The sequence below is a fragment of the Sturnira hondurensis genome, unplaced genomic scaffold, assembly GCF_014824575.4.
Source record: "Sturnira hondurensis isolate 20B ecotype Veracruz unplaced genomic scaffold, ASM1482457v3 Scaffold0004257, whole genome shotgun sequence".
Lineage (NCBI taxonomy): Eukaryota > Metazoa > Chordata > Mammalia > Chiroptera > Phyllostomidae > Sturnira > Sturnira hondurensis.
The window spans coordinates 1,648,037-1,751,218 of NW_028076888.1; the positions used below are offsets into that span (position 1 = coordinate 1,648,037).

The following is a 103,182-nucleotide window of genomic DNA, read 5'->3' on the forward strand; positions in this document are numbered from 1 at the left end:
GAACAGCATCTCAAAATCCTCGGCCACCTCACTAAGCGGTACACAGTCCTCAAAATTCAAACAAGAACTGAAAAAACCTCAGGCAGCCTCCCATGCTACGTGCATGGAGGACAGTGGGGCAGAAGCCACACCTCATTGATTTCCTCTTGATTTCAGTCAGCCTCAGGAAGGTCACATTCTTCGGATTCAGGAAAATGTGACTGCCCGTCTCATCTAGATCTGTAGGGAAAAACAGGTTTTTCTCACAAATAACTTCCTGGCTTGTAAAGGGTTCTGCAACCCGGCCACTGATCAGAGGCAGGGGTGGTGGGCAGCCGACACCTCAGAGCAGTTTCATCAGATGTCAGGTTTACGACTGTCGCTCACTCTCGCTCCATTTTAACCAGCTAAATTGGGATATGTTATCAACTCAGAATGTAATTTACTGCTCGTTTTAGCTTTGCTTGCATTGCAAGTGAATGTTCTGTTTCAACAGTCACGAGGACTCTCCTAGGAAAACCACAGACCGGGCCAGAGAAAGATGGTATTTTATCCTTTAAAAAAAAAAAGATTTTATTTATTTAGAGGGAGGAGAAGAGAAAGAGAAAGAGAGGGAGAGAAACATCAACCTGTGGTTGCCTCTCATGCCCCCCGCACTGGGGACCTGGCTCGCAACCCAGGCATGTGCCCCGACTGGGAATCGAACCAGTGACCTTTGGTTCCCAGGCCCAAGCCACTGAGCCACACCAACCAGGGCCACACATCTCTTCTTAACCAGCCTCTGGGCAATACTGAACCCCAATGCCCGTTTTCCCCTAAAATGGGAATTAACAGCATTCACCTCTCAGAACTGTGGCTGTAGTCTAAATAACGATAAATGTAAGTTCTCAAAGAACAGAATGAAAAGAAACTGAACGTGTGAGGCAATGGATGGATCGATGCAGGTTACAGTGTGCAGGTCTAGCAACTCTTCATCTCATACACTCGAAATAGCTCACACTTTTGTCAGTTATACCTCAATAAAGCTGAACATTTTCATGAATAAATACTTAATGTATATTAATTATCAAAAATAGGTGAAAAGCATCTAACCTGCGGTCAAGCAAATGCCCCAGAAACAATGTAACTGGTCGGTCTCTAACGCCTATTGTGTGAAAGGCCTTCTGCAGAAGGCTGCAGGGACTACGAAGGTGGGTCCTTCCCAGCCCTCGGGGCAAGCTGGGATACTTCTGGCATGACTGGCCGAAGGCAGAGACAGCCTGCTCAGAGGATGGATTTTCTGTGCAAGGCTAGTGATGCTCCAGTTTCACCTCCCATGACACCCTCACATGGGCTGCTCAGCGCAGGGAGGAAGTGCCGCCAACTGTCCCCCAAATTCTCTTCCAGCGCCTTCTCTTCTTCGCCCAGGAAACTCTGAGACGAACTGCTGAAACTCCACTTTGTGTGTCCAGACAGGCAAAGTCTTGTCACGGGGTTTGTCACTACGTAAGAAAACCCTTTTGTTGCAAAAATCTAGCGAAATGTCGAAAAATAGAGAAGTGAGGCAATGCTCTAGAGTCTAGAATAAACGAGTCCAAATGAGTGACTTCTTGTCAAGCCTTCGCCAAGCATTCCGTGTCCTTCCTGTGGACCCCCAAGAGAGCAGCAACCCTGGAAGGAAAGTTCCTCCTTCCATCCTGGCCCACAGGTGACAGGGGCCCAGCCCGCAGACGGCTCGGTGACCACACAGCGAGAGCCACTTCCCCTAAGGTAAAACTTGGGTGGCTAGCAGGGCCTCCCACATCCTCTGTGGTTTGGAGGGAAGCTTCCTCTGGCCTCTTGCCCCGTCGTCGTCGAGGTGATGGGCCAAGGGGGCAGGTCCTTCCCAGATGGCTCAGAGGAGGTGGTCTCTTCAATACCAGGTGGCGTTAACAATACAAAGGGTTAGGGGACCAGTCTTGTGTGCAGCCCCCAAGCCCCCTCTTTTATGAAGCTTCTAGCCAGCACCAGGGTCCAAACAAAGTAACTGGCTCTATCACACGCCTGCCACGTCCCTTTATCCTCGAATCAGCTTTCATTTTACCAGTGAGGAATGCGGCTCCCACGACTGGAAAGCAACAGCTGCACGTCCAGACCGAGGTCTCCCCGGGGCCAGGGCCCAGGCCCTTGCTGCTGCACCATCCTGCCTCTTGGCAAGGCCACCTGAGCGAGTCAGCTTTCTAAATCCAGCCATCCTGCCTGGCGTGGGGGATCCGGTTCCCCTGGTTACCTAAGCGGTCTGAGGGGGATTGGGCTAAGCCCTGCAGGAGAAAATCTGTCTGTCCCCACTGGAAATGTCGTCCACAGAGGAAACTCAGCCCGAACTGAGTGAGGCCAGTGCAGTCACCCACCACTGCTGGTCAACCGGCTCCTGCCAGCAGCCTGCCCCAGCTCAGCAAACGGCTCCACGGTCCCTATGCTGCTCAGAACAAAAACCCTGGGCGCCGTCTTTGATTCCACACATCCCTGTACCTCCCTACCCCAAGCATCAGCAAGTCCTGCCAACACTTCTCCGTCACCAAATGTGTTTACTGGGCCCTTGGTGTGGATCAGATAGGGCCACAGACGTCCCTTCTTCACTTCCTGTGATCTGTCTCTCACCCTTACTCTCCATCACCAGCTCCTTCCGCTGCTTGCCTTTGGCAGCCTCCAGGGGTTTCGTTCACCTTCCTGTTCTCGACACTGCTAGAGCAGTGCCCAGCCCTCTGGAAGTTCCTACTGGGTGCGTGATGATGGGTCGGGCCCAGCCCCGTCCTTGGCTCTAACCGGATCCTTCCCTGGTTTGCCCCAGAGCCCAGGGTCTCTGACCCACTCTCCACCTTTGGAGGTCCTTAGTCCAGAGGCCACTGAGCCCAGGGTCAGAACACCGTGTCTACGCCTGTCACTATGGGGCCACGTGATGACTGCTGCACATATGGATGAGGCCTCTGGTGCCTTTCGGTGGCCTCCATGCACCCCACCTGTGCACGTGCGCCTGTGGGTCATGCTGTGAGGTGAGGCTCCTGGGGTCTGGTTTATACCTTTGCTATTTCCTGGCATTTCGGAGGCCCGCTGCGCATCACCGCAGAGCCTCCCTGTGCTCACACATACACCCGTGATGCCTGTCTGACCACGCACGCCGCCCCGCGCGGGTGTGTCTCCCTCTCCAACAGGCACTGAACAGTGCCAGGAGCGGTCCCAAGTGCTTTGCATGCTTCTCATGTGACCCTCCCAACGACTCTGCAGAGTGGGTTTGCTCATGCCAACAACACCGTCCAGGTGAAGAAATTAGCCGTCCCCCCCCACACCCAACAAAAAGGAAAAAGAAATGAGGCCCAGAGAGGTTAACGATCTGCCCAAGGTCCCACAGCCTGGAAGAGACTGAAGCTACCCACACACATAGTCCACAACCACTGTGATGTGCAGCTGGGGCTGACTCTGAGTGGCAGGGTGTGGTGGATGGGGGCGGGTCGCTGCATCCGTGTTTCTGTCACACCACTGTGTATGTCAGCGTCACTGTGTGCACCTGTGTGTTGCGTCTGTGTCCTGGGAGTCTATCTGTGTGTGTAGATTGAGATTATAGCGCGTGTATCTCTTAAGTGTCACACCTCTTCTGTTTGTGAATTGGTAAGGAGTGAGAGAGTTGAGGTGTGCTTGTGTTTGTGTGTCTGAGGCTCTCTCTGCGCGCGCGCGTGTGCGTGTGTGTGTGAGAGAGAGAGAGAGAGTGTGTGTGTGTGTGTGTGTGTGTGCCTGTGTGTGTGTGTGTGAGAGAGAGAGAAGGCAGTCGCGTCTGTCTCTGCGCGTGCGTTGGAGGCAGCTTAGACTACAAGTCCCGGCAGACCCCGCGGCGCGGCGGTCGGGCGTGCGCCCGCAGTGGGCGGGGCGGGGCTTGGAGGCGCTCAGAACTCGGCTGCAGCACCTTCCCAGCCAACAGCTGCTGCAGGTTTCGAAGTCTCCCCGTTGCTCCTCCGCCTTCCACCTCGCGCCCTCGCCGCGGGACATCGGGACGCCCGGACCCAGGCCAAGGACCGCAGCGCCGGGGCCGGCGATGAGCGCGAGTGACCAGCATGAGCGCAGGTGAGTGTGCGGCACAGGCCCCCCAGAAACCGGGCGCGGTCCCGGGCCGCCAGTCCACACAGCAGTTATGAAGCGACACCCCACCAAAGGATCGGGAGCCAAGAGAACGGCCACGGTGTCGTCGCGCGCCTGGCCCCTCTTCCGTCACCGGGGAGTCATCCCTGGGGCCCTTCACAGAGACGCCAGGAGCCGGGGGATGGCGCCGCACAGAGCCGTTCCCTCTCCGCCTTCCTACTCTCCTGGGAGAGGAAGCTCCCGGTGCCTGTGCAAGGGGTCATTGGGGGCCCGCGGTGGCGGGGAGCAGGGAAATGCCCCCCGCTCCCACTGGACTGGCTTCCGCAAGTGTGATGGATGTCCAGGAGGGGTGGGGTGCCCGGGGCGGGGGTGGGGGGTAGGGGAGAGGCGTGGAGGCCTCAGCATCCGGGGCCTCCGGGCAATCTTTCCTCACTCTCCTGCATACCTGAAACTGTCCTGAGGCACAAACGCCTTTCCCATCCACTGCCTCAGGCCCCCAGAGGAAGCCTATCTACACCCCAGTCCAAGGACAGCCCACACCTGCATTACTCATTACAGGCTTCCCAGGCCCGTCCTGCCCAGAGTCTATTTTAAATCCCACCTTCTGACCTGGGGAGCCAGTAGACCTTTCTTATTCAGGAGGGTCTCATCCCCACGTGAGTCGCTCAGACCCCAGACCTCAGCAAAGGGCCCACCAGGGCTTGAGCCTCCTCTGTGCAGCTGCAGACCCCTGGGTTCAGATCTCTCCTTACCCATCTGCTCCTCAAGCCCCACCCCCAAAGTCTAGAGTGTACCCACGGTAAGGGAGGGGAAAGGCTGGGGAAAGATGGCCCCCTGGACTACAGGTAAAAGAATTAGGGTGCTGTTGGCAGACTCCCTCGCCCTTACAGCCTGGCAGAGGACAGGAGTCTCTGGCCACAGGGGAGCCACAGCGAGGCGGGAGGCAGCCCTGCCTCCCTGGGCAGCTGCCATGTCACCAGCAGGAAGCCGGGGGCTTCCGCAGGAAACCAGAGGTTCCTAGATGGCTTTGACTCCAACCCCCCTGTTTGCAGTGCCTGTAGTGTTGCCCCAGGGCCACAGAGTCAGGGCTGGGTGGCTTTGGCCAGTGGTCATCAACCTGACTCTGCCTCCTTCAAATCAAGATCTTAACCCATGATTTTCCTGTGGTGGCTGTGAGAGGTGTAACATGTTCATTCAGACCCACTTATTTCCAGCGTCTCCGCTTTCAAGTCGTATGACCCTGGACAAGGGACTTCAAAGCTCTGTTCCTCGGTTGTCCCCATTGGAGTTGTAAGATGGGGATAATAGTCCCTCCCTCAGAGGGTTATGCATGAAGATCGGCCACTTTTGCTCAGAAGAGCTATGTAATTATCATGAAAGTTACCCGTCCTCGTGCAGCCTGCCTGTGCCTGCTCTGGGCAGCCCGAGCTGGTGAGACCGGAGAGATCAGACACCTCCCTGCCCTTCCTGTGACATCCCTGGGGAGACCAAGATGTGACTAGAGATAAATAAGCACAACAGAGTGCTTGTATCCTATGGGAGAGAGTGCCCTGGGCTTGACCTTGACTGGAGACCAGAGTTTTCCACGGTTGGGACTTCCTCCTTCAAGCTCCTCTCCCTTCTTCCTGAGGTGGACTGGGAGAGCATCCATGTAGAGTGACAATGACCGGTGTGCCATAGATCCTGGGGGAAGTGAGGAAGTGAGGGTGGCACAAGATGGTCACTGGCAAGGCCCTTTGGAAGGGGATCCCACCTCTGCACCATGTGGCTGACTGCCCTGGGACAGCAGATAAGCACAGTGAGGCCGGGCACCTTTGCTTCCGTGTGAGGTGTGCAGGCATGTATCCATCCATCCACCCAGTGAGTGGTTCCCGAGCCCCAACCTTGTCCCAGGAACTGTGAGCGGGATGGCCAACGATCCACACACAAGCCCGATGTGGTGGGTGTTGGTGGGTGGGGGTGAAATGGGCAGAGAGGATTTGGAGTACGGCAGGCCCTTTCCAGCTGTGAGCCAAGTCTGTGCGCCTCTCCGAGGCTTGGTTCTCTCAGTTGTAAAAGGGGAGAAGGTACAGGATTGTTGCAGGAGCAGGTCAGGTCAGCATGCCGCAGGCTTCTTTCCCATCCCCTGTGAGCTGTCTGCCTGAGGGTTTTAGGGCCCCGGGAGAAGCTGCCTGGTGCGCATGTGGGAGAAGTGGCACAGCTGTGAGGTTTTAGGCTGGGTGCCAGGAAAGTGGGGCGGGGGGAGCCTGAGAAATGGGTCATGCACAGCCACACCTCCCCGGCAGGGAAGCCGGCAGCCACCTGCCTGTGCAAGCCTAGGCTTCTGGAACCTCAGACACCCCGGGTGGCTCACACCTCCTCTGCCAGCTGCTTCAGGGTTATGATTCCAGACTTTGGAAGTGGAAGCCCAGGGAAGCCCAAGGTGCTTGCCTTGAAAAATGCAAGTAAACAAGCAAACACGGCTTGCTCGTAAGAGAGTCACGACGCAGTTACTACAGAGGTGACGACGGTGGAGGAGGGGCCCTGGGGCAGAGCGTGGACCCCTAGAGTCACACTCCCTAGATCCACAACCCACCCCTCACTGGCTGCATGGTGTTTGGGACACTACCTGCCATGCTCTGGGCCTCTGTTTCCTAATTTGTAAAATAGGGATAAAGTTAGTAGCTGCTTCATGGGAATAAATGAATCCACAGAGGTAAGGCCCTTGGAGCAGGGTCTGGGCTGTGTCAGCCCCTTATAACCTTAGGTGCTCTTTCCCCTTACGCTCCAGAAACGCCCAGAGAACAGCTGTAAGTCAGGAAAAATGACCCACCTGCCCCTACCGGACACATGGTCCCCAGGGTGGGCGAGGGACTTGGGCACAAAAGGCAGAGAGGACTCCAGGAGCAACTGGGGCTGTGGCCTTTTGAAGTAGGGCAAGAAAAGGGCTGTGGCTTGTTAGTGGCCAAGGACCCAGCGTTGCCAGGCGGACTGTCAGTTGTCCTGAGTGTCTGCTCCTCTGGCCCCCAGGGCAGGAGCCAGCCTGAGTTTTCCCCGGGCCACACCAGAGAGCAGAGGGGTCCCAGGAAAGGAAGGAAGTGAAGCCTCTACAAGCTTCCCTCACATGCTGGGCTTGGCCAGGTCTAGAGCGTGAAAAGGGCGACCCCACCCCCCACCCCCGAAGGCACCCGGGCGGGGTCTCTGCCTCTCTGGCCTTGAGTAGACTCTTGGCCAGAGACCACGTGGTTGAGAGCTGCAGGCTGCATGTGCTTGTGTGTGGAAGCGTGTGTCTGACTTCTTGGAGCTGGTGGCTCCACTGTTTTCTGAGTCACCTGAGTGGACAGAGGCATGACCGACTGCGGGCGGGGCTTCTACTAATTTGGTTTTTGAGTCGCCAGGGTGGGAGAGGCTTCAGGAGGTGCAGGGCACACGCCCTCTTCTCTGAAGTGCCCACGCGGGCCCCAAAACCACAGGATCTGAGCTCTGAGTCCCTGGCTCCACCATTTATTTGGGGTTCTGTGCCTCTGAGCCTCAGCTTCCTCTTTTGTGTAACGGGGAAAGTGGGCCCCTCATTGCGTGGCTGGAGGGTTATATGAGCCCATTTGTCTGAAGGCTTAGAGCGTTCTTGTCACCTGGGAAGTAGTTACTGGATGTCGGCTGCTCTGATTATTGTCATTACCGTCGTAATTATTATCACCATCACGAGCAGAGAGATGTGGGGGACTGGGATGGAAGACAGACGGCCTGGTCTGATGGGGACTCCGACGGGGACCCGTGGCCCCAAGCTGCAGGGTGTTCCCGGAGGGAAGGCAGAGGGGTTAAGCCCCCCCGCAGTCTTCCGGCCCCCGGCATGCATCCCTCCACTGTTGTGAACTTGTTTTGTGTCATCTTGGGCAAGTGACCTAACCCCTCTTAGCTTTGTTTTCTTCTATAAAAGGGGATAGTGATTGTGCTTACGTGTCAGGGTTGTGTCAACCACGTAAAAAGAGCCAGGAGCGGCGTTTGCACAGGCAAGGTTGGCCCCTGCGGGTTGCCGTCGGGCCCAGCTGTAGAAGCCCAGTGTGTGGGGGCAGAGCCCCCGAGGGCCTGGGATGTCCAGACAGTGGTACTTGCCTGGGCTTGTTGGGTGGGAACTTTTAGGTCAGGCCTCTGCAGGCCTCTGGGGGAGGAGAAGGCGGGAACCCAGGAAATCAGCAGGCTGCCCAGCTTCCCCACCCCCCTCAGTGACATTTTCAGAGGCTCCCATGAAACATGCCTTCCCTCCGCCATTGCTCCAGCTGGTCTGGGGAGGGACCCAGGCACCTTTATGGCTGACAGCTGCTCACACGGTCCAGGGTCACAATCAGAGGAAGCCCATCAGAGGCTGCCCACACCCTTCAGGGCCCTAGGACACCGCTATCTGCCTGCCCTGCTAGGACAACAACTCCACAGAAGGGAAGCAGGAGAAAGAATTTCTGCAACAGCTTAGTGCTTTTCCCAGAACCTCAGTTTACCCATCTGTAAAGTGTGGGTAATAGCAGGACCTTCCTCACAGAAGGAACCCTGGGAGCTGTTCAGCAGGGCCTGGGCATGAGGTAGCTTCTCTCCACAGTCCTGGGGGCTGGCTTAGCTCACCCTGCTTCTCCAGCCACCCCCAGTGTCCGGGTTCCTCCTCCCACCACCCGTCTCACCTTTGGACTGGGGCTGCCCTCAAAGGCATGCCTGACATTTCACCTGTCCAGACAGGACTTCACAGCCTCTCCTTGCCACCAGGCCTGTGCTGGGAGTGAGCACAGGCAAGCAACCAATCCTGCCCTGCGGGTGGGGACCAGATAGAAAAGTGGGACACAGAGCCCCCAGGAGGCTAACAGCTGGGTGTGCACGCACTGCGGAAGCTCAGGGTGCTCTCCAGGCCTGTTCCCCCGATTCTGGGTCCACGCCCAGTCAGAATCACCAGACATGGAGGAACCAAGGCACTGTGAGTTCGAACTGACAGACCACAGATCACAGGCCCGGGAGGGCTGGCGCCGTGGGCTCTGTGGCACCAGCCTATAACGTGGCGATGCTTGTTGTGTTTAAAGAACCGGGGAGAGGAGTCTTCTGCCCCCAGGTGACCTTCGCTTTCTCTGTCCACAGACAGCAGCCCTCTCGTGGGCAGCATGGCTTCCAGTTATGGGACCCTAACAATCGGAATGCCTCTAGACCCCCTCAGCTCCTCAGTTTCATCCGTGGTACGTAGGCAAGAGAGGGGCAGGCGAGACCCACCCTGGGGCGCCCAGACCCCGGCTTCCTCCTCTAGTCATGCCCCGCCCTGACCCGGGCCTTCTCGCCCTGCATCCACAGAGGCTCAGCGGCTACTGTGGGAGTCCATGGAGAGTTATAGGCTATCACGCCGTGGTCTGGATGATGGCAGGGGTCCCCCTGCTATTCTTCCGGTGGAAGCCGGCATGGGGGGTGCGCCTGCGATTCCAGCCCTGCAGCCTGGCCCTCGCCGAAACACTCGTCATCGAAATAAGAGACAAAGAGGTGAGAGGCCAAGCGGTGGCAGCCTGGGGCTGGATAAAGGTGACACTGGGTTAGGGTTCGGGGTGGGGACACTCAGGTTCTCGGCCTCACCTGGCTGCTGAATATCTTGTGCAGTTTGCTCTCTCCGGACCTCAGCTTTCCCACCTGAGCAGTGGGCAGAAGGGGCAGGTTGGGTGGTTCCTGAGGAGGTCATCCGTATTCTCTTTCTTCTTTTTTTAAATTTTTATTTATTTATCTTTAGAGGGGAAGGGAAGGAGAAAGATAAAGAAACATCAATGTATGGTTGCCTCCCGTGCGTCCCCCACTGGGAACTGGCCTGCAACCCAGGCATGTGCCCTGACTGGAAATCGAACCGAGATCCTCTGGTTCACAGGCCCGTAGTCAATCCACTGAACTACACCAGTCAGGGCTCTTTCTTTTTTTTTTTTTTTTTTTTTAAGATTGTATTTATTTTTAAGCAGAGGGGAAGGGAGGGAGAAAGAGATGGAGAGAAACATCAGTGTGTGGTTGCCTCTGGGAACCTGTCCCGCAATCCAGGCATGTGCCCTGACTGGAAATAGAACCGGCAACCCTTTGGTTCACAGGCTGGCACTCAGTTCACTGAGCCACAACAGCCAGGGCATCATCTGTATTCTTGACCCCTCCTCCTCTTATGGGGGCCACCGAGCTGTGAGGAGGGGCTTGGGCAGGGAGGGGGTCTCTTCCGGGACTGAGTGTACACCTCCATGTTCCAGGATAGTTCCTGGCAGCTCTACACTGTCCAGGTGCAGACTGAGGCCGTCGGCGAGGGCCGGTAAGGCAGCCCCAATGCCCCTTTCCAGAAGGCCCCGTTCCCCAGTCCCCCCACCCACAAAGGCTGTGACCCCGGCGCTTCCCACCCCAGGGACGGAGGGTGGCTCCGAGGGCACGGAGAGGTGCTGGGGCAGCTCCCAGGGCTCTGTGATAGCCCCCGCACTCCTCCCCAGCTTGGAGCTGCCCCCGCAGACCCAGGCGGAGGACGGCCGGAGCCAGGTTGCTGTGGGCGCAGTGCCGGAGGGTTTGTGGAAGGACACCACCCCACTCCACAGCGGCGAAGAGGCGGTGAGTGGACAGGTGGGTTCTGGACAGGCCCTTGCCCCTCTCTGAGCTTTACTCACTCACCCACACTCTGTGCCATGGCGAGGGGTGGGAGGGTCTGTGATCTCCAGGCACCTTTGGTTCTGTCGTCCCATATGTCCAGATTGCTGACTCTTCTGCTGCTCTCCTGTGACACTGGTCACTGTCCCCACCCCACACGATCCCAGCCTCTTCTCTCTCCCTCCCAACAGCAGGTACTGCGGTACTACCTCTTCCGGGGCCAGCGTTACATCTGGATAGAGGCCCAGCAGGCCTTCTGCCAAGTCAGGTAGGGGCAGGGCCGAGGCTCACACCGCTTCCCACAGCGGTGCTGGGTGCTGCACGGAGCGGAGGAGGGGGCAGGAAGTGGCCTGGCCTGGGCTCCCTCCCAACCTGTGCCTTGGCCTCCGCAATCACGAGCATGTCACAGAGCCTCTCCAGGCCCCAGGGTGTCTACAAATAGGGCAGGGAGAGAATACCTGCCTCCTGGGCGTATTTCAAGGGTGAAGTACACCAGCGTCTGTACAGCTTGGCCCAGCCTCTGGCTGAGGTGGGAACACTGTACTCAGACCGTGTGTTTGGGGTCTGGTCCCAGCTCCGCCACCTACTATGTGCTTGACAAATGTGAGCTCCCAACACATCTGAGCTTGAGTCTCAGGAAGCAGACCCTGGGGCAGAGATTCAGTGCAGAGACTTGGCTCGGAAGGTGATCCTGGGAGCTGCTGGGGAAGTGGGGTGGGAGGGGCAGGCTGCCAGGGGACTGGTTGTCGTGGGCACCTGGAGCTCAGTCCCCTTGGGGACCTCTTTGATCCCGTGTAGAGTGAGGAGGTGCCCTCACCCGCAGAGTGAGGAGGCCAGGGTCCGTCCCTACCCGTCACCTGCCTTGTTGGTTGAGGGCTGCTCCTGACCGGGGGAACTCACTCTGCCTGCAGAGCGCAGTAAGCTTCTGCGTCGTGCAGAGAGGTGAGTGCCAAGCGGAAGTGGCGGTGGCCCCAGAGCCCTTGCTACCTAAGGACAGCAAAAATGGCCGACAGGTTTGTCACTTAGTATGAGCAGGCACTGCCCCGGCACTCTGCATGGCCCGCCTCCCTGAACCACCCTCCTCGAGGCCTTGTGAGGGGGGCACTGTCGCTGTCCCGGTGTTGCAGAGGAGGAGCCTGAGGCACAGAGCGGAGAAGGGACTTGCCAAGGCAGCATCACTGCTGTTGTCACTGTGACGAGTGATCGTGTCTCTGTGCTCCCTCTCCTTGCTGAGAGGGTTTGGGGAGTTGGGCCTGGTCAGAGGAACCAGAGGAGACCCGGAGTTAGTGACGGACCCGCTTCGGCCCGGGAGCACTGTGTGGCAGAAATGGGCCAAAGGGGTGGGGGGTGCAGAGCTCAGGCCCTGTCACCTGCACAAGTGCCCCCTCCTTCCCAGCCTGCTGGACCAGGGCCGCACGTGTGACGACATCCACCACTCCCGCTCCGGCCTCGGCCTCCACGACCACACTGTGAGGTGTGTGCTGCCCTGGACCAGAGGGGCCCCGACTCCAGCTGTTGCCTTCTCCAGTCACTGCCTTCCCTGGCCTCAGTTTCCCCAGCTGTAAAGTGGAGGGGCTTCAGGCACCCCCAGAGGGGCCAGCTGCCACAGCCCCCTTCATCTGGTACCTCGCCCTTCTCCTACAGGAAGACCGTCTACGGCCCCAATGCGATCAGTATACCGGTCAGGTCCTATCCCCGGCTGCTGGTGGATGAGGTAGGGCTGTTCGAAAGCCTTCTCTGGGCCACTTCCCAGTGGCAGGCCCGGCTAGCTGTCCCCTTCTCACAGTAGAGTCATCTCAGACCCAGCCCCCGTCAGCTCAGGGTGAGGAACTGGGGCTTCAGGTGCAGGCCAGAGACTAGAGGCCAAGAGGCGAACCCACAGCCTGGGCTCCTGCTCTCTACCAAGAACCGTTCTGTGCATTGTCCTCTTCATTCTCCATGGCCCCACGCGTGGAGACTCAGAGCGGGGGGCGCTGTTCACGTGTAGGGAGCCTGAGGTTCAGGGAGAGGACGTGGCATGACCAAGCTTACATAGGCACAAAAGGAACCAGCAACCCTGACACATGGAAAGAACACTCACCATCCCAGCCCTCTGAGCCTGGAGCAGACACCTGTGAAAGTCGGAGGGGTCTCGGAGGCCGGTCTGATGTGAACCTTAGTCAGCCAATTGGGAACTCTGTGGGTCTAGGCAAGTGACTTAACCCTCCTGTGCCTCAGTTTCCTCATCTGTGGAATGGAGCTGATGGTAGCATCCACCTGGTGGAATGCTCATCACCATTGTGTGGCACTTAGATGAAGTGCGTCTCTGGGGCCTGGCGTGTGAATGCCCATGTCCTCTTTAGAGTGCAGAAGCTGGGGGCTCGAGGGACCCCTGCATGGGACGGACTGGGAGGAGGGCTTGGCTATAGTCCTGCAGCCGCTGTGGGGTTCTCTGCTCCCTGTGGCTGGGATGCCCTGGGGATCAAGGGTCCTGACATGCCTCCCACCCCTCCCCAGGCACTGAACCCCTACTATGGGTTCCAGGCCTTCAGCATCGGGCTGTGGCTGGCTGACCACTACTACTGGTACGCTCTGTGTATCTTCCTCATCTCCTCCGTCTCCATCTGCCTGTCGCTGTACAAGACCAGAAAGGTGGGTGGGGTGAGGTGGGTGGGGTGGGGCAGGGCAGGTGGGTCCCCATGGGGCTGCTGCCCACCCACTCCCTGCTTGTGCCCCTGCTCACAGCAAAGCCAGACCCTGAGGGACATGGTCAAGCTCTCCATGCAAGTGTGTGTGTGCCGGCCTGGGGGAGGTGAGAGCCAGGGAAGAGGGGGCTGGGGGTGGGGCGGGGGCGGGTCCCCAGGCCATGCTGAGGCTTCTGCCCTCCTGCAGAGGAGGAGTGGGTGGACTCCAGCGAGCTGGTACCTGGAGACTGCCTGGTGCTGCCCAAAGAAGGTGGGCTAATGCCCTGCGATGCCGTCCTGGTGGCCGGCGAGTGCATGGTCAACGAGAGCGCTCTGACAGGTCAGCCCACGGGCCTGGCCTGGAGTCTTCTGCGTGTCCTGCCCTGCACCACGCCCCTCAGTTGCCTGAGAACTTGTAGCCTGAGTCCCCTCTTCCCCTTGCTTTCAGCTCACAACCCGGGCATCAGCAGTCACTAGTTCTGTGCCACTTGGGCCCTCAGTATACGATTGCCGCTCCAACGGGCAGCCGGCCCAGGGCTTTACAGCGCTTCAGCCCCCTCGTGTCAATATCTTTATTGGTTCAAATTATTAAAATAATGCAGCTTGTTACAAAACAATTCCAGCAGAAGGCGAGTCCCCTCACTCCACCCCCACCGTGTGCGTGTGCGCGTGCACACTCCACTCTCCCGAGAGACAGCTCCTGGTGGCTGGCTGGCTGGCACGCACGCTTCCGGGAACATGTTGCCATGTCTTAGGTCTTTGCCCTCCCTGAGCCTCAGTGTCCCTCACTGTAAGTTGGGGGCAGTGATTTTTTTCACATGTGATTATAAAAGTTAATGAGACCTGGGGCTGTCCTGGCTGGTGGTGGTCCAGTGGGTTGAATGCCGGCCTGTGAACCAAGAGGTTGTTGGTTCGACTCCCAGTCAGGGCATGTGCCTGGGTTGCAGGCCAGGTCCCTGGTTGGGGGCGTACCAAAAGGCAACCGATTGATGTAGCTCTCACACACTGATGTTTCTCTCCCTCTTTTTCTCTCTCCCTCCCCCTCTAAGAAATAAATAATATATATTTTTAAACATGAGACCTAGGGCTGGTGAAACAATTCTGTGCGTGACTGGTGGTCTTGTTGGTGGGATGGTGGCGGCGGGGGAAGCATGCAGGCCCTCGGGAGCCTCACACCACATCCCTGCCAGGGGAGAGCGTCCCGGTGCTGAAGACGGCCCTGCCGGAGGGGCCGGTGCCCTACTGCCCAGAGACCCACCGGCGGCACACGCTCTTCTGCGGGACCCTCGTCTTGCAGGCCCGGGCCTTCATAGGACCCCACACCCTGGCAGTGGTGACCCGAACAGGTAGGAGTCAGGGAAGCAGGGAGGGATGCGGGGCCCAGCACCTAGAAGAGAGGTGAATGGGACAGGTGGGACTCATCTTTGCCACTGCCCTGCTTGGGGTTGGCTGAAGTGGGCAGGGACGTGGCAGGCAGGAAAGAACCCACCCCTAGGAAGGGAGCCGTGCTGTGCAAGAGAACCCCTTACCCTGGTTTCAGTGACCTGCAGTGAGCCACGCCTGAAAATATCAAATGGAAAATCCCAGACATAAACAATTTGTTAGTTTTAAGGGGCACATTGTTCTGAATAGCATGGTAAAATCCCACGCCATCCCTCTCTGTCCCACTGGAGACGTGAATCCTCCAGTGTACTCATGCCCTGTATTCTGCCCACCCGTTATTCGCTTAGTAGCCGACTTGGTTGTCAGGTAGACTGTCGAGGTATCGCGATGTTTGTGTTTGAGTCACCCTTGTTTGACTTAGTAATGACCCCAAAGCACAAGAGCGGTGATGCAGGCAATTCGGGTATGCCAAAGAGGAGCCGGAAAGTGCTTCGTTAAGTGAAAAGGTCCATGCTTATGGGGAAAAGCGGCATATATAAGGTTTGGCACTACCCACAATTTCAGTCTTGCAGTGCGGGTCTTGGAACGTGTCCCCTCAGGTAAGGGGGGACTGCTGGACAACTTCACAGGTTCTTGCCACGTGGGAAGGGGACCCAGTGTCACCAGATATGACTCACTCATTGAGTTTATACTAAATTCTCTGGGCTGGACAAGTCCTGTGGGCTGTCACATGTGACCCCAACTGCGTAATGTTTAACCCTGGAGTCTTAGGTTTTACACCCCAGAGGTGCAAGTGTTTGGGGTAGGCATTGAAAGACCCTTTTCTTTAAGAGTCTATTTACTTATTTTTAGAGAGAAGGGAAGGGAGGGAGCGAGGGAGACATCGATGTGAGAAAGATCAACCAGTTGCCTCGATCAGGGACCGAACCCGCAACCCAGGCTGGTGCCCAGACCAGGAATCGAACTGGCGACCTTTCGCTTTTCCTGATGATGCCCAACCAACTGAGCCACACTGGTCAGCAGGGAAAGACCCATCTTGACCTTCAGCGTCCCCTGCCTCAGCTTCCTTGTGTCCTCACAGGGTTCTGCACAGCTAAAGGGGGGTTGGTGAGCTCCATCTTGCATCCCCGGCCAATCAACTTCAAGTTCTACAAACACAGCATGAAGTTCGTGGCTGCCCTTTCTGTCCTGGGTGAGTGTACTCTCTACCCGACCCTGCCATGGTCCCCAAGGCTCCAGCCCAAGCCCCACTGAGTGAGGCCCTTGCTGTCTCCCCAGCTCTCTTCGGCACCATCTATAGCATCTTCATCCTCCACCGAAACCGGGTATGTAAGCCAGGGGGCCAGGTGGGGGCTGCAGGTAGGAGCCCAGGGCCCATACAGCCTGTCCCCTGGCATTCACAGTGCCCCCTGCCCTGCCAGGCACCAGTGAATGAAATCGTGGTCCGGGCTCTGGATCTGGTGACGGTGGTGGTGCCACCCGCCCTGCCAGCTGCCATGACCGTGTGCACGCTCTACGCCCAGAGCCGGCTGCAGAGGCAGGGCATCTTCTGCATCCACCCGCTTCGCATCAACCTGGGAGGCAAGCTCCAGCTGGTGTGCTTCGACAAGGTAGGGGCCGTGGGCGGGGCTGGCATGGGGCAGGGGCATAGGCACTGTGGCCAGGCCTCCACACCTGCATTCTTCACTCAGCGACATTGACTAAGGGCCTGCTGGATGCCAGGCGCTGTCCTGGGGCAGAAACACTCAGAGGAACTGCTCCTCCCCAAGCTACCACCCATATCAGGCTCAGATAAAATGTCTGAAATCATTAACTCATTTGTTCGAGAATCACTGAGAGCCTACTGTGTGCCCAGTGCCACTGGGGATCCATCCATGACCCACACAACAGTCACCCCGGACATGGATGTGTGTGCCCGCCCTCACCAGAACAAGTGAACCTGGGAGCACAGAGAACCCCGCCCGGGCGGTGATGGGTTTTAGGAAGGAAGTAAATCGGATGGATACCTGGTGGGTGATACATGGGGGTCCCTCCCTTAGAGAGAGCAGTCAAGGAGGGCTCCCATGAGCAGGTCCCTGGTGACCTCAGTGAGGGGTCATGGACAGGTGGCAGCCCCCAGGCGGGGGAGATTAGGGAAGGAACCAGTGGGCTCCTTGGAGGAGTAGACCATGTGCTTGAGGCCCGAGGAGCATTGGGGAGGAGATTAGATGTTATTTCGAGGGCAGAGTGGACTGTGGATGGTTTTGAATAGAAAAGTTGAACAATCGGATTCCTGGATCTCCCAGGCTAGCAAAGGAACCGACATGTAACAGATGGTCGTGTGGGAAATGCAGGCATTCTTGCATTCATTCACTTACTCAACAATTAATTTAAGCGCAGTGCACAACCAGGCCTTCTCCCTAGTTCCGCAGTGAACAAATGATGGGGTAGTAAAGAGGCCATGGGTGGGAGCCCACAGCCAGGACCACCTGACCCAACCATAGGGTTACGGAAGACGTCCCGGAAGAAGTGATGCCAGACGAAGAAACAGCAGGGCTCGTGGGGGGCCAGTTGGCAGAGAAACCAAATGGGTAGAAGCCTAGAGATGAGAAGGCCTCTTCTGGTTCCAACTCTGGGTCCTGGGGCTCCCATGGGACCTGCCTGGCTTGGGGTGTGGGCGCCCAGCCCAGCAGGGCACAGCTCATCCTGGGCCTCATGCCTGGCCTGCCCGCTTGCCCCCTGCAGACAGGCACCCTCACTGAGGATGGCTTGGATGTGATGGGTGTGGTGCCCCTGCAAGGGCAGGCCTTCTTGCCACTGGTCCCAGAGCCCCGCCGCCTGCCCATGGGGCCCCTGCTCCGAGCACTGGCCACCTGCCACGCCCTCAGCTGGCTCCAGGACACCCCGGTGGGCGACCCTATGGACCTCAAGATGGTGGAATCCACTGGCTGGGTGAGGAGGCCAAGCAGGTCAGCCCCCTGCCTCTGGGCAGCTGGGCCCTAACTAAGCCCACCTGGTCTTCATTCTAGGACTTCCAGGGTGGTCTCTCTTATGCCCACTGTCAGTAGTAACAATGACCAAGGCCACATGTGCAGCACCTACTGTGTGCCAGCACTCTGTTGTACATCTGTTTTGTGTACTCCTCCCTGTAGCCCTAGGAAGGAAGCTTAAAGCCTCCTTCACAGGGAGGAAACTGAGGCTGAGGGGGATTTGTAACGACTTGTCCAAGGTCACCCACCCAGCGGCAAAGCCAGAGTTTGAACTTGGGTCCGCCTGACCCCAAAGCCCACATTCTCCTGTTCTATCCAGTCTCCCATTAAGGAAGTTTTTAATAAATTTCACTTGACTCTCCTGCTGCCTCTCTCCGTGGGCCAAGGATTGGCTGCCCCAGGCCAAGCCAGCACCCAGGCCCTGTGACACCAACCTTCTCTGCCTGCCTCCCAGGTCCTGGAAGAGGGACTGGCCGCCGATGCGGCACTTGGGACCCAGGTCTTGGCAGTGATGAGACCTCCAGTTCAGGAGCCCCGGCGCCAGGGCATGGTGAGCTGAGGGGAAGGAAGCCTGTGGGGTTGGAGGGGAGGGCTCCACAGGTCAGCCCCTCAGCTGCCCTCCCACCCTACAGGAGGAGCCCCTGGTGCCGGTCAGCATCCTCGGCCGCTTCCCCTTCTCATCAGCCCTGCAGCGCATGAACGTGGTGGTGGTGTGGCCAGGCGCCGCACAGCCAGAGGCCTATGTCAAGGGCTCCCCTGAGCTGGTGGCTGGCCTCTGCAGCCCTGAAACAGGTGAAGGGGGCGGGCCACACATCCACTGGTCAGCCTTGACACAGAATGGGATGGGCACCCAGAATCTGTCCCTGCACCAACCTTCCTGTCCTGGTGATATCCGTCTCTGCCTGGCAGTGCCCACCAATTTCGCCCAGGTACTACAGAGTTACACCACCGCCGGCTACCGCGTCGTGGCCCTTGCCGGCAAGCCGCTGCCCATCATACCCCGTCTGGAGGCAGCTCAGCAACTGACCAGGTGGGCCCTGGGAACCGAGGCTCAGGCCAGGGCAAAGGGAGTCCTTCTGAGTGGGCAGGGCACAGAGCTGGGGGTGGGGCCTGCTCACTCCGTGACCTCTGACCCCCCTGCAGGGACGAAGTGGAGCAGCAGCTGAGCCTCCTGGGGCTGTTGGTCATGAGGAACCTGCTGAAGCCACAGACGACACCAGTCATCCAGGCTCTGCGGGGGAACTGCATCCGCACTGTCATGGTGACAGGTACCCTAGGCCTGCTCAGGGCACAGTGCCCCTTCTGGGCAGGGAGAAGGGACCCAGCGGCACTGCCTGGTAACCTGCCTGAGCCGTTCAGCCGGTTACAGCAGATGGATTTTGTCCCGCCTCAATTTTCCCTTCAACACGTGTCAGGGTGAGCATGGCCCTCCCCTGGATGGCAGCTGGACCCTGACCTTGACCCATGCACTCCAGGGGACAACCTGCAGACAGCAGTCACTGTGGCCCAGAGCTGCGGCATGGTGGGCCCCCAGGAGCGGCTGGTCATCCTGAGCGCCACCCCCCCTGAGCGAGGCCAGCCTGCCTCCCTCGAGTTCCTGCCAGTGGAGTCCTCTGCGCCTGTGAACGGAACGAAGGTGAGGCTGACCTGGAGTTCCTGCCACACATCCCACCCATGCCCCCGCCCCCGTGTCACCTGACCCAGGCCCCAGCAACCCGGGGTGGCCAGGGGCACTGAGCTGAGCTTCCCGGGCCCGCCGGATCCTCATCAGGTCTCAAGCTACCGCGTGGAGCCAGAGCCCCGCTCCAGCCACCTGGCCCTCAGCGGGTCCACCTTTGGTGTCCTTATGAAGCACTTCCCCAAGCTCCTGCCCAAGGTAGGGCTGCCCAGCCTCCCTGGCCTCACCGGCCTCCCTGCACCTCCCCCTGCTCTGCTCCCTCCTCTTGGCTGCTGCACCCCTATCCTGCGGCTGCCTCAGCCCTTCGCCCCTCTCCCTGTGCCCCCAGGTCCTGGTCCAGGGCACCATTTTTGCCCGCATGGCTCCTGAGCAGAAGACGGAGCTGGTGTGTGAGCTGCAGAAGCTTCAGTGAGTGCACACCGGGGAGGAGGGGTCTCGGAGGGACAGGCTAGTCCATGAACCCCTTTCTCCGACCTCAGGCATTAGAGAACCACGGCCCTCAGAAGGAAGCCACTCAGGCTGTCCTGGGGTTCTCATGCCAAAGTAGTAACTGTACCCATTTACTGAGCAACCAACCTACTGTGCACTAGGCCTCCTGCCTTCCTTGTGTTCTGCCAGCAAGCCTGGGAGGTGGGCGGGGCTCCATCACAGGTAAGGAGGAACCTCCCAGGCTGAGCCTGCTATGAATCTGGGCCACACCTGCCCCCCTCTTCCAGGTACTGTGTGGGCATGTGTGGGGACGGCGCCAATGACTGTGGGGCCCTCAAGGCGGCCGACGTGGGCATCTCACTCTCCCAGGCCGAGGCCTCAGTGGTCTCACCCTTCACCTCAAGTGTGGCCAGCATCGAGTGTGTGCCCATGGTCATCAGGTGAGACAGCTGGGGCCCATAGGCAGGGGCTGGCCCATCAGCCAGCTTGGGCCCCTAATATTTACACCTGTCCCCCAGGGAAGGCCGCTGCTCCCTCGACACCTCCTTCAGTGTCTTCAAGTTCATGGCCCTGTACAGCCTGACCCAGTTCATCTCTGTCCTGATCCTGTACACGGTGGGTGCCCGAGTCAGGCCAGGGTGAGGACACCCTGTGGTAGGGTGAGGAGCCTGGCGGGTCCTGGCATAGCTGGTGTGGCCTCAAATCCCGCTCTGACACTTTCTAGCTGTGTGGCTCCGGTGACTCCTGAGCTACTGGGGCCAGGCTGGGATGAGAGGACCCTCAGAACCTGTGGGTCCTCAGAAACGGGGCAGGGGGGCGATTCTGTGCTAACATGTCATCCCTGCCCTCCAGAGCTCCTCGTCTGCAGGGGACACTGAGGCATGGCCCAGGAAGTGGCGGGGGGACGTGGAGGTGGGAGTAGGGCAGAACCAAGGCCCTTGCCCCTTTCTCATGGGTCCACCTGTTTCCCTGAGAGGAGCGGCATCTCACCCCTATGAACGCGTGTCCCTGGCCCCCATGGAAAGCAGGGGACACTCTGCTGCCATGCTGATCTTAGACTAGAACCTGTTCCTGTGCTCACCTGGAGCCTGGGGCTGCCTGTGGGCAGGAACTGTGCCCTCCATTAACCCAGCGGCTCCACAAGGCAGAACCTCAGTCTCGGCTGGGCCTTCCCCTCTGGTCCAGGGAGCCACCCCTTCAGAGTCAGGCCCCCCAAGGCCAGCAGGGCTGCCGCTCCCTCAGACTGGGAGAGGGGCCCCCAAAGGCCAGGGCTTTCAGACTAGGGGCTACCGTTCCTTCTGCCCTCCCTCCCCTGTCGGCAGATCAACACCAACCTGGGTGACGTGCAGTTCTTGGTCATCGATCTGGTCATCACCGCCACAGTGGCCGTGCTCATGAGCCGCACCGGGCCGGCGCCAGTGCTGGGGCGGGCGCGGCCACCAGGGGCCCTGCTTAGCGTACCTGTGCTGAGCAGCCTGCTGCTACAGGTGGCCCTAGTGGCCGGCGTGCAGCTGGGGGGCTACTTCCTGACGCTGGCCCAGCCCTGGTGAGTAGGGGCCCACCCCCAAGTCCCCTCCCACCCTGCCCTCCATGCGCACATTCCCTGACCCCGGCCCCTGTGCCCTCAGGTTCCAGCCTCTGAACAAGACAGTGCCCGCACCAGACAACCTGCCCAATTACGAGAACACAGTGGTCTTCTCTCTGTCCAGCTTCCAATACCTCATCCTGGCTGCAGCCATGTCTAAGGGGGCACCCTTCCGCCAGCCACTGTACACCAACGGTGCTGCTGCGTGGGGGGGTGGGCGCCGGGAGGGGCGGGCTGGGGGGTCCCAGTGGGCCAGTGTGTGCGTGTGCAGGGCTGCTCTGGCCTGACAGACTCTCCCCCGCAGTGCCCTTCCTGGTGGCCCTGGCACTCTTGGGCTCCGTCCTGGTGTGCCTCCTCCTGGTGCCCGGCATCCTGCGGGGGCCGCTGACACTGAGCAACATCAGTGACACCTTCTTCAAGCTGCTGCTGCTGGGCTTGATTGCCTTCAACTTCGTGGGGGCCTTCTTGCTGGAGGTGGGGCCTGCTGGGGCAAGGGGCTGGAGGGGCTGGGGCTGGGCCATAGCCGCCCCCTCCGGCTGCTCTGTTCCTCTCCGCAGAGTGTACTGGACCACTGCCTCCCAGACTGCCTGCGGTGGCTGCGGCCCAAGGGGGCCTCCAAGAAGCGTTTCAAGCAGCTGGAGCAGGAGCTGGCTGAGCAGCCCTGGCCGCCACCCACCGGGCCCGGGAGGTAGTGCGTGCGCCCTGTCCAGCGCGCTGGACCCTGGATCTCCCTTCCTCTGAGCCACAGACTGGGCCCCGTCTCCAGAGACACCAATGCCAGCCATGAGCTTGGCAGTTGTCACACTCTTGCCCCAAGTCTGCCCAGCACAGCCCCTCCTGCCCCCTTGGGGAAATGCTAACTCTTGTCCCCTTTTCGGACACCCCACGTAGAGACAGCAGCCACCAACCCCACTCAGAGCTGCTGTCAGCGTAGCAAATAAAATCACTATTTTACTGGCTTGGGTGTGCCTGTTTCCTGCCTCGTACTACTGAGCCAGCTGGCAGATCCTGTTGTGGGTCTGGTCCTGGCACCTCCCCCCCACCATCCAGTAGTAATATTTCTGGGCTGCGTTTGTGCCTGGTGCTCTGCTAAGTATTTTATAGCATTGTCATTTAGTCCTCACAGCGACTGGACTATTGTCCCCATTTGACAAATACAGAAACTGAGGCTTAGAGGTCACACAAGTGGTCACAGTTGGGGCCAGATTGCTTTGACTCTGGTATCTGCTCTCTTAACCTTCCTACCCTCCTGCGGTGGGGGCGGGTGGGGCAGGGGCAGAATGGCAAAGGACTTGCCTCACACCCAGACAGGTGCTGGTGCTCAAGAGGTGTGTGACTGGGGCCATTCCCTTTCCCCCGGCCCACCCCTCACATCCAGGGATGAGTTTGTGGTCCACTCAGTTCCTCCCTCAGATGAAAATCCAGGCTCCCTATACACTCTGCCCATCGAAACCATGTGCACTGCCTCTGTCTGGGCACAGTGGCAAAGCCCTACATGGTCATCTGGCCCATCTGTGCTGGGCAGGGGAGATCAGGAAACGAGGCCGATTCCTGCCCTCCAAGGTCCCCACCAAGCTCCCTCTCAGAAGCCCCAGTGTCACCCCCAGCCCTGCCCGAGGAAGAGCTTGGGGAATGTAGAATCACACTGAGGACAAGGGACGTGGGTGTGAGAAGGTAACTCGTTATATCAGGTGCATCCACAGACCTGCGCTGGATTCTCAGCCATAAGCCGGCAACAGTTTGGGGTGACAGTAGCTGTTCAAGCAGAGTCAGAAGACACCAGGAGAGGCCTGGGTTCAAATCCCTCCTCCATCCTTAGCCGATGATTCATGCGTTTATTGGGCAGTCGTGTCAGGCAGAGGGACTGCAGCGGTGAACAAAAGATGGCCTTTGCCTGCATGCAGCTTGTAGCCTGGGGTGACAGACAGGACAGTCAGGGAAGGGGCAGATCTCTAAAGAGCACCCATACCCATTACCCCTCCCTGAGTAGTCACCACCTCTGCTTGGGTCCTTAGGGCCAGGGTCGTGTGTAGGAGCAGCAAAGAGGATCTGGAAGCCAGGATACTAGAGTATGCAGCTTTGGGCCCTCAATTTCCCCCTTTTGTCAAGAGTAGGGGGTAGGATTCCTGCCAGGCTGTTTCCTCTCTTACCCTAGTGGGGTTGTGCCTGGTAGCAGTGAAGGGTGGGTACAGGGGGCTGGGCTGGCCCTTGGAGCCTGTAGCACTGTAGGTGACAAAAGCCCCTGCTCATCTGTGATAGACACTGGGGAGGGTAGTGGCAGGTACACGTTCATTTCACAAACAGCACTGGGGAACAGATGATGCAGGGACATACAGCAGTGCCCCCCTGATGCACGGGGACACACTCCAATACTGCCAGCGGGTCCTGGAACCTCAGAGAGCTCCAGGCCCCGTGCACACTTTTTTCCTAGACATGCCTGTGACAAAGTTTAATTATAAATCAGGCACAGTCAGAAACTAACAATAACTAATAAACTAGAACAATGAATATACCATAATAAGAGTTATGCGAATGTGGCATTAGGAAGTAACATAAGGGTTACTTGAACACAAGTACCGAGGTACTGTGACAGATAACTCACAGATGACAGAGGTGGCCACCAAGTGGCCAACAGGCTGAGCACACATGTAGTGTGGATACTCTGGACAAAGGGGTGACTCACATCCAGACGGAGGTGATCTGAGATTTCATCACGCCACTCAGAACGGTGTGCAACTGAAAACGTATAAACTGTTTACTTCTGGAAGTTGCTATTAAATATTTTCAGACTGCAGAGTTCCATGGGTAACTGAAACTACAGAAAGCAAAACCACAGATAAGGGTGACTGCTGCATTCACTTCCTGTCTAATAGGATTCAGAGTCTAAGAGATAGGCAGTCGTGGGGAGCAGGACCTGGCGAGGAGACCCGATGGCGAGGGCCTGAATCCAGGGGGCATGCCAGTCGCCCCCTCCCAGCTGGAGCCCCCTGCCTCAGGCCCAGGCTCCCATGACTAGGCAGGGCTGAGGACTGCCCCAGAGGCAGGGCTCCTGCATCCCCCCAACCCAGCCAGTCTCTCCGAGAAGAATCCAGTGTGCATTCACTCATTCAGTCCACAAATGTTCACAGAAGAGCTGCTGAGCAAGGCATTGCGCCTAATGAGCCAAAACAGACCCCGTCCCTGTCTTCACGTGGTCGACAGGCTAATCACAAGGTCCCACAGACACAGGACAGCACGGCAGCTGCGAGCAGCAAAGCAGAAGATGCTTTGGAGCATGGCAGGGAGAAAGGGAAGGCTCCTCTGAGGAAGGGAGGGTCCGATCTGTAACCAGAGGGAGGTGGACATGACCAGCGTTCCAGGAGGAAGAAAAGCTTGAGCAAAGGCCCCGTGGCCGCAGAGAAAGGATTTTAGTGAGAGAATACCAAAAGATCACGTGGCTGGATGGCGTGAAGAAGCAAAGCCAGACTGGGATGAAAGGGTGGGCTCTTGGGGCCACTGGGAAGCTGAACTTTGAGCCTCGGTATGTGGAAAAGGAGTGGAGGCTTTAAGTAGAAAGGGGGCCAGTGCCTGAAGTGGGCGGGAAGGGCAGGACCCCCTTGGGAAGGCCCAGATTGGAGGTTGTCACAGAATCCAAGCAACAGATAGTAATGGCAGCCCTGGCTGGGCATATCAGTGGTTAGAGCGTTGTACTGCTACACTAAGGTTGTGGGTTTGATACCTGGTCAGAACACCTACGAGAATCAACCAATGAATGCATCAATAAGTGAAATAACAAACTGATCTCTCTCTCTAAGTCAATAAATTTAAAAAAAAAATTTAAAGAGATGGTGGTGGCTTAACCACCATGGGGGCAATGAGCAGACTCAAAAGATACTTTGGAGGCAGAATGAGGGACTGGGTGCTGGATCGGATGTAGGGGCTGATGGCAGGAGAAGCCTGAGGCCGGAAAGGACTGTGAGGCCCGTGAATGGGAACACCTTCTGAGGCTGGGCCTGGGAGAGGGTCACGGGGTCCTGAATTTGGACTTGGATCCCTGATAAGTATGTAGGCCTTGGGGACATTGGTGGGGCCAGGCCTGGTAGGCTGGAGCCGGAGGCCTGAAAGAAATGCTGGTGATAGAAGCCAGTCGCAAGCGAGAGATGACTAAGAAGACCCAGAAGGTGCAGCCAGAGAGGCAGGAGGAAAATCAGGCCAGAGAGGGTGTCCTCGAAGCTGGGAGAAGCCAGAGGGGAGCACAAGGCTCAACTTCCAGCTGAGCGGCCCTGGGCGAACTCCTTTAGGAGCCTTGGTTTCCTCCAATGTAAAATGGGGTAACTAATCCGTCTCACCCACCTCGCCACTGACTGCGGGCCAGAAGCGATGCGGAGAGGAGGAGGAGACGTTCTGCACAGTAGGAGTGTAGGGCAGACTTGACGATGGCTCGGCGGGCGCCCCCAGGAGCCGGTGGGGACCGGAGGGCGCGGCGGCCCTAGCGGAGGCTCTCGCGTTAGGACCCAGCGGATGCAGGGCTGGAGGGCGGGCGCCGGCCCGTCGGGGGCCCCGAGCAGGGCTCGCAGCGGGCAAAGGGGCGGCTCCGGCGGGCGGACTTGCAGCGGAGTGACCCGGCCAGGTAGGCGAGGGCCTGGCTGCGGGACTCCGTGGGCAGCCCTCGCGGGACCCGGGCCGCAGGCAGGGGGGCGGTGCGGGGCTCCGCGTGTCCCCGCTACTGGGGGCCGCTGCCAGTGTCCCTGAACCCCGGCCGTCTGAGCAGATGCTAAGAGGCCACTTAGAAAGTTTTGAGATCGCTTTGAGGGGAGGACGCGGACTGGGAAGGGAGAGGAGTCCGAGTTTGGGGGAGCCAGAAATGGGGGCGTCGGGGCTGGGAACGGCTTTTGTTCTCCCTGGGAGGTTGGAATGTGGTGGGTGGGGTGGGGGTGTGTGGCGGGAGCCCCGAGACGCGGAGAGACAAAGGGAGATCAGAGACCGGGAGAGCGCGCCGGCCGCGGCTGATTGTTCCCAGCTGTGCGGACCGCAACATCTGGTTTCCTCCCGTCCGACCCCAGCCCGGCCTCCGCAGCGCCTCCCTCCGAAGGAGCGTGAGCAGGAGGCTCTGGGAAGGCCCTGCTGGTCCCCCTCCCACGAGGAAGGCAAAGGGGAGCGGAGCTGCGGCTGCAGCAGGTCCTAAGTCTCCCCCACGCCCGCGAAATCCATAGTCTAGAAGTACTTGGAGCTGTTCCCTCGGTCAATTAATTCCTCCCACGGGACTCCCCTCTTTACAAGCACTCCCCTTGCCCTAGAGGCCCCTTTGCCCAAGAAGCCTGGGCCTGGGTGCCAGACCTTCTGGAGGGGAAATGACTAGACTCCATGCAGGGGACTGAGAGGCCAAGGAGGAGCTTTGGGGACAGAGGTCACCCCACTTATAAAACCCTAAGGCCTCGACTCAGGGCCGCCTCCTGGTGCCCACAGCCCCACTGAGCCTGGTGCTATCAGCCCCCAGGGATGAGGACCGGGGAGTGTGGCCCTGTAGGGAGCTGCAAGGAAGGAGGTCCAGGTCTTTCAGCCCCTCTTACAGAAGGAGGCCAAGGGGACTCAGAATGGGGCTGTGGGGAGCCAGATGTCCCTCGCCTGAGGGGCAGCTTGAATCCTGAGTCTCATCTCCTGCACCCACCCTGTCCCACCTCGGTGTCCTCACCCGCCTCACGCAGCTGCACGGAGGGTTCAGGGAGGGAGAGAGACATTGAATGCAGGAGATGGGCAGGGGTCACAGAAGACTCGGGACTGGGGAACAAGGGGTCAAGATACCTGCTTCTGCCTCTTTTCTTCCCTTCTCGCTAGACACCCCCAGAGGGAAGTGTGTCAAAGTTAGGTTTCCAGTTAGCTGTGGGGAAGAGCTCCCTGTGTTGTGGCAGGGAGGGGGCGCTGCTGGGTAAGTGAGCCCGTGGGCCCCTTCCCAGGCCTCCCAGCAGAAGGCTGACTGTTTGCGGCTGCCCTCTGCTGAGCTGGGCCCGGACCTGGGGACCCGGAGACTCTGCCAAGTCCACTGTGGGGCCAGAAGCCAGACGCTGGACTCAGCCAGGAGTTCTTAAACTTCCAGAGCCTGGTGAGAGCTGTGGATCACTGCTCTGTCCCCCCCAAACTACATATACAATACTTTTCCTCCGATGTCGGGGGGTTCAGCACCCCTAGGCTGGGTGACATCATGGTTCCCTCCAGCACTGCCTTTCTAGGAGCCGGAGGAGCCCTCCTCAGACTCCACCCTAAGTGTTTCCTGCTGCTGCAGACAAATAGACCACAGTCTCGTGAGCCTGATGCACAGCCAGGTCTTGGGAGGCCTGGCAGGAGAGGAATCTTCTGGGGGTGGGAGCCCTGCCCAGGCCTGGCCGCCTTCAGGGGCCCTGGGGCCTATGCACGCATGTGCTTTCCTGCTGAGCAAGATGCTCAAGGCCTAGGGGCTAATTGGGAGCAGGTGGTGGGTTTGGCAGATGCCACTGTGTGGGCTGTGATGTTGACTGGACAGGGCTGGGGTCCCAAACATGGGCCCCAGGGTCAGGGATTTACATGCTCAATGTACTGGGCACTTGGGGAGGTGCTGAACCAGAGCTGGGCATGGTGGTGGACAAGGAGAGCAAGGTCAGGGCTGGGAGGGGGTTAGAAATGTCCCCTGACTGAGCAGGGCAGGTAGGGTCTGCTCTACATCAGCCCTGGAGCCACGTTGGAGGCCTTGTCCCTCAGGGCTTGAGCCCTGGGTGAACCATCAGGGATAGCAGATGTCCCTTCAAAGCAGTTTCCTCTCCAGACTCTGGGCCCTCCCTGTGTGTGGCTTCTATTCCGGGTGACTCTTCCTCCAGACTGATTTGGGGAGTGGAGGTGGGCTTGGCCATCCTGGCTCAGTGGGCCTGGCATGCGGTCTGACCCCCTCCCTTCTCCCAGCTGTCTGACATCAGCCCAGCCCGCTTCACCCAGTAGCCATGAGAGCTGCCTACCTCTTCCTGCTTTTCCTGCCTGGTAAGTGGCTCATGGAGGTGGTGCAGGGGTCCCCTTATGTGGGTGAGAGTGAGGGTGTGGGGTCTTTGTTGTGCCTGATGGCCAGAACTCAGGTCCCCGTGTCCCAGGGCCTCCTGCCTCCTGCCTCCTGGACCACAGACTGGACTAGCCAGCCCATCCCAGGGTCTGAGGCATTTCCTGGGCTCTCACCCCACCATCCACGGCAGCAGACAGGCAGTGTTCTGGAGAGTGGGCACATACCCAAGAGCAGAAGGCCACACTTTTCCATTCACTCGGTCACCCTCCCAGGAGCTGATGTGTAGAGAGTTGAGGGTACTGAAGGCAAGGAGTCTAGGCCCATTTGGGGTCCCACCACCCTATACAGTCTGGACCTTAGAGGGGTCCCTGGTGGTCAAGTGAGAAGTTATCAACGGGGATCAAAAGGCCCCGACAGGTCCAACCTGCATCTTTGAACAGCTATCTGTTGAGCTCCTACTCTGCCAGGCACCAGTGCGACCTGATGCAGGGCCGGCTGCTGCGAAAGCCGGTACTCGAGAGGCCGGTGCTGATGTCAAGGAAAGTGGTTTATTTGCAGATGGCGGGCATCTGGAAGATGGGGGACTCGTGTCTCCAAGCGCAGCTCCACATCTCAGTGGAGGCAGAGGTTTTTACAAGCAGGGTGAGGGGAACAGACAGGGGTCAAGGGAGGGGGTTGAAGCTCTCTGCGTGCAGACGACGAGCACGGTCCGTTTCGATACGGCAAGCGGCGGTCCGATGGGCAGCATCCTGGTTTAGTCAGCCTGGATTCATGTCATCCCGGCTTCAGGTCACCCTGGCTCCATGGCTGAAAGTCAGCACATCTCCCGGAGCTGGGATGCCTGAAGGTCAGAATCTGTACCTTTCAAAGTTAGTTCCTAGGATTCTCTGACAAGCATGCTGTTCATCTACAAGCCACATACTGGTCAGAGTCAGCACTTACAGAAACGATGTCGAAAGCATGGTGGGGTGGGTCATGATTTTCCACTGTTACAATTTTCCACTGTTGCCCTTGGCAGGGCCCTGGGGATAGATACCGCGATGAACCAGGCAGACGAGTCCCCGCCCTCCCCTCGTGGTGCCGCCAGTCTAGGCGAGGGAGGGCTGTGTTGACAACCTGGAGTTTGCAGAGCGCTGCAGGGAAATACTGGGAGGATGAGAACAGTGGGAGGTGGGCCAGCGAGAACCTCAGCAGGGCTGAAATCTTGAGACCTGAAGAAGGTGACCAGGATTACAGGCCTAGGGAGAGTTAGGTGCCCAGGCCCTGGGACAGACAAGAGAGTGCCAAGTTCCAGGAACGGCCAGGATGCCAGCATGGGGGAGGGGGAAGGGAGGGTGCAGGACGAGGTCAACGAGGGGACACAGGACCTGGAGTTTGTATGAGGACCTTAAAGGTTGAGGGATGCATTTGCACCCTGAGGGTCTAAGAGTCTGGTTGTAGGATCTTAGGGTTTTGCAGGCCTGCCTCTCCAGGAGTGGCTCCCACCCTGCTGTCCCCGTGGGATACCCCCATTGCTTTGTCTCCCCACAGCAGGCCTGCTGGCTCAGGGGCAATATGACCTGGACCCACTGCCGCCGTTCCCAGACCACGTCCAGTACCCCCATTACAGTGACCAGATCGGTAAGGCCTTGTCCCCCCACCAGTCCCTCCCGGCCCTGCCATGTCATCAAGGCCTGGCTCCCCAGATGTGCAAAGGCTCGGCCAGAGACCCGGTGGGGTTAGGTGATGGGAACCCGGGTGGGGTGGGGGGGCGTTCCTGGCTCAGTTGTGACCTCCTCTGTCCCCGGAGCTGGGAACCAGCCTGCCGCACCCCAGCTCCACATTCACCTTTGTTTTCAGACACCCCGGACTACTATGATTACCAAGGTAAAGGGCAGGGGCTGCGTAGGGCGGGCTGACACCCGGGCAGGTGGGTGGCGGGCAAAGCAAGGCAGGGCAAGGAGAAGACCCCTTACCACGTCCTGTGCAGAAGCCACTCCTCGGCCCTCCGAGGAGCAGTTCCAGTTCCAGTCTCAGCAGCAAGTCCAACAGGAAGTCATCCCGGCCCCCACCTTCGGTAGGCCGCAAGCTCCGGTCAGCCCTGGGGGTGGCGGGATCTGTGCCGGGGCTGGGAGAGGGGACTGAGCCGAGCCCTGAGTTGGCCTCTCTCAGTGGCCTCTGCCTGCCCCTCTCCCAACACCAGAGCCAGGAAACGCAGAGACGGAGCCCACGGAGCCTGGGCCTCTTGGTAAGAGATTTCCTGACAGCCAGAGAGACAGGCACAGCCCCTGAGGTTAGGGTGGAGTGGGGCAGGATGCTGGTAGGACAGACTGCCAGGCCCTGGGCTTTTGCCCAGGTGGGTGGTAGGGCTCGGGGCTTACTGAGGTGGCCCTGCTTTAGACTGCCCACCCAGGACCCCCTGGGCAGCTCTGGGAGATCCCCCGGCCCCCCTGGGCCTGGCTGGAGGCTGAGGCGGCTGCAAGTTTGGGAGGGGCCCCCTGCTTCCAGATGTTGGGGGCAGGGAGTGTGCTGGCAGGCAGGTGAGGAGGGAGCAGGAAGCCCAGTGCGGGTCCCAGGCTGCTCTAACCAGGAGCCTGAGAGAGCAAGACTATGAGGATCCTGTCAGACCCTTGTGAGCTCCATGTAGTGGTGTGTGCACCTGTGAGGTCAGCGTGGCTTTGTGTTTGAATGAATGTGTGTTTGAGTACATGCTTCTGAGCGTGGTTGTGAATTTGTATATGTGTAAATACACTGTATAAAATCCGGCTGCCTCAGTGACAACAACACTGTGTACGCCTGTATTGCACGTGTATCTCTGTTTGTGGGTGCCATATGGTCTAGGCCAGGGGGTGCAGGGCTTACCTAGACCCTGAGATGAGAGCCAGTCTCTGGTGGGCAAGGTTACGGGCTACCCTCCCCCTTAGTTCTGAGCCCTAAGCCACAGCCCCCCAGTCTGACCCCACCTGTCACCCAGACTGCCGTGAGGAGCAGTACCCGTGCACCCGCCTCTACTCCATCCACAAGCCCTGCAAACAGTGTCTCAACGAGGTCTGCTTCTACAGGTGAGCGCAGGCAGGCCGAGGGGGGCAAGGGGCAGAGGGGAAAGCTCCAGGTGGAGTTTGGGGAAGGAGAATGAATCCTGAGGCTGAGCTCAACCCTGGTTGAGCCCTGGCCTGGGGTTGGGGCTCTAGGACTCCAATACCAAGTCCTGTGGGCTCTCCCACAGGGCTGGGTGGCAGCAGGGCTGACCCCTCCCCCGGCCTTGTCCCCCCCAGCCTCCGGCGAATGTACGTCATCAATAAGGAGATCTGCGTCCGCACAGTCTGTGCCCACGAGGAGCTCCTCCGAGGTAGGCAGCCTGCGCCACCACCCTCTCCCTGTCCCGGCTCACTCAGTGTGTGTCTGCCTGTCCACGTGTATGAAACACGGGTCACGTGCGGGCGCCACGTCCAGGAGACCCCGAAATCAGAATGGGGAGCAGTTGCCATCACCCAGCCCCACCCTGACCCCCATTTCCTTTCTGTACCTCCAACAGCTGACCTGTGCCGAGACAAGTTCTCCAAATGTGGTGTGATGGCCAGCAGCGGCCTGTGCCCATCTGTGGCGACCTCCTGTGCCAGGAGCTGCGGGGGCTGCTAGGGCACAGCTGGCCCCCAAGCTCTGGACCCCCTCAGATCCGGGCCTCAGGCCCCACCTGACCTGGTGCTTTCCTTCCCAGCCTGACATCCCTTTTATTCACTAAAAAGTTAGTGGACTGCAGCCAGGGGTTGTCTCCGGCCCCTCCCCAGCCTGTGGCCACCCCTCAGGCACAGTGGGGGCTCCCCAATGCACAGTCTTTGCCCCCAGGAGGGAGCCCCCCAACCTCTCAGTGGGGCCTGGGCCTCCGATGTGCCTTCTCAGTCCCTCTGAGGACAGTCCCCCCCAGCACCTGAGGTAGGCTATGCCCCTCGCCCCAGCTGGTCTGCTTGGATTCCCTACAGCCCCCCGGGGCATAGACCACCTCTGTTTTCTACAAAATTAAAAACAAGTTTTTACAAAAGATTCAGTCATTTTTCAGAGACTACAAATTGGGTGGCCAGGTGCCTCCACCACTGTCCGTCTTCTCTGAGAGGTTCCTGGTCTCTCAGGAAGGGCCTGTCCTGGCGACCTGCCCTGTGCCTCTGCTGTCCAGCCCTGCCTCCCCAGTTCTGACCGGCCAAAGAGACGGGCCATGACAGCTGCCCGCAGGGCTTCATCATAAGCAGAGGGTCCAGGAACACAGCTCTCTCACTGTCAGGACCCATCCCCCGTCACCAGAGGGGTGCAGACCAAGGCAGGAGGCCACCAGTGTGGAAGTGTACGGGTGACTGTAGGGCACAAAGCAGAAGGTCAAGGGAGGTGGACGGTGAGATCCGGGACTTGGGTGGGAGGTGGTGGGGCTGGTGCAGTTCAGAGGGCAGAAGCGGGGCAGGCCAGGGTGGCGCCCTGACGGGCCCGTGGGCCCAGGCCAGCGTGGCTGCTCCGTTCCGTCCTATCTAACCTTCCAAACGGGGCTCTGGGGAGGGCACGTCGTGTGCACATCTTCCCAGCAGGGAAACTCAGCCTGGAGGGTCCACAGCTAGAAGGGGCGGAGCTGGGCAGAACCTGATTCTGATGGAGTCCATCCATCCCTCCTGCCCCAGGCCCTGCCTGTCTCCCTCCCGTCTACCAGGTGGACGAGGCACATGGATAGCAACGGGACACAACTGTACAAAACCATTTCTAGAAAATGGGGTCTTGTTATAAAAAACACAAACAGTTCCAAACAGTTAACATTATAAAAAGGTATAAAAATACAGGGATTCCGAACTCTGAGGAATTTCCTGACAAACATTCTGAACTAAGGCAAAGAGACCTCTGGGAAGCCAGGGCGGGTCCTGGGTCTCTGACCCCTGCCCGAAGCCCAGGCATCCCTCCGCCTTCCCGTGGGCCCATGCTCCAGGGCCGGCCACAGACGACAGGGTCTCCCTGACCCCTGGCTTCGGCTCAGCCATGCAGTGAGGATCGTGTACAACCCGAAGTGGTTCATCCGGGGAGGGACACTGGACGGAGGCGAGGCCCACAGATGGCAGGGGGCTCCGATGATGCTGGGAAGCCGGTGCTGGGTCTGGCCTGGCACTGGAGTCCCGCCTCTCAGAACTGCCAGCCCGGCTCCTCCTCACCCTCATTTGAGCTCTGGGGGCCCTGACACGCTCAGGCCCTTGGGTGTATTGTTCTGGAGAGGAGGCCTCTCTCCTGCCCCAGCCACCAGCGGGGGAAGGGTCTCATTTCTCTGGGGCCCCAGAGGCAGGAGAGAAGGATGCTGAGCTCCTTCGAAGCTCCTGCTGCAACTGTCCCTTCAGTGTGGACACCTGGAGAAGAAAGAGAAGGTAGAGCCAGCCCAGGTTCTCAGCCTGATCTCAAAGAAAAGGGGGTGACTGCAGCCAAGACCCCAGGAGGGACCAGTGCCACCTGTTCCAGGCAGATGCAGGTCTCATAAAAAAACGGGTGTTTTCTTCCCTCCTTATTCGGGTCCATGGTACTGTCAGGTGTCCTTTGACTATGTGGCATCTCTTTGGGGCCCGCCCTATCCCCACCCTCATCACTCAGGCCTGGCACTGGCCTGACTCCCGGGATGGACCTGTGACTCGGGCCTGGCTTGCCAAACCAGCATTGCCCTGTAGACCTGATGAGGTCGGGGAGGGTCAGGAAGGGGCCTGGGACTGCAGCTGGTCAATGAGAAGCATCCCCGGGACTCTTGCTATTGCTCTCAGAAAAAATGCCTCCCCCACTTTCCTCTGGGATCAAGGGTTGTTGGGATGACCCAAGGCTGGGGCTGCTGAGGCCACCTGTGCTGCCCTGGGAAAGGGTAGCCCTTCCTAGAGCCAGGAGAGCAGAGCCATGGCAAGGGGACTGGGTTCCAATGGCATCACTTAAGCCCATGTTCAGCCATGGTTGACACCACCTGACCACTTCAGTTTTGGGTGCCACAGACTGCTTATACCCAAGAGGTCACACCTAGGCCTCTCCCCCTTCCCTTCCTCTTTCTCCAGCTTCACACTCCCCTCTTGGCCCAGCTGCCCAAGCGGAAGGGGCCGGAGCCCAGTCAGGCCTCAGTACCTGCTCCTCCAGCCCACGCACCCTCTGCCGGTGGGCCCGCTCCCGTGCCTCCAGGGTGCGTTCAGTCTGCACCTGGGCACTGCGCAGGCGCTCCACCTCCTGCTGCAGCTCCAGCTGTTGCTGCTCCTCCGCCTCCAGCCGGGCTGGGCTGTGGTCCTGCTCCAGCACCACCACCTGGGCCTGCAGGAGAGGCCGTTAGTCTGGAGTCTGGCCCCACGTGTGCATGCAGGGCGGGAGCCTGGGGGACCTCGCAGAAAGGCCAGTGCAGACAGGGGATACAGAGGGAACTTTGAGATCCCATTTGTCCCGACCCCACCCCTGCCCTCCTGGCCTTCGATTAGGGTACCTAGTGACCCCTACTGAGACACACACACACACTGATGTACTCAAATGCAGGCCCATACACACGCAGGCTCCAAAACAGCCATGTGAGTATTTGTGTTCACATGGGTACATACATGTGCACAAACACCTATTCCCACATACATGAAGACACCTGTACACAAACATGCACACAGATATACCATATTCTTAATACACAGACTTGCCACACCTGTGCAAAAGGTTCATGCACAATAATATGAGATACGCTCCTGCCTTACACATCCATGACACACATGAACACACAGGCTCAGGTGCTAGCCCACCATTAGCATCTCTTTTCTCTGCACTCTGGAGAGCACCCCCAGACTGTGACACCCGGGATCTCACTCTGAGCTGCCCACCCCCCACCCCCTACCCCAGGGCCTGGGCTCACAGCCTGTGGGCTCTGGGCTGGCCGAGCTATCAGCAGCTCCTGTGACAGCCTGGTCCTCTGGCTAGGGTGAGGGTGGGGTCATGGGTTGGGGGACAGCGGGTGTCTAGGGCTGGGACCTCTAGCAGCTGGATCTGCCTCTGCGCCTCGGCCAGCTCCAGCTCGGCCCCCGTGAGTGTTCGGTCCAGGCGGCCCTTCTCTGCACTCAGCCGCACTGTGTCCTCGTGGCTGCGAAGCTTCTCCCGCTCTGCCTGGGTGGGGAGAGCAGGAGGGGAGCAGGGTGCCCGGGGTGGAGGGAGGTCTGCCAAGGGGGATGCTCCAGGAGGGGTGTTAGATTCGAGGCAGCGGGACCAGGGGTACCAGAGGCTCCTGGGCCCTAGTGATGTGCACTTGGGACTGGCCATGGCCAAGCCTAGACGAAGTGAGGGGAAAGGCCCCGGGGAGCAGCCCACCTTGTCCAGTGTCCTCTTGAGAGCCACCCGGTCCTTCTCCAGCCGCAAGGCTGACCGCTCCACCTCCCGCTTCTCAGTTTCTAGCTGAGCCAGGGCGCGCTGCAGGCTGGCCAGGCGCTCCTGCAGCAGCCGCCGCTCGCCCTGCAGCTTCTGCACGGCCTGCAGGGCCGCAGCCTCAGCCTCCTGACGCTGCCGCAGCACCTGCACAAAAGCCAGCAAGTCCCTAATTCCCCTGGGCTTCAGCATGTGTGTCTGAAGCTTGGGGAGGACAAAGCCAGCCTGCCATGCCCACTCACACAGCCGGGAACTGTCACCTGAGGCCAGACAGCTCTCCTCTCTGGGCCTCAGTTTCTCCATCTCTATAATAAGGGTATCGTGCTTCATTCCCTGGGCTTGTGGGTTGTCCAGGGGGCTGGACCTGGATTTGGGATGAGGCTGTGATAGGTGGAAAGGTCGCCACCCCATCCTAAAGGCCTCAGCATCCTGGGGACAGAAGGAACCCACCCTGGCCCTCACCTCCTGTAGCTGTTGCAGCTGGCCCTCAGCCTCCACCCGCTGCAGCTCCAGGTCTTCCACCTCACCCCGCATCATCTGCACCTGCTCGCTCAGGGAGCTGCTCTGTTTCCGGGCCTCCGACAGTGCCTGCCGAGCAGCCTCCAGCCGTTCCTGGGGGACAGGGATCGATGGTGCCAAGCTGGGACACAGCCTCTACTCTCTATCTCATGCCAGTTTCAAAGCCCGTAAGACAGGTAGTCACCTCACCTGAAGATGACAGATAGCAGGCCTGGCCTGCTGACCTATATACAGTTTCCCCATTAACCTTGCACCTAGTCCCTCCAAGCCGGTACTAGTAGGCTGTTCTCTTAGTGCTCCCTCCAGAGCCTCCTCTTACTGGCTGATGCTCTTATTAAGCTCACCCCTCCCTCTCACTGACTGGCTCCTTAGGGTTTCCAACTGACTGCCCCATTGGCTAACTAACTCTCCCCGGGTCCGCCCACAGCCAGACACCCAGGAATCCCCCATACCTGGAGTACGTGGCGGTCATGTTCACAGGCCTTCAGGGCCTTCTGCAGTTGCAGATTCTTGTCCTGGGTGCTTGTGAGGCTGGCACTGTTCTGGGCCAGAGTCTCTGTCAGACCCTGCACCTTGTCTCGCAGGACCCCCTCGTTCTCCTCCATCTTGGCCAGGGCCCCACTCAGCCGCTCCACCGTCAGCTGCAAAGTCCCGGCCTTCGCCTCACTGTCTGCCACCTGACAGGAGAGACAGGGCAGTAAAGTGGCCTCCAGAAGAAAGGTCCAACCCAACCCAAGCCGACCCCTTCCCACCCCCCTCTGGACCTTCATGCCTGACACTCGCTGTTCCCATGTCATTCTACTGGCTCAGCTTACTGCCACCTAGGCGCCACCCCACTGCTGGCTAACTATCCTCACCCAGAGTGCCATCAACCTGGTTGTCTCAGACCCACTGTTCTTAACTTTGGTGCGTGATTATGCAGGACCAGCAGAATTACTGAACAGTCCAGTTAGAAACGAGCTTCCTGGCAGCCAGGGCAAAATAGGAAATGAGTGAAATCTACTTCTCTAACTTGTCCAGCATGCTTCCTACTTGTGGAGAATCTGTCATCAACCAGTCCTAAATTCCAATGTTGGCTATCTTGGGGGATGACATCACCCCCCTGTGCTGCTGTTCGTCCACCCGTGAAGTGGGGATCGTGATAATACCTCCCAGCATTGCTGGGAGGTTTACTTAGTTTGTGTAAAGCACCTGGCCTGCAGCTGAGGAGCCTGCGGGCGGGGGTGGGGACCCACCTGTCTCTGCAGGGAGTCTACCCGATCCTGGAGGACCTGGGCCTGCGCCTCCCGGTCGCTCAGGCCCAGGCGGCTGCGCTGCAGCTCCCCCTCCAGTGAGCGCCGCTGCAGCTCCAGCTTGATGGTGCGGCTCTCAGAGGCGTCCAGCACCTCCTTCAGGCGCCGCTTGTCACTCTCCAGCTTCACCTCATTGGCCTTCATCTTGCTGATTTTCTCCTAGAAAATGGGTGGGGGAGGGCTCAGGTCCCAGCTGTCCAGCCCACCCCACACCTCCCACACCCCTCGGGACCTTTTGGAGGAAGTGGGGAACAGCCCAGAAGCTGCATGGGTGACCTGAGTTGAGTCAGGCAGGAGCCCTGGCTCCACTGGAGTTTAGGGAACGATGCCTCTCCTTCCCCCAAATGAGTTCAAATGGTGAAGGAGGCTTGGGGAGTTGGAACAGGACAGGAAGACAGACTGGGGTCCTTCCACCCCTGTCACCAGCCCTGAGAACTGCCCCCAGGCCTGGCCCCTCTCCCGCCCTGCTCAGAGCCCCAACCCTTCCGCGTCTGCACCCGGCAGCCCCGCTCTGGCTGCTGCCCAGCGTTGTTCCTGGCCTCCTCCTGCGGCCCCTGCGGCTGGGCCCGAGGCCAGAGCTGGAGCCGCAGACACAACAACCCCGCTCAAGCTCGGCCTAGAGCCAGAGGCAGGGGCGGGCTGTGGGGACAGCAGTGGAGGGCCGGGTGAGGGGGGGAAGGGAGGGAATCCATGGCTGTGAGAAGGACTCAAGTCTTTGGCAGCCTGGACCTTCACTACAAGGGCCCGTGCTTTCTGCCCCGGACACAGACAAATACATGGACATACAGATGAAAGACACATAAACACCCCAGAACACCACCCAGGGGCCGTACAGAGAGGAAGGAAACAGAGGTCCTCTGAGAACCGCCTATGTGTGGGGAGCTTATGGACATCGTCTCTGTGAGGCAGTTATTGGTCTCCCCCTTCTGCAGATGAGGAAAACAGGATTTGGACAGGCTAAGAAACCGCAGAGCCAGGCCTGAACCCAGGTCTATCAAGGTCAAATGCCCAGCTCTTGCTTTTACAGTCTCGTGATCTTAACACAGAACAAGGCAGTAGACCTGACTATGCTTTTACAGACTCATAGGCTGGTCACTTCAGTGGATGCTGAGACCCAGGCAGGCAGAAACAGAGATGTGCACAGTAGGACTCACAAACATCCATTCAGCACCCAGATCCTCCCCTCGCCCTGCTGCCCAGGGCTCCTGCCTACCTGGCTGGCCCGGAGCTCACTCTCCGTGGCCTGCAGGCTCCTCTCCAAGGTGGCCACCTGGTCCAGCGCAGCCCGGCACTCCCGCTCGCTGCGCCGTGCACTCTCCTCCTGCAGCACCAGCTCCGCCTGGGCCCCGCTCAGCCGCCCATCCACACTGCGCCGGGCTGTGGCCCCCACCCCAGGGGTCAGAGCTGGCCAGGCATAGCCTGGAGCCCTGGGCTAGGCCACAACATGCCTGGCCTGCTTGTCTACCCACCAGAGGACCTGCCCCTGGGTCCTTGAGGGTCTGTAAGTTTGGACATGGGGTGGGGCTCACCAGGGATGGTCTTCCAGAGGCAACAGCCCCCAACTCGGGTCACAGTGGCCAGGGCAGGGATGCGGGAGCCACTCAGAAAACCCCACAGCCTCCCACCTCCGCTGCCAACAGCATGAGAGAACAAAGCAAGGACCCGGCGGTGGGGGGGATCCGACTCACCTTCCTCACTCTGGGCCACGGCCTTCTGCAGCTGCTTTGCTCGGGAGGTTGCGCTGTCCCTCTCAGCCTCCATGTCAACCAGCTGGCGACTCAGGGCACTTGTTTGGGTCCGAAGCTCATCCTGCAGTCCCAAAGTCAGGGGAGGGAAGACCCCTGCTCTGACAACCTGCAGCCCCTCACTGGGCCCTCAGCCACTAATTCCCCAGTCAGCCACTCACACCAGCCTCACCCGTTCTCTCTGGGCGCTCCGAAGCTCCTGCAGGAAGTCCCGGAGGGCCCCCCGCACAGCCTCCGGGTCCAAGTCTGGAGACACTGGGGAGGTAGCAGATCCTGGGGATGGTGGCTCTGATCCAGGGCTGCGTTCCAAGGGGCTGGGGCTGCGGGGTCCTTCCCCACTTCCTAGAGGAGGAGAAGTGCTCAGGGATGCGGCAGCCACTGGCCTTTCCTGCCAGGATGCTGCCTGCAAGTTCTTGACGCATCTTCCCCATCCCAGCAGCCCACGTGAGCTTCCCATGGCCTCAGCCGGGTCCCCTCACCCTCCTGCTTCACCCTTTAGCAGCCCCAGCCGCCCTCAGAGTCAAGCCCAGCTCCTGTGCCATCACTTAGAGGCCCCGGTGCTCACTCCAGCATGAGCCTCTCACAAGCTGGCTATACCCCATTACCCTCTGCTCCCACGTTCTAGAACATTCCCTTCTCCAGCACTAGGGCCTTCGTATATGCTGTTCCCTTCTCTCCCCACAGCTTCTCTTTGCCTGGCCCATTCCCTCAGATCTAAATGTAAAGGGCACTCCCCAAGGCCTCCCTGATCCCAGACTGTGTTGGGGTGACCCTGTCCCACCCTGGTGGGGCTCTGATGTCTGCTCCACACACAGCCATGAGGGCTGTGTCCCCAGGGCCCAGTCCAAGGGTGGACACTCCATCACCTCGACACCGTCCTGTACTGAGAGCTGGCACTGCGTCATTGCTTTTCCTACATTACCTCCTTCCATCTCATAGTAATTCCCTGGGACTAAAGACCAGTCCCCCCTTCACAGACTGCGTGGGCTGTGCAGGCTGCGAGGGCTCAAAGTGAAGGGAGGGGCAGAATGAACAGAGACAGGATGGCACCTAGAGGTCAACACCGGAACTGCAGGATGGGATTCAGCCTGTTAGCTTACTCCCGCTTCTGCCAAGTGACACCCAGTCTGGCCCACAGTTCTGTCAGCACCCGAGGAACCCACAGCAGGACATTCACCCATTGCCCCCGGGACCCCCATCCTCTCAGAGTAAAAGCCAGCACTCTCATAGTGCCCTGCAAGGACTACTTGAGCAGGTCCCTTGTCCCCATGTCCTCACCCCCCACTCCTCCCACCCTGTTCCCTACACTCCGGCTGCTCTGTCGCTGTGTTCACAGCACACAGTCACCTCCACTTGTCCTGAGTCTCTTCTGCCATCCTTCCCTTACCCACCGTCTCCTCCGTGGGGCTCTCCCTGTCTCCCACGCACCGCAGCCCCTCCCTTGCCTTATCTTTAAAGAGAATTGTTGACAAAACATATATAAAACATGCCTTTCTAACCATCTCTAAGTGTACTATGTAGTGGCATTAATTATATTCACATCATCACACAACCATCACCACTGTTTCCAAATCTTTCCATCATCCCTCTTATGGGTTGAACTGTGTCTCCCCGAAATTCATGCTGACGTCCTAACTGCTGGGACCCGAGAACGTGACCTTATTTGCTAACAGGGTCATTGCAGATGTCCTTAGTTAACATGCACTCTTACTGGAGTAGTGCAGGCCCTGCTCCAATACAATGGGTGCTCTTACAAAAAGGGGAAATTTGCCCTTAGGATGGTGTAGCTCCGTGGATTGAGCGCGGGCCTGCGAACCAAACCACCACAGTTCGATTCCCAGTCAGGGCACATGCCTGGGTTGCAGGCCAGTTCCCAGCAGGGGACACACGAGAGGCAACCATACATTGATATTTCTCTCCCTTTCTCCTTCCCTTCCCCTCTAAAGATAAGTAAATAAAATATTGGGGGGGGAGGGGATTGAGCACTCGGCTGTGAACCAGAGGGTTGCTGGTTTGATTTCCGGTCATGCAGTCATGCGCCTGGATTGCGGGCCCAGATCCCCAGTAGGGGGCTCACGAGAGGCAACCACGCAATGATGTTTCACTGCCTCTTTCNTGCTGGGACCTGAGAACGTGACCTTATTTGCTAACAGGGTCATTGCAGATGTCGTTAGTTACCATGCACTCTTACTGGAGTAGTGCAGGCCCTCCTCCAATACAATGGGTGCTCTTACAAAAAGGGGAAATTTGCCCTTAGGATGGTGTAGCTCCGTGGATTGAGCGCTGGCCTGCGAACCAAACCACCACAGTTCGATTCCCAGTCGGGGCACATGCCTGGGTTGCAGGCCAGTTCCCAGCAGGGGACACACGAGAGGCAACCATACATTGGTATTTCTCTCCCTTTCTCCTTCCCTTCCCCTCTAAAGATAAGTAAATAAAATCTTGGGGGGGAGTGGGGATTGAGCACCCCGCTGTGAACCAGAGGGTTGCTGGTTTGATTTCCAGTCATGCAGTCATGCGCCTGGATTGCGGGCCCAGATCCCCAGTAGGGGGCTCACGAGAGGCAACCACGCAATGATGTTTCACTGCCTCTTTCTCCCTCCTTTCCCCTTCCTCTAAAAATAAATAACAAATCTTTGTAAAAAGATTTTATTTATTTATTTATTTTAGAGAGATGGGGAAGGGAGGGAGAAAGAGAGGGAGAGAAACATCACTGTGTGGTTGCCTCTGGCACACACCATACTGGGGATATGGCCTCCAACCCAGGCCTGTGCCCAGACTGGGAATCAAACCAGCAATGCTTTGGTTCATAAGCCTGCGCTCAATCCACTGAGCTACACCAGCCAGGAAATAAAAAAATCTTTTTAAAAAGGGGGAAATTCAGACACACACTCAAGGCGAAGGCCACTTGAAGGTGGGAGTTATGCTGACACAGCCAAAGAACTACTGGAAACCAGGGTGCCTGGGCCAGGGCGCCTCCCTAGCACCGGCACAGGGAGCAGGGCCCCGCCCACACCTTGATCTCAGATTTCCGGCCTCCCGAATGGAGACAGGAATTCCTGTTGTTTAAGGCGCTGCTGATGGCTCTTTGTTACAGCCGCGCAGGAAGCTAATGCACCCTAGAGACTGTGCTCACTGAGCAATAACTCTCCACAGCCCCTCATGGCCTCTAATCTACTTTCTGTCTCTGTGAGTTTGGCTATTCTAGACATCTGATGTAAGTGCGATAACTGCACGCTATTTGCCCTTTGGGACTGGCTTATTTCACTTAGCACGATGCTGTCAAGGTCTGTCCCTGTTGCAGCATGTGTCACAATGTCCTTCCTTTTTAGGGCCGAGCGCTATTCCTCTGCATGGATCCACATGTTCGTTCACCTGCTCACATGTCTGCGGACACTCACTGCTCCCACCGTTTGGCTGCTATGAACACTGGGGTACAAGGATCTGTTTGAGTCCCTATTTTAAATTCTTTGGGGGACTTGCCTAGGAGTGGAATTGTCGGGTCCTATGGTAATTCTGGGGTCAGCTTTTTGAGAAATTGCCAAGCTGCTCTCCGCAGCGGCCGCACCATTTTACATTCTCACCTGCAATGTGCCTAAACTCACGTTTCGTCGCCTGTTTTCCAGCCCTCGCCCCACCCAGTACATGCTGTAGTTCACTTCTGTCATACATTCCTGTCTGATACTCCCTTGCCCAGACTACAAACGCCACGAAAGGAAAGGCTTGTCAGTTTTGTTTACTGCTCCAACCCCAGCGCTTCGATTACGTCTGGCGCACAGCAGGTGCTTCGTAAATACTGAGTAGCTGTGTGAACAAACCAGATCCTGGGTCTAAATCTGTGGATTTGAAAAGGCAATGACTCATTACCCCACAGGCCACATTGTGCCCTGCTCGGATCCCCCTGGGTCTAGTCAGGGCCCTAGGAATCATGGCGAGCCTGTGCCAGGCTGAGACGAGATGAACGCTCCCTACAGGGGCGCTCACACCCCCTGAAGCACAGCGAGAATCTTCCCAGCGCCATCTTCCGCGCCTTGGGAGCAGGTGGGGCTGGGAGCAGGTTTACTGAAGGGGTCCCTGGAAGGGGTCTTGGCGGAGCGTGTATCTGCCTGAGGGAGACTCGGAAGTCAAAGGCCTGACACGGAGGGGTGTGGAGCTGAAGAGGATGGGGTGCTGATAAAGAGAGGGCAGGGGTCAATAGGGAGGATGGATGCCCAAAGACTCAGAGAAGTCAGGGGCAACAAGAAGAGGCAACCTCCAGCCCCTTTAACAAGAAGTGACCCAGGGAGCCTGGATCAGCAAAGCCAAGCTTTGGCAAGGGGGCGGGGCCGAGCTACGTCAAAAGAGGGGCGTAGACTCACGGAGATGGAAAGTGACCTAAGACTTGGGGCCTAGATGGGCGGTTCTCAGCCAGGTGTCCGCGACGAGCAAAGAGGGGGCATTAGAGGCTGGTGAGGAAGGAAGGGACGAACCCAGCAGAGGAGAACTAGTCCTGCGGGGGGGGGGGGGGGGGGGGGGGGGGGGGGGNGGGGGGAGGGGGGGAGGGGGGCAGGGGCGGAACCAGGCGTCTCCACCCTCCACTTTTCCGTCCTGTGCACCTCTAGGATCTTAGCTCACCTCCTGCCGGTGCGGGCCGCGGGGCGGGGCTGGGCGTGCGACCGAGACCTAGGCCCCTGCGCAGGGCTGATCGCAGGCCGCCCAGCTGGGCCTCGGCCGCGCGCCGCTGGGTCTCCACACGGGCCAGCTCGGCCTCCAGGCCCTGAGCTCGGCCCTCGGCCGCGCTCAGCCGCAGCCCCAGCTCCGCGGCCTCTGTTCGCGCCGCCTCCAGCTTCAGCTCTAGGCTGCGGGCATTGTCCAGCTGCTGCTTCTCCGCACTGCGAGCCTCCTCCAGGTTGCCTAGAAGGCCTCGTTCGCGGGCCCGGAACTCGCCCTCTTGCTCCTGCAGCTTCCGCTGGGCTCCCTGGAGCTGGGGCAGGGGTGAAGCCCGGAGGGGAGGGTCAGCAAGGCCGCCTCCCAACCTGCTGCCCCATCTCCCAGGCCCAGCCGGCCTCGACTCCACCCACCCCAAAGTGGCGCACACAACACCTGTTCCTTTAGTGGTCTCCATCCAAAGAGGAGAAGACCATTCACAGGTGTGGGAGAAAACTACTAGAATTTATCTCTTCCATTCTTCACCCTGGCTGGCGTGGCCCAGTGGATTGAGTGCCTGCCTGCGAACCAATGGGCGCACAGTTCTATTCCCAGTCAGGGACATGCCTGGGTCAGGGCCAGATCCCCAGTAGGGGATGTGCAAGAAGCAACCACACATTGACGTTTCTCTCCCTTTCTCCTTCCCTTCCCCTCTCTAAAAATAAATAAATAAAATCTTAAAGAACTTATCTCCTCCTTCCGTGACTTCTAATGTACACGGTATTGTGAGTAATAAACAGCTGACACTTACATAGACAGGGCTTATCAGTGCCAGACACTGAGTGCTTTCCAAAACACATCAACTCCACCACTACGAATCCCCTCTATTCTACAAGTGAGGAAACTGAGGCAGGAAACAGAGCCCCAGAGCTGTGGTGTAACTTGCCCAAGGCCAACAACTAGTAAGCTAGGAATTGGAAGGCAAAACCAGGCACTCTGGCTCCCAGGCCTGCTCTCTGCACCACGAGACCACACTGCCTCTCAGCGCACATACTTTATCAATAAATCACACAGCGGGGGGGGGGGGGGATGTACTACAAAATTATTTACTGACAGAGTATATGATCTCTCTCTCTCACACACACACACACACACAGAGACGCAGCTCTCTGATACGGAGAATGAGTCAACTTCTCCCAGTCACCAGCTTCACTGCTACCGAGCAGCGCCTGGATGCCAGGAGCTGGGTGGAGCCCCTGTGCACCTCCCCTGCTGGGCTAGGCCCTATCCCATGAGTGCTTTGAAGCACAGAGAGGTTAAGTGACTTAGTCAAGGTCACACAGTAGATTCGATGTAGTGAACCAGCCAGCAAAGGCGGAGGGGAGACTCTGGAGTCAGACAGACCTACGTGGTTGTGTGATCCTAGGCAGAACCCTTACCTCTCCAAGCCTTAGTGTCTGGTTCTCTCTGTAAAATGGGCCTAACTGTGCCTATCTCAGGAGGCTTCTCGGAGAACCCAATAAAGTTATACCTATAGAGCTCCCCTCTCCCCATGCTCCCCCGACTCCTACTACAAAGTTCTTGCTGTTGTTGTTATTATTATTATTATTACAGCCGGGGAAGACTCTCAAGGAATAGGGGACAGGGACAAGTGCTAGGTATTGGTCTCTTAGAATGACTCCAGCATTAGAGTCCTGGCCTGCTTCTCCCAAGAGGGAGGGACAGAGCAGCGACTGCCCCCAGGACCCTCCCCCTCCAGCCTGCCCACCCACCTAGTTACCTCCTGTCGCAAGGCCTCCAGGCTGGCCTCACCCTTCAGCAGCTTCTGTCGGAGGCTCAGGGCCTCCCGCCGGCCCTCCTTTTCTGCCCGCTCGCCTAGCGCCAGGCGGCCCTGCAGCTCCCCCAGCTCCCGGCCCAGCCTGGTGTTCTCACTGTCCAGCATCTTCATCTGTGAGAGAACGAGGACACGGGTAGGACCTAGGACCCATTCTCAGTATGCACAGCCCCCTCTAACCCTGGGTATTATAGGTGAGTGCTCAAAGGTTCCCACAGCATCCTGTTCAGTTCTGCCCCTAGACCCTGCCTGGTCCGGGCCTGGCATAGGGGCCACTTGGGACCCATTGCCCTAGGGACATGTACATTGAATACCACCCCAAATCCACCAGGAGCTTGCCCCAGTTACATCCAATGAGCATGAGCCATGCCAGGTACCTGGGCACCGATGACCTCAGTTCACCACCAAATCATACCTGTCCCTCACGGGGAGTCGGGGAGGGAGTTGAGCCCCCAAGTGTTCTTCAGGCAGAAGCCACAGCTCCCTGGACCACCTCCCACCTGTGCAAACACCTAACTACCAGGGAATGCTCACCCAGTGTCCGGCCCTGTTCTAAGCACTTCACTCATATTAACTCATTTCATCTTAACACAGTTCTAGATGGGGTAGGGATTAACATTGTCCCTGTTTAAAGGATGAGAAAACTGAAGCTCAGGGAAGTGAAGTGACTTGCCCAAAGTCACACAGCCCCCAGGCAGCAGACTGGGATTTGATCTCAGACAAGTGGAATGCTAAGGTAAGTTCTAAGCCCCTGTTTCCCCACAGAGGTAGGGGCAAGGCCTACCCAAGTGCTAAAGTGAGGGGAACAGGAGATCATGCTGCGGCATGCAAAGCACCCAGCAAGAGCCTGGCACTCAATTTCAGGGACTCCTGTGGCTTCCAGGACTTCAGCCCAACAGGAAGGTCCTGGGTAGAAGCGGCCAAGCTAGGAGGCGGAAAGGCTTTGTATTCAGGCTGTGCCGTCTGTGGGGAAGGTAGAGCCTAGGGGCCAACTGGGGCTGCTTCCTCTTTCGGGAGAATTCCAGAGTGGCAGTGCCTGTGGGCACAGGGTCCATGGCAGTGCCCTGTATACAGAAGGCACTTGTTAAATGCTTGCTCCTGTTGATGAGTTTGGAGATTGATCATCCAGTTCATGGGTCAGCAAAGTACAGGCTGAATTCCACCGACTGCCTGCTTCTGAGAGGCCTTGAGCTAAGATGGTTTTTACCTTTTTAAATAGTTGGAAATAGTGCACTTTTAAATGCTTAAATGTTGACGCGGGAAAATTATGGAAAATTCCAATTTCAAAGTTTGAATGGGCCACACTGCCAGTGCCCAGGGAGGGCGCCGGCTGCGGAGGGTACCTGCCGCCGGAGCTCCTGCAGTTCTCTCCGAGCCTCCAGCCTTGAGCGCTCCACCTCCTGCAGCCCAGCCCGCAGCTCCCCAGCCTCCTTGCCCATGGCCACCCGAGCCTCTTCGAGGAGCGTCAGCTTCTGCTCCTTGTCCTCATTGGCAAGCTTCAGGCTGAAAAGGGCAGGGGAAGAGGTCAGAGGCAGCCCCAGGTCCTGGACAGAGGACAGTGTGCAGCTCTACACAAAAGTCCCCTCCCGTGATCCCTGGAATGGGTCTGCCTGGCTCTTGGCCTGAAGGTGTCCCAAGTGCTGCTTGCCCATGTGGCCCGGTCCTGGGCGAAGCCCCTTGGGGCTGGGCCCAGGCCCCCCACAGGGAGAGGTGGACCAGTGACCAGGGTGCGGGGCACACACTAGTTTCTAGGGTGATGCCACCAGGCGGGGTCCGAGTTTGGACCCAACTCTGCCCACTGCCACTGCCTCCTTCCCTCAGGTAGGAAAATCACCTAAATCGACCCAAGTGCCAGGCTTGATTCGAGAGCAAAGAGCCCCCACTTTGTGCCATTTCCCCTAACCCTCGGGGGCGAACTTAGCTTCTAGGGACCAGATTCAATGTGAAGCACAGGGCTTGGGTCTGACCCCTCCCGTTGCCCCACCTGATCCGCTCACTCTCCGCCTTCTTCACGGCAGCCCGCAGCTCCTCATTGGACCGCCGCAGGGCGTCGCGCTCCTTGGCGCCCTCACTCAGGCCGCGCCGCAGCTCACCGGCCTCCTGCCGCTGGGCCTCGCGGACATCCTGGCTCTCGCGTACCTTGCGCTGGGCCTCCAGCAGCTCCCGCCGCAACCCGTCACGGGCATCCTCCAGCAGGCGCAGCTGAGTCCGAAGCTCTTCTGCCTGTGAGGACGGCGGCCGGTTCCACTCAAGCTGGGCCTTGGTGGAAACCAGCCCATCCCGCAGCCCTGGCCATGGGGCACCTCCCCCATTGCTCTGCGCAGACTCAGACCACAGGCGTGAGTTATGACTGGGAGTGAAGCAAGCTGGAGTTAGCAGCGTTTGGGTGTGAAATAAGTGATCAGGATTGTCCCAGGGACAACACCAAGAGAGCAGAAACCACCAGCCCCTCCTGAGTGCCCCAAGTTCCCATGTGTACATAACAAGCACTTAGGAGATGCTTGCTGCCTCCTTTCTCGGGGGGGGGGGGGGGGGGGGGGGGNAGGTACCCTGAGGGGTGTTCATTTATCCTTGAGTCCAGGAATGAGCCTTACATTTTTCTGGGCCCCCACGGAACCAGGTACCCAGCAGCATGTACAGGGTGCCGCCCCAAAGGGCATGGGGTGGGCGGCTCACCTCACGCACGCAGGATTCCCGCTGCCTGCCCAGGTCTCGGGCCTGCTCTTGCAGCCTCTTTGCCTCCTGAGCGTGGGCCGCGGCAGCCTCCTCAAGCCGGGCCCGTAGGTCCCGCAGCTNATTTTTCTGGGCCCCCACGGAACCAGGTACCCAGCAGCATGTACGGGGTGCCACCCCAAAGGGCATGGGGTGGGCGGCTCACCTCACGCACGCAGGATTCCCGCTGCCTGCCCAGGTCTCGGGCCTGCTCTTGCAGCCTCTTTGCCTCCTGAGCGTGGGCCGCGGCAGCCTCCTCAAGCCGGGCCCGTAGGTCCCGCAGCTCGGACGTTAGGGAGTTCATGGTGCTCTAGGGCAGATGGGCTCCTCAGAGGCTGCTGTGCCCCATTCCTCATCCCCCTACGATCTCGGTGATCCCTGCTGGGCCAGCTGAATGGTCCACTTTCAGCTCCAAGCATGGCCTCTCCCACTCACTGGCCAGACCCTCTGCCATCCCTCGGTGCCTAGAGAGTAGGCACCGAGTAGCTCTTCCCTCCCTCAGACTGGGGGCTCGCCGGGGCAGAGCCGTGCCCCCACCTTAAACAGGGGGCTCCTCCAGACACGGCTGAGTCTCCTGGCTCAGATAGAGGCCCCCCGGCTCAGCCTGCCTACCCGGTCCTGCTCCTGCCGGTTTTGAGCGTCTCGCTTCTGTCGCTCCATCTCCAGAGAGATGGTGGTCAGGCTGTGCTGGGTACCCATCAACTTCTCCGACAGTGCTGTCTTCTCGGACTCCTTCAGTGACAGGGCCTGGCAGGGGCAGGGAAAGAGGGGCCTGTGGGGTTGGTTGGTGCTGGGGGCAGGCTCAAGCCTTTCCCCCAGCGCCTGGAAAATGCGCCCACGGTGGACTCGGAGGCCATGGCTGGGCCACCACAGAAAGACCCAGGGCTCACCTGGGTCACCAGGGCTCACCTCCTGAAATCCCAGAAAAGGATTCAAGTAATAGTAACTCTGGACGTGGACACAACTTATCCCCCACTAACTGGCCACAACAACCCTGAAGCAGGGCCTGTCATTATTCCCACTTTACAGATGAGGAAACTGAGGCTCAAAGAGATAAAGTGACTCGCCCAGGGTGACACAGCTGGTGAAGAGAAAGACGCAGTCTGCCCTGTCTCCATGGCATTACGGGAGAGTCTGGAGTCAGTTTACTTTGAGGAGGGTCAGCTGATACTCGTGGGCGTTGCAGGGACTGCTCAGAAGGCAGCCACGGGGATGCCACACCACGCCCAGCCTGGGGCGGGAGGGAAGATGGGAGAATGTGGGTCGGCTTTCCCCGAAATCAGTGCTCGTGGTGTCACGACCCTGGCCGCCACTCAGCGAGCTCCACCGTGTACCAGGCATGGCTTAGGGACCCCCATTCCTCGCTGCTGGGTGGCTGAGCAGGAACGGGCCCCAGAACCTGGGCCCCGCACCACGGCTCACGCACCTGCTGCTTCTCACTCTCGGCCAGGAGGAGGCCCTCGTCGCGCTCCTGCTGCAGGGCAGCGATCTCCTCACTCAGCTCTTCCTTCTCGGCCTCCAGCCGGGCCAGCAGCTCCTCCCGCTCCCGCTGCAGCTGACTCTGCAGCTGGGTCCGTTCGGCCTCGAGCTCCCGCCATGCCGCGGCCTGGGGGCCAGACCCACACATGTGACCCTCGAGGCAAGGGCCACCTGTACCCCAGACCCCGAGAGACAGGTGCCCAGGAGACTACAGATCGGGCAGATGACAAGGGCTGTGGCAGGGACATGCCCGGGTGGTGCGCGAGCCCCTAGGAGCAGCAGTGCTGGCCTCGGGGTCAGAGAATGTTTCCGGGAGGAGAGATAAGCGGCAGCCAGCCAGGAAGAGAGGGGGGAGGGGAAGAACCCAGGCCCAGAGGACAGCCCCCGAGACGACAGCACGGAGGGAGGAGGAAACACCACATACAGGGAAATCACACTATTGAAGGGCCACTGGAGTTCGGACTGCAGTGAGCAAGGGGGCCAGAGCCACAGGAAGCGGCCGGGCCAAGCAAGGCCTTGTGGGCTATAAGGAGGGACGGGCCCGACTCTGAAGACGGTGGCGACGACAGAAAACCTTAAACCAGAAAGACAAGCAGCCATCTAGACTTTCAACCAGGTTGTTCAGGAGCTGAGGAAGAGGGATCAGGATTGCAGGTCGGGGCCGAGCGGCGTTGGCTATGAGAAATGAAGGGGGTTTGGGGTCAGGGGTGGCAGAGCGGCAGAAAAGAGAAGAGTTGGTGAAATTAAGACGCCAAGTCAGGCAGGGCAAGAAGAATAAAGACGGCACAGGAGTTTGTTCCCTGGGGACTATTGGCTAGAACTCACAGGCAAAGAACCAGTGGCCCACCTAGGGTCTGAGGGTGGTGCCTGGCACCTTGGTGACACTTCAAGTGCTTCGCTGCCACCTGCTGGAGGGTCAGAGCGAATGGCACCCCTGTAGTCAAAGCCTGAACCTCTGACAGAGGCAGCCCTGTCGAGGACGAGTGACACAGGTCCCCTGTCCCGAAGCCTGTCCTACCTAGTACCATAATCACAGCAAGCAGCATTTACGGAGCATTTACCAAGTGCCAGTCACCGCAATAACCCTCCACATGGGCTATCTCAGCTCCTGCTCACAACCCCCTCTACGACCTTTGTCCCCATGGTTACGGAAGGGAAACAAAGTCGAGGAGACCACAGGCAATATAACCAGTGTGTGGCCTAGAGCAGGTCCAAACCCAGGCAATGTAATTCCAGGGCCAGTGTTCTCAGACAGCTCCGTTCTGTCTTCTAGTGACCTGGCTCCTCACTTTTCCTAGTATGTGTGCAGGTCCTAGGGTGATCCCTCATATGCAAACAGCAATTCTTAGCCAATGAAAGTGCTTTCCTAAATAAGAATCACCAGGGCTGGACCAGATCTGGGGCCTGAGAAGCCGTATGTTTGATAAGGAGCCCCCAGTGTTTTCCTCCCAGCTTCCCCCCAGGGCCCCCCACCCTGAACAGAGATGAAGTTCCATGTCACAGAGGTGGAGACCGAGGATGAGTGAGGGTGAGGGCGCTCTGAGATCACAGAGGAGACAGTGGCTCGGAGCCCTGCCCACCCGGACCCAGCGCCCAGACCTTCTCCCGCTGGAGGCGTTGCAAGTCCTCCTCGTGGGCTGCCCGCTGCTCTCGCAGAGAGGCCTGGGCCTCCCGCTCAGCCTGCACCAGCTTCTGGGCCATCAGCTCCTTGTCCAGAGCCGCCTTCTCCTCTGTAGTTGTCACCTGCTGCCGGAGGCCTGCCAGTTCCCCTGCACGGGAAGGACAGTGGGAGGGGACAGGCTTGGGTCGAAACCTCCCCGTGGGCCAGCAGACTCAGGCCAGGTGAGCCATGCAGGCAAAATCCCAGAAGAGAGAAGGCGCGCCTGGTACCTGGGCTGGGTTCCCTTGAAGAAACTTCTCACCCCCTGGGCCTGTTTTCTCACCTGCTGCCCAAGCCCACTGGCCCTGTCCCCCTCCCTCCCTACCGGGGAATGGCATCAAAGGGACGAAATGACTGATGAGGAGGCCCCCACAAATGAAGAGGACAGCAGCCCCCCTTACTGACGGAGTGCTCACTATGGGCCAGCACCTGGCTGAGCCCTTGACAGAGCTAATCTCCTCAGAGCTTCACAACATGCCCAGTGGCTTAGCTCACCCCCAATCTACAGACGAGGATGAGGAGGCTCAGAGGAGACAGGTAACTTCCCAAAGCCACACAGCTTTCCACACGGCACCTCCTTTAGTGACCAACTGCCATAGACACACCTGGTGGGCTATTAGCTGTCAGCACTAATGGAGGCGACCACAGGGAGGGTGCGCGCTACTGTGGACAATCTAAACACGACCCCCTTGCCCTGGCTGGTGTGGCTCAGTGGACTGAGCGCTGGCCTGCAAACCAAAAGGTCGCTGGTTCGATTCCCTCCCAGTCAGGGCACATGCCTGTGTTGCATGCAGGCCAGATCTCCAGTAGGGGGCGTGCAACAGAAAACCACACATTGATGTTTCTTTCTCTTTCTCCCTCCCTTCCCCTCTCTCTGAAAATAAAGAAATAAAGTCTTTTAAAGTAATAATAAAATAAATAAATGAAAACCATCTCCTGGGTTAGAAACCGGGCAGAGACTCTTCCTGGTTCTGTCTGGCTCAGGTGCACGTGGACAGGGAAGTTCATTTTCATGGTCCAAGTAGGTGCTTAGTAAATATTTGTGAGTGAGAAGAACCCCTGAGTTCAGAGACCGGGGTAGGGGGACATGTGGGGAGAAGCAGGGCTGGGACTGTGGAAACGACCCGAGAGGGTCGTTCAGAAAAGCCGAGATGGCTCCACGGAGAGCTCAGGACTCTCTGAGTGCCCTGGGGACAATACGCGGCAGGCACCGTGGGCTGAGCTGGGCGCTGTGCCAAGGCCTTCACAGGCTCTCCTCACCCCATCCTGGCAACAGCCTCAGAGGGCGGGCAACATCACCCCTAACCGTCAGATGAGAGCCTGTGGCCCAGTGAGGGAAGGAGCTTGTTTGAGAAAGGTCAGATCTCAGTGGCAGCAGGAGGACTGGGACCCCAATCAGCCAGACCCTGAAGGCAGTGCTCCCATTTTCTGCGAGACCCCAGAACATGAGAGGTTACAGTCCAGGCTGGAACCTGGTATTCCTCATCCACCCCCTGGCTCCCCCCATACCAGTCAGGGTCTCCTTGGCCAGCAGCAGGGCCTGCCCATCAGCTTCCAGTTGCTCCCGGCGGGCCTCGAGCTGGGCCAGCTGCCGCTGCACCTCAAACAGGCTGCTCTCCAGCGCTTCCTTCTCCAAGCTGCAGCACACACAATCCCTCAGGCCTTAGGACTCAGCCTCCTGGGCCTCAGGAAACTGTGGATTCCAGGGCGTGGCCAGCCATGGGCCGGGTGCCAGCCTACCTGCCCAGCCAGGCCCACGCTCCCTGGGGAAGCCTGAGCCATAGCTAGGACGCGCTGGTAAGCCTGGCTCCACAGTAACTATGCCTGTGGGCCAACGCCAGAGTGTGACGGGTGACAGAGTGGCCCCAGGCAGACCCCCCCGGCGTGGGCTGGGCAGAGCCCAAAGCCTTACCGAAGGTGTGTGGCTTCCTCCAACAGGGTCCGGCCTTCACGCTCAGCTGCCACCAGCTGCACGGCCAGGCCGGCCCGCTCCTTGGCCAGCGCCTCCTTCTCCCGGGTCACCCGCTCCAGGGCCTCCATCTGCCGCTGTGTCTCCCTCTGTGCCTGCTCCAGCTCATGCTCCCGCCCGCTCAGCTGCCGGGAGAGCTGGCACCCACCCAGGCCCTGTGAGCACCACGCTCAGATTCCCCTAGCCTGCTCAGCACCCCAACCCTGGGCCTGATCCAGCTCCCCGGCCTAACAGGCTGGAGGCCCGGGTTCAAGCCCAGTCTCTGTTCTGATGTGCTGTGTGTACCTGAACAAATCATAGACTCCTCTGAACCGCAGTACACTCACACACACAATGAGGGTCCTCACTCAGTTGGAGTCATCACAGAACCCTTTCCATACCCCCAAACTTCCAGAGAGGCTGAATATATAAAACAGACCAAAGGAGTGCTCCTTTGCAAGCCTCAGGAGGGGAACATGGCCCTGGCTGGTGTGGCTCAGTGGACTGAGCGCCAGCCTGCAAACCAAAGGGTCGCCAGTTCGATTCCCAGTCAGGGCACATGCCTGGGTTGTGGGCCGAGTCTCCCATTTAGGGGACGCGTGAGAAGCAACCACACATTGACGTTTCTCTCCCTTTCTTTCTCCCTCCCTCCCCCTTTCTCTAAAGTAAATAAGTAAAATCTTAAAAAAAAAAAAAAAAGAATGGGAACATGGAACCCTGCTCCCCCCGTGGCCTACCCCTGAGAGGCCCCTCCCAGGAACCCAGGCTCTCCAGAACGGACACCCGAGAAAGGCCCCTAAAACCCTAGGGTCCTTCCAGCTATGATCCCAACGAACCCACCATTCCAATTTGAAAATTCTCTACCTGTTCTCACATCAGCGATAGTTACTGAATGGTGTGTGTGATTCAGCTGCCAAGTGCTTACGTGGGTGTCCTCTTTAGAACAGCCCTTTGTGATGGGAATGATTAGTCCCATATTACAGATGGGGCAACAGAGGTGTGAATAGGTTGAATAGCTTGCCCAAGGCCCCAGCTGACAGAGGGGGAGCTGTGCTTAAACCCACATTCAGTCTCCTGAGCCTGTGAGTTACCCCAGGACAGGGTGCAGAAGGCTAGGAGCCTAGAACTCTTGCCCCACCTGCTCCCCATCCCTCACATCACCCACCTGGGCCAGCTGCTCCTGCAGCCGGCAGCGCTCCTGGCGCAGTGTGGGGACCTGGTGCTCCAGGGCCTGCCGAGCCTGCTCTGCCACCCGCAGGGAGCCCTCCAGGCCCTGCCGATCCACCTCCTGCTCCAGCCGCAGCTGTTCCAGCCGTTCCTGCTCCTCCCGAGCCAAGGTGGCCTCTTGTTCCACCCGCCGCTGCTGGCCCAGCAGGGCTGCCTTTTCCTCCTCCAGCTGTGGGTCCCGGTGTGGGCAGAGGTGAGTGAGCCGATCAGCCCAGCCCCTCCACCCAGGGAAGGAGGTCCCACCCAGGACCAAGGATCACCCACCCACCTAACAGACAGCCCAGGGGAGGCTCACTGGAGGGGCAGGGCAGTGTCCTTGGCAATGCGGACACTGGGGAGAAGGGAGAAGGAAGGAGGGCCCAAGGAGCTTCTTTTGAACTAGGACCATGAACGAGGATACATGGACAGATGGAATCAGAGACAGACAGAGGCAGAGGTAGGGCAGACAGGTATAGAGACAGAGGTGTCCAGGGAAATGTACAGCGAGGCACAATGTGGGCCGAGGCTGGGCCTGGGACGCCTAGTGGGGTCTCGGAGTGGGGGACACAGGTGGGCGAAGCAGTTGGGCCTGCTGGCACACAGCATACCTGGGCAACGAGGTGGTTCAGACCCAGCTTGTCCTGGGCAAGACTCTCATTGAGGGCGCTCAGCTTGGACAAGGAATCCCGCAGAGAGGCCTCCTCCGCCCTCAGCTTGGTCATTGAGAGCTCGAGGTCCATGCGGCCAGCTTCAGCCTGCAGGGCAGCCAGAGACAGTCATGGGGGGAGAGATGGGAAAAGACGTGCAGAGACATGGAGAGATGGGGAGAGGCAAGACAGCGGGCGAAACAAAAGACACAGGGAGAAGGGAGAGAGACCAGAGAGAGAAGGTCTGGGGCCTCGGGGAGAGCAGGTTTGCGGCTGTGTGGTGCACAGGGACACACCTTGGTCAGCGCCTCGGCTACCTCGGCCTTCTCGGCCTGCAGCACGTCCCGCTGCAGGGCAGCACAGCTCAGCGCCTCCCTCACCTCCACCAGCTCCTTTGCCAGCCCTGAGCGCTTTGCTTCCAGCTGCTCTAGTTGTCTCATGCTGTGGGACAGAGTGGGGGTGGGGGCCGCGTGTCACTTCCCTGCCCTGAGTCCCCCGCAGCCAGACAATCCGGAGCAGGCTGTGGGACGGGTCTGAGGCAGGCGCCCTAGGGGCAAGAGTTTCACCACAAGGACAGCCAAGGCCACTGCCTTGTGGCTCTGTGACTCTGGGCCTCAGTTTTCATATCTGCAAGATGAGTGATGCCTTGTGAAGCTGTTACAAGGATACATGACTTAGGTAAGGATACGTGAAGTACTGGAATGGTGCCTGACAGCGCTCCCCAAGAGCTTTAGAACCAAGAATAACCCCCCCTACCACGATGCCCTGGACACCACTGTGACTCGTGTCTCAGAGAAGGAAAGAGTGCGGTGGTTAAGGGGTTAACTCTTCAGAGTGAGAGGAAGGATGCTTGGGTTAAAATCCCGGCTGTTTTACTAACTAGCTGTGACCTTGGGGAAGGTACATGACCTCTGTGGGCCCCAATTTCACAGTCCATAAAATGGGGCTAATAATAGCCCCTACATCACAGAATTACCACAAGGGTTAAATAAGAGGAACTAATTGCTTAAAAGGATGCCTGGCACTCAGCAATATTAGTATCAATATTATTACTGTAACTTTCACTTTAAAAAAGGTTAATATTACTACTGTTACTTTAATTATTGTCATTAGTATGGTCTACCATACTAACTCTACCTCCTACCAGTCCTCGGATCCCAGGTAAGGCTCAGCCTCCCTGAGCCTCCGTTTACCAAAACGGGGCTGATCAGAAGACCCTGCGTCAGAGGGGTGTCTTGAGGACTTCAAGACGGTAGGAGGCCCAGGTGCTCTCCAGCCACCAAGGACACTGCCAGAAGCCCCAAGGCCCATTCAAGTGGCCCCGGCAGGGAGGCCAGAGCCACTCACCTACGCTCGAGCTCCCTGCGTGTCCTCGCACCGTCCTGCGCCGTGTCCTCCCGCTCTTCCTCCAGCCGGTCCCGCTGGCGCCGCAGCTCCTCTTGCGTTGCCTGTAGCTTCTCTCGCTCCTGCTGCAGCTCCTCAGCCTGCTGCTGGGCCGCCTGCAGGCTCTGGGCCAGGCTGTCCTTCTCCCTGCAGGACCGGGAAAGAGGGAGCTGAAGGGGATGCTGGGGCCGCTCCCAGCAAGGAAGGTGGCCATACTGCTGTCCTAGATGTGAGCCACATCTGCCATCCTCGGACACCCCCAGCTCCAGGAAGCCTTCCCTGACCATACCCACACTCATTTCACCTACGTCTCCATGAAGCTAGCTCTTCCTGGCAGAGGGAACCTGGCTCTCCTTCTCCCCCAAACTGCCCACTTGGGGGCCCAGTGGAACGGATGGAGGCAGTGACATTATCTTCCAGTATGCCACCAGGCTGAAGAGGTTAGGCTCCTGGAATATGTGGGTCATTGTGCTACCAGCTTGCTAGTCCACACAGCCAGCAGATGCTTCTATAGTGCTCCTTGCCCTGTCCCTCCATTCTGGGAGGCCCAGTAGGGCTGGGTCTGTCCAGAACTCATGGCTTCCTGCTGCACAGGCCGGCGGCATGCAGAAGCCAGGACAGGACGGGGTGGGGCGGGGGGAGGCAAGGACTGGGAACTCTGACAGTGTGCAGAGCGCTGCCACTTCCCCGACTCCACCAGTGACGAGCAGTGGGGGGTGAGGGTGCCTCTTTCTGAGCTAGCTAGGGTTTCCAGCTCGGACTTAAGACTGATGATTATCATACCTTCCACCGTCCCACCTCGTCACTTGAAGCATCGTAAATACCAAGGTTAGCAGTGGGTACGATGTGATATCAAGGAAAAATAGCAAAACGCAGAATGAGGTGTTCACTGTGACTGCAACAACACAGACAGCCCTTCTCCTTCCAAGGCAGGAGAAGCAGCAGTTTTGCTTTCAGTTCCAATCACTACCACTGGCCACGTGGCTATGTGAGCCTGGACAAGCCTCTCAACCTCAGGACGGTAAGGGTCAGAACTGCGCAAGGTTGGCAGGAAGACTAATTAGGGATAACACTCGTAAAATGCTTGGCCATGAGCCTGGCACACAGTAGGTGTACAGGAAACATCTGCTACCCTACTGCTAGGAAACACACACAGAAAGAGCTAGTATGGCCACACTGGTGCAAACCCACACCGGACAGGCCTGGCCCGGTGTTAGGCCCAGACACTGGTTTGCTCTCCAGGCCCCCACTTCTGACCTCCCAGGCACCTGCTCAGGAGGTCCATGGCACTCCGCAGACGCTGGGCCTCACGCTGGGCATCCTCTTGGGCCTGGGTGGCCCCATCGGTCTTGTCCCGCAGACGCTGCAGCTGCTCCTCTAGGGCACGGCGCTCACCCTCGCTGTCACTAAGCTGCTTCCGCAGCGTGCCCAGGAGGTCCTGGCTGGCCTCGTAGCGCCCACGCATGTTCTGTGGCATGGGAACCACTGAGTCTGGGGGAGCCCCAGGAAGCCCTCACAGCAACCCGCTGCTCTCTGTTGGTTCCCAGGCTGTACACCAGCCTAGGCCTGACACAGTGGGGCTAAACCCCCAGACTAGGTTTCCACTCCCCTTCACTGTGCCCTTACCAACACCTCTTTGAGCCCATCAATGGAGCTCTGAGTCTCCATGCCCCTGGCAACCCCGACCTAAGACCCCAGGGTGCCAGACAAACCACTAGGCGCACTCCCTCTCCTGGGTTCTGGCTACCCCGGGACTCCTGCATCCTGGTTCTGACTCTACCCCCAGGCTCCTGTTGGCTCCTAGTTCCCAAGCTCCCCTCATCCTAGGCAGACTTCTCCTCCCAGGCCTTTTCCCAGAGTCCTAGCTCTGTCTGTCCTGTTAGGGAACCTCATCTTCCTTACTATACCAGGCGGAGCCCTCCCCACACTCCGCCCCCAGCTGCCGAAGCCCCTCCTACTCTGGGCTCAGATTCCATCCCCTGAGTTCTCAGATGCCTCCCAGATCGGACTCCCAAATTGACTCCCATAGCCCTTTCTCAGAGCTGACTCCATCCAGGAATGTTCAAGCTCCTCCTCCATTACACTGGCTCCACCCCTGAGTTCCCCAAGGCCCTCCCAGGGCTTTGGCTCCATCCCAGGATGGTCCGGCACCAGCTCAGGCTGCTCAAGCCCCTCCCCCAGGATGTTCAGGCCCCTTCCTACCTGGACCTGTAGTTGGCGCTTGTGCAGGGCGGAGTGGATCAGGGTGAGCACGGAGGAGTCCGAGCAGGCTGGGGACGGGCCTCGGCGCGGGGAGCGGCCGCGGCCTGGGGAGCAGCGCTGCGTCGGGGACGGAGTCCGGTGGCCCGAGAGCCCCCGCAGACTGCCATCCGACACATCGGCGGTGTGCTCGGAGCCGCTTAGCTGGACGCCGCTCTCCATGTCTGACAGAACGGCCTGAGGAGTGGGGTAGGGAGCAGAAGGAGGGCAAATAAGCCCAGGGCCGCAGGGCCGCAGGGGCCATGTTCAGCTTCATCCCAAGCTCCCTTCCTACAAGTCTTCCTGATTCCACTTCCACTATGTCACAGCCCTCAGCCAGACAGGAAAGGTCTCTGTGTACTATGAAGACATCACTCAGCCTCTCCCACAGATGGGCCAGCGCAGGTGGAGGGGGGTCCCCCAGGCTCCCCAACCACTTGCAGTTCGGCTCAAGGCCAGCAGAGGACGTGGTGGCCCTGGACTGCCAGGCCCCACCCCGCCCAGGGCTACCCCCAGCCCCCACCTCACACCTGTGCCAGGTCTCTCAAGGTCTGCTGCAGCCCCTCCCCCTCCTCTGTCTCCAGGGCCGCCTGCTCCTGGACCTGCAGGGATTCCTGGAGTGGCATTGAAGAGACAAGGAGAGGGTCAGGATCTCTGCCCAAGTCCAAAGCCCCCATGCATCTCCCTCCTTGACCTCCCAACCATCAGGTAACCTCAAGGCCATGGCCACAGTCCAGTTCCTTGGTAGACCTCATAGCAGCCCCAGTGCCCTGAGCAGACTAGGCCCAGAGAAGTACAGGGTCCCACCTCAGGTCACACGGCCTATTGGGCGAGATCTGGACATACAATCTGCCCTGGCCCCAGGCAGTACCCTTGAGGGGTGTCCCTCTGGTGGGGAGGCAGCTGAGTTCCAAGAGAAAGAGCCCTGGGGCTAGCAGGTTAAGGCATGATGAGCCCACATCCCGACTCCCCAGCTTCCTGGCTCTGAGACTGGACAGGTATTTCCCTGTGGGCCTGGGGTTACTCATCTGTATGATGGGGATCAGGCCGCAGACAGGATGAAATGGGACGAAGGAGGTGGATGTGCTCACACTAAGCCTGGCCCACACTAGGTGCTCAATTAATAAGGGGTGAAACCATCTGAGTAGATAATCCAGGGTGGCCCAAGCAGCCCAGCCCTCAGCCTGTGTCCCTGGATCTGGCCAGTGCCCCATCCCACCCTGGCACAGCCCAAGGGTAGCTGCATCTCACCAGGGCCTCAAGCTTCTCAGTCAGGGCCTTGTTGACCCGATCCTTCTCCAGATTCTGGTTCTGGAGGCGCTCCACTGTCTGGGCCAGCTCTGCCACTCTGAAGGTGGAAGAACAACAGAGGTGACTGGGAGACCCACCCCAGCTTGCCCTCAAACTCTCCAGATCCGTGTCCTGCCCGCTTCCCTAAACCCGAGGCAAGGACCCTAGGATTCGCCTCCCTGTTTGTATGGCCTTGAGCAAGTCACTGCTCTCTGGGCTGCAGGCTTCTCATCTGTAAATGAGAATGAGGACACCACCCTCTTATCTCCTGGGAAAGCACTCTGGGACTTGTCCAGGTTGCAGGAGCTGGGAGCAAATTTGGCAAGAGAGGTTAAACTACCTGTGATGTGCCCTGGGCAAGAGCCCCCTGGGTCTTGGGCTTCCACTCTGCCAAACAGGGTGCCCCACACAGGGAACTGGCTGAGCTCACCCCCGGGAAGGGCCCCTCCCCAGTGACCAGATCCCCTACTCCCCTGCCTCACATGGTACCTACCAGGCACCCACCTGGCATTGAGGTCAGCTTTGTTCAGGTCACTCTGCATCTGCAGCTGGGCCAGGCCCTCCTCCTGGAGCACCTTGTCCCGCAGCTGCTCCTCCAGCTGGGCCTGCAGCAGCGCCTGCTTCTCCAGGGCTGCCTCGACCCGGCTCTCGGCCAGCCGCAGGCCCGCACTCAGCCCCAGGCCCGCTTCCTGGACAGCTCGTGAGGTCCGGGACAGCTCCCCTCCCAGCTGCAGCAGGTCTCTGGTGGAGAGGACACAAGACAGGCTTGGGGTGGGGATGGGCTCCCAAGTGTCAATTAAAATGACATTGGAATGCAATTTGTCACTATCAGATGGGGGGGAAAGTCATATCACACACGAGTGAGGGTGAAACAGTGGGGAAACAGCCCCTCCCCCACACTGCTGGCAGGAAGGCAGTGATAAAGAGCTCTGAAAAATTACTAACGGATCAACTCTTTGACCCGCTGACTCCACTTCTGAGAATTCATCCCACAGAGATGCCCCGACGCTGGGAAATGACCTGTGGAAGGGTGACCCACTGCAGCACTGCTCAGGTCAGAAATGCTGGAGGCACTTCCGCCAAGATGGAGGCATAGGTAGAAACACTGTGCCTTCTCCCACAACCAAGTTTGAATACAACAAAGGTTTGGAGAACAAAGACACAGCCAAAGAACAGAAAATTGAATTATACGGAAGTCCGACAACAACGAACCGTTCAACCTGAACGGTAAGAGGGGAGGAGCCAGCAGTGGAGCAGGGTCTGGCAGGAAAGATCCCCCGACCTAGGCACGCAGGCAGCCCGGACCCAGTCGGGGCGCGGGGCAGACTGACCACAGTCGCACATTCGCGCACAGTGAGACGGACCGTGCAGGCCCCAACAGCAAACCCAGTGGTGGAGGGCTGATGGCGGTGGCACACTCACATGCAGTGGGACGAAACTCGCGGGCCCCGGTGACGGTGGCAGCTGCCGCACCTGTGGCAGCAGCAAGAGGAGGCAGACGGGACGCCATTGCTCCTCGTTGGCCCCGCCCCCACATACAGCATCACAACCCAGTGACTTAGTTGCCCTGCTCTGGTGAACACCTAGGGCTCTGATCCTGATAAGTAACAGGAACAAACAGTTCAAAAGATGGCTCAAGAAAAACTCAAAGCCCCAGAGCCCATAACTCTAAGCGACCCAGAGATTGCCAGCCTCTCAGATACACAGTTCAAAACACTGGTCATCAGGATGCTCACAGAACTGGTTGATTATAGTCACAAATTAGAGGAACATATGAAGGCTAAACTAATTGAAATGAAGAGAGATGTCCAGGAAACCAATAGCGATGGAAAGGAAACTGGGACTCAAATCAATGGAATGGACCAGAAGGAAGAACAAAACATCCCACCAGAAAGGAATGAAGAAATGAGAATTCAAAAAAATGAGGAGAGGCTTAGGAACCTCCAGGACATCTTTAAACGTTCCAACATCCGGATTATAGGGGTACCAGAAGGGGGAAAGAAACAGCCACGAGTGGAAAACTTATTTGAACAAATAATAAAGGAGAACTTCCCCAGTCTGGCAAAGGAAATAGACTTCCAGGAAATCCAGGAAGCTCAGAGAGTCCCAAAGAAGTTGGACCCAAGAAGGAACACACCAAGGCACATCATAATTACATTAGCCAAGACTAAAATGAAGGAGAGAATCCTAGAAGCAGCAAGGGATAAGGGGACAGTCACCTACAAAGGAGTACCCATCAGACTGTCAGCGGATTTCTCAAAAGAGACCTTACAGGCAAGAAGGGGCTGGAAAGAAGTATTCCAAGTCATGAAATCCAAAGACCTACAGCCAAGATTGCTTTATCCAGCAAAACTTTCATTTAGAATGGAAGGACAGATAAAGTGCTTCTCAGATAAGGTCAAGTTCAAGGAGTTCATCATCACCAAGCCCTTATTATATGAAATGCTAAAGGGACTTATATAAGAAAAAGAAGATGAAAAATATGAACAGTGAAAGGACAGCAAACACACAGTTATTAACAACCACACCTAAAACAAAAGCAAACTAAGAGGACAACTAGATCAGGAGTGGAACCATAGAAATGAAGAACACATGGAGGGTTAGCAACAGGGTCAAAGAGCTGATCCCTTAGTAATTTTTCAGAGCTCTTTATCACTGCCTTCCTGCCAGCAGTGTGGGGGAGGGGCTGTTTCCCCACTGTTTCACCCTCACTCGTGTGTGATGTGACTTCCCCCCCATCTGACAGTGACAAATGGCATTCCAATGTCATTTTAATTGACACTTGGGAGCCCATCCCCACCCCACGCCTGTCTTGTGGGAGGAGGAGAAGGGGGGAGAAGGTACAGAAAATAGCATAGACAGTAGGTAGAAAATAGATAGGGGGGAGGGCAAGAATAGTAGGGTAAATATAGAATCTAAAGAACTTGAAGCCCTGGCTGGCGTAGCTCAGTGGATTGAGCGCGGGCCTGCGAACCAGACGATCGCGGTTCGATTCCCAGTCAGGGCACATGCCTGGGTTGCAAACCGGTTCCTTGCAGGCTAACTACCAGCAGGGGATGCACAAAAGGCAACCATACATTGATGTTTCTCTCCCTCTCTCCTTCCCCTCTAAAAATAAATAAATATCTTAAAAAAAAAAAAGAACTTGAGATACGTGGTTATAAAATAAGGGGGGGGAGAATGGTGGGGGAGGGAGTGTGTGGGTGGAGGGGAATGAAGGGGGGGAATAGAACAACTGTAATGGTATAATCAATAAAATATATATTAAAATTAAAAAAAGAGAAATGCTGGAGGCAACCTGAATGGCCATCAGAAGGGGACCGCTCTTAAACAAATCATGATACGTCCATTCTGTGGACTACTCTGTAGCCAAGAAAACTGAATGGGGAAGCTCTTCAGACCCTGAAATGGAACCACCTCCCAGTTACAAAATTCAGTTATACCAGGAGGTAAAGCAAGCATCTTCAAGAACTGTGAAGATGCCCTGGCTGGTGTAGCTCAGTGGATTGAGCACAGGCCTGTGAAGCAAAGGGTCACCGGTTCGATTCCCAGTCAGGGCACATGCCTGGGTTGCAGGCCAGTTCCCAGTAGGGGACCCATGAGAGGCAACCACACATTGATGTTTCTCTCCCACTCTTTCTCCTTCCCTTTCTCCTCTCCCTAAAAATAAATAAATAAAATATTTTAAAAAAAGAACTGTGATGAAATTCTACCCATAGTATATAAAAGGGTGTGTGTGTGTGAGAGAGATCTGCTGTAGTTGCTTGTATAAAATAATCCTGGAAGGTCATTTAGGAAATTGACAGGTCACACCGCTAGCCTCCAAATGTTTCCCTCTCCAGAGGGGAGAGGAGTGTCTGAGGTCGGAGGTAGGGGGAGGGGGCCTTTACACAGTACATCCTTTCGAAATTTGAACCTTGTGAATATTAAATTTTTAAAAAGATTTTATTTATTTACTTCTTAGAGAGAGAGGAAGGGAGGGAGGAAGAGAGGGAGAGAAACATCAATGTGCGAGATGTACATCGATTCACACATCCCCAACTAGGGAACCAGCCTGCAACCCAGGCATGCGCCCTGACTAGGAATTGAACCTGCAGCCTTTCAGCTTCCAGGCTGGTGCTCAATCCACTGAGCTACACCAGCCAGGGCAAATATTAATTTTTTAAATGGTAATGAAAACTAGAGCATATTTCAAATACATCACGGAGGTTAAATCCTCTCCTTTCCTGAATGAACTGTACCACTGGGCATCTCACATAGGAGAGGAAGTGCCTCATTAAAGGAAGAATCCCAGTCACTACATGCGGGAGTGGCGGAATGAGATGGTCACAATCCTGCAGCCTCAGATGAAGCTGCCTTGCAACAGCCTCCCCTGCTCAGAGACCAAGCAGGACCAAGCCCCCTGCTGGGGGGCCTCTAAGGCTCTCCTTTCCAGCCCCACCTCCCCTCACCCGCCCCTCTCCAGCTCCACTGGCTGCCATGTTCTCCCACGGCCGAGCCTTTGCTCAGGCGGTGCTCTCAGCCCAGAGGGCCCCAGCTCTGCCAGCTAAAGTCCTGCCCATCCCTTGAGGTCAGTGCGAATTCCACCTCCACTATGAGGAGCCCTTTTCTGACCTCCCTCCTTCCCTCCCATCCTTCTGAGCCCCTGGACATTCTCTGTTCACTGATCACTCACTTCCTCGGTCTAGAATTTGGGGGTCTATTTCTTTTCATCAGTAAAGGTGGTGAGGTCCTTGGTAGCAGAAGCTGAATATTCTAGGGGATTAAAAGCAGAAGCTGCAAATCCTGACTCAGCCATTTGACCGCTGCGTGGCCTTGGGAAGGTCACTCTATCTCTCTGAGCCTCGGTGTCCCCATCTGTAAAATGGGAACTATCAGTTCTCACCTGATGGAGGCGCTGTGGATATGAGAGAATGAAATGTACAAAGAGCTTTACTCAGAGGAAATACCTAGTAAATGCTGACTGCCATGACCATAGTACGAGTTCATTATTACTAGTTGCTTCCGCATTTCCAAGGGCCTGGCACACAGGAGGTGTGTTGGGTTGGACCAAAGTTAGATTGAGGTGCCTTGAATTCAACTTCAAAGGAAGCGTTATCCACCCCACCCCCCCGCAGCTGCTCCTGCAGCGCCTCCCCAAGCACCCCCTCCGCCGGCCGGCCCTCACCTCTCAGTGCACAGCTTCACCTCGCTGACCAGCCGCCGGACCCCCACAACCTGCCTCCAGACGAGGAGCAGGCGGCTGTGCTCGTTGCTGAAGTAGGCGTTGAAGGACTAGAGGGGAGACGGGCTGAGTGAGGGGCTGGAGGGAGGGCCCGCTCCCTCCCCAGCTCTGACCTTCCCGGAGGCCCGGCTGCCCAGGGAGGGGGTCTTCCCGTGGGCCAGGTCCCAAGCCTCCCTCTGGCACAGGGACATGGGTTTCAATGTCTCTACCGGCTGCAAGAGGCAGCAAAGAAAGGGCAAGTGCTGGCACCTGAGTCTGCATGCCAGCCACGTCACCGGGCAGGTTAGCAAACCTCTCTCTAAAATGAGGATGGCAGCACCTACCACATTCGGTTACAATGAGACAGAGCGGAGAAAGTGAACACGTGACACATGGTACATGCTCATCAAGGAGGACTATTGGTATGACAACTGTCAGCCTCTCCTAAAGAGGACACCTGGCCAGCAGGGCCCTCCCACTCCTTTTCCTGAAGTCCGAGTCCTCACCACCCCGGTCACACTGGACCCACAACGTCCCCACTGGCCTCCCAGGACCCCTGGGCTCACCTCTTCCTCGCGCCTCCATGCCGCCTCCCGCTGTTCCAGCTCCTTGCGACTGCGTGTCCAGTCGCTGGTCACCTTGCGTATGTCCTCACTCAGAACCTGATTGGCTGAATTTGCCTGGTCCAGCTGCTCTCTGAGCATAGCATTCACCTGGGCCAGGCTGCTGCTCCTGGGTGGGACAAAGAGGGACCAGGGAACTCAGGGCTGGGGAGGACCGCGCTGCCCGCCACGCCCTTGCCCTGCGGCGCCCCACCTCTGCTGCTCCTCCTCCAGGCGGATGAGGGAGCTCTCCAGGTCTCGGCTGTGCTCTGTGTCCTGGGTGGGAGGAGTGGGCATCAGGCTGGGCACGGGGTGGGAAGGGCCTGGCCTGCCCTGCCCCGGCACCCACCCTCAGCCGCTGCTGCTCCAGCTCTGTGGACCTCTCCAACAGCTGCTGCTCCAGCTCCGAGCACTTCTTCTTGTACTGGAGAATCTGGGGATGGGTGAGGAGTGCTCGGTTAGCCCTGGGGTGGGGGCAGGGCAAAGTGGGCACAGGGTAGGCAGGAGCAGGAGTGGGCAGCCCTGACCTTGGCCTGCAGCCGCTGCACAAGCTGGGCCTGCCGCTGCTGGCCCTCCTGGTAGGCCTGCAGCTTTCGCCGGTAGGAGGCCTGCTCCTCCTGCAGCTGCCTCCGCAGCTCCACGCTTTGCCGTACCAGCCCCCTGGGCTCCTGCGTTTCCAGCTCCCCAGACTCCAGCCGCACAGCCTGCTCCAGCTGCAGGGAAGGGCCCTGGATGAGCGTTCTGTGCCTCCGGAAGGCAGGCACAGGACTCTGTAGGGGACATCAGGCTAGGCCTAGATTCGTAGTAGCTTTCAGGCACATTTGGGCAAGCCCAGGCTGCAATGCACCTAATGCACTGGATAATGCAGCTGTGCATGGACACACAGAGGGGACGTGTATGGACAAAAGATGGTGCATGCGTGGAATGGACACACTGAGGTGGGCCCACAAACATGAGCATGCAAAACACAAAGGTACAGCTGGGTGCACTGTGAGACTCTCTTCCAAAACACCAGCCCTGCTGTGGTTGAGGATTATTAGACCCAGATCCATGCCCACGTCTCCCCGCCCCCACCCCCAGCGGGCTCAGGGAAGCCTAGATTTATGTTTCCTGTCGTATCTTAGGCCTGGAACAGTGTTAGTGGCACGTTTGTTGAGGTCATGAATTAATGGCATAAGCACATGTAAATACATTGAAACAGAGGCACCGCCGCATGCATGCATGTTGAGCTTAGAGACACGTACATACGTGCACACACACAGCACTCCGGTGGTGTCAAATGTCCCCAAGGTGACCCACATCAACTCCTCGACCAGCCCCCACTTCCCACAGCACTCAGATTTGTGGGCACAGATGGTCTCATATACCACGTGACTTATTAACACCCTGAGCCCCATCCCTGGCGCAGGCCCCCCCACCTCCCCCTGACCTCATGGGCAGCCTCTGCTGTCAGCACCCTTCCTTCACCCTCACCCCCCAACTCCCTGGGCAGCTCGAAGCTCCTTCATCATCAGACTCTGTGGGCAGAGGAAGGATGCGGCTTGGCACCAGCTGTCCTCCACTAGCCTTGGAACCCCCCAGCACCTGCTGGTCCCAGGGGGCCCCTCAGCATCCTCCACCTGTTAGGGAGGCAACTAAGGGGGTTTGGGACTGACAGAGGAGGATTCTGCTGCCCGCCTATACTGTCATCTACAGCCAGGGCAGGGCACCCCTGTGTCCACCCACACCTGCTCCTAAGAAAGCCAATGGCAAAGACAGCTCCCCTCACCCACGCTAACAACAGGGCCGAGCCAGATAGCAACAGGTACAGGTTCCCTCCGGCTGCTCCCTGCATTGACCCAGCACGCCCAGGAGACAGTCAATGAGCCACTGAGAAAGCTCAAAACAACTTTGTCTCCACTTCCCAACCCACCCACCAGGCATAGCTCCAGAGCAGGGTGACTCTGGCTACAAGAGCCACCCACAGGAAAGAGCTACTGGGAGCTGCTGGGGGGCTTCATCTCAAGTCAGGGGAATGAGGTCTAAAGGTGTGAGAGGAGGGGGTGCACAGGAGGTTTCTACCCCGAGGGTAGGCAGCAGGCCCCTGCTAGAAGTCCCCCTAAGTCAGGTGGCAGCAGTGTTCACTTCTGAGCGTGGTGGCAGTGACACCAAAATGCTGAGTGTGTTGGGCATTGGTGCAGGTGTACCCCACAGGTGTGAAGGGAAAGTGTTTTGTCATCTGTCTCCACCTGGGACCCTGTGTGTCTCTGTGATTGGGCCTTTATGGGAACCAGAGAGAGAGGCGGTTCTATGCTTTGTGTGCTTGTGTGTACCTATGGCTGTGTGTGTCCATGAGATGCGAGACAGTGTGCTGTGTTGTCTGCAGAATGGGTACACCTCGGTGCTGCGACTGTGTGTCTGGGTGACAGGTTCCTCACCTGGGTGGGACAGTCTGGCTGCAGGTGCAGCTTCTGCCTCGGGGAGCTTGCATCTCGTGCACCTGCGTGTGTCTGTGTAAAGGCCTGATGGTGGCCTGTGCTCTGTGTGTCTCACAGCTGTAAAGACTGGGTGCTGTTTGCTTCTGTGACTTAGAGGGGTTCGGGCAGTCATTGGGTCCTCCGCCTGCTGTCCCAGTGCACCCAGCAGGGCCGGGTCCACTCCCGGCCATACCAATTGCACCCCTCACAAAACAGCCTTTCAATTTTACTTGTAATTCGAAAGGAAAGGGGGCGTCACCAAGCCAGGATGAAAGAAGTTTACAGTCTCCCCTAGCAACAGCTGCCTTAGCACCATTATTGTTCGAGTCACTCTGTCCAGGTTGCCATGGACACAGGAAGCCCAGGGGGGCCATCCTGTGGAGCCCAGGGGGCATGGCTACTTCTGCCTTCTCATCCCAGTTGCCTCACCCAACACCTGCTCCTCAGGGAAAGGAAGAATGGGGGTGGGCTCCACAGAGACGCTGAGGGGCTTCTTCTGAACCTGGAGGTGGCCTCTGGAAGCCCCTGCCTCAGTTTCCCTACATGCAATCAACAGGACACAGATCTCCACCTCACCTTCACTTTTCCCAAGACGGATGTGGGATTTGGAGAGGCAGAACAACCTCGCTGACTACCCCCTGACTCAGCCTGCATGCAACGGTCATGGCCACAGGGGCAGGCCCTGTCACCTGTGGCCCAGGGACAGGTGGGCATCAGGGACAGTGCCACAGACCAGGGGCCTCATCCCAGCTCCACCGCTGACCTTGGGCCTCCCATGCCTGGGCCTGTCCCCTATCTGCAATAAGATGCTCTCCAGGCTCCAATGTTCTCTGGGGACCACCCACCAGGAAAGGCCTGGCGGTCATTCTCATCCAGTCTCTGACTCCAGGGGAGCTGTGCTGACGCCATCTCAGGGAGAGGACAGTGAAGCACCAGATTCACTCTACAAGCTCCCCAGGGGGGGCCCCCTGGCCACAGGATGGAATTTTCTAGACTTAAGGCAGACTCCCCTCCCCTATGCTGTGTCCCCAGCCCCAGCAGCTGTGTCCCAGCAGAAAAAGCACCTGTCACATCCCACCTCTTCTTCCCTTCTCTTGCCAGCCCCTGGGGGCAGTGCTGGCTTCACTGTCAGTCAGAGCTGGCATTTAACGGGTAGCCCCCCTCGCTGACCACGAGCCTGGCTCTGTGCCAGGGGCCAAAGGCTGAGAGGCCTAAGCTGGGAGGGGGGTTGGCTCAGGGCCCTGTCACCACCAGCAATGTGGACCCTGGGCCAGTCCACCCTCCACACCCCCTGCAAACCCTGGGAAAACCAGCTCTCAGCCGTCCCCAGTGCTGGGGGCCACAGCGCCCCCCTACCCTGGTCCTCTGCAAGTCCCAACAGGTCAGGGGCTTGTCCAGGCAGGCAGAGACCGGGACACAGGCACAGCTCACAACCACACTCAGAAAAGCACACCCTTTTTGCAACAGGGATAGGCCAGCCCCTGCATGAATGGGTCAGCCCAGGGGTCCTAGTACCACGGACCCTGGACCTGCTTAAGTCTCCCATTTGCAACATCTGAGGATCATGTCTGAGGTCCTTCTAGCTTCTCAGGGGCCAGTTGTCCCCTGGAACTCCCAGCCCAATTGCCTCTTCCCATACCCAAGAAACAAACCTGTAGTGCATAGCCCTGGGCTAAGGATCAAGAGATTAACCTTAAATGGCTGTGTGACCCTGAGCACAATGCTTTCCCTCTCTGAGCCTCTGTTGTCTCCTCTGTTAAATGAGCATCAATATGGTCCCAACCTTGATGCATTAAAGGTAAGGCGCCCAACACTCAGTAAAGGCATCTATTATGACTGAAATTAGCATGTATACATTTCCCATCTGCACATGCTCTCCCTCCTTCATACAACTCTCCCACCAGCTTTCAGCCACCATCAACTCCCCAGGGTCACCTCCCATGAGCCTAGAGGTCCAAAAAAGACAGGGTACAGGGAACAACCTGCACCCCGGCCCCGGCCTATAATGACCCCCTGGCCCAGGCCCTGGGGCCCCCACAAGCCTGCAGCACAGGTTCCCGGGAATAGGAATCACATCTGGACTTGGAGGCAGGCCTGGCTTCTCCTTCCACGGGAAGCGGTGGCAGGTCTATGGCTGCCTGTGCCCAACCGAGTCTGCCCCAGAGCCTCGCTGCTGTTGGGTGAACCCCAAGGCCCATGTAAATGGGAGAGAGAGAGATGCCCAGAGACTCAAGGGGTGACAGAGACCTCTAGGGGTCTTACTCTCTGTGTTCCCCCGGCCCCAGCCAGGCCTGGGACAGACAGGAATGAAACACTCCTGGTGCCAGGTACTTTATCCCATTAGCTCATGGATTCCTCCAAACTCCACTTCATATGACCATCCCTACAGACTCGGAGAGCAGAGTGATTTGCTCAAGGCCATTCAGGTTGGCAGAGCCACAGTTCAAACCCAGGACCACCTTTTGCCGGGAGTGCAGGCCTGCCCTGGCTGTCTCCCCAACCTCCCCAGCCCAGCCCTCAGCTCCCCGGCAGCACCCACCCTCTCGCTGACCGCGTTGTACTTGATGGCCAGCTCATCACGCTCGGCGCGGCTCTGGGCCAGCAGGTCCTCCACGCGGGACAGCTCCTGCTGCAGCAGCTGGTTCTCTTCCTGCAGCGACAGCACTGATGCCATCTCTGTGGCCAACTGTGGGGCTGGAGAGGGACAGCAGACACATGATTGGCTTCCTCCTGGGTCCAGAAGGACATCCACTCCCTACAGGTGCCCTACCCATCCGTGGAGGCAGGAAGGTGGACTAGGACCCAGGAGGAGCCTGGGTAAGCAGGAGTGGACGTAGCATGGAGCCACACAAAGAGCTGAAGAACAAGGAGGTGGGCAATGAGAAGGGCCTAGAACTAGACTCAGAGTGGCCCCGGCTACAGCTGAAGTGTGGCCCCACCCAGCCTGGGAGGTACGGGCGGGAGGCTCAGTAGGAGTCAGGAGACCAGGGCCCAAGTTCTAGCTCCTTCCTTTTCCAATTACTACTCTGCTCTGGACCTCAGTTTTGCGGATCTGTAAAATGGGGGAAACAGTACCCAGACCTGCCAGGAGAGCAGGAAAGCCTGACTTAGGGAAGGGTCTCGTGTAATTTCAGGGATTGAGATAGGGTAGGTCAGGTTGTGAGCAGCAAGAGGAGGAAGAGGGAAAATGAAGGCCAGAGGGAAAAGGAACCGAGTCCAGCGGGCTCCGCTTCCACCTGGTCAAACTGGACACATACTGTGGGCCTCTAGGCTCTTCAGCCTGGGCGTGGGCTCTCAGTCCCTGTCTGTGGCTCCCAGGGGCAGCAACATCCAGGGTCTCCCAAGGAGGCTGAGGTTGGACAAGGACCGTGGTAGAAGGAACACCAGAAACACCACCAAGGAGAGCTGCGAACAGTCCACCTGCAACTGCATGTACCCCACCCCCACCCCCAGACTCTCGAAGCAGGTTCAGCTGTGAGCGCTGCAGGGCCCATCAACCTCCAAGTGGGGGTGGGATAGTGGGAGGGGCAGTGGGCAGTACCACCCCTTGGTCTTCTGCAAAGCCCTGAGCCAAACGGAACTACCCTCCCCCTATAATCTGGGGTTCCGCCAGCTCACACCTTCCCTGGGAGTGAATATGGCGTTTGGGGTTTAAGTCTCTGCAGCAAGGAGGGGACTCTCAGCCCCGCCTTCCAGCAGCAACGCTTGGGGAGCATGTCTAGGGAAGTGACACCACCATGTCTTCCCTTCCTCATCTGTAAATCGGCCCTTCCATCGCAGGGTTGCACCTGCCACCCGGCGAGGAGACACAGAAGCTGCCATCCCCATCAGCACCAGGATGACTGAGGAGGGGCAGTGTCTGTGCAGGGGAGGCGTGGTACCTGGGCTCTCAGGCTGGGAGAAGTTCCGGGTGACAATCTCCCTGAGGCGGGCGGGCAGGTGGGCCGGCTGTGAGTCCTGGGCCGAGTCCTGCACACTCAGGCTGCTCCCCTCCTGGCCTGGCCCCAGGACGCTGCTCTCCAGTGTCTGTCGGGAAAGAGAGAGGGTCTGAGGGGACCCTGGGACCCTGGCTGGGAAGGGGCAAAGTCCTGCTGCCCAAGATGTGGGTGCCCAGGCGACCTTCAGGAAATCCCCCAGATGGAGGGAAGCCTGGGTGTTTGAATCACGAAAAACAAAAGCTAAAAACAAAACCAAAACAAAACACACTCCATGGAAAGACACTCTCCGTGCGCCTCCGTGAACAGACGCCCCCCAAGGGTGGGAGAACCAGGCCCACAGCAGCAGCACAAAGCACTGGGGGCTCCAACCCAGCTCCCCCGACCTAGATGGGTGAGGATCCGTCTGTGCCAATCCTAAAATCTGGGAGGAGCCCCCCTCCCCTCTGCAGGGCACTGGGACAAAGGAGTCACACTAGTGGGGCCCTGCATGCCCCTCTACCCAGAGTCCAGTCGGGCTGGGAGCTGCAAAGTGGGGCCCCCTGTGCACCTCGCCACCACACCTCTCCCACCATGGACTCCAGGATGTACCTACTCCTTCCAGAGCAGCTGGATCGGCTGGGCGCAGCCCACAGGACCCACCTGGATAACAGTCTCCAGGGCCAGCTGGGCCTCCAACGACCCCTCCAGCCCCAAGCTCATGGGAGGAGACTGTGGGCACCCCTCTCCAGGGCCCCAGACTAGCTCAGTGCGCCCAGCTCATCCCACTGCCAGACTGCTGTGCTGAGCACTGGGCAGATTAGGTTTAAATCCGGTGCCCCCATGTGACCACAGCGGTGGGCGGGGCTGGGGAGGAGGAGCGGTGGGAAAGCAGAGGAGGGGAGAAAATCAAGGCAGAGGGGAACAGAGGGGAACAGAAGGAAGACGTAGGAATTAGAGGGGGAGGGGAGTGGAGAGAGGAAGGGGTGGGGAAGAAAGGGAAGGGGAAGGATGGAGAGGGGGAAGGGGAGACAGGGAGGGGAGGGACCAAGAGGAAAGGACTCCCAACACACACACACACACACACACACACACACACTCCCTACCCACCCCAACTGCTGGGTCCTAAAGGCCCCCGAGCTCCAGGGCCAGGTCAGCATCCAGGAGACAGGAAAGGCCAGAGTCTTGAGAGTTTGTTAAGAATGTTCAGGGGCAGGCAAATGTAGGTTTACAGTTGTAAGCGGGCAAAACACAGAGCTTATTCTTCTATTAGTATTATTTTTAAAGATACCATTTATTTATTTTTAGAGAAAAGGGAAAGGAAGAAGAAAGAGAGGGAAAGAAACATCAATGTGTGGTTGCCTCTCACATACCCCACACGGGGGGGCCTGGCCCACAACCCAGGCATGTGCCCTGACTTGGAATTGAACCAGCGACCCTTTGGTTCACAACCCACGCTCAATGCACTGAGCCACACTAGCCAGGGCTATACTTCTATTATTATTTACTAATTATTGTATTATTTTCCATACCAACAACCGTAAGCCTACTTTTGCTCCACCCCACATTTAAGGGTGCTGGGTGATTTTCCAACACCAGTGCAGGGCAGAGGACACAGGCTGTGGAACAGCCCAGACGGGTAAGGAACTGAGTCCCACTCACCCCCCACCCCACCCCCACCCCCTGCTGTGTGCCCCAGGGAAAGCAGCTCTCCCCCTCTGAGCCTCAGTGTCCTCCTGTACGATGTGGAGAATACTGACACCCATCTCAGCGAGTTGTCAGGGGAGTAAACAAAAAATATCGTGTGTGCACGGACAGCATGTGATTCAGTGCCGGTCTCACAGTGAACGCTCAATAAATACCGATTTTGTTCATTCAAAAACCGAAACATACAGTCCCTGTAACCCAGGGCTCTGGGGCTCTGCCATCCGCCATGCCTCCCCCTATTCTCTCCCTGCAGCAAGGAGTCTGTACGTCTTGTGGGCGAGGCCCACTGCTCACAGCTGGGGCCACATCCAAGTCTGCTCTGCCATCTGGCAGTATGACCCTGGACAAGGTACCTCTCTGAGCCTCAGTCTCCTCATCTCTAAAATGGGGCCTACACTACCCACCACAGTCAGGAGGACTAAACGGGTTGGAAGGTGTAAGGGATCAGAACCACAGCTGGCCACGTAGTGAGCAGTTACTGAATGGCAGCTGCTGTCCTGGGTTCCTGCTACCTCTGGGCCCTCACCTCAGCCTCAGGACAACCATAGGGGGCATATTTGCATAACCTCATCAAATCCTCATCTCAACCCATTTCCAGATGAGAAAAATCAAGGCTCAGGGAGGTATGGTGTTTGCACGTCAAGGCTCTACCACTGAGTCTGAATCAGACCCAGGAATGCAGAAGGTGCAGTATAAATGCACATTCTCCAACTAGGGAATCCACTCTGCAGATGGAAAGCCAGGAAACAAGGCACACCAGGCAATAATGATAAGTGCCACCAAGTTTCCATGGCAACCAAGGCCAGATTTAGGCAAAACTAAACTCAGCCAGGGGCAGAACGCTGCCTCTACAAAACCCTGGGCCTCCCTTTTCTCCACCTTGACAGCCCCCAGAAACAAGGCCGCACCCACAACCAGAACAGGCGGTGGGCCTCCAACGACCCTAGGCCAGGATCTTCACCCACTACTTGCCCAGCCTGGCCGAGAGAGGGGACTCAGGGTGTGCTCGGTGAGCTGAATGGAATCATTCTGTGCCTTTCTCCAGCCAGTGCCTACAGGAGGGAGGGAAGGAGGGAGCAGGGTGCCAGAACCCTGGGCACCAGGCGATACCAGCCCTTGGCTCTGCCCACAAAGTTCTGCCCTAGAGTCCTGCTGGGCTCTCTAAGTCCCAGGAAACCCTATCTAAACCCTGTACGTATGTCAAGTTCTCCAACGCCTGCATCTCCCATCCAATTCTCAAAACAATGACAGAATTCCTCATAGGAATTCCAAAGGGCTGGATGTTGGACATTCGGCATCTGACTGCTGGACTCCATACTTAGCTGGGCCTCCCCACCAGAGGTGTGACCCCAAGCCAGTGCCTTTGCCTGAGTCTCACTTTCCTTGTCTGTAAAATGGGATAACGCAGGGACTGCTTCTACCGTGAGGATTAAATAAGATGGTCCATGCTTAACTGGGTGCCTCAATACAGTGTGGCAGAAGATGCTGTGTGTTCATCAAAACATATTTTTGACTTTTTAAGGGTTAGGGGTTAGGGTTAGAAGCCATTTCCCAGACTCCCTTGCAGCCAGACATGGCCATGTGATCAAGCTCTGGCCAGTATAATTAGGACAGAAAGCATGCATGCCACTTCAGACTCAGCCCCTAAAAACCTCCTGTGAGGAATGATCTCCTTGTCTGCCTAGCAGCCGGAAGGAGATGATGCTGAGGTCCTGGGGTCAGAGCCACAAGCCAGAAGGGGTCTGGGTCACCATGTAGAAAGCCAGCTGCCAAACACACAACAGGGCTGTTCATGAACAGGAAATAAACTTCTGTTGTGTTGAGCCTCTGATGTTCTGGGTTTCACTGCCAGCTTATCTTTTTTTTTAAGATTTTATTTATTTATCTTTAGAGGGAAAGGGAAGGAGAGAGGGAGAGAAATATCAATGTATGCTTGCCTCTCGTGTGTCCCCTGCTGGGAACTGGCCTGCAACCCAGGCATGTGCCCTGACTGGGAATCCAACCTCGATCCTTTGGTTCGCAGGCCTGCGCTCAATCCACTGAGCTACACCAGCCAGGGCAGCTTGTGTTATCTTAATCACGCTACAGACTGTTGAATCTCGGGTAAGTGCTGGCTGCGCTTTGCATCGTCATTCCTATCACTAGTATTATCGTCTTCCCGGTGCCCCGTCTAGACCCTTGCGCCTGGCACGCAGTGGACCCTCAGCCATCATCTGCAGATCGAGAGGCAGGAGTTAGCCAGAAAGTTCTTCAAAGATTGCTCTGAGTTCCAAACATGCCAGCTGCTCTTGCCCACCAATCCCTTCTTTATTTTCCAATCGCTGACTAGAAACTCTAACAAAAATACTGAACCAACCACAGGCCAGGCCCTGTGCCCAACACTTTGCCTCTGTACCTTCTCCGTTTTAACCTTCCTGGCAGCCCTGGGAGGTGGTACTGTCTACCCACTTCACAGATGACAACACCAAGGCTCGGTGAAGCTGAGTAACTTGCTCGAAGTCACCATCCATGAAGGGCAGAAGCCACAGGAGAGACCCCAGTACGCCTGGTTCCAAGGTGGCAAACAGAAACGGCGATGGCTACCATGCGTAATGCTCAGTTTGCCAGGCACCACCCTAGTGTGTTACATAAGCCACTGCCTTCTCTTGGTTGGACTGCTGAGATGGCTCCTCACAGGTCGCCCTGCTTGTCCTCTTGTGCCCTTACCCCTGTCTAGTCTCACACGGTCAAGACCATGTCCCTCTTCTATTCAATATCCACCCCTTTCCATCACACTCAAAATAAAATTCAAAGTCCTGCCACAGCAAAGAAGAGGGCCTGCCTGATCTGGCCCCGCCCATCTCTCCCACACCATCTCCTTCCCTCTCCCCCTCGCCTGCCCCACCTCAGCCTTGCTGGTCTTCTTGATTCTCCAACACACCAGACAGGCTCCCACCTAGGGGCCTTTGCACCCGCCATTGTCACTGCTCAGAGTGCTCTTCCCCCTTCCTGCCATGGCTGACTCCTGCTTGTCAACCAGATCTTGACTCACAAATGTCACCTCTGAGAGGGCAAAGCCTGACCTCCTGGTTACAGTGGTTCCTGACAGTGGCCACTTTCTGTCTGTGCCAACACGTGTGTTGTCTGTCTCCTCCAGGGGCAGGGACCAAGTCGGCCCTGTTCGCTGCAGCTTCCGCAGTGCCTAAGGCCAGAGCTCCAGGAACAGCGGCTGAGCAAGTGAATGAATGCTGAGAGACAAATAATAATACAGGAAACTAAATGGAAAAAGAAAAGGAAACAATCACCCTGCACTTTGGCAGGGTCGCCTGGGCAAGTCTTGGCCATGGGCGATGCCCACAGCCTGGGGTCTGGAAAGGACTCCCAGTGAACATACACCCAGCACCTGCTGCATCCCAGGAGTCAGGGGGGACTCCTGGTGGGAGGGGGGCCTAGTCTGCAGGAGGGGTGCCCATCCCCAGGGCTTGAGAGGAAGACTGAGAGGAGGAGCCAGTCAGAAAAACCCTCAAGATCTACCTGTTCTGACTCCTAAGGTCTTTTCCTGACTGAGGAGCCCAGTCCACCCTTAACCTCTGGTCTGCTCCCAGTTTACTTATTAAGCAACTGCTGTATAAGTTCAGCTAAGGAAATAGGAAATCTAAGATGAAAACCAACATAAGGTACCCTGGCTTCAGAGGGAGCTGGGGCGACTGGCCACCGCACAGTGTCAGAAATCGGCCCAGAGCACTAGTCACTTGGGTTTACATAAAAATCCAAGGGGACCCCGTGCAAAACGCCAACCACAGAGACTGGCATGGGGTCCTCCACCCCATTTTGAGAAACCCAAGGAGTGGAGAGCCCAATCCCTGCACAGGCTGTGCCATCTTAGGCAACTCAATTGACCGCTCTGGGCCTCAGGTTCCTCATCCCTAAACTGGAGCTGCTTTCGATTCCTAGGGTTGCACTGAAGGTGAAATGACATTCCGCACGGGTGCCGACACACAGGAAGCCGCGGTAAGGGATTTGCTGTTTGTGGTGAGAGCTGGGAAGGGCCTCCTACCGCACGCAGCTCAGCCCAGTAGAGCCAGGAGAACCCGGAGGGGAGGTGCGCTCGTTGGGCGCTTGCAGGCCGCTGGGACCGAGCAGGCCCCCGCCTCTTCCCGCCCACCCCGGCTCGCGAGCCCCGGGCAGGACTGGAACTGGACGCGGCAGGATGTCCGCAGAATCCGTGGGCGTGCGCTCCGACAGCCAGGCCCCGCAGCGGCTGGGGCGCAACAGTGTGCCCTGAGCGCCCCCAGTCTCCGGGACATGAATCGAGTCCGCCACTGCGCGCGCTCGCCTTCCCGCCCTGGGCGCGCCGCAACCTCAGCCCGGCGGCCCCGCCCGCGCGCCCCGCTGCCTCCTCCGCTCGGAGCGCACCCTTCATGCCCGAGTCTCAGGGCGCGGGAGCGCGCGCGGCCGGCCTCCTACCTTCGCGCTTCGCGGCCGCCGCCGCTGGGGCCGAGCGGGTACAGCCGGGCCGGGCCAGGGGGAGGAGCCCGCTCCCGACCCGCCCGCCTCCTCCCTCCCAGCAGAGGGCGCGACCTGGGCCGGGGCGGGGCCGGAGTAAGCTTGCAACTGGAGTCTGTACACAGCGCTTATCTCCAACAGGCACTAGTTGAGGGCTCTCCATCGATCGCTTTTACTGCTTGGGACAACCCAGCAAGCAGGGTTTATTAGCTCCTTTGCGTAAACGGGAAATTGAAGATAAAGCAAGTCGTGCAAGGTCTGGCGCCTGCAAGGTGGCAAAGCAGAATCCGGACCCAGAGCCAGCTGTTTAGTCCCTCTAAGGACTTGGCTCAGACTTCCTGACCTTAAAGACCTTTCATTCCTAAACTTTGGCCTCAACTCATCACCCAACCAACAGGAGGGACCATTCCCGCCCGCCGCCTCAGAGCCCAGTGAAACAATACTGGGGCTTCAAAGACTCGGACTGCAGGGAGAATGTCTTTGTTTTCCCAATTGTCCGACAACCTTGCATGAGGTCTTCCTGCCTCAGTTTATCTGCAAAATGGTGGAACCTCGTCGGCTGCCCATTCCTCCTCATGAGCTCAGGCGCCTCCCCCAGCTGGGATGGGATAAAACCAAAGAGGAAACCGTGCCACAGAGACTAAACAGTGATGTCGGTTCTATTGTAACAATTCGTTAGGCTTCACCTGCCTCCCTCTGTTCTTGAAGGCATTGAAGCAAATCATCCACTTCAAAGGGATAGGCTGGTCTGAATCTAGGGTTGGCGGAGGGGTGTGCTTTGAAAAAACATGTTGAATTTTATGATTTTGTAGTTGAAAAACAATAAATACCCAGGAAGCACAGCAGCAGGCCTGTGGCTGATGGTCCTGCCTCTCCCCATGGTGGGAGGGGAAGGAGTGGGAATTTACTTTGTCGAAGGGGAGCCTGCTTTGCACATCTGAGAAGCCGCACTAGGGGCTGCCATGTGCCCCTTGGGCTCTGTGACCTGGGGATGGCTCAGGCAAGGCTGTGGCCTGGGCCACGGCTGAGAGCTATACTGTCAAGAGAGATTGGGTCAGTCCCTGGGACTTGGAGTATGGAGAGGTACGAGGTTAGGAGCAGAAGGGCACAGTTTCCCTGAGGTGTACCTGGCCCAGCCTAGGGAGGGCTGACTGACGTCTGCCAGTGAACCCCACGAGCCCCCAGGTGCCTCAGCATGGCTCAGGTCTATGTCACCCTGTCTGGGTCCTTACCCAGGCCCTGATGGGCTCATGACCTCACCAATCCACTTTGGATCCTGCCTGTCCCTAAAGTCTTCATGCCAGAGTGTTCCTCATAGCACCAAGAACCCATCCTTGCCCCTCCCTCCAAGAGACACGCCCTATGCCTAGGCCTACCCAGGCTACCCCAGCCCCACACCAGGTCTCCTTTGGTGAACAGACCCTGCACCTCACAGGCAGCCAGTACTGGCTGCGTATCACACTGTGCCGGCTGCTTCCTCTTATGTTTTCTCGTTCTGTCCTCAGTCCCTCTGAACACTTCTGCAAAGCAGGACCTAGGCTGCAAAGCAGGTCCTAGGATTATTCCTATTGTACAGGTGAGGAGATGAAGACTCAGAGAGATAGAGTCACATGCCCAAGGACAACAGCAGGAGCTTCAGTGGCTTCTAAGCCATGTTTTTTCCTATACACCATGCAGCGTCACTTGAGATTTTGGGAGGGCATTTCTGTGCCTCCCAGGCACAGCTCCTCTCTCCGTGACCCTCTTACCTACAGAGCCCAAGGAGCCTCCTACACGGAGGCAGATACTTTCACCAGCCTCCTTAGGGGGCCTCTGGCTCCCTTCTCTGTGACGAGGCTGGGTCCCCTGACTCAGTGGCTCAGCTGAGCCTGCCCTGTGGTCATCTGAGTCCCCAGGGCTGCTGCCCGCCCATCACCGGCCCCCTAACCAGGTGGGTCCAGTCCAGCAAGCCCAGGACCAACCATCAGAAGGAAATTGTGCTGGGTACTCACCTGCTCACTGCAGAGGGTTCTAAGTCTGCAACTCAGGTAACTGGGAAACAAGTGACAGAGTCACCTACCCCTGGTCGCCAGGGCCAAGCGCCTGCCTAATCCGGGCGCTGTGCTGGATTGGACTCTGCCCACCATCAGCAAAACCACATTAACCGGAGACTCAGAGTTTGGGCATTCTGGTTCACTGAATTTGATGGATATCTTAAAGCTAACCCACAAAGCCTTTCTACAAGGCCTGACTTTATTTTTTAAGCATTTAAAAGATGTTTATTTTTAGAGAGAGGGGAAGGGAGAGAGAAAGAAAGTCTTGACATGAGAAACATTGATTATTTGCCTCTTGTACATGCTCCTTCTGGGGACTGAACCCGCAATCCAGTCATGAACCCCAACCGGGAATCGAACCGGTGGCCTTTTGCTTTGTGGGACAACACCCAACCAACTGAGCCACACCAGTCAGGGCAATACAATGCCTGGCTTTAGCAGCAAAAAATGAGAAAGACTGAAATGTCCAGCAGCAGGGGACTTCCACATACAAGTCATGAGTCATTCACTTAATGAAATACTATGAATTCATTTCAAATATTACAAAAGAACATTCAGGGACTGGAGAAATGGTTACAAGATATTAAATGAAGGGTTTCAGAACAGTAGGCCAGAACAAGCTCCTATTTGTCAGAGAAAAATGAAATATCTATTTCTTATTTACGGATATAATAGGAAAAAGACACTGACATTTTAGCCATGCTCTATATTATTGGGTGTCGGTTTTTTACATGATTCAAATTCAAATAATATAGAAAACCAGAAGTATGTCTCCCATCCCTGTCTCCTAATCGCCCAGAGATACTTTATGCACATAAAGTATGCGTTTTCCCTTCCCATTGTTTTAATGCAAGAGAGCAGTCTATGGACACTTTGTTTTGTACCTTGCTGGCTGTCTTTATCTATATAAAGGTCTCTTTCATTCTTTGCTTTCCCCCAGGGACCTAGTATTCCACTGTACGGATGTACCGAAGTTTATATAACTCATCCCTTACGGATAGACGCTGTAGTGGGCAGACGGTGGTGGGTCCTATTGTGTCCCCCCAAAAGGTAAGTTCAAGTGCTAGCCCCCAGTATCTGGGGGTGTGACCTCATTTGGAAACAGGGCCTTTGCCGATGTGATTACGGATTTAGGTTCCGCCTGAATTCAGGGGTGGGCCCCAAATCCAATACAGGGTGTCCTTACAGGAAGAGGAGAGGATGCACACCAAGACACGGGGAAGGCCCCGTGAAGACCAAGGCAGAGATTGGCACCATGCTCCGATAAACCGAGGTATGCTCGGGGCCACCAGAAGCTTGAAGAACCTCTGGAAGGAGCACGGCCCTGCTGACGTCTTGATAACAGAATTCCAGCCTCCAGAGCTGGGAGAGAGAATAAATTTCTGTAGATGCCCAGTTTGTGGTCATTTGTTATGTCAGTCCCAGGAAACTATGAAAGTGGACTTCTCAAACGGCCCTGGAGGATCCTGCCTCCTGGTATTCGCACCCTTGCGTAATCTCCTTCCCTCCGAGTGTGTGTAGAGAGGGGCCTGACACTTGCTTCTACCCAGTAGAATCCAGCCAAGGTGATGGCACGTCCCTTCTCAGATTAAGACCGTGACTGCCATCTTGCTGTCTCGCAGGCATTCTTACTTGCTCACTTTTCCCCCAGATTTTATTTTTAGAGAGAGGGGGAGAGAGAGGGAGAGAACCACCAATACGCAAGAGATGTGATCAGCTGTCTCTCGCACACCCCCAGCTGGGGATCTGGCCCACAACCCAGGTGTGCGCCCTGACTGGGAATCAATCAGCAACCTTCGGGTTTGCAAGCCAGCGCTCAATCCACTGAGCCAGGGATGCTTGCTCACTTTGACGAGACGAAGTGCCCAGTCGTGAACTATGGAGAGGTCACGCGGCAAGAAAATGAGCGACCTCTGTCCAAGAACCAACAAGGAACATAGAATCCTCAGTGAACTCAGAAGAGGATCCTCCCCTGTTGAGCCTTAAGATGACACTGCAGCCTCGGCTGACACCTGAGCTGCAGCCTGTGCCACATGTGGAGACAGAGCACCCGCTGAGCTGCACCTGGGCACGGGACCTATGGAAACCATGAGACAAGTGTGTTGTTTTAAGCTCCCGTGTTTTGGGGTGACTGCTACACGGTGATAGACATACAGCCCATTTCCAATCTTTTGCTATGGCAATATCACACGACTGTTAAGATTCTTCGTGCTTTGTTTTCATATCCACATCACATCGGTAATGAGGAAATCAAATTATGTGTCTGCATTCAAGCTGCGTGAGGAAAAATGGGCCTGTTCACAGAGCACTGTATCTTCCTGTCACTTCCTGCTGTCAACAGCTACTGAACACCTACTGTGTGCCCACGATCACTTCAGTGGCCTCCAGTCACCTATGGAATAAGGCTCCTCCCTTGGCCTGTCATTCAATATGGGCCACGTAGGGCTTTCTTAATGCACGTGGAGGGAACAAGAACTCCCACGTAGTAAGCAGGTCCCCTGCAGCCAGCATCCCTCAAACAGACCAACCTGACTGGCAGTATGGGGGCTGCAGCCAGACTGCCAGGGTTCCAGCCCCACCCGTGCCCCTTAGCAACTGTGTGACTTTGGGCAAATTCCATAATCTCACTGTCCCTCAGTCTCATCCTTTGAGACTATGATGAGCACCTACCTCACAGGGCTGTCAGGATGGTAACATGAGTTTTAGGTGGAGTGCTCAGAATGGGCCTAAACAGCTACTATCAATGTAAGGGAAAAAGGCAGGCCCAAATGAGCAGGTCATGCAAACCCCCAAGGCCGTACACCGGATTCCATTCTCACACCAACTTCTACCCCAAACACCCTTCGCTCACTTCTCCTATCAGTTATCTATTGCTGAGCAGCATTCCTGCCAACTCAGTAGCTCATTTACTGCGTTTCTACGGCTCAGGATGCTGGGCACAGCTCAGCTGGGTCCACTGCACAGCTGCAATGCGGGTGTTGGCCAGGGCTGCGGCTCATCTGACAACCAACTGGGGCAAGGTCAGTTTCAAGCTCACGTGGCTTTGGCAGCACTCAGTTCCTTGCTGACTGCTGGATCAGGCGCTCCGGCTCCTGCCTGGCTGTCGGCCTGCTCGTCACCCTGACCCTCCAGTTAGAGCAGCTTGCCAGCACGTGCCAGCTTGCTTCTTTAGAGACAGCAAGACAGTCATTGCAAACTCTCAGACTGTCATCATGGAAACAATACCATGTCATCCTTGCCTTATTCCACTGGTCAGCAGTCACAGGTCTAGCCCCCACTGGGAGGAGACTGGCTGCACAACTGTGTGAACGCCAGGAGGTGGAGAGGGTGGGCGCCGCATTCGAGTCTGTCTGCCACACCTCTGAGCACCCAAATCTTCCCACTGTAGAGAGGGCAGTTCAGGCCTCGCAACCCTCAGACCAACCAACGCCTACCTCCTACACCATTTCAGCCAACCTCCCCCAACCTGGAACCTGCCGTCAGAGGTGTCGTTACAGAGGTGCTGGGTTTGGTGCGGAGGGGTGTTTCCTGGGGATCTGGTCCTGTAGCGGTTTTTTTCACTTGGAGTCCAGTGGGTGATGGAGAGCCCCAAGGTGCTTTTCAGGGTTGATTCTTGGTAACTGTTTCTTCTCAGCTGCCTCATAATCACCATCATAAGCAGCGGTACTGGGCATGTTACCTGATTCTAGATAAAGGTGATCAAGGTCAAACTACAGGATGAGCACCTGCTACACTTTACATACCTCATCTGAGTGCCCCCTGGGTTAAGAAAGGAGTCTGTGGTCACACATGTCACCAGGAGACAGCCTAGACCCCAAGCCCAGGTCTGTCTCCAGAACCCAGATGCTTACTTCCAATAGTATGTGCTTCGGGTAAGTTCCTCCAAGTCCCAGCTTCCTCATTCTCAGCCTCCAAGCACTTAGAAAGACAGGAAGTAATGGAAAATAGACAAAAAAGCTTTCTCCTCCTAAGAATCCTGATGTAACTTCCTTAATCCTCATCCAATAGACATGAGGATCCTCAATTCTTTTTCTTTGTCCTCTCTGTACTCAGTGCTACATTTCCGTATCAAAAATATAAACTCCTTGTCCTGACTGGTGCTCAGTTGGTTGGGTATCGCACCACAAAGCAAGAGGTCATGGGTTCAATTCCTGGTCCGGGCACATGCCAGGGTCATGGGTTTGGTCCCCGGTCAGCGCGTGTACAAGAGGCAACTGATCAGCTTCTTTTGCACATCAGTGTTTCTCTCCTTTTTCTCCCTCCCTTCCCCTTTCTCTAAAATAAACAAAATCTTAAAAAGATAAAATGAAAATACAATTTAAAAACTGTTTTAAAAAGAACCTCATCCTTGTTACAGAACACTCAGGCAAAAGTGTGCAGCCCTTTCTATTTTTCGGCCTCTGTGGGCCCACAGGCCCTCAGTACTTAGGGAGATGCCTCCACTGTGAGGCTTGGTGGGACGCCGGGGACCAGAATGTCCCAGAAATGGCAAGACCACTCTTCTAAACACACAGGAGAGAAGTAACCCGTTACCTTAGGGGAACAGGGCCAAATTCTCTCACGGTGGCCAATCTCATGCCCTGGCCGACTCAGTGCGCATGACCGATGGTGAGAGGCGGGTGAGTTGTGGCGCCACCAGAAACATGTTTGTCTTTGACATGCACTGACAGAAGCAAAAATATTTATTTTTTAATCTTAGAAATCTGGTCCCACAAAAAGGCAAATACTTTTGTCAGTTCATCATCTTGACCCTTCAGAAATCTTTGAGAGGTAAAACTGATAAAAGCCAAGTTTAGAGGCATGCTCAGATAGAATAATTTCTTATAAACCAGCAACACAGGCACACCTCGAGCTCCGTCGGAGCGCCCCGTCACGGTCCCTGGAGGGGAGAGAGAGCTGTCTGCAAAGAAGGCACTTCACACCCACCAAGAACACACCACCCCACAAGGCTGCCAGTGGGTCCCCACCTCTGAAGAATGGCTTTCGCTTCCCTGCCCCAAGGCCTTTTCTCCTGGCTTCCTGCACCTGTCTCGGCTCTGCGCTGCCTGCCTGACCTGGAAGACGTGGAAACCTGGCCACCTGACCGAGGTGAACACCGCTTCCCAGAGCCCAGGGTGGCGCCTTCAGCCGACAGAAAGACAGGCTTTCAGAGGCACCGCTGGGGCCCAGGGCAGGAAGGGTCCTTTGGCAAAGATAACAAGTTATCGCAGATCAGCACATCAGCAAAGCAAATGTTAAGAATTTCAGAAAACTGGTTAATGCTCCCAACTTTCCTCAGACTGTCCGTTCAAGCTGTGGCCTCTAAGCCTGCTGGGGGCCAGCAGGGACGCCCTCCTCTGGAAGCGCCTTGACGAAGGCTGCAGCCCCTTGGGGTGCAGGGGGCCCCCCTCTGAAGGGCGAGCCCGCGGCACCGGTCATCCCTGAGCCGGGTGAGCGGCGGCCAGGCAACACACTAAACCCCTTTGCTTTGGGGGGCCTGTGTTTATTGTGGGTCATTGTCATGGAGAAGTAGTCCCAGAGTCTCTCTCGAGGCAGGAGGACACACAGGGACAGGGTCTTGGAACGTTTCTCCTCCTGTGTCCTGGTTGCACACTTGAGTCCCAGGAACAAAGCAACACGGTGACCACGGACTGCCCAATGTTCCTGGTCTTCGGGCAGTCGAGTGAGGAGGAGAGGAGAGAAGCTGCTGGGAGTGCTCTGCCCTCCTTCCTTTGGCCCCGACGAGGCAGCTCCTTCCCCAAATTGTATGGAAATACAAACAGCTGGGCTCTGTCAGAACTGGACCCAGCCTGTGCCCGGCTGGGCCTGGCTGGGGGTCGCCCTGTAGAGGGAAGACAGGGAGGGGTGGCAGAGTTTAGATGTTTTGAAAACTACAGAGCACATAAAAGGTGGATTTGGTCTGGGCAGAACGAGCTCCAAGAAGTCAGCTCCTGATTGTTCTAGAGCAGACCTCAGCAAACTACAGCACAGGCACCAAATCTAACCCCCTTTATTTTACAAATAAGGCCTTATTGCCCATTCCCTTACATACCGTCTGTGCCACCCCTGAGCTAGAAGAGCCGAGCTGAGTAGCAGGAACAGAGGCCACGTGGCCTGTGAAGTCTTGGCTACTTGGCCCTCTGGTCCTCCACAGAAACTGTGTGCCGACTCCTGGCCCACAGCCTGTCCATACAAACGGTGGTGCAGCAGGATTTTAGCATCTTTTCACTCCGACCTCAGGGACAGGCTGCACGTTTTATGGGCTCAGAGAAAGCAAGAGACCTGACCTCAGAGGTCCCAGGCGGATGGGCCAAGGTCAGAACCCAGGCCGACTCTCAGCCCCGTGTTCTGGGGTGGGTGGGGGCAGGAAGGGGGAGGAGATACTGGGCACAAGCCGAGGCCCTTGAGAGTGGTTTACAGTCCAGACAGGGCTGCACGAGCTGGCTCCAGGCTACCTAGCGGTGGAGAGCGACAGAAAGTCCTCAGGGACAGAAACGTGCCACCCAAGCAAGTACGGGGCCCTCTCCTCTGGGTGGCCTGGAAAGGTGCACATCGGCACTGCTGCTCTGAAGATCAGGGGGCAGTGTTCGGAACGACCCCAGGATTTCACAGAGACGGCCTTAGCCCAAGTCCCACCACGGAGAATGTGAGCTTCCTCACCCTGTGGACTTGGCGAAGTCGCCCCAGATGTCAGCGGTGGCAGTAGCGGCAGGCTGGGGCCAGGGCACAGTGGTCCCGCCTAGGGATGTCCCCAAGTCCGGTGGGTAGGAAGAGAAGTGAAAAAGACAGGAGTCAGAGATCTTTTCAGTTGCCTCAGGGACCCTGAAATCAGTCTCATTAATTCCAGGTGGCTGAGAAAGACACTCACGTGGAGACCTGCTTTTAGGCAATGAAATGCATGACCGGGCTACAGAGCCTGTTTCTGTGCTTTTCTGGCACCTCCCCTAGTGCTGCCAACTGTCCCTTCTGAAGTCCCAACTGTCCCTGTGCCTGCCACCCTCTGCCTTCCCACCAATTTGCTACTTCTGATCCGCTCTGGGCTGGGAGACCAAATGAAACATCGGTGGTGTCACAGGGCCCCCAGCGCTCCGTGTCCGCTCTCAGTGGGGCCTCGCTGCAGTCCCCGGGGAAGACATGCCAGCCTCAGCCATGGGACTTCACGCAGGCCACTCAGCCCTCAGTTTCCCTGTGTCTAAAATGGAGACAAGAACCACGACGACCTCACAGGACTGTCTGAGGATTAACGGGCCCAGCTCGGAGTGATGAGAATGATGACAACATTAATAAAATGAGAGCTAATAAATGGGAGCACCAACAATGTTCCCAGGGCTCTCCATGGACTATCCGATCCCTATGAGAGACCTATATTGTAGGTATCGTTGCCACCCATCCTAAAGACGAGAAAGCTGAGGCTCAGAGAAGTGGCAATTTTCTGAATACCACACTGCTGGTAAGCTAGAATTTGAACTCAGCCAGCCTGGTTTTAGAACATATATAGCGGTGAACCAAGGTAGTTAATAATAAGTAATAACACAATAACTAATAATTATAAATGAGCTGTATATTCACAATATAAACCTATTTTTGAAGTTTATTCTTATATATCAATTATTAATCATTTTATTACTTAATATTATTATTAACCTACTTCTGCACACCCCTGTGTAAGGGCTCAGTACACGTCAGCTAGTCACGGCTCTTATTTTTCCAGCACCACTGGGTGGCAGACATGCTCCCTGCCTGCCTCACATTAATGCACACCGTGAATGCAGTACCCCCAGGGCCCAGGATGCTACCCAGCAAGCACACAGCAGGTTCTTCATATTGTTAAAAATGCACCAGCAACAAGGGAAGGCCTAAGACAGTGGTGCTCCGACCTTAGGGAGCCAACAAATAACAACACGAACAGATTCCTGCCTCCACCCCAAGCGATGCTCAGGCAAGAGGTCCTGTGACCTCACTGAGAACCAAGGCTGCAAGAGTAATCTCTGGGGCAGGAGCGGGGAGCTCACTGCCTGCTACCCTTCCCCTGGCTGGAGCCCCCCACAGGGGTGAAATCTGAAGCCTGACCTCCAGATATCTAGGGGAGCCAATGTCCAAGAGCCTTAAATGGAAAGAAAGAAGGCTTCCTGCCTGCCTGGATCTCATCCCCAAGAAGCTGGTGAGCGCCGTGTAGAGAAACACAATCACCCAGCCTGGGGAGGGCCAGGGGCATCAAGTTGGGCGGGGAAGACAGGGTGGGGCGGTTGAGGAATGGGGCTGGCACCCCGGCTCTTTCAGAGACCAGCATGCAGACCCAACTTCTGGAATTTCGGGGTCTCTAAGTGGCACCCCTTACATCCCAGAACAAGCACCACACTGCCTGCTGAGGGAGCTGCCTCTCAGCTCTAGGCGCCCTGATGGCCTGACCAAGGGGCCGCTCCAAACTAGAACTCCCATGTTCTTTCTCACCACTCACCTTGGTGTTCTTACTCTCACCCATCTCCCTCAACACACCAGGAGCACAGGAGTCAGAGCTCTGTGCAGCTCCTCCCTCTGTGCAGAATCCCAAGTGTTCCCCGCCCCAATCTCCTTCCTTCGGGGCCCACTCCAAGCCACCTCTTTTGTGAAGCCTCCCCCGGTCGTGATGGCTGGTCATGAGTCTAGTCTCCGGTCCCTGGGCCTGTGACCCCTGCCTCCTACTGGGTGTGTGCCCTGGGAGCACAGACTGCCTCCATCACCTGCTCTTTTAATACCCATGGACCAGCCTCTGAGAACCAGGAACCCACGGGATGACTTCACAGGAAGGAAGGAGTTGAAGTTCCTGCCCATCCGAGGAGACACTCCCCGAAGGGTTCAGAGGTGGGTTGCAGGGGAACAGAGGAACCCTTTACCCAGTATGGCAGGATCAGCTCCCCGGTGCTCACCTTCCAGGTGGCCACATACAGCTACTAAACAACAGATCGATGAGCGAAGGAGGGAAAGCCACAGGCCCCAGCTACCAAGAGAAGAGGAACCTACTCAGCAGCAAGTACAGCCACCTCCAATCACTCACCTGACCTGGGAGCAACTTCTGGCTGGACGAGGGAGCCCCCTACAGACAAATGATCCCCAGGGGGAGGGATCAGGGTGGAAGTTTTCCCGCCTGGGGGAGGGGGAAGCAGGCTCAGTCCTCCTGTGCTGGCAGGCCGGGCTCGGGGAGTCCCGGCTGCTCCTTCCTTCTTCTTCATGTTCTAGAGGAGAGAGATGTGCACCAGTCAGCCCTGCTGGTGCCCCACTGCTGTCAGAAAACCCCACAAGGTGACCCCCAGGCTCCGAATGTGTATCCAACAGATGGTCAAGATCTGTCTAGCATTTTCGTTGTCACGAGAGATATTCAATTTTTCACAATTCTAATGCTATCAAAAACACACATAATTTTAAAACCCAGCATCCGAATTTACTCATCATTAGGGCAATGCAAATCAAGCCTATTATGACACACCGTTACGTACCCACCAGAGGAGCGAAAACACAGAACACCAAGTGTAGACAAGGGTCTGGAGCAACGGGAACCCTGACACTCTGCTGGTGGAGTGTCGGTTGGGTAAACGCCTTCCAAGAATTGACGGCCCTGCAATTCCCCTCCCCGACACAGACCCCACAGAAATGCACCCAAAGACACGCGCTCGAACGTTCTCAGCAGCACAGCTTGCTTTAACAGCCCCAGACCAGACACCACCGACATGTCCCCCACCGGGGAAGTGGGCAAACCGCTGGACACGTTCTCCCAGTGACCTCTGTCCCCACAAGGAGAATGAACACACCATGTGCAGCAGGGGGGACGGAGGCGCCACCACCACGTTAGTGACAGAAAGGGGCCGTACGCGAGGGGGTACAAAGTGGATGACTCCATCAACAAAAGTTGACAGCAAAACCTAGGGGATCGGTCGGGAGCAGGGGATCGGATTCCTAGAGGAGCAGCGATTCCTCGGGGCAGCAGCGACTGGACCGAGGCAGCAGACGGGCTCCCAGGTGCTGACGTCTGCGTCTTGATCTGGGGGCTGGTCTGCGTGGGTAAGTTCGGTTTTCAAAAATTCACTGAGTTATGCATTCATAACTTCTGCACTTTTTTGTATGGGTATCATACTTTAATAAAATATTTAAGGAAAACCAACAACTCTGAGCACTGAGTGTGAGCCAGAAACCAGCACGTCACAAAGGGGAAGACCACCTGCACCCCCGCTTGTAAGGAAAGCCGCGGCTCGAGCGAACGCCAAGACCACAGTCCCGGGTCAAAGCCCCCGAAGAGCTCCGTGTGAGTCCCGCTGGGCCGGACGTCTCTAGCTCTAGGACCCCGGGCGAGTCCCACAACCTCTCCAAGCCTCAATGTCCTCACCTGTGAAAGGGGAGCATGTTTAATTCGTACGAGAAAGTGCCTGGAAACACTACCTGACACACAGCTGCTCAGTAAATGTTAGTTTCCTCCCAGCAAGAGAAAGAATCACATCCCAACCAGTCCACTGGATTTGACCTGCATTTTCTCTTAAGGGCCAGCTGGCCAACTTCAAGGTCCCCAATCATCACTAGCACAAAGCAGAAAAGAGGAGAAAGAGATAGTAAGTAAAGAGGAAGAGCATTATTTTAGGGTTACAAAGTTTCTTCAAAATCAAATCCATTTGGCCCTTGGTTTCCCCAAATCATTCCAACGCCACCCCTGCAGTAGCTCGAGGCCAAGTCGTGGCAACCCAGCCACTCCAACCTCTTCCTCTTCCCAGCAGGAGCTAAGGAGAGAGCAGATGCAGGGCGCCAGGACACCACGGCCGGCAGAAGGTGCCCGTGACTCCCCGTGCCCATCTTGATGCCTTCCTGCCCACAGCACCCCGAAAGCTTCCTCACTCAAGGTACAAGGACAAAGATGCAGCTTGGAAGGAGCACACTGACCCCCACTGTATCAGTCAGGACAAAATCGCCAGCTCTGGCAACAAGTGACCAATGCTCCTTCTCAACCCAGAGGCTACGCACATGCCGTTCCCCCTGCTCGAGCTACCCTTTGACCCTTCCTCCCTTCTTTACAGGTTGCTTCTTCCAGGAAGTCTTCCTTGGTTCCCCTAACTCTGGGTTATGTGCCTTTCCTGTAGGAACACACGGTGGAGGACATCCCTAGGTCAGAGGCTCCTGCCATGTTGTAATCACATCTTGACTTGCCCATCTCAACTCAACTCTGAGGGACAGTGGGGCCCTCTCATTCCTCCCCCCATGGCACCTGGAACAAGGCAGCTGCCCAGTAGACACCTGCTGGGCTGATGGAACTGAGCTGTGAGAAACAGCGAGGGAATCTGTGCTGGATGGGCTCAGTGTGGTGGCCACAAGTGTCATCTGATCGTGGCCAATACAGCTAAGCAAGGGTGGACTCACCGCAATGTTGAGCTTGATGGTCTGGCCCTCCTTGAAGCCTAGGTCCAATTTGGGGCCTTGGTCTGGGTTCTGGGCTTGTTTTGCAAACTCACACTGCTGTTTCACCCACCTGGGGAGACGGAGACACGCTGAGGGAGAGCCCAGCTGCCCTGCACTCACACTCACCCCACTACTACCTGCCACGGGTCTAAGAAGGGGCGCTTTACGGCAGCAGGGGTGGAGGAGCGCAGGCTTGGAGTCAGGCCTGAATTCAAATCCCGCCTGTGACATCTAAGCAGCTGCACACCTATCAGTTTCTGCATCAGCAAAATGGGTTGACAGGTCTATATGTCTTAAAGCCTGTTATGAAAGTCCAATGAGATCACTTATGTAGAGGGTTCTAATGCTGGTCTTCAGTAAACCTGAGAACTCGGCCCTCTACTCCCAAGCGCTTGGCATAAGAACTAAGATAAGGACTCCTCCCACCCCACAGTTCTTAGGGTAGAAGGTGAGACAAGACAGATGCCAGAAAGGAGAGGGCAACACAAAGGTCCCCCATCTACCATGAAACAGCCCTCTGGGAGCCATCCGGGACAGGGGCACCGGCCCGGGGAAGGCCAGAGGCCGCCGTGTGAGCAGCTCCGCTGCCCCTACTTGCTGGAGGCCAGAGGTGGGGGCCTGCAGATGGCAGGGGGCAGTTGTTCTCGCCCTGCCTCCTAGCTCCAGAAAGGACTGCCTGGGCCCCTGTGGGTGGCCTGGGAAGCCAAGCACCATTTTTTATATCAGAGGAACAGGCCTAGAAATGCCACAGGAGCCTGGCAAGGACTCAGGGGCCTGGAAAAGGAGGAAATGTGAACCCTCAAAGTCTGGGCCAGCTAACTGGGGTGGCAGCAGTGGGCATTAGAAAAAGGAGGTAACTCCAAAGCAGAGATGAGGCCTGGCAGGATGCAGAGAAGCTGGCCTGTCCCAAAACAGAAGTGAGTTTTCCTGGGACTCTGCCAGAAGACAAACCACCCCCTGGGTGCCCTACCCCGGGAGATGGTTCCGTCCGGGGCAAAGGGAGGAGGCATTTCACTCACTTGAAATGGTCCTGCAATGCAACGTTGAAGTCAAAGGCATCGCCTCGGTCCCCAAAGCCAATCCCAATAAACGCCCGTCGCCCTAGAAGACGACAAGTGATCAGTCCCACATTCCAGAGGCAGAAAAGGCCTCCTCACAAGGGGCAAGCACCAAGACCCTCACGTACCATTTCCGTCTTCAATGCGGATAACGAAGTACCTGCTGGAATCTGTCACGCTCTCCACGGCCGTGCCAGGAAACTGGTCCACCGGAGCCTGAGCAAAGAGCTCGCCTGAAAGCACAAATCGGAGTGAGCCCGGGCCCACGCCAGCCTGACGTTCCTGTCACCCCACCGGGGCCTGCTGCCCATGAGGCACACGGGCAGACCTTCCTCTGGGGTTCAAGTTAAATCCATTCTGGCTGAAGGGAAGCCAGAGGAATACAACCAACGAAAAGTTTACATCAGACGTGGCTTAGCTTTATCTTTCATTTAACTGCCAAACACTTTAAAATCAAGTTACACATAAAATAATATATGAGTTCTGGTTTCTCTGCCCTCGCTGGCATAGCTCAGTGGATTGAGCGTGGGCCTGCGAACTACGCGATCGCGGTTCAATTCCCAGTCAGGGCACATGCCTGGGTTGCAGGCCAGTTCCCAGCAGGGGACCCACGAGGGGCAACCATACACTGATACTTCTCTCCTTCTCTCCTTCCCTTCCCCTCTAAAGATAAATAAATGCGATCTTTAAAAAAAATGAGTTCTGGCTTCCCTTAAAATGAAAAGCTGTGCCCTGACTGGCGAGGCTCAGCAGGTTGGGCACCACCCCACAAAGCGAAAGGCTGCTGACTCAACTCCCGGTCACAGCACGTGCCTGGGGTGCAGGCCAGGTCCCTAGTTTGGGGCACATGAGAGGCAACTGATCCATGTATCTCTCACACACTGACGATTCTCATCCTCCTTTCCCCTCTAAAAATCAAATCAAATCTCAAAAAAAATCAACAGCCGTAACAACACTGGGCCCCCACCCCCACATGAGAATGAAGGGCCAAAGCCGCTGGCCACTCATTCCGTCCACCAGCACCACTTATAAGGCCCGCCTGCACCGAGAGCTCTGCAGCAGGTGGGCCTGGCCCAGGGTCATCACACCTTCAGAAAAGACCTGGTGCCTGAGGCAGGGATGTGGAGGAGCTGGTGAACCCATTGGAAAGGAGAGAGAAAGTTTCTGCACCAGTAGAAGAACCGGAAGCTGGCTGATTAAGTCTCAGAGACAGAGCAGGACGGAATGGTTTTAAAAGGGGGCCCTTGTGAAGTGCGGCCCCTCGTTAACGACGGCTCTCTAGGGTACAGCGCTCAAGCCTTTTGTGGACATTCATGACTGGCATCCTTTCCCCGCGCACTGATCTTTGCTGGTGCTTTAAGTATTTAACCAAATATTTTCTCTCGAGACCTGTGATTTAGAGGTGATTGCAATCAAAACTGAGCTGCATCACAATAGCTCAGCTGGGCTACAGACTCAGTTGGGACTAGAGTCTGTAGCTTTTTGTTAATTTCTCTGTCCCCCTTAAGTGGAATCTGGGAATGCCCTGGACGCCTTCCACCAGGATTGTACTCCCCCCGCACCCCCTGGGGGAATGTCAGGCAATATCTGGAGGCGATTTTGGTGTCACAACTTGGGGGTGGGGGAAGCACTGGTAGGTAGCACACAGAGACCAGGGATGTTGCTAAATATCTTACATGTGACCTGACAGCCCACAATACTCACCCGGCCCCCACGTCACTAGTGCTGAGGCTGGGAATCTCTGGCCTGGAGTGACTGAAAAGCGAGAGTCCAACGTGACCCAGTGGGCATGACTCCAAGCTGAGAGTATCCTGGGCGAGGCTCAGCCCTGAGCAGTGGCTGTTACATTAGGGGTCACCTGACAGTTCCCAAGGGCCCCAGAGAACAGCTGTTGCCACTCCCCTGTGACACCACCTGGGACATCCCAGCCAATCTCATGGCCAGATTTCCCTGGCCTGCCCACGGCAGCTGTCTCCTCCAACTCCTCTGCAGACAACGCCACCCTGCCAACCCCATGCTCCAGAGCAAATTGATGATCTGGGTCACCCTGCGGTTCACAAAACAACTGGATGGTTTCCCAACAACCTGGTGAAGTAGGAACTCACGTGATGCCCATTTCAACAAAGAGGAGGCCAAGGTGCCAGAGGTCATGCGACTCACCCAGGGTCCCAGAACACAGACACAAGTGACATAGTCCTGAGAATTCATCTGCCTATGAACCTCTACTGTGTCCTACCCCACGAAGGAAAATTTCTACTTATCAGAAAAATAGATGGCCAATGCCAAGGCACTTGACCGAGCGGGCACTGTGCCGGAGTCCCCAGTCTGGGGGCCAGGCCATTCCAGGCCGTGCTGCCCTCCACAGGGCATCCAGAGGCACTGGTGGCACAGGATTTCCAGAGAGTTGCCCCCAAAAGTGGCATCTACCAGCGAACGCAACAACATGCTGCCTGGCTCATCCTCTCACCACAGAAAGAGCTCAGCAGACGTTTCGACTCCTTCAGTTAAGGGGCGGGGTAGGTCTGGGAGTTGCCATTTAGTCAATCAACAGAATTCCTGAGAACCAGAGCTCAGCAGCAGAGGGCTGGGCACCTCCCCCGAGCCTGTCTCAAGGCAACCCCGCCCCGGGGGGTGGGGTTGTCCTACTTGGGACCCACCTGCAGGTCTCCTCTCCTTGGGTTCCAAAAGTAGTATTTTCTTAAGGCCCCCCAAAGAGAACAGGTGCTTGGCAGGAAACGCCACTTTTAATACCTGTGGACAGTGGTTCCCACAACTAAAGACGGGCGATTGTAGACAGCTCAGAGGTACCCGCAGGATTTGCATTTCTGGGGCAGGTGCCCACAACCCCAGAGTGACCTAGGGGTTCCTCTCCCTTCTCGGTGGGCAGCACGGTGCCCCAGCCCTGCACAGGCGTCCCCTGCCTTTACCTGAGGTCCTGTCCTCTAGCTTGATGTAGGCCACCTGCCCTTTCGCAGTGATCCGCAGCCGGCCGCTCCATGATGGCTGGTCCAGCTGCCACTCCGCGGCCCTAAGGGGACAAACACCACTGAGCCTCTGAGAGAGGCTCCAGCCCCAAGTACTCTAGTGCTAGAGGCGGGGCTGAGAAAGGCATACAGGCTGCTTGCTCTAGACCAGGGCCTGGAGAACCTTCCCCAGGTGCCACGCAATCTCCGTTGTGACTACCCACCAAGCTGCTGTTACAATGAGATTAGTCACTCACAGTTCACAAGCGCACTGGTGCTTTAAGGACTGTGACCAAATGGGCTGGGCATGGCTGTTTCTGAAAACCTTTGTAAACACCGAAATCTGAATTGTGTATAACTTTTACATTATGAAACAGTTTTTAAAAAACTCCCCATGCCATCTAAAACTGTAAAAACCAATCTTAGTTTCTGAGTCACACAAAAAAGCAGTGGGTCCCAGTTTGCTGATCCCAGTTTCAGATTATAGAGACCTTCTCTGAAGTAGGACTTCCAGTTTTCTTTCTGTAGAGGGAGTGGTTCCTGGGCCTGTTTGTTTAAGACATTACTAGGCAGCAGTGATCAGAGTGACCATTGGGAATCAGAAACCATCTTGGAGGAAAAGTCAAGAGAGGAGCAACCACTAGCAAAGAAAAGGAGAGCAAGGGGAAAATGAATGGGTATTTAAGAAATATACCCTGGCTGGCATAGCTCAGTGAATTGAGCACCAGCCTGCAGACCAGAGGGTTGCCAATTCAATTCCCAGTCTAGGGCACATGCCTGGTTGTGGGCCGGGTCCCCAGTAGGATGAGAGGTAACCACACACTGATGTTTCTCTCCCTCTCTTTCTCCTTCCATTCCCCTCACTCTAAAAATAAATAAACAAAGTCCAAAAAAAAAAAAAAAAGAAAGAAAGAAGGAAAGGCAGCACTCTCAAAGGCAGCCCAGGCAGCAAGGAAACCAGGAAACCAGGGGCCTATCACAATGGCCTCTTTGGGCTCTTACTGAGCGGTTAAGTTCACCTTTTAGTGCTAAGAAGCAGCTCTGTAAAATCCCCACACAGCAGGAACCCTGGGTCTTTCCATGGGGCTCTCCATGGAAGTCCCTCAGCATGTGCCAGGACTCCGAGGGACACAACTGTCGACACAGGTTGTTTGGAAGGCCACACACATGCAGTCTCTCCACTCACGAATCAGCAGACTCGGTTTCAGTTCCTCTTACTGGAGCACCAGGCCTTCGACTCAGGCTAAGCAGAGCTCTCAAGCTGAAGGGCAGAGGCCAACAGTTTCCTCTACGCCAAACCAGCAAGCCCTGACACTTGCCATCCTCACTTTCTGGGCGACCAAGAGGGGCCAAACCTACTCCACTGAAGGTGTTAGGGGTCGAGGACCATCCTGGTTCGGTGGCACATCTCCAGTTTGATGACAGAAAGCAAATGTGTTTGGGTTATTATTAACTATTGTTGCTTTCATACTATTTTAAAATCCTGTCATGGAAGTAGGAGGTATTCAATAAAATATCTGTTCACTGCAGAATCAGCTATGAGCCCATGTTAACACACAATTGGAAATTAACAAGAAGTCAGATGTCCACACTCCATGTTCCTGTGGTGGGGGCCAATCCTGGGTTCTGTATTTCCAAATAACTTGAACAAACAGGGCCTTCGAGAGTCACCTCTCGCCCGCCCATCAGTGGCACAAAATAGCCATAGGCCAGGTTGTCTTTATCAGGTATCGCTTTTCTTAATATTTTTTCATCTTCTCTTGATCGGTAATACATACCCATTGTCATACAATACAAATGGTACAAATCCCCCATCCCCACCCTGTTCCCCTCCGGTGGGGCAGCTGCCTTCCAGATACTGCTCTGCAAGTATATGATTGTTTATTCGTTTCAGGGACATTTCGGGAGGGAAGTACAGATGATTCCTCCCAACTGCCGTAAACTGTGATAAGGGAAGAACTTGAAGCTACGGAGCTGGACAGGGAGGGGTCACTGCGCTTCCGCCCATCAACCTAAAGCTCCCAGCTGGAGCTCCCTTCCTTCCCCTCTGGGATTTCCCGCCTACTAGAGGCCCCCTTCCCCTTAAGGTTTTTCAAGGATCTTTTGAAGGCTATCAGTTGGCCCTGAAAGAAAAAGGTCGGCGACACCACCACTCCCGACATCACTTACTTTTAGGGTACCTGGAAGCCAACTGGGCCCCCAAGCGCTAAACAGGCTTTAACGCCCTTCCCGCCACTGGGAGCCTAGTGCGTCGCACCGAGACGGCCGAAAGCTAGGACTACCTTCCCTGCTCTGGCCACAAGCCAGGAGACGCCGCAGCATTACCGGGCCCCTCGCCCCTAAGCTGGCAGGGCCCTCCTCTGCTCCGAGTGGGCGTGTCAGGCCGCAGGGAAGGGGTTAAATAGGGGTTAGCCCGGCTGGGCGGCGGGCGGTCACCTGTAGCCACGATTGGTAGCCCTTGGAGGGATGCGGTAGACGTGCACCTCCGGCTTGACGCAGAGTACCGACTCGTACTCGCCCTCCTCCATCTCGACGTCCGCAGCCCACCAGACTTCCGGCTCCTTCCCAGCCCCGGGACGGAAGCGGCGCGACTCTATGACCCCGGTCGGGCTAGAGCGGTGGCTCGCGGACTTCCACGCCTCCTCGCCCCGGGCGTCCTCTGCTGGGAGCCGTGGCTCAAGGCATTCCGCAGTCGGTCGGACGCACGAGTCCCCTTGATGAAGAACGGGGTTTTCTGGGGACTTCCCCCTCCCACGAGGCCTCACGTGCTGCAGAGAAACAGTCAATACAGACTTCGCCGTTGTCTGGCTGCGGATCATCCCTGTCTCTTCGACACTTACATCTGGGGCCCAGCTGGCTGAGATTCAAAGCTGTAACACAGCTCATCCTAAAGACTCTCTCTCTCTTTCGTTGCCACCTCCTTCTCCTGACTCTGTAAGACCGATTGAGGCGCCTCCTCCAAGAGAAATCCTTTTGTGATCCACTACGCTCAGTGGGAGGCCCCTGCCTAGCCCCTTATCCTAACCTGCCCTGTGCCCAAGGCTCCTGTAACTCAGCAAAGAGTTGTATTCGAAGAAGCAAAATTTAGTAAGTGGGAAACTGATTAAAGAAACCCCGTTTAAAATGGACTCAGGAGGCCAGAAGAAGGAGCTCTCCTGCACTACCATTCCATCTCAGTTATGCACCCCAACAGGGAGAAACTACTTTGTGTTTCGAGCAAGGGTTTCTACTACCCTAGAAGGAGGAAGATTTTTCTCCTTGCCCAGCAGCAAGCCCAGCCAATGGGAACCCTTGCCATTCATCCAATGAGAAGCCATCACCAACCAGAACTTTCAATTTCCTTCAAGGACTTTCCTCAAATGTATCCCCCCTTCCCAACTTCCTCTTTTTTCTGTGGACTTGCCTATACTTCTTTTCTGTAGCATGCTTGTCCTGAATAAACTCATTTTTTTTTTTGCTGGTAAAAATAACTGGCTGTTTTTATTTTTAAGGTTACCGTAAGTGATTTTAAAAGACACTCAGTCTTAATTTGGATTTCTCACAGAATGCTACAGGGGATGCAAGGTCTAGCAATAGTCGGATGCTCAAAATCCATTCTCCTCCCCTGCCATTCTCTCATTCATCATAAATATTTAGTGAGTGCTTACAATGTGCTAGGTCCCATGTGGTCACAGTGGGTCCCAAATCTCTGATTCACTGAAGGCTCCCGAACTCTCTCCACCCACTTCTACGCTCTCCTTTCTCATTTTGTTACCCAGCAGTACTTGGGATTCTGCTGCCTGCCACCACCCCCTAGGGGAAAATTCCAAAAGCCTGGTGATAAAGGAAAGGAGTCTATATTCAAAAGAGGTTGCTGAATTTAAGCCTGTCAATCAAGGCTAACTCTAAACAGAGGTGTCCAACCCACAGCCCACAGACTGCATGCGGCCCAGGATGGCTATGAATGCAGCCAAACACAAAATCATACATTTACTTAAAACCTTTTTTTTTGCTCATCAGTTTTCCTTAGTGTTTGCATGTTTAATGTGTGGCCCTGAGATGCCAAAAGGTCATCTGAGTTCTCTCTTATCTTCTCCCAGTTTGGTTTTCGTTATCTTGTTTCTACAGGGTTAGTTTACAAACTAAAACCAACATACTATACAAAAACTACACAATTTTGGAAGAATGGCAGGCTCCCGCCTCAGAGCCTGTTTGTTCTAGAACACCCAAAGAATAAACGTGCCACTCTCTGCCAGGCCAGCCTGAACCTAGGCTGTGTCTGGAGTTCCTTCCCATACAAAAATGCTGCCCACTGGGAAATGCAGGCAGCTGCACCTCCATCATCCAGGCATCCTGCAGAAAGAGGATGAGAGTGAGCCAGCTCAGGAGCCAGAGAGCTCTCCCTTTTTCCTTCCATTGGCTCCAGAGGCTTCTCAGCCAATCCCGTCCTTGACTGCCCACGATTGCCTGGGCAAACCCCTCCTGAGGACCCTCCCTACTTCTCCCCAGGGATGTGAGTTACCTTAGTCAGACCTCTCTGTGTCACTTCTATTCACTCTGTATACGCTGTTTGTTATAGGAATGACCTAACCTCTTAAATTAAAGTTTTATTGCACCATATACATAACATAAACATTACCATTTTAACCATTTTAAGTGTACAATTCAGTGAAACTAAGTACACCGTCAATATTATATACCTATCACCGCTATTTATTCCAGAACTTGTCATCACCCCAAACACAAACTCTGTGTCCCATTTCCCACTGCGCTTAGCCCCTGGTAACCGCTATACCTCTGTTCTCCTTTGTGTCTATGAATTTGCCCATTCTAGATATCTCATATAATCATAGTGTCCTTTGTGTCTGGCTTATTTCACTTAGTACGTTTTCAAAGTGTATCCATGTCATAGCATGTATCAGAATTTCATGCCTTTTAACAGGCCATATGATGATTCCATATTTAGCTTTTTGAGACACCTCCCAACTGTGTTCCACAGCAGCTGTAAGAATTACATTTTTACCAGCAATAAACAATGGTTTCAGTTTCCCTCATCCTCGCCAATATGTGTTATTTTCCATTTTCTTTGATAACAGCCATCCTGGAGGGTGTGAAATTAACCCTCCTTTATATGAATTGACTTCTAATTGCAACTTTGCTCATTACGCTGATTCTCCCCAGCAAAGAAATGAGATTTCTTCCTTCCAGTCCCTTGGTCCTGTCTCTCATTTCCCTAATGTCCTGGAGCAGCAAAGACAGGCTCCCCTGAGAAAGTGGAGGGGAGAGCTCTGGAGAGGGCAGGGGGGGGACCGCTCCCACACAGACCATTTTAGTCACCCCCACCCGTTCTTATCATCCTGTGTATGTCTGCTTTTCCGCTAGACCGTGAACTTCTTGAACGCAGGACGCTGTCCCTGCCCCTGCCCACCCCTGTATTCAGCAGCACAGGGCTGGGCACAGAGAAAGTGCTCAGTGAATGAGCAAGTGAATGGGTGCGTGAGCACCTGTGAATAATCTATTGGCTGCATCCCAAAGCCAAGTGGCAATTTGGGGATAGACCACCGTGTTGCCTCTTCTGCCTCCTGACTCCTTGCACTGGTGTGTGCCGAACACCACCAGGGAAAATAGGGTGGCCCAGGAGTAAAGCACCTGGACCGTTGAGTCAGAGAAACTTCCAGCTGTGCGAACATCTAGACCCAGCACTTGAGAGCTGGCAATGTCTACCACCAGCACCACGCTCTGTCACTTCCGCTCTGGAAGCCAAGCAGCCTGAAGGTAGCCCACAGTGACCACTTTGGGCCTGGTCACGTGGCTGCCACAGCTGGAAAACCTTGCTCTTGCGAGCTGCCAAGAGAATGATCTCTTTATGCCAGTGGCAGCCAAGTCTTACGATGTGTTCAGAGCACTTTCAGTTCCCTTCAGTCTCACAAAGATGGGCTTGGGGCACCTACCAGATGCCAGGTGCTGGGTGCTGGGGCCACAGAGATGAGGCCCACCCTGCTTTTGCCTTCTTGGAGCTCACAGACCAGAGGGGACAGAGAGGAAAGTTCATCTGCAGCACAGAGTGTAAAGTGCTGTGATGGAGGGGGGCCAAGGCAGCTAGACCCCACTGGCCTGGGCAGACAGACCCCACTGGGCGCAGGCAGGGCAGGCTGTCTGGAGGAGGTCATCCTGACACAATAATCCCTGTGAGGTAGGCAGAGCAAGACCTGCTGTCCTCCCTGTGTGACGGAGCCCGTGGAACGGTGACGGCCCAAGGAGGTTACGCTGCCCCCTAGGTGGAGTGTAGGCTCGGATCCCGTGGGAAAGGAGGTGAGCAGGGGTTAAAATCCCACTTTTCTGGTAGATACAGGGCCCAGGTGGGGGACTGATGTGCGAAGCTTTCCTTGGGGGCCTCCAGAAATACGTATTATAGGTCACCGATCATCTTTCTCTGTTGTATTTTCCTGGGAGCGTAGACATTTCTAAGAGAACCCCCCGCCTCGTTTCTCAGATGGGGAAGACACTTACAAAAGGGTACCCAATACCAAGACGTTACACACAGACTGCCTGTATGACCCCACAACCCCACTTCAAGGTGGGTACCCAAGAGAAATGAAAACATGTCCACACAAAAATGTGTACCTGATCCAAATGCCCATCAGCTGATGAATGGCTATATGAAACGTGGCATGTTGGCCGCGACAAGGAATGAAGTACGGATATACACGCCATAACATAGATGGGCCTCGAAAACATCATGTTGGTGAAAGTAGTCGGCAACCAAGGATCACGTATTGTATGACTCCATTTGTAGGAGCTGTCTAGAATAAGGATGGGCAAATCCATAGAGACAGAGAGCAGATTAGTAGCTGCCTGGGGCTGGGGGCGGGGTGCAAGTTCAAGGTGATGACTGAGGGGTGTGGGCTTTCTTTTTGGAGTGACAAAAATGTTCCAAAGGTGAGGATCGCAGAGTCCTGGGAATATACTAAACACCATTGAACTTACGCTTTCAGAAAGTGAGTTGGATGGTATGTGAATTAAATCTCCATAGAGCTGTGGAATAAAAAGGGCACCAAGTGCCAGAAAAGTGGGGGGG

The 103,182-nt window shown here is 56.7% G+C and overlaps 4 protein-coding genes across 21 annotated transcripts; 2 read left to right on the forward strand and 2 right to left on the reverse strand.

Moving 5' to 3' along the window:
• Positions 1–3,847: 3,847 nt before the first annotated feature.
• Positions 3,848–22,334, forward strand: ATP13A2 (ATPase cation transporting 13A2). Of its 9 annotated transcripts, none has more exons than XM_037045098.1 (29): positions 3,848–4,053; positions 9,163–9,257; positions 9,370–9,552; positions 10,287–10,345; positions 10,518–10,644; positions 10,860–10,936; positions 12,065–12,142; positions 12,313–12,382; positions 13,165–13,299; positions 13,393–13,459; positions 13,540–13,671; positions 14,522–14,677; positions 15,796–15,906; positions 15,993–16,039; positions 16,136–16,324; positions 17,439–17,645; positions 18,138–18,233; positions 18,316–18,475; positions 18,593–18,713; positions 18,827–18,951; positions 19,159–19,319; positions 19,455–19,559; positions 19,690–19,769; positions 20,078–20,230; positions 20,309–20,405; positions 21,113–21,336; positions 21,419–21,570; positions 21,680–21,849; positions 21,933–22,334. In XM_037045098.1, exons 1-29 carry the CDS (start codon positions 4,044–4,046, stop codon positions 22,065–22,067), a joined length of 3,522 nt encoding a protein of 1,173 aa, XP_036900993.1. In that variant the 5' UTR covers positions 3,848–4,043; the 3' UTR covers positions 22,068–22,334. The 9 variants fall into 9 exon arrangements, with proteins under 9 accessions (XP_036900993.1, XP_036900991.1, XP_036900992.1 ...); XM_037045096.1 differs by having other exon boundaries at positions 19,159–19,318; positions 19,442–19,559; XM_037045097.1 differs by having other exon boundaries at positions 10,863–10,936; positions 19,159–19,318; positions 19,442–19,559.
• A 3,582-nt stretch (positions 22,335–25,916) lies between these two features.
• Positions 25,917–32,393, forward strand: MFAP2 (microfibril associated protein 2). Of its 4 annotated transcripts, none has more exons than XM_037045114.1 (10): positions 25,917–25,984; positions 27,309–27,454; positions 28,285–28,359; positions 29,906–29,995; positions 30,215–30,241; positions 30,345–30,431; positions 30,558–30,602; positions 31,329–31,416; positions 31,630–31,703; positions 31,890–32,393. In XM_037045114.1, exons 3-10 carry the CDS (start codon positions 28,323–28,325, stop codon positions 31,991–31,993), a joined length of 552 nt encoding a protein of 183 aa, XP_036901009.1. In that variant the 5' UTR covers positions 25,917–25,984; positions 27,309–27,454; positions 28,285–28,322; the 3' UTR covers positions 31,994–32,393. The 4 variants fall into 4 exon arrangements, with proteins under 4 accessions (XP_036901009.1, XP_036901013.1, XP_036901010.1 ...); XM_037045118.1 differs by having other exon boundaries at positions 29,909–29,995; XM_037045115.1 differs by lacking the exon at positions 27,309–27,454.
• Positions 32,394–33,083: 690 nt separating this feature from the next.
• CROCC (ciliary rootlet coiled-coil, rootletin) lies at positions 33,084–73,283 on the reverse strand. Of its 6 annotated transcripts, none has more exons than XM_037045109.1 (37): positions 73,149–73,283; positions 72,453–72,597; positions 71,123–71,265; positions 66,643–66,828; positions 66,465–66,548; positions 66,330–66,391; positions 66,080–66,245; positions 65,478–65,584; positions 60,815–61,051; positions 60,272–60,368; positions 59,551–59,634; positions 58,985–59,218; positions 58,051–58,250; positions 56,747–56,929; positions 55,696–55,840; positions 55,361–55,507; positions 54,712–54,942; positions 53,511–53,704; positions 53,108–53,235; positions 51,538–51,707; positions 49,886–50,065; positions 49,072–49,206; positions 48,626–48,769; positions 47,732–47,970; positions 47,091–47,250; positions 45,694–45,861; positions 43,902–44,250; positions 39,460–39,629; positions 39,231–39,351; positions 38,756–38,919; positions 37,486–37,701; positions 36,703–36,927; positions 36,194–36,343; positions 35,678–35,878; positions 35,345–35,476; positions 34,472–34,651; positions 33,084–33,723 (listed from the first exon to the last, which is right to left on the reverse strand). In XM_037045109.1, the coding sequence occupies exons 1-37, from the start codon at positions 73,206–73,208 to the stop codon at positions 33,637–33,639; spliced, it is 6,024 nt and encodes a 2,007-aa protein (XP_036901004.1). In that variant the 5' UTR covers positions 73,209–73,283; the 3' UTR covers positions 33,084–33,636. The 6 variants fall into 6 exon arrangements, with proteins under 6 accessions (XP_036901004.1, XP_036901008.1, XP_036901005.1 ...); XM_037045113.1 differs by having other exon boundaries at positions 39,460–39,670; positions 43,919–44,250; positions 71,111–71,265; XM_037045110.1 differs by having other exon boundaries at positions 34,493–34,651; positions 71,111–71,265.
• A 12,091-nt stretch (positions 73,284–85,374) lies between these two features.
• Positions 85,375–98,709, reverse strand: NECAP2 (NECAP endocytosis associated 2). 2 transcript variants are annotated; one of them, XM_037045119.1, is made up of 8 exons: positions 98,562–98,705; positions 96,090–96,190; positions 93,291–93,395; positions 93,124–93,205; positions 92,066–92,174; positions 89,724–89,901; positions 87,350–87,428; positions 85,375–86,531 (listed from the first exon to the last, which is right to left on the reverse strand). In XM_037045119.1, exons 1-8 carry the CDS (start codon positions 98,651–98,653, stop codon positions 86,483–86,485), a joined length of 795 nt encoding a protein of 264 aa, XP_036901014.1. In that variant the 5' UTR covers positions 98,654–98,705; the 3' UTR covers positions 85,375–86,482. The 2 variants fall into 2 exon arrangements, with proteins under 2 accessions (XP_036901014.1, XP_036901015.1); XM_037045120.1 differs by lacking the exon at positions 87,350–87,428 and having other exon boundaries at positions 98,562–98,709.
• Between the last annotated feature and the right edge of the window lie 4,473 nt (positions 98,710–103,182).

Excerpts from the sequence above, each read along its gene's own strand:
- ATP13A2 (XM_037045096.1), top strand. Across the intron at positions 9,258-9,369 it reads GCTCCTCAGTTTCATCCGTG|AGGCTCAGCGGCTACTGTGG; the intron begins GTACGTAGGCAA and ends CTGCATCCACAG. Across the intron at positions 17,646-18,137 it reads TGGTGGAATCCACTGGCTGG|GTCCTGGAAGAGGGACTGGC; the intron begins GTGAGGAGGCCA and ends CCTGCCTCCCAG.
- MFAP2 (XM_037045114.1), top strand. The coding sequence starts at position 28,323 with ATGAGAGCTGCCTACCTCTTCCTGCTTTTCCTGCCTG. Across the intron at positions 30,242-30,344 it reads GGACTACTATGATTACCAAG|AAGCCACTCCTCGGCCCTCC; the intron begins GTAAAGGGCAGG and ends CGTCCTGTGCAG. Across the intron at positions 31,417-31,629 it reads AACGAGGTCTGCTTCTACAG|CCTCCGGCGAATGTACGTCA; the intron begins GTGAGCGCAGGC and ends TGTCCCCCCCAG.
- CROCC (XM_037045113.1), bottom strand. The coding sequence starts at position 73,208 with ATGAGCTTGGGGCTGGAGGGGTCGTTGGAGGCCCAGCTGGCCCTGGAG. Across the intron at positions 47,971-48,625 it reads GGGAATCCTGCGTGCGTGAG|GCAGAAGAGCTTCGGACTCA; the intron begins GTGAGCCGCCCA and ends CCGTCCTCACAG. Across the intron at positions 47,251-47,731 it reads GCGGAGAGTGAGCGGATCAG|CCTGAAGCTTGCCAATGAGG; the intron begins GTGGGGCAACGG and ends TGCCCTTTTCAG.
- NECAP2 (XM_037045120.1), bottom strand. The coding sequence starts at position 98,653 with ATGGAGGAGGGCGAGTACGAGTCGGTACTCTGCGTCAAGCCGGAGGTG. Across the intron at positions 93,206-93,290 it reads CCGCATTGAAGACGGAAATG|GGCGACGGGCGTTTATTGGG; the intron begins GTACGTGAGGGT and ends GTCGTCTTCTAG. Across the intron at positions 86,532-89,723 it reads AGAAGTTGCTCCCAGGTCAG|GGCGACCCCCAGCCAGGCCC; the intron begins GTGAGTGATTGG and ends TTCCCTCTACAG.